This window comes from Canis aureus, chromosome 24 (genome assembly GCF_053574225.1).
Source record: "Canis aureus isolate CA01 chromosome 24, VMU_Caureus_v.1.0, whole genome shotgun sequence".
NCBI classification, from domain to species: Eukaryota; Metazoa; Chordata; class Mammalia; order Carnivora; family Canidae; genus Canis; species Canis aureus.
The window spans coordinates 18,967,669-19,094,418 of record NC_135634.1 but is presented as its reverse complement, the minus strand read 5'-3'; the positions used below and the strand labels follow the sequence as shown (position 1 = coordinate 19,094,418).

General features: G+C 35.8%; 2 protein-coding genes across 5 annotated transcripts in view; one reads left to right on the top strand and one right to left on the bottom strand.

Moving 5' to 3' along the window:
- Positions 1–6,577: 6,577 nt before the first annotated feature.
- On the top strand, positions 6,578–92,045 carry ZMYM2 (zinc finger MYM-type containing 2). 4 transcript variants are annotated; one of them, XM_077868452.1, is made up of 24 exons: positions 6,578–7,079; positions 7,341–7,434; positions 12,849–13,134; positions 15,123–15,288; positions 16,077–16,289; positions 26,871–26,942; positions 30,774–30,924; positions 31,405–31,520; positions 34,382–34,498; positions 36,650–36,800; positions 39,154–39,326; positions 46,313–46,478; positions 47,037–47,071; positions 53,201–53,330; positions 54,063–54,178; positions 55,114–55,285; positions 56,764–56,889; positions 57,698–57,792; positions 59,031–59,199; positions 59,444–59,595; positions 76,889–77,003; positions 77,887–78,138; positions 78,411–78,531; positions 79,859–80,728. In XM_077868452.1, the coding sequence occupies exons 1-24, from the start codon at positions 6,588–6,590 to the stop codon at positions 80,049–80,051; spliced, it is 3,873 nt and encodes a 1,290-aa protein (XP_077724578.1). In that variant the 5' UTR covers positions 6,578–6,587; the 3' UTR covers positions 80,052–80,728. The 4 variants fall into 4 exon arrangements, with proteins under 4 accessions (XP_077724578.1, XP_077724577.1, XP_077724575.1 ...); XM_077868451.1 differs by lacking the exon at positions 79,859–80,728 and adding an exon at positions 91,308–92,045 and having other exon boundaries at positions 6,578–7,434; XM_077868449.1 differs by having other exon boundaries at positions 6,578–7,434.
- Positions 92,046–126,088: 34,043 nt separating this feature from the next.
- Positions 126,089–126,750, bottom strand: part of GJA3 (gap junction protein alpha 3) — a 20,193-nt gene continuing 19,531 nt past the window's right edge. The window contains exon 2 of the mRNA XM_077869649.1: positions 126,089–126,750. This exon is cut by the window's right edge and continues 2,835 nt beyond it. The gene's annotated coding sequence lies outside the window, so the exon portion shown is untranslated.

The window sequence follows — 126,750 nt, the reverse complement described above, 5'->3', positions numbered from 1 at the left end:
TCTCACGACCCTGAGATCATGACCTAAGTTGAAATTAAGAGTTGGGCGCTTAACCGACTAAGCCACCCAGGTGCCCTTACTCCTCTTTGATTAGGAATTTTTATTCTTAAAATTTAAAATTTGTCACATTGACTCAGAACTATTAAAAGTATCCATGATCACATATTGAGTAGTAACCTGTGCTATAGAGAAGAATACAACTTAGCTTTCTTTTGAACATTTACGTTACCTAGAAAGCTCTTAGATAGGCTTATCAGTGAGAAAATGAAAACTGTTCTTCTTGAATCTCTTTGAAGTGTTTTCTTTGTGATTTTCTCTCAGTGTTCTTCACCTTTTTTCAGCGAGTACTGATACTTTTATTGGTAGGGATGTCAACACATTTTAACTACCGCATTTTCTTTTTTTTTTTTTTTTCCATGAGAACATTAAGTATTGTATTAATTGAGTCTTGTTGAATCAAAATAAAGACCAAATAATACTGTAAAACATTCATAATTTATGATGACCATCTTAGTCATAATTTATGATGACCATCACAGAATTTCCAAAGACAGCAAACATTTATTTCTCATAGTTCTGGAGGCTGGGAAGTCTAAGATCAGGGCTCTGGCAGATTTGGTGTGGGATAGTTTACCGGTTCATAGATGGGAGTGCTGTCTTCTTATTGTGTCCTCATATGGTAGAAGGGGGAAGGGAGTTCTCTGCGGTGTTTTATAAAAAGGGCATTAATCATTCATGAGGGCTCCACCTTTGTGACTTAATCACCTCACAAAGGCCCTACCTCCTAATACTATCTTAACATACAAATTTGAGGGGACGCAAACATTCAATTCAGTTAGTGACATATCAATGGAATACCAATATTAGAAATTTACTGAAATCTTGGGGCTTAAGCAAAAATTGCCTGATAATCATTCAGAAGTTAACAGTTTGCTAATTGATTTTCACATCTGGTTATCTTCTTGAATTCTAAGAGAAACCCTGATAACTATTTTTATACCATTTTCTTTAGGGAAAATTGAAGCTCAGAGAAGTAAAGGAATTTTCTCCGTGTAAAATAGCTAATTAGAATGGACTTGATGCAGAAAAGTGGTTAAATGGAATAGATTTTATATATATAATGTAGAAGTGGTCAACTTTTAATTAGATGTAATTCAGACTTGGGGTCAACTTTTAATCACTTGAAAGGAGTTAATTGAGTGTTTGGTGGTTGAAACATATTCTCAGTGAGATACAGAAGTGGCTAAATTTATTTGCAGTCTAGGATTTGAAAACAGTTCTAGCTCAGTAGTTATTCTGTTTGAGATATGGATTAATGCAGAGAACGAACTTTGGTAAAGAAAGTCCTATTCCTTGCTTCACTGTTTTCTTCTGAGAAGAATGAATTGGTGCCTAGCAGTCTGCTTTCTGAGGGTATTGTGAAGTCAGTTCTAGCTTTTCTGTCTTAGAAATTGTTGTCTTCTGTTTTAGGTATGCTAAAACTATAGAAAGGATCTAGAGAATTCATGCATTAAAAGCCTATGCAAATCATAACATTTGTATATTTCTGCTTCCCTTATTCCTCTGAAAATTTATTAACCTTGATGAGGATACTTTCTGCCTTGTGGACATGAATGCTAACTTCAAGTTCAACTTGATTTCTTCCTTTTAATACTTGTGTAGTTTGAATATTGATTTGGGTTATTCTATTGAATTTTTTTTTTTATTCTATTGAATTTTTTATTAAGTAAGAGCTGTGCTATATTATTTTATTGTTCAGTATTTAATTACATATTACCTAGCAATATGAATATTCAAATTCTAATATCCAACTTAGTGGCCGTCATTGTGGACAGCTTAGCTTTGAAGATTATTAATATATATTTTTAACATAAGCTCTAGACCGCATCAGTGTGTGGGCCTTGAACTCAGGACCCTGAGATAAAGAGTTGCACGCTTTACTGATTGAGCCAGCCAGGCACTTCTTGTTTTTAAAACTGTGTAGAGAAGGCAATAGTGATTTCCTTCATGGATTTGCTTTAATGTTTAACTCACATGAATTTTCGACTCCTAAGAAGCATCAAATAAATGTTAAATATTACTGGTTATATGCACTTGTATTTTTTAAAACAAATTTAATTGATTTAGTTATGAAAATTTTGAACTAATAGTATTCAGCGTATTTCAACTTTTAATACTTTCTGTAGTGGTAATGTTAAAAAATTTTTTTATGTTTACTTAAAATTATGTGAAGGCCTTATAGGAGGGTTTTCTGTAGTATATGTTACTGATTTACCATGAAGAAATCTTACTTAGTGAGAAGCTCTTTCAGAGTAATAGTAGATGTGTATTTTTTATTTTACTTTTTTTAAGGATTTACTTATTTGAAAAAGAGGGAGAGAGAGAGCACTCATGAGCAGGTGAAAGGGCAAAGGGAGAGAGATAGGGAGAGATGCAGACACCCTGCTGAGAACGGACCCTGATTGGAAGTTCCATCCCACAATCCTGAGATCATGGCCTGAGCAGAAATCAAAAAGCTGGGTGCTAACCAACTGAGCCACCCAGTGCCTCTGGTGTATATATTTTAAGTTTTGTTTTTTAAGATTTTATTTATTCATGAGAGACACAGAGAGAGAGGCAGAGACATAGGCAGAGGGAGCAGGAGGCTCCCTGCTTAAGGGAGCCTAATGTGTGGGACTTGATCCCAGGATCTTGGGATCACGATCCAAGCCAAAAGGCACACACTCAACCACTGAGCCACCCAGGTGCCCCTCTATATTTTAAGTTTTTAAAATATTTAAAATGTCTCAGAGTATGGAATGCTAATGTGTAGGTCTTTGAGTAAAGCAAATAGTCACCACTTAAAGTTTTAAATAGAATTATCTATCCATTTTCTTTATTTTTTTATTTTTTTTTTATTTATGATAGTCACACAGAGAGAGAGAGAGAGGCAGAGACATAGGCAGAGGGAGAATCAGGCTCCATGCACCGGGAGCCCGACGTGGGACTCGATCCCGGGTCTCCAGGATCGCTCCCTGGGCCAAAGGCAGGCGCCAAACCGCTGCGCCACCCAGGGATCCCTCCATTTCCTTTAAAGCAGATATAAATGTATATTCTGCCATTTTCCAGTATTAACATGTCTTCCATACTGACACAGACACAGCTCTTGCTCTGAGAGTAATGACTTGAGACTGGTTTTCAGTTATGGTCTAGCCAGTGTTTTCATAATATGGTCGGTATACTCCTATATAATGTCTGAAAAGTGCTTATTCTGTATCACTTTGGTTTCTGGAGATTGATAATCCCTTTAATGCTTTATCAACTTTATATTGTCTTCTGCTACTGACTCCTCATTTTCCCATTGTTCTTTCAGGTGCCTAGCTGCCTGAAAATTTTTTTAGATTAATGTTGAATTTAATGTGCAATTTGTTGATCACCTCTCCTACTCAGACTCTCTGCCCCTCCTCGTAAACAGTGTCTATCAGTATAATGGGAAACTTTCAGAGTTTTTTTTTTTTTAATTTTCCGTGATTTTACATGAAAATATATGTATTGAGGAAAAGCGTAGTGTGTGTATTGTGTATGTATGGGTTTTGGGAAAATGCATAACATTCTGGTAATAATGCCCTGTGTTCTGTGACTTTTCCAGTCAACGGTAATCTTAACTGATCTTTTCATGTTAGTAAGATCTACTTTTTAAAAATCTCTAATCTGTCCATTTTTTTCCATCTCCTGTCATCACCTTTGTTTCAAGTACCATCATCTCTCACTTGGATCAGTGGCCATCTAGTTGGTTTCTTTCCTTCTAGTCATGCCTTCTTTTATAATCCATTTCCCAAATAGCAGCCCAAGCGGTGTATCAAAAATGTAAGTGACATGTAACCTTTTGGTGAAAACACTACAATTTTTCCTGTTACAGTAACATCCAGACTTGCATTTAGAATTTATGATTGTTGGGTAGCCCCCGTGACTTAGCGGTTTAGCGCTGCCTTCAGCCCAGGGCGTGATCCTGGAGACCCGGGAGTGAGTCCCACGTCAGGCTCCCTGCTTGTGAAGCAGGAGCCTGCTTCTCCCTCTGCCTGTGTCTCTGCCTCTCTCTCTCTCTGTGTCTCTAATAAATAAGTAAAATCTTAGGAAAAAAAAAAGAATTTATGATTGCTAGTTTCAGGGAGGCTTACTTGTTTTTTTTTTCCTTTCTCTCTTCAGGTGTCCAAATCAGTGTCTTATACATACTAGGTTAGGTGATTCTTAAATCTTTGTTAAATGCAGTTAATCAATTAGCTTGTTGGCTTTGGTGGGTTGTTCTGTGCATGTTTTTATATCTCCTACAGTTCTTCCCTACCTACCTGGTTTAGCCACATTGGTCTTTATTCTTTTGTTTGAATTCACCAACTATTCCCTCTGGCTTTGCAGGATCTGAAATTCCCTTCCTACAATTTTCCCACAGTTGTATCTTTCTTGTCATTCCAGATTTCTGTGTAAATGTGACCTGCTCAAAGAGGTCTTCTCTGATCATTCTATTACCACTTTGTTTTTAAAACTTTAAATTTTGCTTTAAAAACAAGTAAATTATATTTAGAAATCAAAACACAACAAAATATACAATTTCTCCATCCCTGTCACCTGTCTGCCAAAGTGGTATTTATGTATCTTAGTATCTTCTTCATTGTCCCAGATGCTCCTTACAGCAAAATAAGCAAATGGCAATATATATGAAGTAGTAAATGTTCTTAAACAGCCATTTTTTTTTTTTTTTTTTAAATGGGGCTAAGTGGCTTTATTAGAGAAAAGGGATTATATGGGATTTAAGAGTTGGCCTTGGGGCTCTTAGACCAGTGTTTAAGACTTGTACAACCACTGTTTCCTCACCTTCTCAGATAACTTTGTGAAAATTAGGCTACCATGTATAAACCACTTCAAATTCCCATCCACTTTATCCACAAAGTAACCTACAATCTATAACGACCCTCCCACCTCCACCCCTCTATTTTTTTTTCCTTTCTTTCATATTTTCCCTACTTATTCTCTGAAATTCTCTGATTCATGTTCAGGATTAGTTCTACTACCACCTGTGTCCATGACCTCATCCTCTCCATCTGCTCAAGAACTTACTTTCTTTTCTGGCTCTTGACTATCAATCAAGTCTCTGCTGTCTCTTTGGCTTCAACATGGCCCTACATATATATTAGGTGCTCAGAAATTACTGGTTATAGCAAGTAATGAAGAGTTTGGAGTATTGGATTATAAAGACTCAGATATGCGTTCTAGCTATGTGACTTGGGCAGGTTAGTTAGCATCTCTAAGCCTTAATTTCTTATTCATTAAAATGAGACAAAAATGACAAAAATTATATCAATGGTTGTTTTGAAAATGTAACTAAGAGGCCCAGCGGTTGAGCGTCTGCCTTTGGCTCAATTTGATCCTGGATTCCCAAGATCGAGTCCCACATTGGGCTCCTTGCATGGAGCCTGCTTCTCCTTCCTCTGTCTTTGTCTCTGCCACTCTTTCTATATCTCTCATAAATAAATAAAATCTTAAAAAAAATGTAACTAAGAAGTGGATTGTATAAATTTCTTGTGGTCATTGTAACAAATGACCATAGTTTGGTGGCTTAAAACAACAAATTTTTTGTCTCATAATCCTGGAGGTCAAAAGTCAGAAATTAGTGTCATTGGGCTCAAATCAAGGTGTCAGCAGGGTGAGGCTTCCTCTGGAGGCCTTAGGAAAGAATCCATTCCTTTTTGTTTCTACATTCTGGTCCAATATTCCTTGGGTGCATCACTTCAGTCTCTAATCTGACCTGCCTCAAAAGGTCACATTACTTTCTCTTATGCCTATAATCTCCTTCCACTTCCCATTGTAAACTTGTGCATTAGGGCTAATCTGTTTTTAAATTCTCAGTCTTAATCATATCTGCAAAGACCCTTTTCTCATATAAAATAACATTTACAGGTTCTAGGGATTAGGATCTGATATCTTTGGGAGCCATTCTTCAGCCTGATACATGTATATAAAGCACACAGCATAGTGCCTGGCAAATAAAGATTTAAGCTTTCAGGATAGGGTCAAGAAAGATTTCAGATTCTCAGAAGGATTTAATTATATGGTTACAGGGGAGCCAGGGAATATGAGAACAAAGGATGAAAAAGGATGAGGTAGGTGAAATTAGGGATTGAATTGTATCACTTTATTTAATACAGTGGATAAATGGGATAAAAGTATAGCGGAGGGATTTTTGTTGTCGTATTTTGGTTATTTTCTTGTTAAATACATATCAAAGGATTTATCTGTGTTTTCAGTGTTAAAGTTTATAGCTTAAGTAGTATGGTAGAAAGGAGGGGTAGGAGGTGGAAATAATGCACTGCATATCATTGCTGAAAATTGGTTAATTGCGTTTCTTTTTATAGTCAAGAGGTTCACATGTAAACTATATGAAATGATTAGTGAATGAGAGTATAGAATGGATACCAAATTTTCCCTTTATTAGATAAGAATTATTGTCATTTAGAATAAAAAATGTACTTAAGAAATTCAGTTAGAAGAGCAAAAGATTATACTGACATTTGTTTTATTTTTCTTTTTTCCATTTTCTTCACAGGTTTTTTGGCATGGACACAGGTTCAGTGGGAGGATTAGAACTGACTGAGCAAACTCCTGTTTTATTAGGGAGTACGGCCATGGCAACTAGTCTCACCAATGTAGGAAATTCATTTAGTGGTCCACCCAATTCTTTAGTTGCTAGATCTAATAAGTTTCAAAACTCATCAGTGGAAGATGATGATGATGTTGTTTTTATTGAACCTGTACAACCTCCCCCACCTTCTGCACCAGTGGTAGCTGATCAAAGAACCATAACATTTACATCATCCAAAAATGAAGAACTACAAGGAAATGATTCCAAAATTCTTCCTTCCTCAAAAGAGTTGGCTTCTCAGAAGGGAAGTGTAAGTGAGACAATTGTCATTGATGATGAAGAGGACATGGAAACAAATCAAGGTCAAGAGAAAAATTCCTCCAATTTTATTGAACGGAGACCACCTGAGACTAAAAACAGAACCAATGATGTGGATTTCTCCACTTCCAGTTTTTCAAGAAGTAAGGTAAATGCAGGAATGGGTAATAGTGGTATCACCACAGAACCAGACTCTGAAATTCAGATTGCTAATGTTACAACCTTAGAAACAGGTGTAAGCTCTGTGAATGATGGCCAATTAGAAAATACTGACGGGCGAGATATGAACTTAATGATTACACATGTAACATCACTGCAGAATACCAACTTGGGAGATGTCTCTAACGGACTGCAGTCAAGTAATTTTGGTGTTAATATACAAACATACACCCCATCTTTGACTTCACAGACCAAGACTGGAGTAGGACCTTTTAATCCTGGTAGAATCAATGTGGCAGGAGACGTTTTTCAGAATGGAGAATCTGCAACTCATCATAATCCTGGTAAGTAGTAAGTGATGTACCCCATGTAAACTTGCCTGATACTTTTTTCATTGTATTAATTGGTACTACCTTGGTCAGTTTATTCATGTAAGAGAAATTAATTCCATTGACTTTTAAGTTTGAAATTTTGGCGGGACGCCTGGGTGGCTCAGTGGTTTAGCACCCGCCTTCAGCCCAGGGCATGATCCTGGAGTCCCGGGATTGAGTCCCATGTCAGGCTCCCTGTATGGAGCTAGCTTCTCCCTCTGCCTATGTCTCTGCCTCTCTCTCTGTGTCTCTCATGAATAAATAAATAAAATCTTAAAAAAAAAAAAGTTTGAAATTTTGGCTAATGAGATGTAAAACCATGTATTATGTCTCTGCAGATTATTAGAAAACTAATCGCAGTAATTTTTGTTTAAAGAATTGGAATAAACTTTACATTCAGTACTACTGGTGTCTAACAGTTTGGCATCTTATTTGTCACAGGCTTAGTTTTTGCTGATATGTTTTTAGTATTTAGTAGTAATTGTAAATTGTGAAAAAAGATAAATAGCACAGTTAAGGAGCAATACAGTATTGTATAATAGGTGCATTAGATATGTTTTTACTTTATTTGTGCTAATTTTGATGGCTTATCTGATTTTAATTTTTTTGTAATAGCATTTTATTAGTTTTTAATATTTGAATGTTGGTGAATTTCTGGACTATTTAAAAATTTTTTCTTCAGGCAGCTTTGCTCTGTGAACACATTAAAAAAGAAAGTTATAACAACTCAGGGTTTTTGATGACCATGTCTGTGTATGTCCCTTTCACCTCTGCCCCTCAACCTTTGTCTTTCTCTCTCTATATATATCCTTCTCTCTCTGTTTCTCTCTCATTTTTTCATTATTTTAGGCTCATTAGCAATTTTATCAGCCTAGAAGTTGTGGAAAATAATAAGGAATGACTAGATTTTAAGTAGTGTAGAATGCTGTAAAATGCTAGTCATTTTTCCTTTTTTCTTATTTTTTTGATTATGAGAGTAAGGTTTTTTGAAGAATGTTTGGAAAATCTGTAATTAAAAATGAGGGAAAGAAATTCCTGGATAGTATTATAAACAGAAGATTACAATTGTCAGTGCTTTTTGAGTGACTATCTGTCAGTCTTTTTCCATTCTATTTTAACTTGATTGAAATACAACTCTGAATAATTTTGCTGTTTGTTTCCCATTTAACATTACATTGTATTTTCTCATACCATTAACATTTTATACACAAAAATTTAATGGCTACACAGTGGATGAGGATATACCATTCTCATATTTGGTGTTCATACTGTTTCCCATATTTTGCTGTTATAGGTTTATGATGAACATCTTTGTTGAAACTCTTCATTATTTCTTTAGAGTATATTCCTAGTAGTGAAATTACTAGGCCAAAGGATATCATTGTCCCTATCCTTCCAAAGATTTTTTTGTTGAAAAAATTTATCTGGCTTATAGTGATTTTGAAAGAAATAGGTTCCTGATTATTTAATTTGGGAAATTTCTCCTGCCTTCCTTCCAAGACCCTTTCCCTTATGTGTATAACTTATATGTGTAGATAGGTCTAGGTTGGGGAGGATGTATCTACTGAGTTTGTATGAGCATTTTAAAGGTTTAGAAATTATATTGTTGTACTGCCTTCCAGAAACGTCTTACCAGTTTATACTACCAGCTGTATATATGTTGTAACCTTCTGGTTCATGTAAAAGTTTAAGAAATATGATAATGAAAAAAAAAAAGGAAATATGATAATGCTCAAATCAATTTCAAAATAGCCATTTTGTCTTTATTGTAATTATAAATATATTAAAAACATAAGAATATGAAGAGGAAAATAGTCTCACTATTGAGAGTAGTACATTTAATTCTAACCTGAGGGACGCCTGGGTGGCTCAGCGGTTGAGCACCTGCCTTTGGCCCAGGGCGTGATCCTGGGGTCCCAGGATCGAGTCCCACGTCGGGCTCCTGCATGGAGCCTGCCTCTTTCTGCCTGTGTCTCTGTGTGCTCTCTCTCTCTCTCCTTGTCTCTCATAAAAAAAAGAAAAAAAAAATCTAACCTGAGATCATGGTTTAGGTATAGTTTTGTAAACTTTTCTCCAACCACCCCTTTAAATACCTAAGAGTAAGTCTTGAATTTTTTGACCATATGAAGTCTGTATGTTTGATTTTATTCTCTTTTTACCCTGATTCCAGTTTTTACTATTTAAATAACTCTTAAGAATATTCTTATGTGTGTATCTTAGGATCTTATTTCTTTAGAAATATTGCTGAGTCAAAGGAGTATATCATTGTAAGAATTGTGTTGCTGGGGATACTTGGCTGACTCAGTTGGTGGAGCATGTGACTCTTGATCTTGGGGTTGTGGGTTCGAGCCCATGGGTATAGAGATTATTTTTTAAAAATTTAAAAATAAAAAAACGAATTGTGTTTATTCAAACTGTCATACAAGGGAATGTATATTATCAGAAAAACTCAATAGAAACACCATTTGCTCTTTTGTTTTTGAATTAACTCTTGTTTTTATTTGCTGTTTTTATTTGTAATAGGGAGTTATAAAATCTTGGCTGTTTATACTGGCTCTCAGACTAATTGTGACTTGGGCAAATTAAACTGTTATTCCCTGATATCCTTTGTATAAAATAGAGGATTTAGACAAAACTTCTCTTCCTAAAAGTATTTTGATGTTGGAGGGTGTGAAAATTTGAAAGTGGGAGAAATATAAGAGCTGAAAAATAGATAAAGGGAGACATCATATTATTTATAAAGGGTCTAAAACTAAATTGGAAATAAAGCATGCCATTTTTTCAAAATCAAGTTACTAGATGCCCTTAAGTTTAAGTAGTTTCTTTAAGTATGTATTCAGATGATAAACCTTTAAAATAGAAAATCCTAAGGACCCAGTATTTGTTTAACAAGAAACTATTTCTTCTAGCATATGTTCAAATATAATTTTTGAATGGAGGCCCTTCATAATGTGAAATTTTCAGTTAGTGACTATAGTTGACTTTTAAGCATTGCAGGGCTTAGAGGTGCCAGCTACTTTCCCCTGCTTACCATGCACTTGAAAATCCATGTATAACTTTTGACTCCCCCAAAACTTAACTACTAGTAGCCTGCTGTTTTTTTGTTTTGTTTTACTAGTAGCCTACTGTTGACTGGAAGCCTTAATAATAAAGTCAACATATATATAATATGTATACATATCATATATCTGTATATAGCCATACATGTGTATATACACACATATCTATCTATCTATACATATATATGTATATATATACATGTATAATTATCTATCTATCTATATATATAGATTTTTACTTACTTATTCACGAGAGACACAGAGAGAGAGGCAGAGACACAGGCAGAGGGAGAAGCAGGCTCCATGCAGGGAGCCCGATGTGGGACTTGATCCTGGGATCCCGGGATCACGCCCTGAGCCAAAGACAGACACTGTACCGCTGAGCCACCCAGGCATCCCTCAACATATATTTTGTATGACATGTATTATATGCTGAATTCTTACTGTAAAGTAAGTTGGAGGAAAGAAATGTTATTATGAAAATCATAAGGAAAAGAAAATACCTTTATAATACTGTACTATGAAAAAAATCTGCATATAAGTAGACTCGTGTAGTTCAAACCCATGTTGTTCAAAGGTCAATTGTATTTTCTTTGTATTTATTAGTATTTTTACTTATTTATTAAAACTGGTCCATTACCTTGATGATAGCAGAATAACAAGATTCCAGAATGCACTCAATTTACTCTATTTATAAAGTACAGTTTTTGTGGGGAGGGATATGGTGGAGCAAGGTAAAATTTCAGTAGCAGTGTTAATGTAGCCCCTGGAAATCATTAGGTTGATAGACTGAGTTGGTGCCAGGAAATCACTCTCCTCAAGATTTTGATAGAATAGAAGTTTTCCTGAGCTTCAGATATATTTGTACTTCCCGTGGAAGGAAAAAAAAAATGTTTTTCCTATAAAGGGCAACTTTTTATGTATGAAAGCTCAAAATTTGGAAGAACTTAGAAAGGAAATAAATTACTAGAGACAGTAGTAGATACTAGAAATGGTGGTCTGTAAAATTTCAGAAGGGAAAAAAGTTTTGGTATTGGTAGTGTAGTGAGATGTTTATGCAGTAGTAACTAGTGAAGAAGCTGAAGATTTCCTGCAGTATACCTAAAAAGCTTACTATTAAAGAGAGAAAAGATAAATTACTTTGCAATCTAATGTTACTGTTACACATATCTTTCAATTCTGTGCTATGATGAAACTGTTTGCAGTGAGAGAATAATATGTTAGATTGGTCACTGTATGGTGGGTTATCATTTCTGTGCTACACTCATATTTGTTTGAAATTATGTGGTCTAGAGGCCATGGAATTAAACATGGAAAAGTTGTATTTAAAAAGATGTTTTGGGGCAGCCTTGGTGGCTCAGTGTTTTGGCGCTGCCTTCAGCCCAGGGAGTGATCCTGGAGACCTGGGATCGAGTCCCACGTCAGGCTCCCTGCATAGAGCCTGTTTCTCCCTCTGCCTGTGTCTCTGCCTCTCTCTCTCTCTTCTCTCTCTCTTGCTCTGTGCCTCTCATGAATAAATAAATAAAATCTTTAAAAAAAAAAAAAAGATGTTTTGAAGGGTGCCTGGTTGGCTCAGACGGTTAAGTATGGAACTCTTGATCTCAGCTAAGGCCTGATCTCTGGGTTGTGAATTCAAGCACCATGTTGGGCTCCACACTTAAAATATTTTGAATATAACCTTATATAAACTTTATCAGACCTGTACTATATTTGTCAAAGGTTCTAACTGGTCAAGATTTTATTATGTTGATGTAAGTTTTCCTTACTTAATATTTCAGTTTAATAAATAATGCCTAATATCTTTTAGTGCTTCCTCTGTTCTAGTCACTCTGATTCATTGCATGTATTTATTGCATATATTCTCTTTAATGTTACCATTTGTATGAAGTTGTTACAATTTCCAGTTTAGAAAAGAGTTAGGCACAGTTTATTTATTTATTTAAAGATTTTATTTATTCATGAGAGACACAGAGAGAAAGGCAGAGACATAGAGAGAAAAGCAGGCTCCATGCAGGAAGCCTGATGTGGGACTCCATCCTGGGACTCCAGGATCATGCCCTAGGCCAAAGGCAGATGCTCAACCGCCGAGCCACGCAGGCGTCCCAGGCACAGAGTTTAAATTACTTTTGATTCTAGTAGGTGGAGTCTAAATGTCAACCAGGCATTCTTAGGCCAAAACCTTGGTTTATACCTCTCTACTGTACTATTGCCTTATTAATGTCTAAAATGTGTACTAGTACTAGATGGGAGGTTAAAACTGTTTGATAGCATTTTCAATGTGTATAAATACCTGTTTCATTACTTTTCCTTGTGCATTTTGTTTTTAAGATTCCTGGATTTCCCAGTCAGCTTCATTTCCTCGTAATCAGAAACAACCAGGGGTGGATTCTTTATCACCAGTGGCCTCACTTCCTAAACAAATTTTCCAGCCTTCTGCACAGCAACAACCCACTAAACCAGTTAAAGTCACTTGTGCAAACTGCAAAAAACCTTTACAGAAGGGACAGACAGCTTATCAACGAAAAGGATCAGCTCACCTCTTTTGTTCTACCACCTGCCTTTCCTCCTTCTCTCACAAGCCTGCTCCAAAGAAACTTTGTGTTATGTGTAAAAAGTAAGGTTTTCTTTTCTTTTTTTTTAATTGAAGTATAGTTGACACATGGTATTACATTAGTTTCAGGTGTACAACAGAGTGGTCCAACAAGTCTGTAGGTTATGCTTTGCTCATCACAAATATAGGTAAGGTTTACCTTTCAACATCATTCCATATGATTGAATATTGGTGGTATATAATTTTAGGGAAATCATGAGTCTAAGAGGTGAATTATGGTGTTTGAAAAATTAGTAAGCTAGTTGTTTAAATCTTAAAGCCAAACTCAAATGTGTAATGGCTTTGGAGGCTTTTCTACCACACCAGGTGGCTTATGGTAAAAGACTTCCTATTGGGCAGACTTTGGGGTTTGTTTATTTCTTTTTTTTTTTTTTTTTCTTTTTTTTTATTTCTTTATTTATAAAAGATTTATTGATTTATTTGAGAGAGAGAAAGACAGCACGTGAGCATGCGGGGTAGAGGGGGTTGTGCAGAGGGAGAGGGAGAGAGAGAGCATCCTAAGCAGACTTCATGCTGAGTGTGGAGCTGGATTTGAGGCTCACGCCATGAGACCATGACCCTAGCCAAAGTCAAGAGTCAGATACCCAAATGACTGAGCCAGCCAGGTGCTCTGAGGTTGATTTAAGGCCCTTGTAATTTTGTCTGTAATCTCTATTGGACTCCTTGACATTTGTCAAAATGCATACAGCTTATTCACATTACTAATTATTAGAATTTAATTTTGGCAAGATAATATTGTTTTGCAGTTTATTTATAACTAGTACTATATAAAAATAGGTCAGATTTTGCACTATCTTCATTTTAAGATCATTTTAAATTGGCATGTCTTTAGATTTTATTTATTTATTTTTAAAGATTTTATTTATTTATTTGACAGAGGGAGCAAGCAAGTACAAGCAGGGGGAGTGGCAGAGAGAGAGGGAGAAGCTGTCCCTCTGCTGGAGCAGATTCTGGCTCTATCCCAGGATCCTGGGGTCATGACCTGAGTCTAAGGCAGATGCGTAACCAGCTGAGCCATCTAGGTGCTCCTGCTCACGGTTTTAAGACTCAGGTACCAGTTTTTTGATAGCCTTGGAGAGAGACAGTTCTCTCTTCTGCCAATTTTTAGGTCTGGCTTCCACTAGTTAAAAATAAATGGAATATTGGAGCATCTGGTTAGCTTAGTCAGTTAAACATCCAACTCAGTTTCAGCTTTGGTCTTGGTCTCAGGGTTGTGAGTTCAAGCCCTGCACTTAGATCCGTGCTGAGCCTAGAGCCTACCATATTTTGGAGCAGCCTATGTTTGTGACGATATTTTTTAGATCTTAGAACTTTGAAAAAGCCTTAGTGTTCTGTATAAATTGAATTCAAATATTGGAACAATCATACAGTTTTTAGATTGCTTTATAGTAGTAGCCTTTTGCATACTGTAACATAGGACCTCAAAATTCAGAATTTTATTAAAGGGAATTGTCACATGTCATCAGTATTGTTTTTTTGATTGCTAATTGCATTTGGAGAGCTGTGTAGAATGGTAGGTAGGGTTGTTTTGGGTTATGGATATGGAGGTGTACTTAAGTTCAGTTATCTTCTCTAGAATATCTGTCATCTCTGTGACCTAGATCTTTCAGACTTTCTACTTATGCATGGGAAAGGAATTGACTAGGTATTACAAATTCATACCTCAGGGGATTAGACCTGGACATTAAACTCCTTGTAAGTAATAACTTTTTAAAAAAGTGTTTCCAATATCTTGAAGCCTTGTTAAGGAGTTTGAAGATAAATTGAGTACTGGCAAAGATTTAATAGTATAAAATACTTTTGTTTTTTAATCTTTTGTATTAAAATTTTATTGCCAAGAGGTTTTAAATAGTAAAAGTGATTTCATGGATCTAAATGGTATTTGATTCACATGGTTCAATTTATAGAAATTAGAAATGTTAGTTATTACTCTTATATTTGATTTTTTTAAAAATAGAATTTTGCTTTAAGTTGTCTTGCTTATTTTTCAGAGATATAACTACAATGAAAGGAACCATTGTTGCTCAAGTGGATTCAAGTGAATCCTTCCAGGAATTCTGTAGTACATCTTGTTTGTCTCTCTATGAGGACAAACAGAATCCTACTAAAGGAGCTCTAAATAAATCAAGATGTACAATTTGTGGTAAACTAACAGAGGTTTGTATTTTTGTGCCTTCTCTCTTTAGTTCTAAATAATGGAAATATTCTTAACATTATTTAATAGTTAGGATAAACTGATCAGTATGTATTTCCTTAAAACAGAGGATATATAAAATTTATCTTATAATAATATCCCATTATGTAATCCCATTCTCACATGGGGAGCATGATTTAGGAAATACTAAAATTTAATATTAGTTGACTTTTTCTTGAGGTTTGGAACATGTAGAGAGAGCCAAAACCATAGTGTTTAAACACATAGGCTGATTACCAAAAGACAACAGACTAGCATGCTTAAGAAGGAGAATAAGTGGAGAGACTATTTTTTGATAACTTCACATTACTGATGTATTAACATTTCTGTATTTGTTTGAAGAAAAACCTGTGTACTCTACATATCATTTGAATTTTTTATAATATTGGTTCTCTCCTCCCTTTCTAGAGCAATGTACTTAATTTTAGTTCCTTTTGGATTGGTCTAAAGATTTTTCAATCTGTTTTAGAATTTTATATTAACAATATCCAACCTGAGTTGTTTCCTATCATTTTTAGATAACTCTAGAGAAGTTTGTAATAATTCACTAGTGGTTCCCCCTCTGCCATACATGTATTTCTTGTGTGTATAAAAATAGTTCAAAGAATAATGAAAGCTATTTTCTTTCTCTTTGCCTAAATAAGCCTTCCACAGAAAAATCATTGAGTTGTTTTCTTTCTGTTGGAGCACCTTGTTATTTAGCTACGTGTGATACTCATTGGTCTTTAAAATTTTGTTTGCTTGTTTTTAGATTCGCCATGAAGTTAGCTTTAAAAATATGACTCATAAGCTGTGCAGTGACCACTGCTTTAATAGATACAGAATGGCTAATGGTTTAATAATGAATTGCTGTGAGCAGTGTGGAGAGTACCTGCCGAGCAAAGGTGCTGGAAACAATGTCCTGGTGATCGATGGTCAGCAGAAAAGATTTTGCTGTCAAAGTTGTGTCAGTGAATACAAACAGGTAATTCATGATCTAATCAGAATTGGCCATTCTTTTGAATATTTTTAAGTTGCCGTAATAGTTTTACTTTAGCAGTATTTATTAACTAGGTTTATTCTGGAATCTCATTTAATTCCATTATTTTCTTCAACTCTTAGAGTTGACCTAACCCAAATGAATACTGATGTATGTAGATTTTCAGACATTGTGATTTTACATATAATGGTAAATGCTGGCAGAATGATTCCTCTTTTGAAATATTGTTTATGGGTAAAGGAGAAGAGTTCCAAGTACAATTTTAAAGTTTAGCTTAGGAATGATTATCTTACTTATATTTCAATGTTAAGGTCTTTTGATTTAGTTTGTTTTTGAATATATACATGTGGTTCAAAAGTGAAGTGTACATAAAAACATACATTCAGAGAAAAGTAGCTCCTATTTCTTCTTTTGATTTCTTCTCATCTTTTATAGGCATTAGCTTTTCAGTTCTTAATATTTTATGTGTTCTGTTCCTTATGAAAAATTAAGAAAATATGTAATTGTTTCTTAGTTTCTCTTTTGTCTATAGAAAAGAGCATACTGTATGTACTATGCTGCATCTTCCGTTTTTCACTTCATAGTATATCTTGGAAATCATTGTCTATCAAGGACTTTCCTCTTTTTTTTTAATGGCTGCTCAAGTTAAATTTTCAGGAAATTTGTGAGTTATTAAAAAACTATTAATATCTAGTAGAGTCTAATATCTGTTAATGTTTAAAAGAGTCTAATATCTTGGAAATCATTGTCAGTGATATATGGACTTTCCTCCTTTTTTATGACTGCCCAAGTTAAATTTTTAGGAAATTTGTACGTTATTAAAAACACACTTTAAAAAATAATAGATAGATAAATTTTTATTAGTCTGCTGGTGCTGCCATAACAAAATACCAGACTAGAGGGCTCAAATAACAAATTTATATTCTCATAGTTCTGGAGGCTACAAGTCTAAGATCCCGGTACCTTTCTGGATTGGATTCTTGTGAGGCTGCTCTTTTAGCCTTGTAGATAGCCTTGCTTCTTGTAGTGTCCTCACATGGTCTTTCCTCTTTGCAAAAGGGTGGTTGGTGAGGGGAAGGGAGGAGAAGGGAATAACTGATCTCTTCCTTTTATAAGGATGGATATTAGTCCTGTCTGATTAGGACTTACTAACCTTAACTGCCTTCGTATAGGCTCAATTCCAAATATAATCTCATTAGGAGTAGGGCTTCAACATAGGAATTTTGGGGGAACAAACTTCAGACCTTAACATTATTGGAAACAAAATAAATACTCAAAACCTATTACTTCCGGGGATCCCTGGGTGGCTCAGTGGTTTAGTGCCTGCCTTTGGCCCAGGGCGCGATCCTGGAGTCCTGGGATCGAGTCCCACGTCGGACTCCTGGCAAGGAGCCTGCTTCTCCCTCCTCCTGTGTCTCTCCCTCTCTCTCTCTCTCTCTCTCTATGTCTCTCATAAATAATAATAAAAAAACAAACAAAAAAACCCCAAACCTATTACTTCCTAATCATTTTATTGTATTTTAGTATTATCTGTGTTTGATGATTAGGTTGCATTTATTATCTTCTGATATATGGAAAGTTTGGTTAAGAATGCTGGCTTTAGTAAGTTGGTGTGGGTTAAAATCCTGGCCCCACCAATCATCCATCTGTGTCCTGAGCAAATTATTTAACCTCTTTCATGCCTTGCCTTGTTTACCCTGTGTAAAGTTGTAGAAATAGCAATCCCTGTCTCATAGTGTTATTTAAAAAAATGAAATATAAGCCTTTCTTCTTGATTTTTAAGATCTACTTCAAGAAACTTAACATTACCAGTTTAGCCCCTTTGCGTTCTCTCCCAATTACTAATCTCCTTCTACCTCCTCAGATACACTGTCAGGATGCCTGGGTGGCTCAGTCAATTAAGTGCCGACATCAGGGGCAGCCCGGTGGCTCGGCGGTTTGGCGCCTGCCTTCGGCCCAGGACCTGATCCTGGAGACCCAGGATCGAGTCCCGCAACGGGCTCCCTGCATGGGGCCTGCTTCTCCCTCTGCCTATGTCTCTCTCTCTTTCCCTGTGTCTTTCATGAGTAAATAAATGAAATCTTAAAAAAAAAAAAAAAAAAAAAAAGTGCCTACATTCAGCTCAGGTCATGAGTCCTGGGATCAAGACCGAGACAGGCTCCCTGCTGAACGTTCCCTTCCTTACTGCTCATGCTCTCTTACTATCTCTGTATCTTTCTCAAATAAATAAATAAAATCTTAAAAAAAAAGAGAAAACCATTGTCTTTGACTTCTAACATGGTTCGACTTTTTATAAAGTTTATGTGGCACTAATATGTAATGATACCCTGCCATGTTATATATAACTGTGATTGGATGCTTATATAAATTTTTGTTATGTAAAGTTGTAAATTTTATTGTCAAAAAACATGTTTTTTGAAGATTTTATTTATTTATTCATGGGAGACATGCAGAGAGAGGCAGAGACATAGGCAGAAAGAGAAGTGGGCTCCATGAAGGGAGCCTGATGTGGGACTCCATCCTAGGACTCCAGGATCATGCCCTGGGCCGAAGGCAGGCACTCAACCACTGAGCCACCCAGGTGTCCCTTTTTGTCAAATTTAACAGTTTTATTACTTCTGGATTTTGTTTTATGCACTTTCCTTACTCTCAGAATATAAAGGAATATTTTTCATATTTTCCTTTTAATGTTTGCAAGGTTTCATTTTAATATTTAAATCTTTAATACATTTAATGGAATTTATTCTGGCATATTGCTGAATTATGGGCAAATATTATCAGCGTTCACGTGACTGTCCTTAAGAATCCACATCCTTAACGATGTCAAAATATCATAGAACAAGGGATTTCATTTTATTTTTATATCAGTATTCTTAAGCTTATTCATAAATATTTTATCTTTTTGTTGCTATTTTATTTTTTAAAAGATTTTATTTATTTATTCATTAGAGACACACACACACACACACACACACACACACAGAGGCAGAGACATAGGCAGAAGGAGAAGCAGGCTCCATGCAGGGGGTCCAATGTGGGACTCCAGGATCACACCCTGAGTCAAAGGCAGATGCTCAATCAACTGCTGAGCCACCCAGGCGTCCCTTTTTGTTGCTATTTTAAAGCTATTTATTTGAGAGAGACTGTGGGTGTGCACTCATATGCATGTGCCCACCAGGAGGGGGAAGGGTAGAGGGGGAGGGAGAGGGAAAGGGAGAGAATCCTAAGCAAACTCCACTGGCTTGATCTCACAACTCTGAGAATCATGACCTGAGTAGAAACCAAGAGTCGGATGCTTAATTGACTTGAGCCACCCAGGCCACCCCTGTTGCTATTTTAATTTAATTTAATTTATTTTATTTTATTTTATTTTATTTATATTTTATTTATTTATTTTATTTTATTTATATTTTATTTATTTTATTTTATTTTATTTTATTTTATTTTATTTTATTTTATTTTATTTTATTTATTTTATTTCAGTTCAGTTATTTTTAAAGATTTTATTTATTTGAGAGATTGTGAGCTAGTGCCCAAGCCGGGACTGGTTCAGAGGGAAAGGGAGAAGCCGACTTTTCCCTGAGCAGGGAGCCAGAATAGGGGCCAAGTCCCAGAACCCTAAGATTATAACCTGAACCAACGGCAGCTACTTTAACCAACTGAGCCAAGATGCCCCCTCCCGCCTTTAAAAAATGTTTCATTCATTTATTCATGAGAGACAGGCAGAGGGAGAAGCAGGCTCCTCCCAAGGAGCCTGACGCAGGACTTGATCTTGGGACTTCAGGATCAGGCCCTGGACTGAAGGCAGGTGCCAAACTGCTGAGCCACCCAGGGATCCCCTCCCTCTGTTGCTATTTTATTTTATTTTATTATTTTATTTTTAATTTTTATTTATTTATGATAGTCACACACAGAGAGAGTGAGAGAGAGAGGCAGAGACGTAGGTAGAGGGAGAAGCAGGCTCCATGCACCGGGAGCCCGATGTGGGATTCGATCCCGGGTCTCCAGGATCGCGCCCTGGGCCAAAGGCAGGCGCTCAACCGCTGCGCCACCCAGGGATCCCCTCTGTTGCTATTTTAAATGAGTTTTTCTTTTCCATTATTTTATGTGTGTGTATACATATATGTGTGCATGTGTTTTTTTAAATTGAATTCAAATACCTGCTATCTAACTAAATAATGATTGGTTAATTTTCTTGAATTTTTAACTAAACCATCATACCACCTGCAAATAAAGAATGTTTAGGTCTTTCTTTACATTTCTCATCCCTATTATTATTTTGTCTTGCCTGATTGTTTTTCCAAAAACTCAAATACGGTTTTAAATAATGGAAATAGTAAATATCTTTGTTTTTCCAGTGGGAATGCCTTTGATGTTTCCTTATTAAATTAGATGCTGGCTTTAGGGTTGAGCTGAATATATTACCATATTAAAGAATTACTGATTGAATTTTGTTTTATTAAGTATTTTATCAAAAATGAGTGTGTTTTAAAGGTCTTCCATTTCTATGGAAGTGATTGATTTTTTTTTCCTCTGCTTTTATTCTGTTAATATGTGAATTATCTTAATGAATTTTGTAGTCCATCCAACCAGTCTTGCATTGCTAGAATTTTAAACCATACCAGGTCATTATTTTAAATATTTAGTTGTCATTGTTTACATTTAGTACTTTCCCAGTGGTATTTATTAAGTGACATTGGTCCTTAATTACCCTTTTTTTGGATACATTTAGGTACCCAAAAACATACCCCATTTAGTGTTATATTTGCTTTAAAAAATGCTCAAGAGCAAAATTAATACCTTTACATGATTAAAACAATAAGAAAAGTGAATTAAATATTTAACTCAAAAAGTTGTAAAAAGAAAACAAACTAAAAAGAGGAGAAAAGAAATAAAGATAAAAGTAGAAATTAAGGAGTTAGGAAATTAAAACTACCAAAATAATCCAGAATGCTTGTATAAGTCAGGCCCATGAAAAACTAGAGCAAGAGATTAGGGTAAGAGGTTTAGAAATTCCCAGATTACAAAAATAAGAAATGACAAGGTGTATTTACCATCAAAACAGAGGAAATTGAAGAAAATCTTTTAAAAGGGAGTACTTTGTATACAACTTTATATAAAAATGTTGAAAACCAACCCTGATTTTCCGTGAAAGCATAATTTTCTTAAATTGACTCCAAGCAGATATAAGGCAGAGAAATTTCCATAGACGAAATAGAGATGGTTAGCAATGAACTGCCCCACAAAGAGAAATAGAAACAGATTCAAATGTTTCTTTCTTTTTTTTTTTTTTTTTAAAGATTTTATTTATTTGAGAGAGAAAACAAACTGGTGAGGGGCAGAAGGAAGGGGAGGAGAAGCAGACTTTGTACTGAGCAGGGAGCCTGAAGTGGGTCTTGATCCCAGGACCCTGGGATCATGACATGAGCTGAAGGCAGACGTTTAACCAACTGAACCACACAGGTGCCCCAGGAGGGTTTTTAAAAATATATATATATTCTGAATATTAATCCCTCATTTAAGTTTTTTTTTTTAAAGACTTATTTATTCATTTGAAAGAGAGCAAAAGAGAGAGAAAGAGAGTGCCCAAACCTGAATGTGGGGCACAGGGGCTCAGGGAGAGAGAGAGAATGTTCTGAGCAAACTCCACGTCCAGTACAGAGCACAAAGGCCCTCACAGGGCTGGATCTGAGAACCTGGAGTTCACCACCCAAGCCAAAACTAAGATTGTCAGCCGCTTCACTGACTGCACCACCCAGGTGCCCTTGATCCCTTATTTGATACATGGCTGCAGATAATATCTCCCATATATTGGTTGCCTTTTTTACTTTCTTGATAATGTCATTTGATATAAAAAAATATGAATGTTAATAAAGTCCAGTTACCCTCTTTTTTTCCTCTATTGATTATGTCTTTGGTACCCTATCTAAGAATTTGTTGCCAAATTAAGATGGCTTATCCCGGTGTTTTCTTTTAGCAGCTTTATGGTTTTATTATTATATTTAGGTGTATGGTCCATTTTGAATTAATTTGTGCTTATGATGAGACAGGCATCCAGCTTAATTCATTTGTATATGGAAATCTAAGTTGTCCCAGCATCATCTATCTGTTGAAGAGAGTATTTTTTACCCATGGAATGGACTTGTATACTTGTCAAATATTAATTGGCTGTAGATGGGTAGTTTTATTTCTGAACTCATTGTGTATTCCATTGGTCTACATGTCTGTTCTAATGCAAGTACCAAACTGTTATGATAACTGTGTCTTTGTAGTAAGTTTTGAAATTAGGAAATGATTCTTCCAACTTTGTTTAAAGATTGAGTATTGTAGACCCATTCCAATGTTATATGAATTTGAAGATCTCAGCTTTTCCATTTCTCCAGAAAAGGCTATTAAAATTTTGATAGTGATTGCATTGAACTTGTAGATTGCTTTGAGTAGTATTGACACTTCAGCTATGTTAAATCTTCCTGTTTGTAAATATGGGATGTCTTCCCCATTCATTTAGACCTTTCTTTATTTCTCTCAGCAGTTTGTAGTTTTCAGCATACAAGTCTTCACCTCCTTGGGTATATTTATTTATATATAGATAATTTATTCTTTGGAACACTATTGTTGATGGAATTACTTTATTAATTTCCTTTTCAGATTGTACATTCCTAGTGTTTAGAAATACAGCTAGTATTTAAGTGTTGATCTTGTACCTGCAACTTTGTTTAATTTATTAGTTCTAGTAGCTTTATTGTGGATCCCTTGGGATTTTCTCCATATAGAGTTATGTCATCTGCAAATAGCCTTTTATTTCTTTTTCTTAAGTGTTCTGGCTAGAACATTAAATATTTTGTAGACTAGAAGTGATGAAATTGTGCAGCCATTTTTTGTTTCTGATCTTGGAGGGAAAGCCTTGTGTCTTTGTTCATTCTGATGTTACCTGTGGGTTGTTCATATATGGCATTAACTATGTTGAGATAGTATTCTATTCTTGTTGAGTTTTATTTTTAATCTTAAAAGTGTTGGATCTTGTCAAACTTTCTTTACCATTTGACGTTATCATGTGGTTTTTACTTAGTTCATGTATTTTATTACATTCGTTATCTTCTATTGAACCACTCTTTGCATTACTGAGATAAATCCCACTTGGTTGTGGTATATAATACTTTCAATATGCTGCTGAATGTGGTTAACATTCTAGTTGATATCTAATTTGAGTTTATAACTTAATTAGCATTTAAGAACTCTGCTCCTATATATCCTGCCCCCATTTATGTTGTAATAAATGACATTGTAAACATTGTTAGCATAAATAACAGATATACAATTATGTTTTATGCATTTATCCTTAAAATCATGTAGGAAACATAAAGTGGACTTACAAACCAAAAATACAGCAACACTGCATTTTATATTTGTCCATGTAATTACTTTTACTAAAGATCCTTATTTCATTCTGTGTGAATTACTGTCTAGTTTCCACTTCAGCATAAATCTTTGACTCTCTTTAGCATTTCTTGTAGAATAGTTCTAGTAGTAAGAACTTCTGTCAGTTTTTTCTATATGTCTTTATTTCTTTTTCATGTTTGGATAATAGTTTTGCCAGACGGAGTATTTTTGTTTGAAAGATTTTTTTCTTTTTTTTTTTTCTTTTTTATTTTTTTTTATTTTAGATTTTTTTCTTTTATCATTTTATATATGTCATCTTACTACCTTTTGGCTTCGATGGCCTCTGATGGGAAATTGGTGGAAAATCTAATTGAGGATTCTTTGTACTTGATGTTATCAGTAGATAACATTTGTTGCAGTTAATGAACTGGCATTAATAGATTTGTTATGTGAAGTCCATACTTTATTCAGATTTCCTTATCTTTTATAATGTCCATTTTCTGTTCCAGGATCCCATCTAGGATACCACATTATATTCAGTAATCATGTCACCTTAGGCTAATCTTGGTTGTGATATTTCTCAGACTTTTTTTTTTTTTTTTTTTGACTCTTTTGTTTTTGATGACCTTGACGGTTTTTAGGATTTAGGTATATTTAAGATGTCCCTCTATTGGAATTTTCCTGATTTTTTTAATGATCATTAGGTAGATTGGAGCTATGGGTGTTGAGGAATATTACAGAGATGTTTACTTTTTATGCTTTTGCCATTTTCATCATGTACAAGAGTATATCTATCAACATGATTTAAAATGACTGTTGAAGTTTATGTTGATCATTTTGCTGCAGTAGCATTTGTCAGGATTTTCCATTGAAAAGTCTCTACTCCATTTCCATGTTGTGCTCCTTTTTTTTGGAAAGTGAGAGAGCATGTGCCCAGCAAGAGAGGGTGAGGGGCACAGGGAGAGGAAGAGAGAGAAATCTTAAGTAGGCTTCAAACCTTGCACCTGGAGCCTGAGGCAGGGCCCTGAGATCGCGACGTGAGCCAAAATCAAGGGTCAGCTCTTAAAATTGAGTGACCCAGGTACCCTCCCCGCACTTGTATTCTTGAGAATTAAGTTACTGTCACCTTTAGAGTGGAGTATACAGATACTTGGACATTTTCTGCATAAGAAATTTGTCTTTCCTCCTACATTTATTAATTTATTTAGTCATTTAATTAACTATCCATTAGTAGGTACTCATGGATATTTTATAATCTGGGGCTATACGGGTGGTTCAGCGGTTTAGCTGCCTTCAGGGCCTGATCCTGGAGACCTGGGATCGAGTCCCATGTTGGTCTCTCTGTATGGAGCCTGCTTCTCCCTCTGCCTATATCTCTGCCTCTCTCTCTCTCTCTCTTTCTCTCAGGAATAAATGAATAAAATCTTAAATAAAATATTAATTTGGGGCTATAATAAAATACAGTTTTATTTTGTTGGTCAAAATTTTCTTGCTTTGGCCATTGCAAGCACTTTCACTTGGTTCCTCTGTCTTTTGACATACTCTATCCATTGATTTTTAAAAAATATTTGTTACTTTTGTTTTAAGATTTTGTTTATTTGATAGAGTGCACAAGCCAGGGGGAGCTGGAGAGGGGCTTGATCCTAGAATCCTTTTTTTCAGTCTTAGGACTTCCATTTAGTTCTTTATATATCTTTATTTTTTTGATGTGAATTTCTATTTTTTTCATTGTTAAGTGTATTTTTATTCTTTGTTGAAGCATTTTTATCATAGCTGCTTTAGAATCTTTGTCATGTAATTCTAAAATCTCTACTTTGTTGTTAGTATCTACTGATTGTCTTTTTCCATTTAAATTGTTTTTCTGGGTTTTGATTTAGGATACATGATTTTTTTTTTTTTTAAGTGAAGCCTGGAAATTTTGGGTATAATGTTATTATATTCTGAATTTCTTTAAACCTTCTTTAGCTAGCTTTATTTGACACTGCTCTGGCAGGGCTAGGAAGGCCTAACCTCAGTATTGCCAGGTGTAGTTTCCAAATCCAGGCTCTCCATTTGGCCTCTGTTGACACCCATTGAGGTGGGAGGAGCTCCTTGTTATTGCTGGATGTGGGTAGGAGTTCTGGCTCCCCTCTGGGCTTTGGATGACTCACACTAACTGGGAGGAGTAGGAGTACCACCTTACTGCTCCCCACATAGCCTCCACTAACCCCAAATGATTCCAATCTAGTGGATATAGGAAATATTCTTTGTACTATCATTAAATAAAATAAAAATTATATTAAAAGTTTTTTATCTTTCATTCTGTGAAATATTTTTATGTCTAATTTCATATATTGCGTGTTCATAATTTTCGAGTAAATATATGGAAATCCATGAATACATTGTTACTTGATAAGGGGACACATTCAAATCACTACACAAATCACTACACAAGACACTGTAGTCTGGGAGAACTAAAACTGTATGGTGATCTTTTCTTATTCTTACCCACCCCTCCCCTTTTGACTTTTGTCTCTAACATTTAACTTGGCTGCCATTGTTCTTTATGTCTCCATTGCTGAATTAGTTTCTGGAGTATACTGATACGGGTACTTAATAATTTAGACCTTGGCAGTGGAGACTGTATAATACTTTACACTTCTTTTTTCAATATTTTATTTTCCATTTTGTTGCATAGTATTTTTAATGGAAAGCAAGAGGGTTTCTGCAGAGTAAAGATGTAAATTCATACTGTGCTGTAAGCTGTCATGTGCTGTAAAAAGAGTTTCAAAAACAGCCCTTTTGCCAATAATGAAAACTACCTGCACAATCTACAAATCACTTAATTTAGAATGTTTTGAGGTACCATAGGGTATAATGAGATCTTAGAATATACTGTCATCTAAGAGAAAGAAGTAAAAAAAAATTTTTTTATTTTTGGCTAGGTCTACATAGAGGCAAGTAAGTTTAAGGGTCTATTTATAATTTGTTTATAATTATTTTATCATGAAATGATTTTTTCCTATAAAATAATTAAAATTATTTAATTATGGCAATAGGGATAGGACAGATAGGTATTTTTAAAAGTTGGAATTGAGTTCGTAAGACACAGACCATTAAGAATCAACTTTTACAGATTACTTGTCTTTCAGTTAAGCAGTGTTTTCGTATGTATATATTTTAAAGTCTTTTAAAATATTTTTTTAGGTAGGTAGCCATCCAAGCTTTCTGAAAGAGGTTCGAGACCATATGCAGGACTCTTTCTTAATGCAGCCTGAGGTAAGCAGGAATGTAGCTGTGGTTAAGCCCTTGACAATTTCATGTCTTTATTATGTGAAAAATCATATGCATTTTGAAGTGTATTAAGATTTATGAACTTAAAATATGTCAGGTGATGAATGTGTTCTTATGTTATCATAGGCAATCTTTTTTTCACTAAATTTTACATGTATTGTGGTATGCTTGTTTGCTTTTAGGTATTTGTTAAAAATTATTTTCAGATAAATTTATGCTTAGTAACTTGTCTATAATAGACATTTAAATAGGATACAAAAGGCTCTCTCCTTTGTGCCTACCTCAAAGATAATAAAAACCCTTTATTTTATAAAAAATTTCAAAATTGCATTCCTTAATCCAGATGAATAGATTAGTACCTAAATATGTGAATAATAAATATATACAATTAATTACCATAACTGTAGTACAGGTAATTTAATATTGACATAATACTGCTATATAATTCATCTATTGATCTTATTCAAATCTTAAAACATTAATGTTTCTTGCAGTAAATGGAAAAAAAAATTGTTTCTTGTTTAGGATCCAATCCCAGATCATAGGCCATTATTTCTTTAAAAATGTTTATCTCCTCCCCTTTCCCCCTTCTTTTGAAACTCCAATTCCAGATATATTAGATCCTGCTACTGTCCCATGGTCCTTGTGACTCTATTATTTGTTTTCTTTTTTTGGTCTTTTTTTTCTTCTTCATTTTGGAGACTGTCTATTGTTGTTATCTTTAATTTTATTAATCTTTTCTAATATTAGTCCCATGTGGTATATTTTGTGTCTCAGATCTTGCATTTCTCATCTCTAGAAGTTCCATCTGGATCTTTTTTATACCTTTTATTCTTTGCCTCATTATGTTCATGTTTTCTTCTGCTTTCTTGAATATATCAGCATATTTATCATAGCTCTTTTAACATTTTTGCCTATTTTCATAGCTGTCATTTCTAGATCTGTTTCTACAGCTTGATTTTTTAAAAAAAATTTCTATATAATGAGTCATTATGTTTTGTGGAATGTTTAAAAGCCATTGTTTCCTATCTTTTGTATAGTTTTCTGGTTTTTAAAAGTGGGAGGTTGAGTCTAGTCTCTATACTCTATCATGACAGAGATTGGAAGTCCTATCTGCTTTAATCGGAAATAGTTCCCTAATCTTTGTCTTTCATGACCTTAACATTTTTGAATACTATAGGACATTTAATAGAGTGCCCTCAGTTTCAAGTACATCAAGCTTTTATCTCTTGAGTACCTTCCCCTGTGGTTTACTTACTTGGTCAAAATGTTATAGTATGTATTATCTACAATGTAAAAAAAATTAGGGGAAAGTTTTAAAATCATGTGATGATTAATATGATATTCATATGGAATTGGGTGAAATTTAAATGCAAGGCACCATTACCTTACCAGTATCTTGTTATAATTAGTTCTACCTTATTCTTTTTCACTAAATTTTAAGTAGGTTTATTTTCTCCCGTGCCTACATGGGAAATATAATAATTGTGAATTTGTTCCAGTTAATTTCATTTTTTTACCTTACTCAATGTATATGTATAGGATGAATGAGATTTAGATATTATTATTCTGATTGTTTACACATAAAACAGAAAACATGGCATGAACGGAATTTTTTTTTTTTTTTTACTAATGTTCTTTTGTTAAATGGGTCCTTTTATTTTTGAAGTAGTGGTGGCTATGAAAGTGGCTGTGTTAAAATATTTTCAATATTAATGATTCTATCTTTCTGATAGTACTTTCTCATTCTCTTCAGATAAAAGTATTTGTCAGTGTGGACCAGTTGCTTAGCTCCTTGTTTACTTGACCCAATTCAACTGGTCTACTTTTTATTGGTACGTCTTAAAACTTACTAATTACTTAACATTCTGCCAATAAAATTATTGTCAACTTGAAAGATGTTTCTAATAAGTTAAAAAAAAAATCTAATCTAAGATTAGATTACATGGTTGGACATTTATATTGATAAAAGAGTTCTTGATGGGTGCTGCTACATGCAGGTCTTATACAAACATCTACTAAGAGCTGCTTGCTTTTTCTCTCTCTAATCCTGTGATCTAATGGCAAGTGTCCTGATATTTTTAGCATTCCTAATTTATACTGTGGTGCCAGATTTTAAACATTCTTTTTTCTTTCATTGTTTTATTGATGTGTTTTCTTTGACCCTTTTCCTATTATAAAAGTTTGAGTTATCATATAGGCCTCAGGAAAATATTTTGTCATTTCAAAACAAAAAACCAGCATTTTCTTCTGTTGTCTTTGTAATTTTGGGAGAGTCGTAATTAGACTTAATAAGTTTGCGGCTACTCTTCTCTCTTCTTTGTTACCATTCTTTTACTGTTGATGAGTGTTTCTTTTTGCAGTCTATCAGAGATTGAAGAATGAGTTGATTTCCACTTTGAAAAGTAAAACTTAGGACTTCCTTGAAGTGATATTTAAGTAAATGAGGACTAGGTAGTATTGGTTATTTTTTATGATACCAGAATGAATATAACATACATGCCTGGCACATAAGTAGCTAGAGTTTTTGTTTGTTTTTGTTTTTGGTTTTTGTTTTGTTTTTTTATAAATTCTTCTATTTGTTGTATGCTGAGAAAGTTGTATTTTTTCTTTTTCATTTTTTGATGTTAATGTTAGTTACTTGTTTTTGATTATTTTACCTTCAATTTATTACCTTTATTTTCTAAAATCTTGTGGCGTTCATGAAATTTCTCCATGCAATTTACCCATTTTGTTATTTTTGGCCTGATTGTCATCTTCCCTGACATCTAATAGTCATCCATCCATGGAACACTTTGAGGCCTTTTCATATCATCATATTGTATCTAGACACTGTTTGGTATGACGATGAATAAAATCTCAATATCAGGTGGAAAGATGGATACAATTATTTTGTAATATATGTAGTATTTGATTTAACAGTTTATGATGGTTGTGTAGCCAGCCTCTCAGAAGAGAGATCAAACACAAGTTGTACCTTAAAGACTTGTTTTTCCTTATGCTTGATTTCTAATTGTGACTATCATGTTTTTAATACAAATACAACAGTTCATCTGCTGTATTTGTATTTTTGTTAAACTGTGTATATTTCAGTTATATTACTTTTATCTAATAAGTTTCAAATGTACCTTCTTTGGTCTTACCATTATATATTTTACCTTGTTTCTTTGAGTTACATGTTGGCAAATACTCTTGCCAGAAGTATCGGACTGTTCTTATCTGTTGACTTAAGAGCCCCAAATCCTGTTAAATGACATTTTTTTTTAGTTTAAAAACATTTAAAATAATGTTTTATTGTGGTTGAATGAGGTTTTAAATGTGATATACATAGATGATTAATTGGTTTTAAGAGAAGTTCAGAAGTTCTTGAGACAATAGCACAGCTCAATGGAAAAAGTATTTAACATCAAATTATCCTTCTGAAGGACCCTAGTCCTTTGATACAAGGCTTATATGTTGTAGGTCCATTTAATTTATTCCATCAAATGACAAAGAGGTGGTGTCATGGTAAACAGAAGACTCTGTGCCTTTGTTTTTCAGTTTTTACTTTACCTATATGTGGGGATTCTATTTAATTATAATAGAGAAAAGCCCTATTTTTTGAAGGAGACTTAGCTGAGATCATTACTTTTGTTTGAACCTAATTTAGTTGCATTGTAGTTAAGTTTGCATCCAGATGAAGATTTCTGACCCACCAAACCTGATTAGAGATTAACAGAATTGTTTTTCAGAAAGAAAAGGTGTACTAAAAAGATGATATTTTTTTCTAATTAAATTATAGTTCTCTTAATTATCTTTTTATGTTTCAAATTTTAGAAATATGGAAAACTGACCACTTGTACTGGTTGCCGAACACAGTGCAGGTTTTTTGATATGACTCAATGTATAGGTCCTAATGGATATATGGAGCCATATTGTTCAACTGCTTGCATGAACAGTCACAAGACAAAATATGCAAAATCACAAAGTAAGTTTCAGATATTTGGAAAGTTAAAAAAAACCTTAATAACATGACTGATTTCTTAACTACTCTTTCCCCATAACTTTGTTTTTATACTTGTTTTTAACTCCATACACTATTTTTTATTTTACCACATTAAACTTTATTACTGTAGACTTTTTCAATGGCTTTGACCATTCCATATTTCTTTTATTTTCTTTAATTATAAGTTATTGGTGGAGTTCTGTCCATGTCTCCAGTAGCTAAAATTGTTTTTCCTTCCAAAGATCTAAGACAGATTGTTTCATATATCCATGTATATTTTAGAGACATGATGTCAGACTCTTTATGACAGTATTTTTTAAGGTGCAGATAATCTTGAAATTAATAAAAGAGTAGTTTACAGGAGCTTCCACTAAAAAAATTACTCTCAGAGGTCAATTAAGATTTTGTTGTAGACTTTTATCACTTTATAGAGAAATCAGATATGTACCTTTTCTCTCCTAGGTTTGGGAATTATTTGCCATTTTTGTAAGCGAAACTCTTTACCTCAGTATCAAGCCACAATGCCTGATGGGAAACTGTATAACTTTTGCAATTCCAGTTGTGTTGCTAAATTTCAGGTTTGTTATTTATTTTAGATAACTCTCACTCCCAGTAAAATACACATAAAAAACAAATAGTGTACTGTGCTTTATCTTTATTTAATGTGCTAAGTTTTGTATATAGTTTGTTGAGTGTCAAACTGCAGGGTGGAAATTATAGGTAGAGTCACAGTAGCAGACATAGCTGCAGCAGCTTACCACTTAGAATGAATAATCTAATTGCCTTTTTTAATTGTTATTTATGATGGAGACTTTAAGGAAAATAAATTTTAGTATAATTGAGCTCAGTGCCTGATGTCTACTATTTTGTTAGTTGATAATTTCAATAATATGTAACTTTACGGGAAATTGTTTTGTGATAAATGGTGAAGGACATAGGTGTATTTAACCTGGAAGTGAGCATAAATGTCTGCTTCATATATTAGAAATATGCCTTGTAGAAAGGGGATTGGACTTGTTATAGTGGACCCTAATTTGATTTTAGATGAGTTTAGGGAGACATTTTTCATTTTCGTAAATATAAAGAACTTTCTGACATAGTTCTTCAAAGTTGATTATGGATAATCTCAGAAGGTTACTGGAAGTAATCTCAGAAGTATTACTGCAAGTGTGAAAACTTAAACTTACTGACCACTGGGCAGGAAGAGTTGAAAAAGGGGATTCAGCATTAGTTAAGTAGAATGAGTAGGTAAGTTTACCTTGCTGTAGATACAGATTTCAAAGTATTTATTCAAAGGTTCAAATCAGTATATAAAGTGATTCCAGTTAATCTTCCAGCAGTTCTACAGTGTTGCAGACAGTGTTCTGTGTAAGTTAAACTGAAAATGCAGTCTCTTAAGTATGTTATAGTATTTATAACCATTATTAGCATTTAAATTCAGGTGGTTATTAATTCAGCCAGGTGAATGTTGTTTTTATTAATAGTTCTAACCTTGACTGAGTTTAGGTAATAAACCATTCTCAAGACTAAACTTTTATTTTGGAAGTTGGGATCATGGCCATTGATACAAACTTAGAGTGGTAAACATTGCTTCTGACTTGTTGGCTTTTCTTAAACCAGAAATTAAGGAGTGAGGATTAATTAGATGAGAGAACAACAGTATCTTTGGCATGCTGTTTCTCAGATTTTAATTTTCTTTATTACTTTTTGGTGTTGGTAAATGAAATGTTAATAGAAAATGTTTTAGCTACTTTTTTCATTTCAGTAAAACTTATATTGCCCATGATTTGATGAGACCATTGGTATATGCACATTGTATATTTTAAGGAAAACGCTTAATGTAGACTCTTATTTCTGGAGAGTGCATCCTATTAAGTCTGTAGGCAGCCTCATTGCTGTAACTCTGCATAAAAGTGATATAAAGAATAGAAAACAACATTTTTTTCTTTTATCTTAAAGCAAACCATAGATTTTGAACTTTTATTTTCATTAGGTGTTTTTCCATTTCAGAATAAGGTATATAGGTAACAGGATAGTATTCATTTATTTTGAAAGTATAGTTGACTTTAATGGACAATTTTTTTTTTTTTGAAACATTAAGGGCCCTGTTCTGGTTTTAATTTAAAAAACTTATTCACCTGCTATCTTAAAATCTGCATGTTTTAGTTTTTAACGGATTTTAATTGTGTTGTATGATGCATGGAGAAGTTTTAAAAAATGATAAGGTTTTCTTTTTTTATAAAGATGTTTTATCCTCTCTTCACTGTCACCCTGAAAAAATTTTTAATTTTAATATATTCAGAAGATTATACGTAATATGTGATATATATTAGAGAATGATAATTAAATATCAGTGTACTCACCACTCAGTTTACATATTAGAACAAAACTTAATAGAATTTTTTTTTAAAATTTTTATTTATTTATTTATTTATTTATGATAGTCACACAGAGAGAAAGAGAGAGAGGCAGAGACACAGGCAGAGGGAGAAGCAGGCTCCATGCACCAGGAGCCCGATGTGGGATTCGATCCCGGGTCTCCAGGATCGCGCCCTGGGCCAAAGGCAGGCGCCAAACCGCTGCGCCACCCAGGGATCCCAAAACTTAATAGAATTATTTATTAGGGAGCATGGGAGAGTGGATGTGTGTGTGTGCATTCACCAGCGGTGGAGGGCAAAGGGAGATGGAAAGAGAATCTCAAGCAGACTCTCTGCTGAGTGGGGAGCCTTGTGCAGTACTCTATCTCACAACCCTGAGATCATGACCTGAGCTGAAACCAAGAGTCATTTGTTCAACTGAGTCACCCAGGTGCGCCTGGCACAAAACTTTTTAACCCATGTATGCTTATATCTTTTCCTATTCTATAAATTGTTTTAGCTTCTTAAGATGTAATAAAACTAAAATTATTGGTATCAATTCCAGTCTCTAAATCTTTTTGCCCCTAACTTTATAAAAGAAATGATCAGTTTAAAAAAAGTATTATAGGCTGTTTTCACTGATAGACTTGGAATTAAAATGATAGCAATATTGCATATGAGACAAATTATTACTTAAGATAGCTATTAGAAAGAACTAGGAGCCAGGCTTTTTAAAATGTTTAAATACTAGTTCAGAACTTGTTCACCTTTAACTATTATTTGCTTAAATTTTCTTACAGTTAAAAGATCATACCTGAGCTGTATGATTTTTTTTCCTTTTTCATGTTATTTTAAAATTAGTAGTAGTAATCCTGTAGTAAAAAATGAGTCTCAATTTCATAAAATTTAGTGTACTAATTATAATTTTTAAAGACAAAGTTCAGAAATGTAATTTTATGTGTTGAGGAAATATTTAAGGAAGATACATACTATTTTTTGGACATAGTCAATATATAATAGTAGTGGCAAATAAAAATTCTAAAATCTGTATCAGACTCAGTATCTTTTGTTCTTTGTTTTAGGCTCTAAGTATGCAGTCATCTTCAAATGGCCAGTTTGTAGCTCCAAGTGATATTCAGTTGAAATGCAACTATTGTAAAAATTCCTTTTGTTCAAAGCCAGAAATCCTGGAATGGGAGGCAAGTCCTATTTTGTTATGAATATTGTCTTGCTTAAATGAGAGTCTAGTAAAATAATAATGGTGTTTCCATCTGATGACCTATTTCTTAATGGATAAGGATTAGTTCTTCAGATATTGTGATGATTGAATTATTTACTTTCTTTTGTGGGAATAAAATCAACAAAGGATCTGATTATTTGGTCAAAAAAAATTATTGAAGTCCTATTCACTATACATTATATTTGTAGTAGTGTATAGAAAGTTATTTTGTTACCTGCATACTTGGAGCATCTGTTTATACTGTATTTTTCCATTTCCCCCCATCCTTATAAATATTGTCTGTGAACTATAATATTTTATATTGCCTGCTACCTGTACAAATTAGAATTTGTCACCATGTTTTCATTTAATATTTTTAAAATTTATAATTTTATAAAAGAATCCTAATAGAAAGTTATTTAACCTTTCTCATCACTCTTGCCTTCACCAGTTTATTAATTTCCTTTGCCATATATTTTGCCATTAGCAAAACCTGATAATTATTTTTGTTTAAATAAGGGAACAGTAATGGATGGATGTGTGGATGGATGGGCAGTGGACAGACCTGTTGAACATTGCTTTCTTGATCAGTTTTCATCTTTGGCCATTCTTTTTTTTCACCTTTCTCGAGGGCATGAAATATGTAATAAAATAGTATACAAGATATAAGTACCAATAATAGATTGATTTTGAGCTACAACTTGCTAGTAGTTATTGGCAAGTCACTCAGTAGCTGAGTCTTAGGAGAAAGATTACCAGAACCTGACTACATGATTAGTAGAGTACTTTGGAAGTCTGAAATTTCATTATTTTAATACTTTAGTCTCTAGAAAATTGTTTAGCTTGCTATTTTGTTTGGTGCTTTCTCAAGAGCATTTAAACCAGTTATTTTTGGAGACTGTTGTTGGCATCCAGATGGTTTTTAGTGAATAACACCCTCTTTAAATCATATGGCAGGAAAAATGTTGAAGGCCTAGTAAGAATAAAGGAATGGTAGGGAATGAGGAAAAAAATCCATAAACAAGCACAATGAATAATGTTACATAGGGAATAAAGACCCTGCCTAAATTGAATTTTGATAATACTAGATGAAATTGAGGTCCTTTCTACCATCTCCATGTTAGTGCTACCTGGCTTTTGTAGTCTTGGTGTTGCTTTTATGAACATGGAGGTTAAGTGTTGGAAGGAATTAAGAAACACATTCAAACTGAATGAGAGTTGAGCCTGTCACTCAGGCGATTGAGAATTCAGGGGTCTCTTCTTCTCATTCCATGGTTGGCATTTGCAGTTTCCTTGTTGCTCTTTTTCCTCTTGTAAGTTGTATGTCCATGATGGGGCAACTTTCCACTGATGATTGCCTTACTATTTGAGTTGCTTCCTAGACTCTTGCACCTTCCTTGTCTTGGTCTTCAGCTATCTTTGCCAACTGTTAGGTAGATGGATTAGACCTAGTCTGTATCCTCCATAATAACAGAGGGGAAAAATTGCAGCCCTGGGAATTGTAACTTGTTTATGTTTGGCTGGTTTTTGGAAAGTACCTTTGGCTATTGTAGTTTTGGGGCCAGGAGAAATAACTAGATAATACTATCCTTACTCCATTCAGGGGAACCAACTCAGGCTAAAGTTTAGCAGTACACTGTGTGATGGCCCCAAATTGAATATTTTATCCATGATAGGTCTGTTACTATTAAGCTGTGATAGGAATGTGATTGAGTCTACTTGACTATACTCAACAAAGAATATTTCTTTTTGAGTGAAACTGGTGTTAATGTCATATTTCTCATCTTTTTGTAGTTTACCCATGTTGTATCTTCTATTGTTTTTCCCCCATTTCTCCAGTTCCCTTAGCAACATCAGACTGCCATCTTGTTCTAGTGATACTTTTACTATTTCACTGAGTAATTTTTGGATAGTTAATGGTATTGAATTTTGTGGAGTTCTTTTTAAATAAAGCAGTGAATTAGTTAAATAGTTGTCTGTGGCCTATAGGAAATGTATCCCAAGGATTTATCAATCACGTTAACTAGGTAAATGATTTAACTTTGTTTCTGTAAAAGTGGCTTGTTTATTTCTTAAACTTGTTCTTGAGGTGGTTGTCAAATACTTACCAAGGTTCCCATTGTGCATTTAGAACAAAGTGCATCAATTCTGCAGCAAAACTTGTTCAGATGACTATAAGAAGTTGCATTGCATAGTTACATATTGCGAATACTGTCAAGAGGAGAAGACTCTTCATGAAACAGTAAATTTCTCTGGCGTTAAGAGACCTTTCTGTAGTGAAGGCAAGTGTATATACAGTGTTGTTCATAACTTTTATTGATATTTAATGTTAATTTTTTGCCAAAATATTTTCAAAATATATAACTACATATGTCCAGAGTAGCTGTACAATTTTAGTGTAGCTGAACCAAAAAAAAAAATTGAATTTGATTTTCTACTGACTTGTTTTGTTATTTTAATTTGTAGATTCTAGGCCTCAAGGTATTTTATCTCTAAAAAGTTGATAACCGTTTTTCCCATTAAAAGGAATTTTTAAAATAAAAATATTATATGTCATTTCTCAACATAGAAATTGTGATCTGAAGATTGATTTTCCAAGTGGATTAGAATTACTTTCCATTGGGTTCATTTCCCTGCCCAGCTTCCTGCCTAGTCTACAAAGGTTTTCAGTATATCAGAAAAAAAATCATATGTGGCATTACTACAATGGGAAAATACTTTTAGGTTTTTAATTTGGAATACCAGGCAACACTGCCTCTTGTTATTGTATACTCAAGAATTCCTTTTCTCATCTCATTTATACTTTGCTGCTCTGGTACCAGGCAGCTGATTATAGAAATGAACTGTTCTCATTCTAATTCTCCAGAGATAGGAACCAGGATTGTAACTGGTTTTTGGGCTCTTTTTATTACCTTTCCCTAAATGTCACATTCTCTCTAAGCTGGCTTTCGGTTTCTATTCTTTCTTTGGCCCCAGGCACTAACTTTCCCAGCTTTTCTATCAGCTATCCTCATCTGTTGTTTTCCAGTTGTTTTTTTTTTTTTTTTTTCTCCACTGGATCCACTTTTTATATGAATTTCTACTGCTAGTTAGGGGCAAGAAAAAGGTTGGAAAATCCTAAATGCCAGCAATATTGAATGACCAAAAATTCAAAAGATCTATTGGTCCCTTCAGTTAGTGCCTTTGTCTAATACATTATACATTTCACATATAAGGTTATATATGTAAGAGGGTACTGCTTATAAAACAAGGCATTCCTGTTTTTATAGGTTTGAGTACATTTCATCTGGAATGAGAAAGGTAACCATGTTTACTGTTAAGATCATAGCTGTGATGAAAAGTAACAGTGTTTCATTGAAAAGATTGATGCTGAGTTAATTTAATTCTACACCTGAATTTTTCTGCAGTGAGAGTCTTAGTGATTCTTAAGTGAATATATTGGTGTTGATGGCTAACATACCTATCCACGATCTTGTACCATTTAGATAACATGGATTTTATTACTAAAATGAATAGACAAGTAGCAGCAAATAAAGAATTGGCATATAAGAGTCTAATATGCAATTGGAGGGACTTAATATCTCTAGGCAATACAAGGTAAAAAAGGACGTATGTCTTCTTCCTGTTTAGTAATGTATTTTGTGCTTTTTCTAATTGCACCTAGTTCTCTCCTGGAACTTGGCAGAAATAACAAAACATGTGTAATACCTGGTACTACCATCAAAATCTAATTAGAAACTAGATAAAGCTTTAATAAAGGTATAATATTAAGACTTTTAAATATAGTTCATATTAACAGAAATCATAGGATAGTACATAATTGCCAAATAAAATGATAGAAAACAATTGCAGTTTGAGTTCACAGATAAGAAAGAGTATTTAAAACTAGGTTTACTAAAGATTTTGCAGAGGAGGTGTAATTTGAGGTCCTTAGTAATGGGTGAGTAGGATTTCAGTAGATAGGAATGCAAGGTCATTTTTATGTGGTACAGTATTAGTAAAAAGTATGGAAATTATTTACTTTTTATAGAGATATTGTAGAGATTAAAGTTGATATGTAAAAAGACTTAAATTTAATGCATTCATGAAGCAGATAAAATAAATACTTTATTAAAAGAATACGAAATATTTTCCCTGGACAAGTCAATAAACCAGTTTTATTTTCCTTAAGGTCCATGTAGGGTGACAGAAAGGTAAGGCTAGAAAATTTGGCTTTAAATGTCTACTTAGCTGAGTGTATCTTTAAGTTTACTCAGTGCTTCTCAACAATCTACATTGTTTCTCTAATGCCTATTTGTGATGTTTACTATATAAACATATAATAGCTTAGCAGGAATGTATTTAAATAGAGCAAACAAAATAGTTACCAGATGTTACTAGATTTGAAAGTCTTAGAACATTAATTATTTGAATACACATGAGATCTAATATAATATTCCATGTTCTGTTCCAGTATTTACAGGTTGTTGTTGATCATAGTAGATTTCGGTTTTGCTCAGAATAAAAGGACTTTATATGTGAACTTACAGACACTTCGTAAAGCCAATGATCTATTTGATTTATAAGCTTTTTCTCACCTCAAAGGATAGTTTTTGATTTTTTTTTGTTTTAATATTAAAACCTTGTATTTTTCAGGCTGCAAACTATTGTATAAACAGGATTTTGCACGACGTTTAGGATTGAGATGTGTTACTTGCAACTATTGCTCTCAACTGTGTAAGAAGGGAGCAACTAAAGAACTTGATGGTGTCGTGAGAGATTTCTGTAGTGAAGACTGCTGTAAGAAATTTCAGGATTGGTACTACAAGGCAAGTAACTAAAATTTTTTATTATAGCAGCTGCTTTATCCAATCTTTAATAAAATATTACAGTTACTATTACAAATATGGTAGCTTATTTACTTAAAAAACGTACACATACTAAGCCCAGCCCAGATAATAGAATTCATTAAAATTTTTGTCATTTCAGAAAGTTTTTCTGTGTAACTTGAGGTAGCATTTTTACTTGTCTTATAACTTACCTATTCCCAAAACTAGGATATATCTTTATTTTCAGCAATACAGTTTAACCAAATGGATTATTTCTCTAAAATTTATTGTCTTTATTTCACCAAATATAAACAGACTACTTTATCAGTGTTGAACATTGTTTTAGATACTTAGGATGTATTTTAAAACACTTTGTTCCTTTTTACCTTTTTAGTTGTGGATCTTTGGAGAGTTTCAAAGCGAAAAGACACTATATGGATAGAGACCAAAAATATTTAATTTGAAACTGTAAATGTGTGTGTGTGTGTGTGTGTAGTATTATAATCTACCTCTTGAAAAGATAATGGACTTTTTGTCCATTACGTTGTTTTTTTTTTTTTTTTTTCTAGGTGAGAAAAATTAGTGTAAATTTGGGCTTTGTTTGGTCAGATACTACCCAAGAAAAAGTAATTAGTTCATATGTCCATAATATGGAAAACCATCTCAGTATTAAAACTTCATTATGGTGGCACTTCTAAAGCATGTGAAGACAGACATCATAACTTTAAAGCTGTGAAATATTGCTAAAAGAAACAAAGGGTTAAAATGGTTGAAATATATAGAATATTATTTAGTTTATTTAATGAACGTGATTAGTGTTAATATTATATAGTAGAATTACAAACATTCTTGGTGTAGTTCTTGACTGTCTACAGCTCAACATATCAAGTAACATTTTTTAAATAGGATGCTTTCCAAGTTGAAAGAGGTTGTGGAGGCTAAGAGTTTTGGTGTAGTTTTAAAATTACTTCATAAGTTTACTGTTGCTTCTAATTTTCTTACCACTAGGGGCACCTGGGTGGCTCAGTAGATTAAGTGTCCAAGTCTTGATTTCAGCTTGAGTCAAGATCTCAGGGTCATGAGATGGAGCCCCATGTCTGGCTCTATGCTCAACATGGTGTTTGAGATTCTCTCTTTCCTCTTCTTGTGTCCCTTCCCTGCTCAAGCTCTGTCTCTACAATAAATTTTAAAAAACTTAAAAAAAAAAAAAAGTCTTTCAATTAAGGTTCAAATTTTAGAAACACAGGATAAACGTACTGACACTCTCTAACATTCATTTCTTTTAGTCTAAACAAACCTTTTGTTTTATTATAGACACTAGCAATTTTGAGAAATGATTCAAAATGTTACTTTAGTAGCTTTAAAAGCTCAATTTTGTATAATACCTACAAATACTGTCCACTGTTCAGGAGGTTTTATTAATGAAAATTTGTTTTGTACTCAAAATAGTAAAGTTATTTAGTGGCTACAGATGGGAAAATTCCATTTTATTCTTATTTCCTGTCATCCTTTGTTTATTTTATAATTTTAGAGACAAAAATTGTTACCATGTGATAATGATGATTTCTCTGTTGCTTTACAAATTTCTGCCTAATTGTGTAATTGTGAATCCAAACCTTTAATATTTTAAAATCCTTTTTGGAGGATTTTGTTTTTTGATCACAGAACACTGAATGTATATCTCTGTCTTCTTTCTTTGAATAAATTCTTCTTGCCTTCTTTTATATTATTTAAAATAGAGAAGTCTTGGTTATTTTGTTTTTCTTTTTTGGGGAAGCAAAGAAATGTTCTTTGGCAAAAGACCACATTATTCTAGATGTTGCCATTTTTCCATTTTTCTGTTTAAAGGATAATTGTGTCTAATGTTTTTATTTACGTAATGTTTAGTGATGAAATTTTGGCGAGGCAGTGCATTCCAGAATATATAATAACATGTTAGTTAAATAACCAGTTGTAATTGTCTGTTGGCATAAAGTCAATATTCTGTACATTAAACACATTTTTATTATTATTCCTTATCTTATTTTAAACTTAACAAATGTATAATATGCACAGTGGCATTATTACATACTATACTAATCTGAGGAATTAAGGTAAGAGCATTTTTGTGATATGGTAGGGATTTGTAAAGCAAGTAATGATTTTTCTGTACAATCAATAGGAATACCAGCTTTCAGATGAAGAAGAGTTAACCCTCCTTATTCATCATTGGCTTCTTTGTGGCAGCAGCCAACACTATAATCAAGGAATAACTTTGTTCTGTATGCTTTCTACTTGAGTCAAAATGTATTTTCTTAGACCTTTCATGAGTCTCTTCTATTCACTGCTACATCCTGTCATCAACTTGAAAACGTAGTAAGTTGAGTCTCAAACCGAATTATGATTTCTTTGACCTTTCCTCTTCCACTTTTTAAATTTAAAACTCAAGTTTTAGATTTTAGTTCATTAAAACAAAATGTGACCCTTAACTGTCCAACTTTGATTAGAAAAATAATTTATAAAAAAAATGCCTCATCAAGGAAACTTTAAAACCAGAAGCTAGCCAGTCCAGTTGTTAACTTCACCTTTAGTCATGAGCATTTGCTTCCTCACCAGAGGAGTGCATAAATTGTATTTTCCACTTTCTTTGTGCCTCAATTTCAGAGACTATCTAGAGTATAAATAACTACACTTTTTATTTATTTAAATTAAATTTAAATATTTATAATTATACTTTAAATTTTTGGCTTTTGTTTCTTGACAAGACATTTTGAATGGTCTGTTTTTTGGTTTATGTAATGGTTTGCATTTGGATTTAAATAGAGGTTTATTAAATACTGTCTTCTAAATTGGAATACAAAATCTGTTGAAATCATGCAACCAAAAAATGTTGAGAATAAGGTTAATGTTTTTTTCTTCTCCCAGATCGTTTTTTAGAAGGAGGTAGATTTTACTATTCCTCAAAATAAATGTTTCCAGGCATAATGTGAAACCAGGTGGGATAATAGTTCTATAAGTTTGAAATTTTAGGAGAAAAAGGGCTTATTATTGTAATGGAATAATAGTGAGGTGTTTGATAATGTGAAGTTAATTCAGAAGACCTAATGTTTCTCCAGACTCCTTCACTGTACTTAGTAGAACTAATAATCTTTTAAGTGTTAAGTGTTATTACTTCAAATTACAGTTCTTTAACGAGGATTTTGATTTGTTGTACAAACCAATAGTAAATGGCAGCCTTCTTTAATATGAGTGCCCTGCAATACTATAAAAGTATTATGTTTTATGGGCTTTAATCAAATTAATACTTATGTTTTAGTAAATCTTAGTTATAAAAGGATATCTGGGTAAAAAATATTGGGGTTTTAAATTCTGCCTTTTTTGATAAATTGCTGGAAATACTGATATAAAAAATACTTTGTTTTTGAAATAATTTTAGAAAGGAAATATCTAATATTCTTGCTTTAAATGTGCTTTTTGGGTAAGTGGAGAATTCCTATCACTGGACTGCTTTGCCAACAATCACCTGTTTTATCACTGTATTTTTTTCTTTAAAGTATATAACTGTGGTGTACTTAGATATTAGGAAGTCATAAGTAATGATTTTTTTAAATGGCTGTAAAATCCCCTATTTCATTCATATTCATGGATTCCTCCCCCTCAAAATTAGGTCTGATTAGTGAAATGAGAAACAAGTAGATGAGCAAATTAAAGTTAAACGTAGTGTGTGTGTGTGTGTGTGTGTGTGTGTGTGTATGTATATATATATATATATATATATATATATATATATATATATATATTTCAACCAAAAATGAGTATTTGAAACTGCCAAATAATAAGGGACTGCATCAGTATAGACTCAGTGACCTATTGTTGATTATTGAAGGAGAGATTCAGCTATTAGCTGAGATATTAGATTAAGATTTTTGAATTAAGAATTTATTTTATTTAGGTTTTTGAACTGGTTACTGTTACCCACTCCTCCCTACCCCCAATAACAGACATTCCCCTGATCTACCACTAGTAGATGATGAAGTGATAATTTTTAAGCTAGCAACTTAAGTCATACTCCATTTCTTTTGTTTTGTTTTATAAAGATTTATTTATTTATGAGAGAGAGTATGCACATGCTCAGGGGGAGGGGCCAGAGGGATAGAATCTCCAGCTCGACTCCACCCCAACTGCAGAGTCCATCAGGAGATACCACAACTCATGAGATCACCCTGAGACAAGATCACCACCTGAGTTAAAACCAAGACACACTCAACTGACTGAGGCACCCAGGTGCCCCATTCTTCGGTTGTTATGCTGTAGAAATATTAAGGTTTTCTAAGAGTTCTCTCCTGTGGTTGGGGGGGGAAGTGGTTTTGGTAAGGAATCTTGGTCATTTTTAATACAATTAGCTATTTTATTTTATTTTATTTTATTTTATTATTTATTTTAAAGATTTTATTTATTCATGAGACACGCACACACACACAGAGAGAGAGAGAGAGGCAGAGACACACGCAGAGGGAGAAGCAGGCTCCATGCAGGGAGCCTGATGTGGGACTCAATCCTGGGTCTCCAGGATCACGCCCTGGGCTGAAGGCAGCGCTAAACTGCTGAGCCACCTGGGCTGCTCTAGCCATTGTATTTTAAACTCAACTCTGAACACTTTACCCAGAATTTGAATGAGTGTCTTATAAAAGAAAAAACAAAATGAAAATGAAATTCACACTTCTAAAATTTGATTGAACTTGGAATTAGTATTCAGTATTGTTGTTATCCTTCCATTCTGAAAAAACATACATATTTTATTTCTATTTGTGAATTGGCATTAATTTTGCTCCTCGGATATAGAGAAGTCATCTAAATTTGAATTGGCATTAATTTTGCCCCTCGGATATAGAGAAGTCATCTAAATTTGTTTTGAACCCTTTGGAAGAAAGGAGCTTCGAGTCTTGTTACTATAAAATCCAAATGTCTATAATTATAAAATAATGAAGTGATTTCATTGTTCAGATTCTTTGAGTCGAATATACTTGGCTTTATGTCCTTGACCTTCTAAATTAATGTGTAAATGGAAATATTTTAATCAGCATAGTACATATAGTAACTTGAGTTTTATACAAATTGTTTTAGGTTTTAGATGTTACATTGAGAACCTCCTTGCAGCATTTTACTTAAGATTTTTATTCTCTAGTTATTCATATTAACTCATTTTGTCTTTCCATTGTCTTTATAACTTGATTTACTAAATAAAGCCCAGTTTTTGATTTGGATTGTCTGCTTGGAATCCTGTCTCTGCATTTTTAATGTTTGGCCTTAAGTCACCTCATTTCCAGTACTGTGATGAGGACTATAGACAGTAGATATAACAACATACTGGGCTTTTATTTTTCAGGTTCTCAACGAATGAGAGGTAGTTGGGCTACAACTTCACTTTTGCTATGTCCTTGTATTGTTTAGATTCAATAATTAGAATGTTAAATTTTATTTTTTAATTTTCTTTAGAATGTTAAACTTTAAATTTCTTCCTTTGTGCTTTGTCTTTGAAAAGTATAAAAAGGGAGCCAAACCTTGAAACTTTGAATACTTAAAGGTTATTTTAAAGAACAGTTTTTCAGTGGTGACCAGGGACCTTTTCCATTATTGAGTAAAATATGATCTGGTTGATAGTAAGTGCTAATGTTACTGAAGTTACCACATGATATTACCAGCAATATAAAATTTGAGCTCACAGTTTTTGGACAAGAGATGTGATATTGGCATCACTTAATAGTCATAATTTATACTACAAATCTTCATTCATTTAACATTTATTCAGCAGGAGAAATACCTGACCTGGAGAAAAAAAAGAGCCTGTGTTCTAACCTTGGGGTATGTTTGTTATATAAGACCTGTTTATCAACACAATCATTTATTAATATTCCTGGCTAGGAATTTTGACATAGTATTTATTCATAGAACTCCTATTGAGAAATAAAGTGAGAGATTTCAGAACCCACAGTATAGAACTATAGATTATTTAGGTAGTAAGGAAAAGATACATGATTTTATTGAACTTAATATGCATTGTTTTATCAAAACTTCTAAAGTTGGTAGTTACACCAAAGGGTAATTAAAATATGGTAATTTATTTCTACTCTTAACTGGATCAAACAATTATGAAAAGAACTGTATTTGGAATTATTCATATCTTTTGGTCCATGCATTGATGAAGTTGTTAAAAAATAGTGAAAATGGCAAAATCTAGGGGAAAATGGGTTCACTAAAAAATGAAAATCTGTTCCTGGATTATGGATTCACCATCATAAGGTTTAATTTTTTTATGTATGAATTTTACTAGTTGGGGCTGATTGTCTTAAAATAGGATTCTTTTTTAATTAAGTATTTGAGTGTTTTAAAATATGAACTTGAAGTTTTTGTTAATAGTTAATATATTTAATAAAGCTCTTTTATTAAACTGTTGAAAATACTTCAAATTAACATCCATGATTTTCTCATAAGAGCTTGCTTAAAATTTTTTCTGGTCTTAAACATCTTCTTTAAATTGATTTCTCTTAAGCTGTCAAGAACACAGGAAATCTGTTTATTAATCAGAGATTTTCAGTGTAATCTGATTGTAGGAAACTTCTACCAGTATATCATTAAAGTCCTCAAAATTATTTTAAAATATTAAAATACGTTGTATCAGTTTGGTCTACCGCTGTTCACTTTTTTTGGTTATCCTATCCTATCTTTTTTTTTTTTTTTTGGTTATCCTATCTTTTAATGCTGGTCTTTAACTACTGGTAAGTATAGAAAGGAATTTTGACACTAGGTAAATTGCTACATTTTTTTTCACTTTTATTGTGGATTTTTCCTGTATGTTAATGATTCATATTATTTTTTATTTATCAAATTGTTTTATCACATTTGGCAAAAATCACTGATCAACTTTTAGAAATCTTTTAAAATGCATGTCTGAGTTTTTAAATTTTCTAATTTGAAATGTCTGATACCTTCCTTTTTTTTTTATTAAGGCTGCAAGGTGTGATTGCTGTAAATCTCAAGGAACGCTTAAAGAGAGAGTGCAGTGGCGTGGAGAAATGAAACATTTCTGTGATCAACACTGCTTACTACGTTTCTACTGTCAGCAAAACGAGCCCAACATGACGACTCAGAAAGGACCTGAAAACTTACATTATGGTATGTAATAATTTAGATAGTAACTGAAAAATCTGTATAGTAGTTTTTAGTTTCTTAGCTCCCAGTTCAAACTAATGATAATGAATAGTTGATTTTGGACATAGTTTAAGACCAACTTCCATCGTTTGTCTGGATAGAGGTGCCCATATGAAATTTCTGTAGATACATTGTTTTTTTATTTTATTTTATTTTGAAAACTTAGTGCTAGTTAAAAAAAAAAAATAATGGCAATTTTAAGTGAAAACCAATTTTAGCAAATAGTATGTGCTGGGAGTTAGGTTGGGAGGAACAATGAAGACCCTTTAGAAGTTGTGACTTATTTACAAGTTAAGCATAAGAATGGTATTGATGCCAAAGTAATGAATACTTTCTAAGAGGACAAAATTCCACTTATTTAGCTTTGTATTTCAGCTCTCAAATTTGGTACTCTGTACTTAAAATATTTTCTTAAAAAAAAAATAAATAAAATATTTTCTTAACAATTTAAAAAAATCAGTAACATTTAATGAGAAATAGAGATTTGTATATTTGTCTTATTTTAAATTTGTTTGTTTTTAGATCAGGGTTGTCAGACGTCCCGAACCAAAATGACAGTAAGTACTGCTTAAGTAAAGTGCTAAATATTGAATTTTATAATGTGGGAATAAATAAATAGTCCAATTTAATTTGATCATCATAATAAAAGGTCTTTACTTTCCTCTGTTGGGTCAGTTGAAGTATTCAGCTGAATTATTACCTAATACTAAGAAACAGATACTTTCATACATGCTTAGGAATATAAAGGTAAATTAATTATGGCCTCTACCCACATTGAGGGAGTAGACATATAAATGGTATTTGAGGTGAAGTACCCATAATTGTTTGAAAAATTTTTAATTTTTATTATTTATTTTTTAGTTTTTATTCATTTGAGAGAGAGATTGAGTGAGTGTGAGCAAGAGTGTGGGGAGGGGCAGAAGGACAGGGAGGCTTGCCCACTGAGCGGGGAACCCAGCATGAGGCTCTATTCCAGGACCCTGAGATCATGATGACATGAGCTGAAGTCAGATAGTTAACTGACTGAGCCACTCAGGTGCCTCAAAGTACCCATATTCTTAAAGGCAGAGCAATACTATGTTTCAAATGATTGACTGACTGATTGTATCTGTTCTTGGTAGCTGTCAAAAACTTCAGAGCAGTTGAGTAGAAGGTTGCCAGATAGTGATGAAATGTAGTAGGAATGTGTTAAGGGCATGCACTATTCATTAGGACAAAACTTCAGGGGGACTTGTGGTGGAATCATGGGAATGCGGTAGAAGGATAGATTGGGCCAGATTATTAATGGCTTTGAGCTTTTATTTCTCAAACAGATATCTGAAGGTCTGTGTTGGAGGCCAGGACTTACAAGTTTTTAAGTATGAGAACTATTTCCATAATGTGTCCTGTGGATTTTTTTCTTTTTTCTTTAGACTTTGGTTTAATACATCAAATTCTGTTTTTATGTTAGCATTTTAAGGCTATTGTGGGTTGAAAGTATCCATTTATATGTAATGAATAAAGAGAAGAATCAATGTTTTGCTATACTTTGAAGCACCGTAAGCCTGCCCTCTCATAGGCTGAGTAACAATAATTACCAGTGTCTGAATACTGGTATTTCTGGCATCCTTATCTAAAGGAAGCTCTACAGGAGTCATTTATTGGCGTTATATTGAGTCTCTGGGCTAGCTTTTGTCCTGATAAGAAAGTATAAATCAATGCTCCTTAGGTCTGACTACACATTAGAATCACCTGAAGAGTTTTTGGAACTTTCTAGTGCCTAGGCACCAACTCAGAAATTCTGTGTTTTAAAAAGTTCTTTGGGTGATTTTAGTACGTAACCACCACTTTAGATCACTGACCTGGATGAAATATTGGTAATTCTACCTTATTCTCTTCAGTTTTTGCTTTTGATGTTAATAATTAGAATCCTAGAAAAGTAAGAATGCTTTCTCCTTTGCTTCCTCCCCTATATATCATTCCCCTGCCTTGTGGAAATGTATTTAAAATCAGAGAGTTCAGAAATACATTTAAGTATTCAGCTGAATCATGTCATTTTAGTAACAGGCAATTTTTATCCATGATGAGGATGTATTTTGTTAACTTTGTGTAGCCATAAGGCAACTTGCAACCCTGTTTCAAATATATAAGTTGTAGACTAAGGCTTTAAGGCCCACTTTCTACCAGCACAATATTAAATACTTTTTTCCTCTCATAGTACTTGAACCACATTATATGACAGATGGAAGGGTCTAGGGAAGGATATCAGTGTGCGACAGCAACTATTGTCTTTTGTCTTATAAAAGCTGTCTCCCATCTTTTCCTTGTAAGCTCTTGAAATCTTTTAATTCCCCACCCCTAAACTAAAGGGTGAGAACTTAGCTGTATGTATGTATGTATGTATGTATTTATTTATTTATTTATTTCACGAGAGACACACAGAGAGAGAGGCAGAGACACAGGCAGAGGAAGAAGCAGGCTTACCACAAGGAGCCCAGTGTCGGACTTGATCCCAGATCCCGGGATCACGCCCTGAGCCAAAGGCAGATGCTCAACCGCTGAGCTACCCAGGCGTCCCTTAGCTGTGTAATTTTGAACAAGTCTCTTTAGACAAGTTCTTTGTGTGAATTTCTTGTTTGTAAAATGAGGATGAAAATAGTAACTCTTCAGGATTATCACATAGTAAGTATTAAACACATGGTAGTTTTTATGTTCCAGACCTCATAAAGGCACTGTGTATAGTAAAGAACATAAGCTTTGGTGTTCAATGAATTTACTTGAATCCTGACTTGAGAACTTTAGCTCTGTCATCTTTCCCAGGTTGTGTAATTTCTGCACCTTAGTTTTTTCATCTTTACTGTAAAATGGGATTGATTAAAAGGCCTACCTCTTATAGTGTTAAGAGAACTAAATAACTCCTTCTATGAGTTACGTAGATTTGGTGTTTTATGTAATGTCTTAGTCCATTTGAGCTACTATAGCAATACCATATAGATGGGGTGGTTAACAGGCAAGAATTATTTTTCACAGTTCTGGAGGCTGGGAAGTCTAAAATCAAGATGCTAGCAGATAACAATATCTGGAGCGAGTCTGCTTCTAGCTTTATAATCAGCCATCTTTTCACGGTGTCTTCATATTGTAAAAAGGGGCGAGGGATCTCTAGGATTTCTTTTATGATGGCATTACTCCCATTTATGAGGCCTCTGCTGTCATGATATAATCCCCATATTATGGCCACACCTTCAGATACCATCACATTGGGTATTAGATTTCAACATACATTGTCTATAGCACATAGTCTCTGGCACGAAGTAAATACTGAACAGATGGTAGCTTTTGTCATTATAATTTTAATTATTTTGGGTTCTCCTCCAATATTCAGTATAAATAGACGTATATCTTGCTTACTGACAGACAGAAAAGTAACAAGCATCAAGTGTAGGTCTTTACTAGGTGGCATACTTTGATGTGATGTGATGTTTCTAAATGACAGGAGGGAAAACATTGCATGATCTAGGATATCTATGATTTTGGACCCCTGGTTCTTATGTGAGAGTTCTAGGGGATTTTCCTGCTTGAACCAGGTTACCTAATTTTGGTATGTTGTAGATACTTGGTGCCTATTTGTTAAATTATTCTTCCCATTTTACAGTTGAGGAAGTTGAAACACAAGAGATTGAGTCACTTTCCTGATGTTGCACAGCAGTAGTATTAGGACTAGGTTCCCTAGCTCTTTGTTCATAGCTCTTTTTCTTAGCTGATTAATAATGTGGTTTGAAATCCTGATGAATCTAGAAGAGTACCAGTCCCTTGGCCATATGCATTATTTGTAACTTGAGAGATATGTACCATATAAACAGCTTTTTAAAAAATTCTTGAAAAAATTTCTATCACTTTAAATATGCACAGATAAATTTATTACACAGTAAATGCTTTAAGTACAATTGATCATCATTTGCAAATTTGCCTTTTCCCTAAAATATATTTGTAACCCCTAAATCAATACCCATGGTATTTTCAAAGAAATTTGCAGACATGTGCAGAGTGGTAAAAAACGTGAATCTCCTGAGGCATATCTTCTGCTGAGTTAGAACAAAGCAAAGCTTTCCCTTCTTGTCACGCCTCACCTTAAAAGCAGGGAAAAAACTGAACTGTACATTGGAGGTGGAACAAAAAAGCATGAGTGGTATCTAAAATATTCTGGGATTGGTTCTCTCAACTGTTTCATCCTAGAAGTCGAACACTGTCTCCAGAATGAAAACCTTGCTTTGAGGTTTTATTACTAGGTAATTCCATTGCCTTGAAGAAAAATGCCTATTTCGGTTATATTTCCTTTTATGCCCCCAAACACACTCTCTCTCATCCAGACCGTCAATCAGTGCATAGTTAAAGCTTTCAAGACCTACTTCATGAGAAAGCTTTCGAGCCTCCATACCAACAAGGAAACCACCTTGATAGGTTATTGGAAATTAGTCACCGTACGCAACATTATTTATTATGTTGGCACAGCTTAGGCCAGGATCAAGCAGGCTACTATGAGTAATTGTTGGGAAAATGTTTGACCAGACAGTGTGAAAAGTTTCAGAGTCTTTGAAGGTGTAACAGAAAATAAAAAGAACAGTGTTAAAAACATAATGTGTATTGGACCAAATAAGTGAAGAATGCTTTGGGGACGTGCATGTGTTTGAGAAAGTTTGGTAGAGAAGGCAGTAGAGCCCACCGATGAAGACCTTGACAAGATGACAAAACAAGGCATCAGTTCAGTGATGAAAGTCCGCCTAAGACTCCCAAGAATGGCCAAAATACTGGAATGGAATTCTGCCTTGGGAAAAATTGTCAGTGACCTGAAAAAATATGACCCTATGCTTGAACAAAGCCCCAAATTTAAGTACCACTGTGTTTATCATTTATATCAAGATGCCTAAAAGCCAAGCAGACAAGGCTGCTTTCATTTTTTGAAGCCAGTTTGGGAGGGAAAAGTGCTGACATTGTCAACAAGTTACAAGAGCCAACTCTTGAGATAGAACTGACAGATGTCACCATGTCACCCTTTTTAACTTCTTCCTCTTCTACAGAATAATTGCCATCAACCTTTCCCTTGGTTTTTATGGGCATACCAAAGGTTGAGAGGTTTAACCACACAGTGCACTGCCCCACTGTACATTCTGCAAGTCCACTAAGAGTAAGATGTTAATGTTTTTATAAAACTTTAAATATGTACTCTTTTTTCCCCCTGGATTTTATTTGCATTAGTGCACAATATACAGTATGTGTTAACAGGGCTGATTATGAGTACCATATAGTATGTATGTACTGTACCTGTATACTGTGCAAATGTGTACACATCTGAGTGAGTCAATAATCCTAGTACAGTATAGCACGTGTAAATGCTATAATCATGTGTTATAAAAAAACATGGCATATAATGATTTGTAAGAAATGTATATGAAAACAAGTGTGTTTTAAGAGAAACACTGTTATGTATTGATCTGTTGATGAAAATGATGTGACCAGAGACTTGTAGGAACCTAACTTTGTATTTACTATTGGAGTAATGATTCAGTATTTATTACTTAAGTATTCATGGTGACTGTATAGAAGTACCTCAGATATTCTGTATTCTGTACCTTTTTTCCTTTTTTAAAAAAATAAATTTATTTTTTTATTGGTGTTCAATTTACCAACATACAGAATAACACGCAGTGCTCATCCTGTCAAGTACCCCCCCCCCCCAGTGCCCGTCACTCATTCAACCCCCACCCTCCTCCCCTTCCACCACCCCTAGTTCGTTTCCCAGAGTTAGGAGTCTTTATGTTCTGTCTCCCTTTCTGATATTTCCCACACATTTCTTCTCCCTTCCCTTATATTCCTTTTCACTATTATTTATATTCCCCAAATGAATGAGAACATATAATGTTTGTCCTTCTCCGACTGACTTATTTCACTCAGCATAATACCCTCCAGTTCCATCCATGTTGAAGCAAATGGTGGGTATTTGTCGTTTCTAATGGCTGAGTAATATTCCATTGTATACATAAACCACATCTTCTTTATTCATCTTTCGATGGACACCGAGGCTCCTTCCACAGTTTGGCTATTGTTGTACCTTTTTTCCTATATTAATAGGTGGTATGGCGAGCACCTATGTTTAGTCCCTTATAAACAGATCTTTAGCTTATTTTAAAGTGTGTGTGTGTGTGTGTGTGTGTTACAGGGGATGTTGTGGGCAGGGGGAGCTTCTCAATTGCAAATAATGCTACAGTGAACATGGTGAAAACAGCTGAGAGACTATTACCTAGGACAGGTTTCTGAAATTATAATTGCTGCAACATACAAGAACTTTTTTCTTTCTCAAATAAATTTAAAAGAGCCTAATTATTTTCAATATTCAGGTTAACAATGTTGTATTTTTTATTTAAAAGTGAAAATCGTCTTTTTAAGTTTTTAAAATAATATGCTGGTGGTAGCCATTCTCCGGTTCTGTGGAATGAATGATTTCTCCTGCTTTGTCAGTAGTTAGGACAGATTCACAGTGATCCTTTCACATTAAGACTATTGTAAACATAGTAATAGTAACATAATTTGGTTATACTCTTAAAAACTCTTGTCTGTTCCCTCACATCACCTAGAAACCAGATATTCATTAACACTGGGAAGTAATAAAAATTAGAGGCAAAAATAAAATGTTTCTCTTTGCTTCTCTGTAGGGTTCAGCACCACCCCCTTCTCCAACACCTAATAAGGAAATGAAGAACAAAGCTGTTCTTTGCAAACCTTTAACAATGACAAAAGCTACTTATTGTAAACCTCATATGCAGACCAAATCTTGTCAGACAGGTAACTTAGGAAAGATTGCCTTATATACTTTCCTATACTTAATACTTCTCTTCCTGAAATTCATGCTTTCCTCAAATAATAGGCTATGGAATGTATTTGTTTGGTCACTTTGTAATTTTCTGTTTATTTTGCTTATCTGAGTTTAGACATGACATTGACAGGTTTCAAGGTCTAATTATTTAAAATAATTAGTGAAAATCAATCCCTTAAAGGCCCAGAATATAAATTATGTCACAAGTGAAAAAATGCTGTATCAAAAATTTCCTTGGGGCTAAATTCACTAAAATTACAGTAATCCCACTGAGAAAGTCATCTCTGTGTGACCTGTAATGTTAACAATTCTATTTCCTTGTCAGAATGAGATGAAATAATTCAATTGTATATTTTTATAAGATTTAAATGTATTCTAATTGTTTAACTAGATAAATCTTTTTGCAGGGGATATGAGGGGAATCTGATAGTATATCTCAAACTATATAGTGTTTTTAAAGGATGTTTTCTTTGTATTAAAAAGGGGGCTAAATTCTGTTTTTGCTCTCTTTATTAAAAATTACTGTATTTAGTTTTATTGTTTTTACTGTACTTAAATTTGTGAAACTGTACCTAATTTCTTTTAAAAGGGAACTGAGGCTTAACTTAAATTTTTCTTTGTTACCAAATTATTTTAACATTGAGTAACTATGTATTAAGTGTTATTTAATATTGCTTCTTAAACACATTTTGTATTTTTAGATGATAATTGGAAAACAGAGTATGTTCCAGTGCCTATTCCTGTACCTGTGTATATCCCAGTACCTATGCACATGTACAGTCAGAATATTCCTGTTCCTACTACAGTTCCTGTTCCTGTAAGTCAGATTTTAAGTTTTTTTTTCATTTCGAGGTTTATCAGGCATTAGATAGGAGAACAATGTTGTAATTCCTACATTAGTGAAGCCAGTAGAACAGAGGGTTGAGTCTTTGCCTTTACCATTTAAATAAGGTTTGGTTGAATCTCTGTCAATGTTTGCTTTGTGTTTAATCAAGTATATGTTCGTCTTTATTTTTTTTATTATTTTTTTATATGTTCATCTTTAAAGGTGAAGTTTAGCAAATGCCTTTGTGTGCTTTATGCATATATGTAGTGTTTTCTATTTGAGTTCATTTTAGAGAAAAATATTTGTGAAGTTGTAAGGTTTAAAATTGAAACATGGAATAAAATTTCATATAAATTATCATTACATTATTTTGTCCTAAGTCACTTGCAGTAAAGACATTATGCCAGGACTTGGATGCCATAGTCTCCTGGGAAACTGAAGAACCTCAAATACTATTTTTCTTTAATTTTTATTTAAAAAAAAAGTCTGCTTGTTTTCTGGGCTGTGTTATAGTTGACATCTTAGTTTTGGTATGTGTTTTTTCCAAAACTTTTATCCACTGTGGTATTATAAAGATCATGTGTTAGAATAATTTTTAATTTGGGAAATTATTTATTTGTTAGAGAATGAGAGAGAGAAAGCAGGAGCAAGAGCAGGGAGAAAAGGGAAAAGCGGAGAGGGAGAGGGAGAAGCAGGCTCCCTGCTAAGCAGCCTATGTGAGGGCTTAGTCTCAGGACCCAGAGATCATGACCTGAGCCAAAGGCAGACTCTTAACTGACTGAGCCATCCAGGTGCCCCTAAAGATTTTAATTTTAAGTAATCTCCACACCCTCCACTGACTGTACCAGACTGGCTTCCCCTGCCCTCCCAGGAAAATTACCTTCTAATGTTGAGTGAACCTAACAGTAAATACTTTGGTTAATTAGGTGCCGGTTCCTGTTTTTCTGCCTGCCTCATTGGATAGCAATGAGAAGATCCCTGCAGCCATTGAAGATCTAAAAAGCAAAGTTTCTTCAGATCCTCTTGATACAGAGCTGCTTACAATGACAGATATGATGACTGAAGATGAGGGGAAAACAGAAGCTGCCAACATTAACAGTGAGCTGCACTATATTTCACCTTGTGAATGTGTATCATTGGTTTTCAATAAATGTTGTAATTATTATAGTATGTTGCAGGACATATCATTATGTTTCAACTTGATATAGGAGTGGGGGAAGTATTGCAACAAAAACGTATTTTTGTATTAAGAGATCCATACTCTTTCTAGGCACATGCTGTCTCTTATGCCATGCCCAATTTCAAGCAGGAATTTTTAAGGTCCCTGTTTTAATTGGAACAGAATTTGACTTGTAAAATCAACTCAGAATTCCTGTTTTAATGTACTAGCTCAGACAAAAAAAACTTGTAGTAGACTTTAATAATGATCCAAACTCTTATTTTGTAATGGTTATCCCCAATTTTGTTTTGTTGGCTATACTTAATAAAATAATTTGCATTATCTAAACCAGGGTTTATCCTAATTTCTGTTAGGGCAGTGTTTGCCAAATGTAACATAAGTATGTTATAGATGATTCTCTTAGAATATTTATTCCTACCCTTACTTTTTTGGTATTACCCACAGTCTTATTTCTTTTTTTTTTTTTTTTTTAATTTTTTTTTTATTTTATTTATTTATGATAGTCACATAGAGAGAGAGAGAGAGAGAGAGGCAGAGACACAGGCAGAGGGAGAAGCACGCTCCATACACAGGGAGCCTGACGTGGGATTCGATCCCGGGTCTCCAGGATCACGCCCTGGGCCAAAGGCAGGCGCCAAACTGCTGCGCCACCCAGGGATCCCCCACAGTCTTATTTCAACCACAAAACTGCCTAATCTCCTTTGCCCTAGAATACAATAGAAGCAGTATAAATTCTGTGTGTTTCATAATGTGACAGTGTTTGTTGAGGACTTTGTTACAGATTAATTTAGTGGGTTGCAACCAGTGGTTTTGTTTGTTTTTTAATGAAGTGAAATGGGAAAATGTTAGTGTGAATCTCATCGAAAGGATATTGTTTTGTGAAACTTCTGTTTCCTGTATGTGTATCTATATTTGTCTTTTTGTCTCCCATCACCACCTTCAAATGGATAAAATGCATATCTTTCTGTGGGTTGTAATATAAAACTGAAAACAACTGATCAAAACATTGGAAAGCAGTTGTAATGAAAAACTTAGGTCATAATTCAAAAACTGTTGAAAATGGCATTATCCACCCTTATTAGTTTATTTTTCATGAGAGATTGCTTTTAGAAATACTCTGCATACCAGGGTTGTTTATCAAAGCATACCTGTTAACCTTTGAAAAGAGGCAGTTAAAGGATTAAAAGTTTCCATGTGCTAATGCTTGCTTATCTAACAATAACAAAATTTATAGTAGTTACATTTCAAGATAGCTATATATACCTTTTCCTTTTGTGACATTAATGTGTTAATTCTTGTTTTATATTTAAAATTAAATGACTTCTTTTGCTAGGTTAAATAAAGGTACTTTTAAGTTCTTCTGTTTTGATTTTTTTATATTATGACTTGATTACAGGTGTAATTATTGAAACCGACATAATTGGTTCAGATCTCTTGAAGAACTCTGACCCGGAGACACAGTCGAATATGCCTGATGTACCATATGAACCAGATTTGGATATTGAAATAGATTTCCCCAGAGGTACTCAAAATGCTCTTTTATTCTTTAAGTGTAAACTATGGTTGTGGAATTTAGTTACGGAATCATAACTGTGGTTATGATTGTTAATCATTTAATGTTTGTGCTATTACCTTTACTGTTTATATTTGTCTTTTGTTACCCAAACAAAATTCAACAGTTAATTTCTGAAATGGGCTATAGGATTGAATTGAAGAAACTTGAAGAGAATTTCTTTAGAAATTCTCTAAATTTTTAGAGCCTAAAAAGATACTTTCCTAATGTAATTCATTATAGAAAACTTTGTAGATAGAGAAAAGGATAAAGAAGTGGTTGTTTCTTTTTAAAAAATTAAATAAAATGTTGATAGTATTTTTCATAAGCTTTTTTAAAAATTAAGTTTCACCTTCAAGGGGAAAAAAAGTATTTTCAAGTCTTTTTTTGTGAAAGAGATATGTTCTGTTTTTCATTATTTTCCTAAATTTATTGATGACTAATCACATCCAATAGAATGTAAAGCATTTTATTTTAAGAAAAGTTTGATATGTTGAATTGGATTTGTACTTAAGACCATTTAAATCTTAGAATTGAATTTCAGGTTGTAATAGTTTTTCTGATCTTAGACATTTCCATGAAAATTTCATGTTGTTATTTAAAAGTCTGAATAGGGTTTACCAGAACTCATAGATGATATCCACCCCCCCAGCATAAGTTATCCCCATATATAGGTGCTTGTTTATATTCTGTGATTAGTTCTTTGTTGGATATTTTATGTAACGTAAGCTTGTGCTGTTATATTTGGAAATAAAAGTTCTTCTGATCTGATTGCCAGCTGCTGAGGAGCTTGATATGGAAAATGAATTTTTATTGCCACCTGTTTTTGGAGAAGAATATGAGGAACAGCCTAGACCTCGATCTAAAAAAAAGGTATAAAGTAATAGTATTCTTGCATTTAACCACTATCTCTATGTAGTGATACCTCTTTAGGTATGGAGTAAGGGTATAGTGATCCACAGTTGTGTCTGAGACTATGGGAAGACTTGTTTCCCCTAGATTTAAAAGGCTCTAAAAGTTAGTCTTTATTAAGTCTTTATTACTTCATTTCTAAGTAATAAAAATGTCTCAGATTTACTTATAACTTTATAGAACAGTGAATATTATTGCCATTTAATTTTCCTTTTATCCTGACAAAAGATTGATGTTGCTAAAAAATAAACTCAATTCTTTGGCAAGAATTGAGACTGTTTTCTAGAGATCTGTTTTTTCCATTATTTTTTCTGATGAGACTAATCTGTGAGATTGATGTACACAGTTTATAATATCTGGTCTTTTTAAGCATGTCAGCATATGGAAAGACGTGCTGGATAGTTTAATTGTTCAGGTAGGTCAAATCTACATGTATTAACAGGTGTGATTTTTTAAAAATACTTTATCAACAACTTTATTTAACATAAAGCAAGATAAAAAAATAACATAAAATGAGATCGAAAGAAAAAGAAAAGGATGACTTTCACAAATTTCCCCACAAAGAAAAAGAAAAAACCGAAAAAGTAGTGAGTACCTACAATAGAATGAAGTTGGATTCCTCTTTGATACCACACACACAAAAATGAACTCAAAATAGGTCATAGGCCTAAATGTAAGGACTAAAATTATAAAATAACATAGGTTTAAATCTTCATTACCTTGGGTTATGTAGGTGTACTTTGATATACCAAAAGTACTAGGAATAACAGGAAAAAATAGGTTAATTAGGTGTACTACATCAAAATTTAAAACTTTTAATACAGCAAATAATGCCATCATGACAGTGAAAGGAGCTGAGTGGTCATTCCCCATAAGTTGGGATCACAGAAAAATTCCATTTCTCTCTCCCATTAATATGTAGAATCCTTTTCAGATTATTTATTATATCTTATACTTAATTATTTTATCAGTGACTCTCACAGAAGTTAAAATGATTTTGATATATAAAGTGGTTTACGTAGAAATATGGCACTCCTGGAGATATATTTCAAGTAACTATTCTCAGATTCTGGAATACCAATCAATTCTAAGTGTATATGTTTTTCTTAATTTGCATTTGTTGAGAGATTTCTTACATAAAGTCATGAATAATACAGGTTTTTTAAAAAAAACATCTTACAATGGTGTTTTACTAATAGGGAGCCAAGAGAAAAGCTGTATCAGGATACCAGTCTCATGATGATAGTTCTGACAATTCAGAATGTACCTTTCCTTTCAAATATACGTATGGTGTAAACGCATGGAAACACTGGGTCAAAACTAGGCAACTTGATGAAGATCTTCTGGTATTAGATGAGCTAAAATCTCGTAAGTGTTCTGATTTTGTTTCCTCTATGTCTTACTTCAAATCAAGATTTTGGTTATTAACTACATTTACTTTAAAAAAAAAACATAAATATAGTTCACAGTATTTTAAGTATATTCAAATATAGATTTCATTTTACTCTTAAATTCTTAGAGTATAAATCCATTTCAGAAAGTTTCTTATTCTTAAAGTTTCTATATCTTTAGAGTAAATAATAACAGTTACTAATTTTTTCTTTCTTTTTAGCTAAATCAGTAAAGTTAAAAGAGGATCTGCTCTCTCATACCACAGCTGAACTTAACTATGGGTTAGCCCATTTTGTCAATGAGATCCGACGTCCAAATGGAGAGAGTTATGCACCCGACAGCATCTATTATCTTTGCCTTGGAATACAGGAGGTTAGTAATATGATGGCTACTTTTGAATCTAATGTTAATAAGAAAGGTTGTTGTAGTTGTTTTGGAAAAGAAAAATGTTATGTTTCAAGAAAATTAAGGGTAGCTTTATGGAACATAATGATTTCTTAGTTTACCAAGACAAAAAAGAATTTATTTGAAAATACTAGGATATTAAAAAGGATTTTCTTAGCTACTTTGTATATAGGTCTTTCTGTTATAATGAGATATGTTCCTAAAAATCCTCAAGTTCTCCAAAACTGTTGTACCATAACCAAAAAGAATTTATGTGAAAAATGGAGGTTGGGTCAGGCCACTTGAAACTCCTGTATCTTTTCTAACAGACCTAACAAAGCTGTATATTCGTTAGGATATATGGTAATCAGGATGACTTCATTTCCTCCTTACAATTAGAAATAAATGAATTAACATTCTGAGGCCTGATCTATATATGTATGTATATATGTATTACCTATATATGTATACAGGTAAACAGAAAAATGAGTTCCTTTGCAAATAGTGGATCTGTTTCGGTTGTACACTTCTCATGTTTCTAAGTTGTGAAATAGGATATTCGGAATCGTCTTATAAAAGATTCTTTAGGGGTTTTAGATAAACAAACCACATGTCTGTGAGTCTGTTTTCCATAATAAACATAAAGATCAACTTGTAATTCTGAACAAATTGTTCAAGTTGGAGCCCAGATGTTAGAAAGGATCTTGTTGACATTTTGTGTATTTTTAGCTGTGGTAAATGATAGACTTTTTTTTTTTTTTTTAAGATTTTATTTATTTATTAGAGAGAGAGTAAATGAAAGAGAGAGACGGAGTGCAAGTGAGTATGAGAAAGGGGGTAGGGGCAAAGGGAGAAGCAGACTCCCTGCTGAGCAGGGAGCCCAATGTAGAGCTTCATCCCAGAACCCTGGGATCATGACTTTAGAAGAATACAGATGCTTAACCAACTGAGCATGTGCACTCATGTGCCCCTAGGCCCAAAATTTAATGTTAATCCTGCTAACAGGTGGTAGATACTGAAATAAATTACTCAGAAAATTCGAATTGTCTTAATTTATATTTTAGTTATATATTCTTTAGGATAGAGATTTGCCTGAGATTATACAAGTGGCAGTGGGGAAATACCACAGGGCTATAAATTAAATTATTGAAAAAGGCCATCATAAACTTTACAATAACAATCTAAAATATATAGAAGGTTTTATGAACCTCATGTTTACTTGGTAAATAGGTCCACCATTCCAAATCCCAAAACCCTTAAAAACTAGAGATTTTACCCTTTATGTTTTCACAGACTCATTTGATAGTAAAACCTGACTTGAAGAGTTTTCAAGTTACTATTTATTATACTTTCTGTTTGATTATCCATAAAATATGAACTATATGTCACTAAACAATTGTTAATGTTTCAAAAAAAAAACAATTGTTAATGTTTCTTTTTTTATAATTTTTAAAAAAAATTTATTTATGATAGTCACAGAGAGAGAGAGGGGCAGAGACATAGGCAGAGGGAGAAGCAGGCTCCATGCACCAGGAGCCCGATGTGGGATTCGATCCCGGGTCTCCAGGATCGTGCCCTGAGCCAAAGGCAGGCGCTAAACCGCTGCGCCACCCAGGGATCCCAATTGTTAATGTTTCTAAACAAATATAGGGTACTTCCCTAGACCACTCTAGGAATATTATATAAGTATATACATACCATGTAAAATCCAAAACATTAAGAATCCCTAAACATATCTGTCCTCAGTGGTTCTGACTCATTGTGGACCCATGTATGTTTTTCCCGTTTTATTATACCGAATAGTAAAAAAGAGTAGAAATAGCAGGTCCCAGGTGTAGGTGAAAACATCTCAGTAAGCATCAGAATCAGTTATTTATTACGTATAAATCCTCTTCAGAGCAAATAGGAGCTGGCTTTTACTCTTTGTGTCTTGTTCCATGCTGTCCATATAGTAGGCACTCATTGACTTGTACACAATAAACCTATCTTCAGTTTTCCACTCCTTTTTATTGTGTGTATTTATTTAAGATGATGGAACAATCTTTTTTTTTTTTTTTTTTTTAAAGATTTTATTCATGAGAGAGAGAGGCAGAGACACAGGCAGAGGGAGAAGCAGGCCCCATGCAGGAAGCCTGATGTGGGACTCGATCCTGGGACTCCAGGATCATGCCCTGGGCTGAAGGCAGGCACCAAACCACTGAGCCACCCAGGGAACACCCTTTTTTTTTGGAACAATCTTTTTAAAAAGATGTTTATATCATCATAGAAATAGTTTTGTTTTCTAGATCAATCATTTGTTTTTTTGTTTTTTGTTTTTTAAAGATTTTAATTTATTTATTCCTGAGAGACAGACAGAGAGGCAGAGACATAGGCAGAGGGAGAAGCAGACGACTCCACAGGGAGCTTGATGTGGGACTTGATCCGGAACCCCAGGATCACGCCCTGAGCCAAAGACAGATGCTCAACTGCTGAGCCACCCAGGCGCCCCTAGATCAATCATTTGTAAAAATGTTGAAGAGCACTCTAGGATTCTGCCAAGATAACTCATCCGGAAGGGAAGAAATTGAGTCCTAGACTTTTACTAATGGTTTCTTTTTTTTTTTTTTTTTTAAGACTTTTTAAAAATCAAGTTAGTTAACATATAGTGTATTACTAGTTTTAGGGGTAGAATTTAGTGATTCATCAGTTGCATGTAACATCCAGTGCTCGGTGCATCAAAAAAGATAGTCTCCTCCTTTTTTTCCTTTTTTAAAGATTTTATTTATTTATTAATGAGAGACACACAGAGAGAGAGAGAGAGCATGGCAGAGACACAGGCAGAGGGAGAAACAGGCTCCATGCAGGGAGCCCGACATGGGACTCGATCCCAGGTCTCCAGGATCAGACCCTGGGCTGAAGGTGGCACTAAAACGCTGAGCCATCCGGGCTGCCCAGATAGGCTCCTCCTCCTTAATGCACATCCCTATATTCCCATGCATCTCCCCTCTAGCAACCGTGTTTGTTTCTATATTTAATAGTCTCTTAATAGTTTGCACCCTATTTTTATTTTATTTTCCCTTCCCTTCCCTTCTTGATTGGATTATTTGTTCTTTGGGTATTGAGTTTGATAAGTTCTTATAGATATTGGATGCTAGCCCTTTATCTGATATGTCATTTGCAAATATCTTCTCCCCCTCTGTGGGCTGCCTTTTAGTTTTGTTGATTGTTTCTTTTGCTGTGCAGAACATTTTATCTTGATGAAGTCCCAATAGTTCATTTTTACTTTTGTTTCCCTTCCCTTTGGAGACATGTCTAGCAAGAAGTTGCTGTGGCCAAGGTCACAGAGGTTGCCACCTGTGTTCTCCTTTAGGATTTTGATGGATTCCTATCTCACATGTAGGTCTTTTATCCATTTTGAGTCTATTTTTTGTGTATGGTATAAGAAAATGGTCCAGTTTCATCTTCTACATATGGTTGTCCAATTTTCCTACAACATTTGTTGAAGAAACTTTTTTCCATTGGATATTATTTTCTGCTTCTGAAGATTAGTTGACCAAACTGTTGAAGGTCCATTTCTGGGTTCGCTATTCTGTTCCACTGATCTATGAATTGATTTTTGTGCTAGTACCATACTGTCTTGATGATTACAGCTTTATTTATTTTATTTTATTTTTTTAAAAAAAGATATTTATTTATTTGAGAGAGAATGAGTAGAGGGAGGGGGCATAAGGAGAGGGAGAATCAGACTTCCCACTGAGCAGAGAGCTCCTTGCGGGGCTCTATCCTATGACCCTAGGATCATGACCTGACTTGAAGGCAGAAACTTAACTGACTGAGCCATGGAGGCGCCCGGATTGCAACTTTAATAATACAGCTTAAACTCCGAATTTTGATGCCTGCAGCTTTAGTTTTCTTTTTCAACATTACTTTGGTTATTTGGGGTCTTCTCTGGTTCCATAAATTTTAGAATTGTTTGTTCCAGCTCTGTGAAAAATGCTGTTATTTTGATAGAGATTGTATTGAATTTGTAGATTGCTATGGGTAGCATAAGACATTTTAACAATATTTGTTCTTCTAGTCTGTGAGCATGGAATGTTTCTTTGTCTTCCTTAATTTCTTTGATAAGTGTTCTATAGTTTTCAGAGTACAGATCCTTTACCTGTTTGGTTAGGTTTATTCCTAGGTATTTTATGTTTTTTTGGTGCAATTGTAAATGGGATCGGATTCTGATTTCCCTTTCTTCTGCTTCATTATTGGTACCTAGAAATGTTACAGGCTTCTGTGTGTTGATGTTACATCTTGCCACTTTGCTGAATTCCTGTATCACTTCTAGGAATTTTGGGGTGGAGTCTTTTTTTTTTTTTAAAGATTTTATTTATTATTTATTCATGATAGCCAGAGAGAGAGAGAGAGAGAGGCAGAGACACAGGCAGAAGGGAGAAGCAGGCTCCATGCTGGGAGCCTGATGCGGGACTTGATCCCGGGACTCCAGGATTACGCCCTGAGCCAAAGTTAGGCGCTGAACCGCTGAGCCACCCAGGGTTCCCCTAGGGTAGAGTCTTTCAGGTTTTTTACGGAGTATCATGTCATATGTGAAGAGTGAAAGTTTGACTTCTTCCTTGCTGATTGGGTGCATTTTATTTCATTTTGTTGTCCAATTGCTGAGGCTAGGACTTCTAGTATTATGTTGAACAACAGTGGTGAGAGTAGATATCCCTCTTGTGTTCCTGAACTTAGGGTAAAAGCTCTCCATTTTTCCTCATTGATGATGATATTAGCTGTGAATCTTTCTCGTGTGTGGTCTTTATGATGTAGAGGTATTTTCCTTCTATCCCTACTTTCTTGAGGGTTTTTATGAAGAAAAGTGCTGTATTTTGTCAAATGCTTTTTCTGTGTCAGTTGAGAGGATCATATGGTTCTTATCCTTTCTTTTATTAGTGTGGTGTATCATGTTGATTGATTTGCAGATGTTGAATCACCCCTGTAACCCAGGAATAAATACCACTTAGTTGTGGTGAATAATCCTTTTAATGTACTGTTGGATCCGATTAGCTAGTATCTTAGAATTTTCCATCCTTGTTCATCAGAGGATATTGGTCTGTAGTTATCCTTTTTAGTGGGGTCTTTATCTGGTTTGGGGAATAAGGTAATGCTGGCTTCATAGAATGAGTTGGAAGTTTTCCTTCCATTTCCATTTTTTTTTTTTTAAGATTTTATCTATTCATGAGAGAGAGAGAGGAAAGGCAGAAACGAAGGCAGAGGGAGAATAGGCCCCTCACAGGGAGCCCGATGTGGGACTCAATCCCCAAACTGGGATCACGCTCTGAGCCAAAGGTAGATGCTCAACCGCTGAGCCACCCAGGCGTCCCCCATTTCTATTTTTTGAAACAGTTTCAGAGAAATAGGTATTAGTGCTTCTTTAAATGTTTGGTAGAATTCCCCTGGGAAGCCATCCACCCCTGAGATGGCTAATATCCAGAATCCCTAAAGAACTTATCTTTTTGATTGGTAGACTTGATTATTGATCTCATTCTTTTCTGGTTATGGGTCTGATCAGGTTTTCTATTTCTTCCTGTTTCAGTTTTGGTAGTTTATATGTTTATAGGAATTTGTCCACTTTTAATTGCCTAATTTGTTGGCAAATGATTTCTCACAGTATTCACAAACAAGTTTTTGTATTTTAGTGGTATTGGTTGTGAGCTCTTCTTTTTCATTCGTTATTTATTTGGGTCTTTTTTCTTTTTGCTAAGTCTGGCTAGGGATTTATCAGTTTTGTTAATTCAAAGAACTAATTCCTAGTTTCATTAATCTGTTCTTTTGATTATCGTTCATTTCTGCTCTAATCTTTATTATCTCCCTTCTGCTGGATTTAGGTGTTATATACTGTTCTTTTTCTAGCTCTTTTTGGTATAAGGTTGGGTTATGTATTTGAGACTTTTCTTGCTTCTTTAGCAAGGCCTGTATTGCAATATACTTCAGCAAAGGCTGCATCCCAAAGGTTTGGATTGTGGTGTTTCCATTTTCTTTTTCTTCCATTTTGTTTTTTTAATTCGTCTTTAATTTCCTTTTTTTTTTTTTTTAAAGATTTTATTTATTCACGAGAGACACACATACACACAGAGAGAGAGAGAGAGAGAGGCAGAGGCAAAGACATAGGGCAGAGGGAGATGCAGGCTCCACGCTGGGAGCCTGATGAGGGACTCCATCCCAGCACTACAGGATCATGCCCTGGGCTTAGGGCAGGCGCTAAACCCCTGAGCCACCCAGGTGTCTCCGTCTTTTTTTTTTTTTTAAAGATTTTATTTATTTATTTATTTATTTATTTATTTATTTATTTATTTATTTATTTATTTATGAGGGGATGGGGCGGGCACAGACACAGGCAGAGGGAGAAGTAGGCTCCATGCAGGGAGCCTGATGTGGGACTTGATCCCAGGTCTCCAGGATCACACCCTGGGCTGAAGGCGGCACTAAACCGCTGAGCCACCCGGGCTGCCCTGGCATTTCCTGAGCAAATTTCCTGATTGACCCATTCATTTCTTAGGAGGAAGTTCTTTAAGTTAAACTCCATGTATTTTTGGTCTTTCCAATTTTTTTCTTATGATTGATTTCAAGTTTCATAGCATTGTGATCTGAAAATATGCGTGGTATGATCTCAGTCTTTTTGTACCAGTTGAGACCTGATTTGTGACCCACTATGTCATCGATTCTGGAGAATGTTCCATGTGCATTCAAAAAGAATGTTTTTCTGCTGCTTTAGGTTTGAAATGTTTTGAATTTACCTGTTAAGTCCATCTGGTCCAGTTAGTCATTTAAAGTCCTTGTTTCCCTGTTGATCCTTTGCTTAGATGATCTGTCTTTTGCTGTGAGTGGGGTGTTACAGTCTCGTACTGTTATTATTATCAATGAATTTCTTTGTTATTAATTGGTTTATATATTCTTCTCCTAGTTTGGAGCATGAATATTTACAATTGTTAGAGCTTCTTGTTGGATGAATTCCTTTATAATGCTATAATATCCTTTTCACCTCTTATTACAGTCTTTGATTTATTTATTTATTTATTTATTTAATTTTTATTTATTTATGATAGGCACACAGTGAGAGAGAGAGAGGCAGAGACACAGGCAGAGGGAGAAGCAGGCTCCATGCACTGGGAGCCCGACGTGGGATTCGATCCCGGGTCTCCAGGATCGCGCCCTGGGCCAAAGGCAGGCGCCAAACCGCTGCGCCACCCAGGGATCCCCCACAGTCTTTGATTTAAAGCCTTCAGCCCAGGGTATGATCCTGGAGGCCCGGGATTGAGTCCCATGCTGGGCTCCCTGCATGGAGCCTGCTTCTCCCTCTGCCTGTGTCTATGCCTCTTTCTGTCTCTCTTTCTGTGTGTGTGTGTGTCTCATGAATAAATAAATAAAATCTTAAAGAAATAAAATGAAATCTAATTTGTCTGGGGATGCCTGCCTTTGGCTCAGGGCGTGATCCTGGAGTCCTGGGATTGAGTCCCATATCGGGCTCCCTGCATGGAACCTGCTTCTCCTGTCTCTGCCTCTCTCTGTGTGTCTCTCATGAATAAATAAGTTAAATCTTAAAAAAAAAAATCTAGTTTGTCTGATGTAAGGATGGCTACTCCATCTCTCTTTTGACATCCATTAGCATGATAAATGGTTCTCTCACTTTCTATGTAGAGGTGTCTTTGTCTAAAATGAGTCTCTTGTAAACAGCATATTGATGTCTTTATTTTTTTTTATTTTATTTATTTATTTATTTATTTATGATAGTCACAGAGAGAGAGAGGCAGAGACATAGGCAGAGGGAGAAGCAGGCTCCATGCACCGGGAGCCCGACGTGGGATTCGATCCCGGGTCTCCAGGATCGCACCCTGGACCAAAGGCAGGCGCCAAACCGCTGCGCCACCCAGGGATCCCGATGTCTTTATTTTTAATCCATTCTGATACCCTATGTCTTTTGATTGAAGCATTTAGTCCATTTACATTCAGAGTAATTATTGATAGATATTAATTTAGTGCCATTGTATTACCTGTAAAGTCACTGTGTTTGTAGATTGTCTCTGTTCCTTTCTATTCTTTGTTACTTTTGGTGTCTCTTTCTGCTCAAAAGTTCCCCTTTAATATTTCTTGCAGAGATGGTTTAGTGGTCACAAACTCCTTTAGTTTTTGTCTTGGAAACTCTCTCTCCTATTCTGAATGATAGCCGTGCTGGATAAAATATTTTTGGCTGCATCTTTTTCCCATTTTACACGTTGAATATATCCTGCCACTACTTTCTGGCCTACCGGGTCTCTGTGGACAGGCCTGCTGCCAGCCTTATGTGTCTACCTTTATAGGTTAGGATCTTTTTTCCCTAGCTGCTTTCAGACTTCTGTCATTATCTTTGTATTTTGTGAGTTTCACTATGGTATGCCCTGATGTTGACCTACTTTTATTGATTTTGAGGAACATTCTCTGTGCCTCTTGAAGTTGAATGCCTGTTTTCTTCCCCAGACTAGGGAAGTTCTCAGATATAATTTGTTCAAATAAACCTTCTGCCCCTTTATCCCACTGTTCTCCTGGGACTTCTGTGATGATGGGCATTATTTTGCTTTATGGAGTTGCTGAGTTCCCTAAACCTGCCTTTCTGATCTAATAGCTTTCTTTCCCTCTTCTTTTCAGCTTCATTATTTTCCATAATTTTATCTTCTATAGTGTTTCTCTGTCCTGTTCTCTCTTCTCGTTCTCTAGTCCTTGTTGTGATTATATCCAGTAGGTCTGCATCTCAGTTACAGCATTTTTTATTTTGGCCTGACTAGTTTTTAGGTCTTTTATTTATCTCTGCAGGCAGGGTTTCTCTGGTGTCTTCTATGCTTTTTTCAAATCCAGCTAGTAGTCTTATGACTATTGATCTAAATTCTTGTTCAGATATATTGCTTATGTCTATTTTGAGTAGGTCCCTGGCTGTAATATCTTCCCGATCTTTCTTTTGTGGAGCGTTCCTCCATCTTGTCATTTTGGCTAAGTTTCTGTCTTCTTTTGCGTGTTACGAAGGTTTGTTATATTTTCTCCACCTGAGAGTAATGCTGTATTAAAAAGAGGTCATACACTGACCAGGGCCTGGTACTTAAGGAAGTGTTTCTGGTGTATGTTATGATCACTCTCCTGTTGGATTTTGCCTGTTCTTTCTCACTGGTCAGTCCTGTGCAGGATTCCTCTTTTCTTGCAGTGGGGAGTGTTTGGACATTTATCTAGGTACGCTTTGATTTGTTTGTTGAAAAAAAGCATGGGAAAAAGGAAAGAAAGAAAAAAAAGGGAAAAAAACAGGAAAGCCTGTTCCACAAGGAAGAGAAAAGGAAAAGGAATGAAAAAAACCCAGACAATTTAAAAAATTATTATAAGCCTGATTTCAAAGAAGAAAAAAGATGCCTGATCCTAACAGAAAAGGAAATGAAAAAAAAAAAAACAAAAAACAAAGTAACAAGCAAAAAACTATAAGCCTGATTCCAGTGGAAAGAAGTAATACAGCCTGGTCCTATTTCCACCAGAACTGAAGAGGATACTTTGAAGCGCCTATATGATCAGTAGACTTGGTGCAGGTAGAATGCTGCCTGTGTTGCTCTTTTGGGGGAGTTCCCTGCTGTGCTAGCTTGGTGTCTGCCCTGCCCCATTAAAGTATTTGCCAGGCACTTGGGGGCTGGGTTTGATGTAAGCGACTCCCACCTCCCCTGGGGGCTGCTGTGTTGCTCTCTCAAGTCTGAACATGTTGGTAAGGAGGCTAAAATGGCACCACCCCATTCATTTCAACCGCTCTCTTCCTCTCTCCTTTCTCTCTGCCCGAGGAAACCGTTCTTTTCCCTCCGGAGTATGGATACTTTTCTCTCCCTCAGTTTACTTCCATGTACCTTGTACCTTCCATGAGGTCTCACTCCAATCATGGAGGTCCTTCTTCCAGTCCTCAGATTGATTTCCTCCAAGTGATCTGACCTCAGCACAGCTCTTTTTGAGGAATGAGGAAAACCCAGGGTCCCCCTACTTCTCTGCCATCTAAACTCCAACTCTTTGTGTTTTAATCCAGCTGTACTTTTTTTTGTATGTTTTGGGTTCTGTATAAAATTTCAGTTAAAAATGGCTTCTGCTAGAAATTCAGCTTACAAACTAGTATCTAGATAACATTAAATTACAGTGTAATAAACGATAAAATAAAAAATTAAAAAAATGGGGATCTCTGTCCTACCCATCTCTATTCCACCTAGTCCACTTCCTGTAAAGTCAAATATTCTTTGTTCTCTTAGTTGTTTCCTCTGACAATTACTTGTATGTAGAAAATATAATTGATTTTTGTAAAATTCATTTTATATTCTGTATATACCAATTCATGGTTAGTTCAAGTACATGTTTTTTTTCTTAGATATTTCTACATATATAATCATGTCTGAATAAAGACAGTTTTACTTCTTTCTCGTGTACCTGCATGTCTTCTTTTTCCTGTCTTATTACATCAGTTAGAGATCTCAGGCCTCCTCCCACCTCCTAACATTTAATGCAAGTGATAAGAGTAAAACCCTTAGATTGTTTCTAATTCTTGGGGGAGATCCTGCACCATTATTTATGATGTTGCCCGTAGGTTTTTTGTAATTTCCTATTACCAGGAAATTTTCTTCTATTTCCTAACTGGCTGAAAATTTTTCATAGGCTTTTATTTTGTTGCTGAGAGGATTTTTTTTCTCCTTTTTATCCTTCCAAATTTTTATTTAAGTTCCAGTTAGTTAATATTGCTATTTTATCGTTAAAGGTTATTGAATTTTGTCAGTTGCCTTTTCTGCATCTATTGAAACAATCATATGGTTTTTCTCCCTTTTTCTGTGAATAATGGCATATCAATTTTCAGATGTTAAATCAACCTTGAATTTCTGAGAAAGACTCTGTTTGGTAATGATATATCATCCTTTTTATATATTGCTGATTAAACTTGCTAATTTACCATTAGTGACTTGGCAAATGTCCATAGTCTTTCCCTGGCTTTGATATTGGGATAATACCACTGGCTTCATTAAATGAATTGGGAGGTGTCCCTTCCTCCAATTTCCTGAAAGAATTTGTGGGAATTGGTATTATTCCTTCCTTAAATCCTTATGGGTCTGGTGTTTTCTTTTGTTTTTTTTTGTATTTTTGTATTTTTGTTTGAGGTGGTTTTAAATTACTAAGTCAATTCATGTAATTGCTATAGAGTTATTTAGTTTCTCTTTCTTTTGAGTACATTTTGGCAGTTTTATCTTTAAAGAAATTTACGCATTTCATCAAAGCTGTCAAATTTTTGTTAGTATAGGTTGGTAATATTCCCTTATCCTTTTAATGTCTGTAGGATGTGCTTATCCTTCTTTCATCCCCAATACTGATAATTTGTGTCTTCTTTTTGTTTTGGGCAATCTAACTGAGAAAACAGACTTTTTTTTTTTTTTTTAGAATCAGACTTTCTTAAAGGGTAAGATAATAAATAATATAGGCTTTGCTGGCCAAAGGGCAAAAATCTATAATGTTCTGTAGCTACTTAGAGAACACATTAAAAATGTAACTGTTTATAGATGTAAAACAAAACAGAACAGTCCTTATTAGTTTATAGGTTGTGAAAAACAGATGGCTAGTGGGATTGGGCCTAATTGGGCTAGGGTTCTTTCTAGTCTGCCTATATTGCTGATGAAGCTAAGGTTTTTCAGTTTTCTTTTGTTGATCTTTTCAGAGCTTTTGGTTTCATTGATTTTTCTGTTTTTCTGTTTTTTCTTTTTTTGAATCTCTGGTCTCTAGTTCTTTTCTTAATTTGTTCTTTCTTTCTAGCTTAAGATCATTGACTATAGACCTTTTTTTCTTTTCTGGTAAAACATTTAAAGCTATAAATTTTCTTCTATGAACTAGTTTACCTCCATTCCACAAATTTTTGTTATATTTTCATTTTCTTTAAGTAAAAAGAATTGGCTGGCTTCCTTATAACCCTGTTACAGGAGGTTGAATCTCTGGGTTGCTTTTTTCTGAATGGATTATGTAAATATTAGAATTCCAATTACTTTAGAGGTTTTAGAGCTAAATGGATTATATAATGAATGATTATAAATGATGTCTTTAAGTTCTTCTTTCGAAATTTTTTTATTGTGGTAAAATAAATATAAAACTTAACCATATTAATTTAATTTAAAGTGTAGAAGTCAGTGGTATTAAGTACCTTGGTAATCCTGTGCACATTCACACCATCCATACTGATAATTCTTCTTCTTGCACAACTGAAATGCTTTACCCAGTAGGCAGTAACTCCTCATTCTCTCCTCCCTCTCCCCCTGGCAATCCCATTCTGTTTTTTGTCTTCATATTTTTGATTACTCTAGGTATCTTGTATAAGTGAAATCATACAGTATCACTCTTTTTTGTGACTGGTTTATTGCACTTAGCATAATGTCCTCAAATTTTATCTATTCTATAGCATATGTCAGAATTACCTCTTCTATTTTTACAGGTTCTTTATGTACTAAAGAATGTCTCCTCAAAAAAGTTTTTAACTGCTGAACTCTGTACTTTAAAATAGTAAAGATGATAAATTTTGTGGGTTTTTTTTTTTTTTTAACACACTTGAAAATTTTCTTTTACTTTTCTCATCATTGGACATATTTTCACAGACTTGATTTAATTTTGTAAAAGACTGTTTGGTATTTCTAAGCAGCTTTAAAAATAATCCTAAAATTCAGTGTAAAAATAAGGTATCTAAAATATACTTTCTGGAAATCATTGCTGTTTAATGTTACTTCAAAGATGTGTACAGAAATAGCAGCTATTTTTGTAAGGGTGTGCATATTTATCCGTTGGATTTACTGGTTTTGTTCATATATGACAATAAAAATAAGATAATGTTGAAGTATGATTTTCTTAGATTTGTGTTTAGAAGAAATAACATCTTTAGTTGTGAGGACTAAGTCTTGTGAATATAGGTAGGTAAACAGGTAGCTGCTTCTGTATTGTATATTGAGATGTTAAATGTAATTAAATGGATGTTTAACTGGGTGTTATATGAAAGGGGAGCACAGCATTTTTTTTTTCTCCCTCACAAACGAAATAGTTGATTTTCCCCTTGGCTTAATAAGGAATAATGATTATTGTTAAAAAAAGAAAATTACATGAAATCCCACTATCTTACACAGGTGAACACATGCATGCCCCCAAACCAAGTGCCATTGTCAGTGGAACTGTGGATACCCTTTTCCTGAATCCTCCCACCTCATCATGGTTAGCTAGATATGTATGCTTCTCTGTGTTTTTGTTATGAACATGTAAAAGGTATAGTAGTTTGTCAACTAAGAACATGGAACCATATTAATCACTTTTGTACTATAGCTTCCTTCCCTCTGTTTCCCAATACATTGTGGCAGTCGCTAAGTCAGGTGAACAGGCTTAATTGTATATCTTGTTTGAGTTCTGTATAATTTTTTTTTGATAGTTAAATTCTATTAAAAGACATCCAGCATTTTAAAACATTTAATATTTTTTTGATTCAGAAAGGCCTTTATAATTTGCCTTATTTTTCATAGCAGTGGTGTAATACAGTCAGAGTTTTACTATACTAATCCTTATTTCATTGTTTTTTTTTTCAGGAAATATTAGTTAAATGCTTATTGTATGCTGAACACTGAACATTGGAGTAGATATCAGAGATTACTTTTTTTAAAAAATTGTTTATTGCTTTCTGTGCTAACTGCTTGACATATCATTTAATCCTCTCAACAACCTTACTATTCTTACCATTTTTTGGTGATGAAGGGAAGTTAAGTAGCTCACTCTGCTCAGGGATTTGAAATACATATACAAATGATGTTTAAACAGCATCGTTCTCATGAATGATATGGTGGTGGCACAGAAATAGGACTAATTGATTCTAAGGATGTAATCTGAAGAAATAGAACAGTGGTGAATACCTTTAAATTGAGCTTTGAGGTATATATAGAAATTCTAGGCAAGAAGAATCAAGGAAGAACAATGACATTCCAAGAAGAGAGAAAAATACATATCAGGTCACAGTTTTCCAGGAACTACTTGGCATGGCTAGAATGTAGAATGTGAAGTATAGAGAGTTTGGGGGTGGGGTATGAAGTAGGTAAGAATCATATAGCAAAGGGCCTGCATTCATTGATAAAATGTTTAGACTTCATCTTTTATCCATGGTGAAACATGAAAGATATTAAGCATTTTTAACGATCACATTCAACATTTTTTTCTTGGAGGTATTTTTTCTGGTAGCTGATGGTTGGAATAATATTATTGAAATGCCAGAGCTGCTGATTTGTAGCTAAATTAATGGTGGGTTGTGTTTACATTGCTTTTTTGTTTTTAAATATTTATTATCTTTAAATAAATGTGTGTGAGTGTAGGGGGACAGGCAAAGGGAGAGGTAGAGAGAGAATCTGAAGCAGACTCACCACTGAGGGTGGAGTCCACGCTGGGCCTATCCCAGGACTCTGAGATCTGACCTGAGCTGAAATCCAGAGTCAAATGCTTAACCCACAGCCACCCAGGCATCCTCTATGAATATAATTTTTGATTGAGATTGTTGCTCTTCAGACAGGCCTGGCCCATCAGGGCATTTTCTCCAGGATTACTTTCTAGCTGCTGCTGTCTTTGGCTTCTCATTTGCTTCTGAAAAGCAGAAGTTACTGGGCTTTGGTGATAGGGAAGATTAGGTGTTTGTAAATTTTGTAGATTAGTTATTTGTAAATTGAGACTACTTTTAATGGAAAATAACAATACCATAATATAGTATTACTTCACATACTACAGCAGTGACTCATAACATAAATTGTCATTCCTTCTGTAACAGTAAAAGCAGCAGATATTTAATTTATCAAGGATTGCCAGAGAAGCCTCTTCAGAAGGACTGAGCGTTGACATATCATTTAGGAGCTACTTGTAGTAGAGCCAAGAGCCTAATAGTTTTTGGCTAGTTATTGTTAAAGTTCTGAATGTACATAAAAAGTACTTTCCCTTTGTTGCTTGACTTAATATAGTTGAAGATTATTTCAGAATCACTTCCCTCTTTTTTTAATTTTATTATTATGTATGCTGCTCTATGTTAGGAACAAAAAATATAAATTGCTATTCCAAACATGAGGATTTCACTTTTGTGATTGTTTTCTATAATGTACCCTAAATTTGCATTTTAAAAATGTCTAGGGACCCTACTTAAAAAAATATTTATAGGGGTGCCTCATTGGTTAAGTGTACAACTCGTGATTTTAGCTCAGGTCTTGATCTCAGGCTGGTGGGTTTAGGCCCCAACTTGGGCTCCGTGCTAGTTGTGGAGCCTACTTAAAAAACAACAATAAAACTTAAAAAAAATATTTGTAGTCTCATTAAACAGATCAAATTGTGATACTGCATTTTAACCAATTAATGCTACAATAATAACGTTGAGAATTTCCAGATAGCTTAGAAAATAGTTTAATTCCAGTCCTCTGACTAACCTAAAAGCAGAGGAAGCTCTGACGTTGTTACTTCATTGATTGCCAGGCACTTGGTTTGCATCCTATTTGAAAGGCATTAGTTAGGAATTTTTGTTCTGCTATTTTGAAATTATGATGGCCAATCTTCCTTCTGATTAGTAGTACTAATATTAGATCAGATGATGATATGCTAGTCTGATTTTTTTTTTAAAGATTTTATTTATGTATTCATGAGAGACACACAGAGAGAGTCCGAGACATAGGCAGAAGGAGGAGCAAGCTCCCCACAGGGAGCTTGATGTGAGACTCTATCCCAGGACCCCGGGATCATACCTGGAGCCAAAGGCAGACGCTCAACCACTGAGCCACCCAGGTGCCCTGCTGGTCTGATTTTTGATTAGTATATGTATATATCTTCCTTTAATTTTTCATTTATCTGTGTCCTCATGTTTAAAATAGGTGTCTTGAGGCATCTCCCTGCCTCAGTTGAAAGAGTATGCAACTCTTGATCTTGGGGTTATGCGTTTGAGTACCATGTTGGGTGTAGAGATTACTTTAAAAAAAAAAAAAAAAAGGTGTCTTGTAAGTAGCATATTGTTAGGCTTTGCCTTTTTTTTTTTTTTTTTAATCCAGTTGACCAATCTTGTTTTGCTGTGTTTAGACCAACAAGTTTTTTCCCTTTTTAAATAAAGGACCAGAGAGTAAACATTTTATTTGGTCTTTGTGGTCCCACTGGTCTGTGTCATGCACCCATTCAATTTTGCCATTGTAGTATGAAAGCAGACTTGGGCAGTATGCAAATATCAATCTTGTCTGTATTTCAAGAAACCTTTATTGACAGAAATAGGCAGTGGGCCAGATTTGGCTCAAGGACTCTAGTTTGCCACCTGGTTTACCTTTTATACTCAGTGTAATCACATTTTCATTGGATGAAAATCTGTCCTCCTGGTTGTTTTGTATTTGTTCTATCTGTTCTTTGTGGGGTATTTTGTTTTGTTTTTCTTTCTCTGCTCTCCTTTGAATTAGTTATTTTTCTATGATTGTATTTTATCTCCACTACTGGTTTATTTATGCCTTTTTGTAGTGATTGCCCTAGAATTTAATATGCATCTCCAGTTATTTACCCTCCAAATTATTTTATCTCTTTATGTATAATGTATGAACCTTAAAATAGTGTAAGTTTTCCAACTCTTGCCTCCTGTTCTCTGTGCTATTGTCATACATTTTACTTTTACATTATTTTATTTTTAGATTACATTGGAGAGAGACTTTGCAAACTTTAGTGTTTAAATTACTCTTTAACAACCCTCGCTGTTAAGGTTTGTCATAGTAAGTTGTTAGAGTCATTAATTTGTGTGACTCACAGGAGTTAAACAAAGAGAGGCAGTAAGTAAAAAAGCCTTAGCCTGACAAAGATTGCTAGAAGAGATCCTCAGACAGCTACAGAGTAACATTTTATCCCATCTGTACCATTCACAATTTTTCTTTTAATTACTCTTACTGGAAAGTCTAATTTTGTTTTTTCTCCATGTGCTATATAATGAGCATTAGAGCCAGATATTCTGCTTTTATCTGACAGACTGAAGATTTCTCCCAGTTCTTACATTCTGGATTCTTAGATGTGTATTTCAGCTTTGAGTTTTTTAGGCAACAGAGTAATTGGTAACTTTATAATTTTTACATATATAGATAAAGCCAGTAATCTCTCATGTTGCATTACTGTGCCTCTTTTTCATAGACATAAGATTTCTTTCTTTCTTAAGACATAGAGAATATAAGTAATGTATTCACTACTTAAAATTAGTTGGTTTTTCCTTCAAGAAACTTTTTTTTTTTTGTAGTACTTGTGTGGTAGTAATCGAAAAGACAACATATTTATTGATCCAGGATACCAAACATTTGAGCAAGAATTGAATAAAATACTCCGAAGTTGGCAACCCAGCATACTTCCAGATGGTAATACTCTTTTTATTTTTTTAAAAAGATTTGGTAATTTATTTTAGAGAGCACACATGCATGCGAGTTGGAGGAGGGGTCAAAGGGAGAGGGTAAGGGAAAGAGAATCTCCAGTAGATTCTCTGCTGAGTGTGGAGCCCCATGCAGTACTCCGTTTTATGACCCTGAGATCATGACATGAGCTGAAGTCAAGAGTCGAATGCTTAACCAACTAAGCCACCCAGGTGTCCCTGTAATGCCTTTTAAATAAGGCATTCCATTGCTAACTTGCTGCTGGGATTTTTATTTTTACAGGAAGCATATTAGAAATAATTAGGGAATAATTTAAATTAGATGGCATATTTTTCAGTATACCTATTGATGAACTTACTGTTCATCTTTTGTTGAGTTAGAAATGAATGTAGTTGATAACTACTGTTTATGAAGAATTTTGTAATAAATGTGACCCTCTTTCTCTGGAGTAAGACACTGGATGTTTATTTCATAAGGCCTCTAGGGGATAATATTGTAATGTAAATTTTTCTAAGAAATCTGTTTTAGGTGTGTGAAGAAAATATGTTTGTGAATGGAAATCAGCGATCTTTTTTCAGGAATTCTACAGGTTTAAATTCCTTTCTGACCTTCTGTGCTTGTCCTACAGAAGAACAGAAGCAAACATCTAGCCCCTTACTCCAGAGATGCTTGTTCCATAGTCTAGTGTGTCTCCCCTAGCCTCTTTTTTTAAAGAGCTGCATAGGGAATTCTGAAATTCATTCCAGTTTTGACCTGGTGTGAATGGAGGATTGGAATAAGTTTGTTCTTGAATTAACTTTATTTTTTAGATGATTAAATTAAAATTGTTTTATTTATTGTAATTCTTTAAAAATGTTTCTCTTTATTTAAGGGTCAATTTTTTCTCGAGTTGAAGAAGATTATCTCTGGAGGATAAAACAGCTAGGATCACACTCTCCTGTAGCTCTTCTGAATACCCTGTTCTACTTTAACACTAAGTATTTTGGCCTGAAAACAGTGGAACAACACTTAAGACTTTCCTTTGGCACTGTATTTAGGCACTGGAAAAAAAATCCTTTAACAATGGAAAACAAAGCATGTCTTCGATACCAAGTGTCTTCCTTATGTGGAACAGATAATGAAGGTAGTGTAACATTTTTATTTTCAGGTCGTCTGTGGCAAGGATAGCCAAACTTAGCCTTACTTAATAAAGACTACCTTAGGTCACTTGTCAGGAATCTAAGGACTGCTATTTTCATGAAGTAAGACAACTTCTTAAAACATCTTAGTTCATTCTGTTAGAAAAATTGTGAGTTACCAGAAGCCACATATTTGGTATAGTAGATACTAGGAGTGAATAGTATATCCTTTCTTCAAGATTGGTCTTAGGAGTTTATGTTATTTTTATTTTTTAAGATAAAATTACTACTGGAAAAAGAAAACATGAAGATGATGAGCCAGTATTTGAACAAATTGAAAATACAGCCAATCCGTCTAGATGTCCTGTGAAAATGTTTGAATGCTACTTGTCTAAAAGGTAAGTGTTAATGATATTTAATTTTTCAAATGGTAGTATGGGTTAGTTGCCTTGAATTTAACATTACAAAGTGACCTTTTTTTCACTGATCTTTTTTTAGGTTTTTCTCTCTCTCCTCATGCCTAATGTTTGTAGTCTCATTATTATAAAATACCCAGCTTATACTTTAGGATTAGAGCTTATGTTAAGAAATTGTCATCTTTTAAACTACAGTAATACCAATGATTATATTATATATAAATGCATAGGGCACAAACTGTTTTTGTAAAGGATTAGATAGTAAATGTTTTCAGCTTTTTTGGGTTATAGAGTCTCTGCTGCAGCTCTTCTGTTATTATAGCCAGAAAGCAGCCATATACTATATGTCAATAATACTATTATATATTTTAAATTTATTTATAGTATATAGTTTTATTGTGTTATAAAATTTAACACAAACAAGTGATAGGCTATAATTTGCCCACTCCCCTGATGGAAAGGTATGTTCAAAGGTAGAATGGAGATGAAAATGAAGTACTTTACATTTAAGAGAAAACAATCCCTTAAGGTTGGAAAGATATAGTGTTGAAAAATATAGTAGTTTTACTACTACCACTGCCCGCCCCCCAATCTAATAAGAACAGACATTTTCGAAAATTTTAAACCAGTGAATTTATGGTTTACAGATCATAAATTATTTTATGCTTGTCCGTTGCTTTATATATGTACTCTTTAATTTTCAAAGAGTTGAAAGTATATTTCAATATACTTATGAATTAAGTATATTTTCTTATGTAAAGTTTTATAAGTTATGATGAGGTCCCCAGGTTAGTTCTTAAGAACTCATAAAAGTAATGGTGTCATCTATAGATTAGAAACTCCTATCTTACTATTATCTTGTTGGTATTTTAAAAGTTAAAATTTCTTTTGTAAAATGCTATTGGGTAATTTTATTTTATGAGCGACTGTATTTCATCAATTTTAAGACACATTTTTCAGATTTTACTATTTCTGAAACTGGGATGCATGTTATATTTACATTTTAAAATTGTAATTGGCAACATTTTACTGGTTGAGTGGCAGTTTTAAAGTAATGATTAAAAATATTGTTTCTATTGTTTTGGATTCAGTGAAATACAGAATTTAAGTTATGGTGGGAAAATAATCTTTCATCAAGAAATTAACTTCCAATATATCTTAATGATAGAATATTTAATGTAAGTAATGAGACGTGGTCTGACCACATGATACGGTTAATAGTAATGGAATTATTCTTGGAAGGAAAAAAGAAAGTTTGGGGGAGTTTTGTGTATATACTGTGAAATTGACTTTTTCCTTTCTCCCAAAGTCCACAGAATCTTAATCAGAGAATGGATGTTTTTTATTTGCAACCAGAATGCTCTAGTTCTACAGATAGTCCTGTCTGGTACACATCTACTTCACTGGACCGAAACACCTTGGAAAATATGCTTGTACGGGTTCTTTTAGTAAAAGATATTTATGATAAAGACAATTATGAACTGGATGAAGACACAGACTAAAAAGGAACATTTCAGAAGCAATCGGGATAAAACAGCATTAGATAGTCATGCTGCTAGATCTTTATTATGGAAAACATTTCAAGTTTACTCCTTCTGTTTTGAGTTTTGTAGCAGTGTACCCACACTGGGTATTACCATGTAAATAATCTGTGAGTGAAAGTTGCCATTATTCTATGTAGTGGTTTTAGGATACTTAACAAATACATTCAAATTCTTTTTTTATTATTTATTTGATTAGGTATGTTTGTAACTTTTTACATTACAAAATACGAATGAGAATGTGCCATGTATAATTTTTTTCTTGTAGTAAGAAACATCCATATTGCACAACTCTACTGTTGCAAAGCTTCCCTGAAAGGAGGCTCTTTTACTGGGTTCTTGACCAGATGGTTGTGTATGGGTAGCACTACTAAAAGTTTAGAACTTGCAGTGTCTTTCAGAATTTTTAAAATAAACTGTAAACTAATAGGCTGGGTTTTTTGTTTTGTTTTTTGGGGGTTTTGTTTGTTTTGTTTTATGTTTCAGTTACTGAAGCCTTACAAGGTTGTGTAGAGAGATACCATCTTCTGTACCAAAAATAGACAAGAGAATGCTGTCAATATTGGTGTACTGTAATGTGAATCTATACTGGTGAAAACAACTTTTTGTTCCCCTTATTAAAACCTTAGTGTCCTTTTCTCATTTGTGGCTTTCTGCATCACCCCAGTCAACAATAAAAAAAAAATATATATATATATATATGTATGTATATATATGTATGTATATATGTGTGTGTATATATATATATATATATATATGAAGAATGATGTTGAAAACATGATCATTGAGACATTTTCTTTGTAAAAATGTCCAATGAAACTACAGAATTCTGTTTTCTATGCCAACCATAAGTATCCAAAATCCCATTCATTTATAGAAGTTTGATTTTTTCTTTTCCCCCTCCCCTTAAAAATAGAGATCATGTTGCAGTATCTGAGTAGTACTCTAAAAACTTTACCAATTTTATTAGAAATTTTGTATTGCCTTCAAATATGACTGATGCATATGTTGGATAAAATTATTTTTAGAAATGCCACTCCCAAAATAGTTGTTATAGAAAGTCAAGCTAGTTTAAATAAGATAGTATCACATTTTACTATGAAGATTACCAGTGTAGTAATTCTGATATTTCAGATGATTGAAGAAGAAAAAGAAACTGATGGATAAGATAAAGTCTATCTCGAAGGAAGTCACATTTGATGTTAGATTGTTTGGCTTTTAAAATTTAATTACTTCTTATAGAAGATTGCATTAAAAAACTTTGTGCTTCTGCATAGCAATTTATCCGTTGCAGACCTTTTCTTTTAGAACAAGGAAGTTTACTTAAAATCCTACTTTATAAAGACTAAGCAAAATGCTAGCTGCAAATTATTATAAAGAAATCATTTGGCTGAAATCCTAGAGCATGTGTGTAATCATATTGTCTTGTTTCTGATTCTTGACTCATCATGGTGACATTAGTTTTTTAAAATTGTTGGGGGGAATTTGGGCTATTTTCCACAGTGGTTAGGCAATGTCTACATGTCCCTTAGATATTTCTCTCTTGCTTAGGATAAATATTAGCATTCAGAAGAAATTTTCTCAATCATGATATGGAAAATTTCACAAGTGTAATCACTGTATATTTAAGCAATAATTATCAGAAATGTTTTTGGCATAAAATTACTTTATAATGTTCTAACTTGTTTTATAAGTTTGAATAACATTTCTGTCCCTTAATTTTATATTTGTTGATTTGATAATCAGACTGACAGTAGCAAATCTGATATTAGTTTACTAAAATAGATTGCTCATTGTTTAATGAAGAAAGGTGGGTAACGTATTTAAAATATATACTACAAAAATTTTCCTCATACTTACCTTTTTCCGGAAGTACTTCAAGCACTTTTCCTATAAATGCATATTGTTGATTAAAAGGCGGTTAATCCTAACCATCTTTTATTCTTCAAAGTGGTGCTATATTCCATCAAGCAATAATGTTTGCCCCAAATGTCACTTAATGTTTATTCTACCAAATACCATACATTCTGCCATGGTACTACTATTAAGCACCTTGTCTTGCTATTTACATTTCCTTTATTGTACAGTTTAGCTTTTCTAAACAAATGTCTACATAATTTTGATCTTAACATGATTGAGGATTTAGAGCTCTTGTTTTTGTCTTGAATGCAATCCAAGGATTGATTAACTTGACTCTCAGGGGGAAAAGAAAAAAAAACTTTATAAGAATTGTCTGTTCTGTGAAACTTATTTCACCTAGAATACATTTATTTCATTGGTTCCTGAATGTCCTTAATTTGTGTGGTCGTAGCTGACTGCTGACAAAGAGGACAGTTAAATGGTAGCAGTTTCTTTTTGCTTCCAAGTGATTTCTGATGATAGCATCCTGTAAATATAACTTTATTGTCTTTAGATGTCTATTGGAGATGCTATATTTTTTGTTCTGAAGATTTTGCCATTTAAAATGAATCAGAGTTTTTATTCATACTGAGAAGGGTGATTTTCCCATGCAAATTGAATCTTCATTAACACAATTTTTGGGTTTTAAACTGTATTAGGTAATATAAGACATTAAAGGATTTTTCTAGGCAAGAAGTTCAACTTTTTTTTTTTCTTTTTTGGCCATAAAAAGACTTCTATTAAAAAAAAAAACCAAAAAAATACTTCTATTACACAAGTTGTTACCAGTGTGTTAAACATAACTGAGATAGGGAGAAGATGCATATTGTACTGCGCATTCAAACTTTTGTCACTGTTTTTCTCATGGACTTTCCCTATGTCCTGGCCAATTTGGAGTGGGGTAACTCATTTTTGGGACAATTTGAAAATGGGATAACGTGCTTATGCATAGTATTAAGGATTACAGTAATGGAGAAGTCCTAAAACTGCGAATTTTTGGTTTGTACTACTCTTATGTGGGTTCATTGAATCCGAGATCTTAAATATTTTGCAGTCTTAAATCACTATAAAAATTTACACTTATTTTGCCAGTTATTTCCAAAATGTACTGTTATACATATGTCACTTAATGTTCTAAGTTAACACTGACTGTAGGATAATGTCCTTGTTCCCCTCATACAAAATAGTCATGAAAGTGTACATGAAAATATTTTTAAAGAATAAATTTCTTTAACTAAATTATAATACTTTTGGATTTCCCCCCTTAATAAGCCCCTTGCTCATTTTTAGAGAAATTCTTTGATTCAGTTAGTCCATTTTACTGTGTTCTTAGGAGTGGACCCTTTGTAATGCTGTTTTCCAGTGTTAAGTTTTTTTTGTTGTTTTTGGGTTTATCATACTTGAAAATAATACTAACAAAAATCTGATATATTTAGAAGTTGATGTCCAGAACAGGTTAACTGCATCAGTCTGGGTCTGAGAATAGAAACATCTAAAGTGTGGTGTCTCAATTTGTATTATTATTTTTTTTTCTTAGAAGCTAGATGATAGAGGGACTCCCAAAATAAGTTACTGTGATTCCTTGCCTTATAAGGAACCGGACAAAAGAAAGTTGTTTCTTAAAATCTGGGCAGATAGTGTCTTAAGTAATTATTGAATTAAGCTCATGAATTTAGGCCTTTTGAGAAAAAAGAACCAAAGAGAAACTAAGATTTAATCTGTAAATACAGAATTAGACATAGAACCAAAGAGAGGGTCACAGACCATTTGTGTCTACCGTTGGAGATCTTTCTATCATTGAAGGAAGGCAGGTGTAAATCCTAATTGAGTATATTTTATTTTCTGTTGTAGTACAGTGGAAAGAAAAATTACAGCTCTTTCTGGGACTTCCAACCACGTACTTTATTCTGTTTGGGCCTTGATTTCTAGATCTGTAAAATGAATTGATTTCTGATTCTGGAATTTCAAATTAAGCACAGTTGATACTAGGCTTAAGAGGCTTAGTAGTAAATCCTACAGATTTATGTGTGAAGCCTTATGATTTATTTTAGACACATTTTCTTGGAAAGGGGAAAGATCTTTCCTAAAATAGCCTTAACACAGAAAGTATTAGTCCTGGTTTTTTATAAGTCCTATTCAGATAACTCCTCAGAAGTAAATTCAGCACATGAAAATTTATTATTATAAAACTTAACAGCCTGTCTTTGTTACATATTTCCTCTGTGCCAAAGAACTGTTGCTAACCATGGTAGTTAAGGAGGAAGAGAAAAAGATTAAGAAGACAAAAGTGTTGCAGTTACGGGCTGTAAACAAGATATACTGTTCTATGTACATTTAACTACTAGAGAACATCGGATATATTCATGATAGTTTACAACAGAGAAGATGGTGTATACTCATAAATACCCTAAAAGGCTTTTTGGTCTAGAGTAGGTTTCACAGAATTGCCACCACCTGTTGATTATATAAAATATTAGATTCCTATAACCTGGCTTATAATGCTTTTAGCTCCATTAAAAATGGTCAGTGGCACAATTTCTGACTCTTGATGGCTCCCTTTTGATGGCATCAGATTCATCTCTGGCTTTCAGACTGACCCATTACAAGAGTAGTTAAAAATAGCACCCAAAGGGGGGCACCTAGGTGGCTCAGTCAGTTATGTGTCTGCCTTTGGCTCAGGTCCTGGGGTAGAGCCCCATGTTAGCGGGGAGCAGGGAGCCTGCTTCTCTCTCTCTCTCTCAAATAAGTAAAAAAAAAAAAAAAAAAAAAAAAAAAATCAGCCAAAGAGGTAGGTAGCTTAGAGTACCCTCATCATGCATCCCAGAGGATTCTAAAAGGCATTAAACTAACATTGAATCAAGGTGAGTAATTCAACTTCTGGGTTATATAGTATGGATGGAACATACAAGGTGCAATATATTAAAGATATTTTTAAAGACTTTATACACTAAGAATTTTTTTCGTAGTAAATGCTTTTGAAGATAGAACCTCTCAAATATTTTCTAAATCATGGGTGTACTATTCTTAACACTATAAGAAAGATTAAACCTTTCCATTTGGATTATGTATTTGTAGTTCTAAATTGATGTCAGCAGATGGCAATAGTCTACAGCACAGCGTGCTACTATGAGTAAATAATGATCTTGATCAGAAACCCTTGGGAGATTTAGAATTCAGAATTTTCAAAAAATATATATGCTTGAGGGATGACTGGGTGGCTTAGTGGTTGAGCATCTGCCTTTGGCTCAGGTTGTGATCTGGGGGTCCTGGGATCGAGTCCTGTGTCGAGCTCCCCGTGGGGAGCCTGCTTCTCCCTCTACCTGTCTCTGCTTTTCTCTATGTCTCTCATGAATAAATAAAATCTATCTATCTATACATACATACATACATACATACATACATACATATGTGCCTGTAGTTTACATAATACCTTCGCATTGGGGCTTGGGGCAGTCCTTACGCAGCAGTAAGTCAGATATCCATAGTAACTGGAATAAACTGTACAGCTATATAGAAAGCTTTACATAGTTAAGGTCAGTTTTTGTCACAAACAGGAAAAACTAGATTTTCAGACTTGGATCTTAGAATTTCTAACAAGGAACTGCAGACCTGTAAATAAAAGTAATGTCCTATCTAGTATTTTCCTTCTAATAAAATATCTATTATTTTTTCTCTTTTTGCTTAGTTGTGATAGAGGTAACTGAAGATTTTTTAATAAAATGTATATTAGATTTAAAGAAAAATGCAAGGAGTGCTTAGGCATAAATATAAATGGCACTTCTTAAAATCATTTTTGAATTGTGAAACTTAAAAATAACCACTTTTACTTTCCATTTGCATCTGTATTTGTAGCATAATTCTGTAGAGGTATGATACACATATGAATAGCTGCAGTCATATCATGAAGCCAGTCATTTATTCATTCAACAGATATTTGGGTGATTATTCTTTCAGGCACATTAAGCCAGGTACTGAGAACACAACAGAATGTAAGACCCAGCCCCTCCTCCCAAAGACTTGGTCTAGTTGGGGAGAAATATGATCATGTGATGGAATGTCAGAGTAAGTTCGGGTCTCAGGCCTTATTGAGAGCAATCACTTGTATTAGAAAGCAAACTAATATTGTCAAGTTTTTTTTTTATCAATATCCTACTCTTAGCTCATCTCTTTAATTCCTGACTGCGGTTCCAGATTTCTGCATTACTCTATTTTCCACTCTGGAAAGGGAGAGGTGCCAATTACTTTTAGGGTGCAGAAATAGATTCAAATAGAAAAATAGCAGTGAACATCTACCACATTGAAAGCTCTCAAAGGTTATTAGTGTTTTTTAATTGTTTTTATTTATTTTTAACAATTTTATTTATTCATGAGAGACACAGAGGCAGAGAGTAGCAGGCTCCATGCAGGGAGCCTGACGTAGGACTCGATTCCCAAACTCTGGGCCATGTCCTAAGCCAAAGCTGAAGGCAGACGCTCAACAACTGAGCCACCCAGGTTTCCCATCAATTCAGTTTTTAATCACTATGCTACAACAATATATTTCATTAGAATGTAAGCTCATAAAAAAAATAGATTAGAATGTAAGCTTATGAAGTAGGGAGGTTCCCTCCCCCGCCCCCTGCTATATCCCTAGCTCCCAGCAAAGTTTGTGGCATTTGCCACAATGTTGAATGAATTTATGACTGTAAGTACTTAGAAATTCAATAACTTTTAAAATAAAGGAGCCGTTCAAATAGGACCTATGATTCGTGAAGTCACAATTTTTGGTGTGCCTTTGAACACTTGTGTTTCTATGGGTGTGTCTTCAGTTTACTCAGCATATACAATGAATTTCTATAACCTTCCCAGTTAAGAGGGCCAAGGGGATTGGTATATAGGGCTAGATTTGTAGTAGTGTTCAAAATATAGACACTTAAAAATCACGAAATTTATTGTTAAAATGCAGATTTCTGACCTGTCCCCTGGAGATTGATTTAGTAAGATAGACAGTGGGTTACAGAGCTGCATTTTTTAATGCCTGGGTTAAAAACCCAAAGATCTACAATAAAAAAGTTGGCCCCTCCAAATTTTAAAAAATGGAATTGAGTAGGATAGAACACAATAAAGGTGTTTTCCTCATGAAAGTTGTTTTATATTTGGGTATTGGATGACAAATATAAAATACATTTCTTATGGTTTTTAGTCAAATGTTTGAAAGCCCTCCTCTAGGAAACTGCATCTATGGAAGGATTTACTGATAACTGGAGCCTTCCATTTTGTTTTCGAATGTCACTTAATTTTATCCACACAGTTTCAGAGTCGTGAGCTATGGAGGCACATAAAAAGCATGTGCCTCCATTATGAATTTAATGTGGATTATCTGAGATAGACTTATTTCTCTGTTTTCTATAAATTTGAGGCTTTTTGTGTGTGTGTAAAGGGGAATAAGATCAATAGTTATTGGAGTACTTTTTGTTTGATAACCCATAAGGTTTGTTGGTATTATCTACAAAGATCAATAAAGCCTAGGGCCACACAGACAATGCTGGAACTGTGATCCAAATTAAGGTCTATATGGGAAAGTTCATGTGTGCTGCTTAACCTTTTTGCTGTCCATTTACTGTTAACAGACATGAAAGTAGGTAATCCTTTCAGTCAATCCCCGTCATCCATGAACTGCTTTTCAATGATATAACATGTTTATTAGTAAGCATACACCAAGACAAACATTAATAGGTGAGTATGCAGCAAAATTTTGGAAGACAGAAGGCAGATAGCTAAATGGAGATGGGCTTAGCAGAGTCAATAATAGCCACAACTAGAGCACTTAACTCTGCCAGCCCTCATCTGCATATCTGCAGCAGGATGTACCAAAGAGAGAGAGACCGAGACCGACACAACCATGACCAATGCTGCTCTAGTCCATTCATTGTCTCACTCTCCTCGATTACTATTTCCTACCTTTTCCTCTCGTCTCAAAACTCTAACACTTCCCCATCCTTAAGCTTAGGAGTCAACAAACTTTCTGGAAAGTACCAGAGAGTCCATATTTTGGGCAACATGGAAGTTATGTAGATACTTAAATTTTCACAAATTTATTGACAATTCAAAATGTAATAATTGAGTGCAACTTCTAACGTCTATTGAGAAGGATGGAATGCCTTTTGGGGGAGTATCCTTTTGCTTAATTGGTATTTCAAGTTAACATCAAGATCAATTGCAAATGTTCATCTGTTAGATTTTGCACATTTCATCTTTGAAAGTATATTTTTAAATATGTGTTGCCAAATACTGGTATCAATCCATGACTGATTTTGATCAAGCATATTCATCACATAGAAGGCATTTATACAGTTAGGTTCTTTTGATACTTGCCTTTTAGCATGTTATTATGTTGTAGGTTAATTACTTCTGACAATTTGATGGGATCTCTTCAGTTGCACAGTTATAAATGAATTTTGAAATAAGGAAATTTCCATTACACTTGCATTGATCTTTGAAACATACTGGTAGAACTATAGTTTGAACATGGAAGATATATCTATCTGCTGTAAATAGGTGTGGGAATGGAGATGCTTCTTTATTTTTTTATGTTTTATTTTTTTGGAGATGCTTCTTTTAACTACCAACAGCATGAGAATTGTAAGCAGCTTGATGTTACTAGTGATTCAAGCAACATTAGTTGTTGGGAATGACTGCAATATGTTTTTTTTTACTAAGCACTGTTTTGCCTTGTAATTTTAGGTTGAATTTATTAAGAACCCATTATGAAGCCTGCAACAAAAACCAATTTCTAAAGTTACTCTGTTCAATAATAGTGGTTGAATACGGTTCTTTTCATTCAATGTCAATGGCCCTGAACTCAGAACCTCACAATGCTACCTTAGTACTGCTAAGCCACTGGGACTGCTGTGTGATATGGCATGTCAGGATATTCAGCTTCTTAACCTGACCTACTCATGTCCACAAGAATGAATGAAACTAACCCTTGATACTACGGCTTAATTAACACATGATAGATTCAACTAAAAAGTACCTGCTGAGGAACAATACCATGAACAACGATGGGCTTTAAATATTTACATTTCAACTAAGACTTTTTATACGACATATATATTTTTCCACCATTTCTTGCACACATCTTAGATTACTTTTTCATTTTTACTGAATTAGTGTTTTCTCAACTTTGAAAATATTCTTGCCTGTAGTTGTTAACAAACTGTTGAGACTAATTCTTCAGTCCCTTCTAATGACATTGACTCTTTGAAGACAGCTAAGCAGTACTGGTTAAAAATCTTTTGACTCATCAAGAGCTAAGATAAACCACTTAAAATCCTTTACCTTCTTTTTAAAGTTTTAAATGACTTAAAAGGCTAAGCTTATTTTATCTGGATACATTTCTTTGGTTGCTGCAATCAGATAAGATTTAGTTAGCTATTGGTAAATGACTTGCTTGGCTAACAAACGAGCCACTTGGAACTTACTTGGTTGCAGCCTCATGTGAATGTTTTCATTTTTGTGAGGAAATTCTGCTGGACTGAGCTATTCCATTTCAACTTTTCTTATTTTTCTGACCATTGCTTTCCTCTGAATTGGAAATATTGTGATAAATTCTCAGTCTGGTAATGCTGTTCTTTTAGCATATCTATAATGTCGTTGAATAAAAAGACAATGCTACCTAGTTTGATAAGAATAATGTACATGCCACTGTGCTTTGGGAGTGTGACATTCAAGAGACATTTTATTTTGACATGGATTTGCAATGGTAAAAAGAAAAAAAACAATTAAGTGATGGTGTATGGCAATATACATGGCACTTGAGACACTGTCATGACTAAGTCACTGAGTAGCAGCCCGAATCTAGTAGAGCACCACATACTACTCTGTTGCAACTAAACTGTGCCCTGATAATGCAGAAGCAGCCATAAAAATATGTAGATGAAAAGGCATGACTGCATTCCAATAAAACTTTATTTGTGGACACTGAAATTTTAATTTCATATAGTTTTCATGTGTCACTGAATATTTTAAAATTAATGTTCCAACCATTTAAAAATACAAAACCCATTCTTAGTATGTCATGCAAAAACAGACTGTGGGTAAGGCTTTGCCTGCATGTCTGGATAGGAAGAAAAGTCTGCAAATTTGTCAACCCTTGCTTAAATTGCTTACCTTGATTCCTAATTCAATGAAAATAATTAATGCAATGTTAAAGTAATCAAGAGACTTCCATCCCTCCCACCATCACCTTTACCCACCTAATGTATATGGATTGTTTCCATTAGAATGCAATTTCTTGTTGCTCCCATCTTGAAAAAAAAAAAAAGAAAGAAAGAAAGAAACATCCTAATTTTACTTCCCTCCACCTCATTTCTCCGCTTCTCTTTGTAGCAGAATTCCTCATAATTTCTGTCCTCATGGTCTTTAATTTCTCGTCTCTTGTTTCCTCTTATTTAAGGTTTTTGTCCCCATCATTTCACTAATTGTGCTCACTAATGTCACCCGTGACCCTCTGTGTTGTTAAATCCAATGGCTAATTCTTAGCCATCATACTACTTAGTCTATCAGAAGCATTTAAAACTATAGATCACATCCTTTTTGAAATGCTTTTACAACTTAGTTTCCAGTATTCTACATTGTCCTGATTTTTCTCTGACTTCATATAGTCCTTGGTGTTTTTTGCTACTATCCTCCTTATTCTCTGGTCTCTTAAAGTTGGGTACCAGAGGTCAGTTCTTGGGCCTCTTTAACTTAATCCTTTGGGGTTCTTCTGTGGTCTCAATGGCTTTAAATGCCATTGATAAGCTAAAAATTCCAGTACATGTATAAAATATATACCTCCAATCTGGAGAATAAGCGAATGACTTTATTTCGTTCTAGTGCTTTAACTGCTTTAGTTCAGTTAATACAACTACCCTGTAAGTCAGGACAGAAAACTTTTAAATAGTTAACTAATGGCTTTGTGCTCCTCTTAAGGTTTGTCATATGTTCTGTGAGTTGGGATTTTTGTAACCCTTTAAAAATGTAAAACCAATCTTAGTTCACAGGCCATACAAATACAGGCTGTGGGCCAGATTTCATTTGTGGATTATAGTGTGTTAACCCTTGCTGTAAGCTATTATACGGTACTTGTATCATTCCCATTTTACAGTTGGAGAAACTGAGGTACAAAGAGGCTAAATAACTTGTCCTAGCTCACCAGCTGGTAAGTGATGAAACTAGGGTACCAATAAGCAATCATGGCTCCAGACACTGTGTGCTTATTCACTACACTATAGTGAGTGAGTGAATATGTCTTCAGTAAGATAAGTTAACAAAAAGCTGGTGATTTATTTCCAGAACCTCCAAAAGTCTCAGGAATTGGGGGTACCAGATGCTCTGAAGATAGGATATAGAAGATTGTTTTAAAGTCTGCAAAAGAGGGGTGCTTGGCTGGGTCCATCAGAAGAGCATGCAACTCTTGATCTCGGGGTTGTGGGTTTGAGCCCATGTTGGGTGTAGAAATTACTAAAAATATAAATAAAAGTCTAAAAAGAAGCCATTTAGCCCTCTCCCCATTCTATGCAGCCTTTTCCTCTACCTGTAGAAGTCTGGAGGTTTAGAGGAGAGGGGACAGAAAGACCTGGGACTCAGGAACCAGACACAACTGAGGCAGGAGTGAAAGGCTTTTCTGGAAACAGGAGGATTAAAAGAACAAGTCCTGGCCCTTGGTGCCCGGGATGCTTGAGGCCAGGCTTCTAGCCCATTTGGCAGAAGATCTGAGGATTCCTCTTGGGAAACAACTAGCCCAAGACAAAAGACAGAGATACCTACAGCTGCTGACATCACAATCTGCACAGCGAACTTAGGGTGAACTCCAACAGGCAGGAAACTTACCCACACCCACAGAGGTACCTTTCGGGTGTTTTGTACTTTTAAGAAAAATGGACTAGACATTTGAGGTAAGCTTCAGTGGAAGATGGAGATAAAAATAAAATAAAAAAGGAGGTGGAAGAAAAAGCCACAGTGTAAGAGGCAAAAAAAAAAAAAAAAAAAAACCTCAAAACCAAACCAACCAAAAAACAAAAAAGCCAAAAAGCTTAAGAAGTAATACACAAACACAGGAAGCAATCAGGCTATGAAAAGGGAATATTAAAGACTGGAAAATTTTTAAAAAATGCAATAGCAGAAAATTAAAAAAAAAATGCAATAGCAGAAACAAAAAATTCAGTAGAAAAACTGGATAACAAGGTTGAGAAAAATTGCATAAAGCCGAGAAAAAAGATGAAAAGGGGCAAAGTATGAGAGAGGAAAATATATTGCCTCTCAGTTCTATATCCACCCCTCTTTGTCCTGCTATGTGATCCCGGAGCCCCACTCCATAAACACTTCTTTTGCCAATGTCACAACGTCAAATCTTGTCAGTAGAGGGCGCTGGAGGACATTGCAAGAGGGCTGCCCTTGGATTTCAGGCTTTGGTTTTCTTGTTTTCAGGGCAAGACTGTCAGCACATCTTCAGTGGGCAGCTTCCCAAAGATTCAGCCTAGGGGATTTAACATCAAACAACTATAAGTTCCAGAAAGAGAACAGAGAAAGTACAGGGGTGGTAAATGGCAGAGATGTAATATGGGAAAATTTCCCAGATCCAGAGAACAGGATTACCCAGATTGAAAGGGCACAGCGTGCCCAGAATAATTCAGGCTCGGACCAAGACTCATCATTGTGAAATTTCAAAAATCTGGATAGGAAGAAAAGATCCCAAAGGCTTCCACGGAGGAAGAAAAAAAAATTCAAGAAACAGATTACATGCAAAAGATAAGGAATCAGAATGTCATCAGGATTTTTTTAAATTTTTATTTATTTATGATAGTCACAGAGAGAGAGAGAGAGAGAGAGAGGCAGAGACACAGGCAGAGGGAGAAGCAGGCTCCATGCACCGGGAGCCCGACGTGGGATTCGATCCCGGGTCTCCAGGATCACGCCCTGGGCCAAAGGCAGGCGCCAAACCGCTGCGCCACCCAGGGATCCCCTGTCATCAGGATTTTTAACAGCAGTGCTAGAAGTTAAAAAATAATGGTGCAATGCCTTTAAAATTCTGAGGAAAAATGAGTTTAGAATTCTATAGCTGGCTAAACTATCAGGTAGACTAAGGACATTTTCAGGATGCATATTCTCAGGAAGTTTACCTCTCTTAGGTAAAACTTTGTCAAGAAGTGACACTTCCACCAAAATGAGATTGTAAATGGAGAGGAAGATATGGATCCAGGAGATAGGAGATCCAACCCAGATGTGAGGCAATGAAGGGTAGTGAAGAGGGTTGCAGGGTCACTGTTTCATAAACATGGTATTACCTGTCTGCTCCACATTCACCCCTCTTTGCCCTACTTTGTGATATTGGAGCTGGACTCTATATAAATATTTCCTTTGGCGATGTTGCAACATCAAACCTTGTCTAATAAAGGGCACTGGTGGACCTTGCAAGAGGAAGGGGCATTTCTTGGATTTTGGAATTTGGTTTCCTCATTTTCACGCTAAGGCTGCCAACAGATTCTCAGTGGGCAGCTTCCCAGTGAGATTCCCTGGCACCTTAGTGGTGAGTACCTGGGTATCAGCCCAGCCTCGGCACATGATCGCACTTTTGTGCACAGCCACACCCTCTCCACCTTAGGGAGAGGGCTCTTCTGAACTGGCCCTTCTGTGGGCACTCTCGTCCATCCTAGAGATACTAGTTTCTCTGTGCACCTGATATATCTTTATTCTTTAGGGTTCTCTTTCAATCATTTTCCTAATTGCTAAGTTAATAATTCTTCCTGTTCAATTTTCTCTGTTCATATTACTGGTATGGCTTCTGTCTCCTGGCTGGACCCTGACTGACACGCATAATACAATAAACACTGAAATGTATTTTATCAAAATGTGTGATGTAGTTGTATTGGGGCTATGGTAGAGGGGAGATAGTTCTGTGGATACATGAAGGGTATGTGTAGTAGGAGAGCTAGCTCTTATGGTGGGGAATCAGCAGATTACATTAAAGCATTAAAAACTCAAGAAAAAAAAAACTCAAGAAAATACACTACATTTAGAAAGATGGCTGGGCAGTCCGGTTGGCTCAGCGATTTAGTGCCGCCTTCAGCCCAGGACATAGTCCTGGATACCTGAGATCGAGTCCCATGTCGGGCTCCCTGCATGGAGCCTGCTTCTCTCTCTGCCTGTGTCTCTGCCCCCCCCCCTCTCTCTCTCTCTCTCTCTCATGAATGAATAAACTCTTAAAAAAAAAAAAAAAAGAAAGATGGTTGAAATGACCAGAATAGCTAAATGACATGAAAGTTATTTCCTTTGGGGAGCAATAGGACAGGAAGCAGGAGACTGCTAGTTTTCATTATGTGCCTTTTAGTACTGCTTTATTTTTAAATTATTTAAATATATTACTTAAACATTTTAAATTTATTCACAGTAGTTAAAAGGTGGAAACTCCCCAAATGTCTATCAACAGATGAATAGATAAACAAAATGTGGAATCTGAAAAGAAAAAAAACTGACACTATAACATGGATGCACCCTGAAAACATTACAGTGAAATAAGCCAGACACAGAAGGATGACAATTATATGATTCCACTTATATGGAGTCCCTAGAATAGGCAAATTCATAGAGACAGTAGAATGGTGGTTGCGGGGGCTGGGAGGAGAGGGGAATAGGAGATTATTGTCTAATGAGTACAGAGATTCAGTTTGGGAAGATGAAAAAGTTCTAGAAGTGGATAGTGGTGATGGTTCCGCATCTATGTGAATGTACTTAATGTCATTGAACTGTACATATAAAAATGATTAAAACAGTAAACTTTATGTAATGTCTATTTTATCACATTAAGAAAATTTAAATTTAATAAAGTTGATGCATTCAAGATATGAGTCTCTGATACACATCCTCTTGGGAAGGAGATATTTTGGGAATTTTGTTATTTACCATGCCAAAGTTATCTATCTTGTCTTTGTCTTATGCATTAAGTGGCCATTACCTTGCTGCTTTTATCTCAGTCATTATTTCATTCCAAAGGAAAACATGCATATATATAAAAAAGCAGTTTTCAACTTGGCATTCCATGACTTGTTGAAGGGATGTTCCTACCTCATTCGAGGAGTATTCATGGACCTACTATGGTATCAGGCCTGAGAGGCACTGGGTAAACAAAGATGAATAGTATTTCCTCAAGATATTCCTCACAATGTAGAAGAACAGATAAAGAGAAAAAAGAGCCTGTGACATGATGTGAGAGGAGGCCAGGCAAAGCATTTCAGAGAGCTAAAAATGGGTCTTCCAGGGCAAATGAGATTTTGTCCTGGGGTCACGGCAACAAGGGTGACGTAGCCTAGTGGGCACGTCATGCCTGACACTGCCCAGCAGCTTTTGAGGAGCTCTCCTTTACTCCTTCTTCCATATCTGTCATGACCATGGATTAGCTGATCTCTAAATTGCATTTCTGTGTGAAATGCTTATTCTGAAGCTCATCCTTGCTAGAGGCTTGTTGGAGGTACCTGACAAATATGTCTTGGGAAGTTTTTAAAACAGTCACAGTGTCACTGAGGAGACTGAACCTATCAGCAGAGACTCCGCCACGAGGAGTGAAGTGTCACATGGGTGCTGGAGGGCATGTGTGTCAGGGGGTGAAGGAAAGGGAGTCATGGCCGTGGGCAGTTTCAGGCTCGAGCTCCCATGGATGACAGCAGTTGTAGCTGAGGAAGAGATGGAGGCAGCCCAGCCAGGCCTCTGCCCGCAACATACCAGCACAGCAGGCTATGGCCCTGGCGAGTAGGGCTCCCTGGCCCTGGGAAACGGGAAGTGGAGCTCTTGAAGATATAGAGGGAGCAGGGCTGGCTCCAGTCTTGCTGGTGGCTGGTTGGCTTCATTATTTGGCTCCCCTTTAAACATGTTCAACTTTAAATTAAGAGATGCTGACCTGGGAGTGGTGGTGGGTGAAAAGGAGGCCAGGAGGGAGGACTCAGCCTCTCCCTAAAGGTCCTCCCAGAAGTCTGCTCTGGCCTGTAATGTGCACACCTCACTTGAGGAAATATGGTCACCTGGGTGTGCCCTCCAGGGGAGGCAACTGAGAGGCCAACCCATATAGCTTGGATATGCCCCCTGGGCATCTCACTTTCTCCCCAGGCCGCTGGCCAAAGCACATCTTCCCATCACACATGCTGTTCTTGCTGAGACTTCTGCAAAGTCCACTTTTCTCTGTGTGGTCACATAAGCAAAGAGAGTTAGGAGTCCCCCCAAAAGAAAGAGAGACATAGCTTTTTCTTTGACATAAGAAATGTCATTTTTGAGCTCCCTAGCACCTTGTGAGAGAATCTGAGAACAAATAGCCACTGTCGAGCCAGGAGAGAACCTGATGATATCAGGGGCAATCAATCAGTGGTAAAACTGCCAGTCCTGATTCAAGTGTGAAGACTGGTTCCACCCACATTCTTGGGTTATCTTTGGAGGATCTAAACCCCTTTGAGCATGCAGATACTGGACCAACTGGAGCCAAAGACTAGTTGATGTTGACCTCGTTGGCCCTCTTGACTTTGACCTGGACTTTCTCACCTGAAGATGACTTGTGCCCCACTTCCTTGCTGAATTCCCCCTGCACAAGTCCCTTCATGAATATTGATGCACCCTTAGCTTAAAACTCCCTGTTTTATTGATTGAGGAGACACTGATTTGGGAACATCCCTGGTGCTCTCCTTTACCTGTTGCAAGTAAAACCCTTCCTTTTCCTATTCTTTGGCTTGACACCCACCTGACACCCACCAAGAAGCAAACACAGTTTCAGGTAATAGTTACGTTTCTGGTCACGTTTGAATGCTCTTTGTTAGACTGACATCCTGACAACTGGTTGCCTGGCCTTCCTCTTGCCTCCAGGACACTGGTGACACTGGCTGTGCAGCAGGCCACATGTCTTCCACATGGTGAGTACTTAGAGCAATTATTATTACTGTTAATTATTATTATTGGGAGGTTGACTAGACTTACAAAATTCTTTGGTTGAAAAGCAAGATTAAAACTATGTCTTTTTTTTCTGGACCTGAAGATAAAAGATCTATATTTAAGTATTATCTGTTGTCACACAAGCCCTGCTGGGTATACTTGAATTTGTTCCTTTGGTTAAGGAAATAGTATATGTGGACTTAAGTTGGTGGGTAATTCAAGCAGCCTCATATCCTCACATTTTGAATGGCTGGTATGTACTTATCAGACATCATTTATAACTATTTTTTCCCTTAATGTGTACAGGAAGGAAAGAGTTTTTCTTTTTGGCAGTTTGTGTTGGATTGCTTTATTTGAGGCATATTCCAGCTAGTGACATGGAGGAGCATCACCAAAAAAAGAGATGGGTTTGTTTTATAGCTGAAATCTCAGCTTTATGGTAGCTTTGCAGAAACCCTCAAGATACTGGTGGGTTTAGCTCAAAGCCTTTTCTACAAAAGAACAAGCCTTCTGAAATAAGAGGTTATTGTTTAAATTCTCATTCTTCTTGTTTTCACTCCCTAGTCTGATGATGTTGACCAGAAACTTCTCCATCCTATTGAATTAAATGTCTGAGACAGTCATGTGGTCAAGCTTTCAGTTAATACACAACAGAGAACTGCAGCCATGTATTGACACTGTACAATGAAAGGCTGATGGAAACACGTTTAGTGAGCTGCAGGCAATCAAGGACATGAAGCAAAAAAAAATATTGAAGAATTTTTGTATCAGAGATAGTAGAAAATGACTACTTTTTGGAGTTAGGATTTTCAAATGACAACTTTCTGGACAATTCTCATTCTTTTTTTTTTTTTTAAATATTTTATTTATTTATTCATGAGAGACACAGAGAGAGAGAGAGGCAGAGGCACAGGCAGAGGGAGAAGCAGGCTCCATGCAGGGAGCCTGATGTGGGACTCGATCCCAGGACTCCAGGATCATGCCCTGGGCCAAAGGCAGATGCTCAACCACTGAGCCACCCAGGGATCCCAACAATTTTCATTCTTTTTGGTGAAATATTCTGCCTTAGATTTTTTAATTTGAGGACTCAGATAATTTTGTAAGATCAGTAAAGACTATTAAATTGTAAGCATAAGGGGAAAACATTTTAGCATAACAAATCTGAAATTTCATCTTCCTAGTATATTAATACTTCCCCCATCTTGTCCTTATCCATATACTCATATTATTTGTATATAAATATAATTATGTTTATATTCCATCTTTTCATTAAAATGCCATGTGTTTTTATATAGTTCCTTTGAGGATTTTTAATTATACAGTATTTTTCTATAGTTTACTATGACAACCTTAAAAATGTTTTTAGGCATAAGGTCATTGGGAAGGGGCTGCCATTCTTGTTTTACTCTTTATTGTTAAGATTAATTTTATATTTATAAGTCCCATCAATGAAATTCATGGTTGTGCTATTCTTTGAAAGGGCTTAAAAGATACAAAAAAATTCAACCCCTAAACAAAAAAAGCTTTGTGGACCTTTTCTCCAGGAATGGTAAAAACAATATCCCTCCTTCATTTATGCGTATTTATTTGATCAGTATTAATTGGATACAGACAATGGGCAAGGCCTTGTGTGAGAAACATCATTATAGGACAGTCAGTTTCTGCCCTCAGCAAGTTCATCATCTACAGGAGAGGTATCCCACTGTCCTATAATGATGTTTCTCAAATATCATGATTTCACTCATGTGTGGAATCTAAGAAACAAAACAAATGAACAGAGGAAAAAGAGAGAGAGAGAGAGAGAGAGAAACCAAGAAACAGACTCTTAACTATAAAGAACAAACCGATGTTTACCAGAGGAAAGAGATGGAGGTAGAAGATGGGTGAAATAGGGGATGGGGATTAAAGAGTACACTTATCATGATGAAAAAAAAATAATGCTCATACAATAAAATGATTAAAATTATAAAATTAATATGTGCTCATAAAATATTACTTGCTTAAAATATTTTTAAAAGACTTTTTGATTCATATTGTCAAACTGCTTCCCAAAAAGAATGTGCTGAATTATTTCCTTGTCAGCAGCCTAGGAGCACACATGTCTTACCACATGTGAGGACTTTTCCCCTCACTTTCCTCAAGTAAATTCAAAATAGTTCTGTGAACTTACTCCCCAAATGTTAACTGGCTTTCATTTATGTATCCAAAAACAGAAGCCCCTGATGCCTATGATTTAGTAAAAAAGCATCATTTCACATGCCACTTAGGATACATGGGATGAAGGGTGGCTGGGTGGTGCAGTTGGTTAAGTGTTCGACTCTTGATCTTGGCCCAGGTTGTGAGATGGAGCCTGTGTGGAGCTCTGCACAGGGTGTAGAGCCTGCTTGGCATTCTCTCTCTCCTTTTTACTTCAAACTCCTCTCCTCCCCTTCCCCCCTCGCTCTCTCACTCAGAAAAAAAAAAAAAGATACAAATTAAGTATCATGGGGTATAGAGAGAGGATAAAGGAGCTGTTTTGGGCTACAGTGATTGGGGAACTAACATGGAGGGATTGGATTTTAAATTGAAGCTGAGGAGTAGATAGGGAAGGACAGAAGACATTTCATTATCAGACATAAACAAAAGCAGTCACTAAAGAAAGGATCCCCTAGGCTGCTAGGCTCGTTAGAAGAATGAGTTCGTTGAAATGTGAAGTTCATGTGGGGCAATGGTGCTGGAAAAGCCAACAATAGTGTGGAGTTGGATTATGGAGGGTCTCAAGGCTTTATTTAAATGGGAAGCTACAGATTGTTTTTAAATAGGTGAGTGAATTCAAACTGGAGCTTTAAAATGTTAATCTAAGTGGTTTTGCTCAAGATGGGCTGAACAGGGGCCAGTCTGCAGGCAGAGACTACAATTAAAAGGCCAGGAAATAGAAAGTAAGGGTTGCCAGGCAGAGGAACCAGGACAGAAGAATTGGTACAATTTGGATTGAAGAAGAGGGAGAAGTGAATGATTATTCTGAGGTTTTGAGTTTGGGATGGTGAGAGATGCCATAAACTGAAAGAGGACCCAGGGCAGGAGTACTCAGTTTGAGGAGTTCCTAAATCCAGCTTGGATATGTTGAGTTTGGGATCCAGCTGGAATACTGAACCTTAAGGGAAAGGTGGGAAGAAATTGAGATTGATCACAAAGAAATACAGACCTAGAAATGAATGAGATCTCAAAAGGGAGACTTTACAGGGAAAAGAACAAAGGACGGAAATGTGGGGAATGACTACATTTTAGGATAATAGAAAGAAGAGACTAGAAGGCACAACCAGCAACTTGATGGTCAGTGAATACATTACTATGGGGCAGGCGTGGGGGTTAAAAAAAGACCGGGATGCCTGGATGTCAGAAGCACTGGGGCAAATACAGATGTTGAGTTAAATACACAGACTAGGAACTTGAGAAAGTAACATTGCTGCCTTCAGAGAATTTTGCTGTGAAAAGCAGGAGGAGAAAAAGAGCTCCGTTTCCCTTTTGAGGCTTTCCTGGAAGTAGGCACTGCAGATATCAGAGGATCATTCATCTGAACTCATATTTCCTGTAAAAGAATCCAAGGAGGGGTGCGGACTTCAGTCCACCATTTCTCAGCTGTCTACGCAGTTTTGTCTTGTGTCTGTTCTCTAAAGAGTTGAAGTTTCCTGTGGCTCCCTCTCATCACAATACAGGCTAGGAATGGATTCCGTACAACTGTAGAACTGGAAGATTCACCTGTGATTGGAGAAATCTCACAGGAATTGAGTTAAAAAAGATTCAATGTTAACATCTGAGTCAAAAATTTAGCCTCCTCCAACTGGTAGTTTTACTGGCCAATATGCTGAATCTATTTGTGTCTGGAGATTAGCAGAACTTCCTTTCTCTCCACCCTCATCCTAAACACCAGCCAATATTGGACATCCTAAATCCAAAACACCACATGCCCCAGAAGTCCAAGCCTTGTGACAGATTTGAAGAATTTCAAAGTTGGAAGGGACCTTAGAGACAACTATTAGGTTGTAAACTACGCTGGAGATCAAATATTGCTGTGGCCCTGTTGGGTAAAGTTTTATTGGTGCACAGCCATATCCATTAGGCCACATATTATCTAGGGGTACTTTCTTGCAACAGTAGCAGAATTGAGTTAGTTGCATCACAGACTGTCTGGCTCACAAAATCTAAAATATTTACTATTTAGCTCTTTACAGAAAGTTTGACGAAATCTGGATTATATGGCCAGCTACCTAGCTAGCTGTGCTCTTATTGTGAGCACACAAACCTTTCTCTTTCATCCTGGGCAAATTGTGATGCTTTAAAAAAGAACCAGGAATACTTTTTGGAAGTCAGAGTTTTCCATCAAGTAGCTTTGGCTAAATTCCAGATAGTTTCTATTCATTTAGCAGTAGAGCTGGACTGGGCACATGGCATAAAAACAATTCTCAGACCTCACTTTTGTTTCTGCTCAATCCCTTGTTCTTTTAACCAGCACAATAAAAGTGCTTCAATAAGCAGGGTCAAGTAGGATATACCAGAGAGAAATGTGAAAACGAGATTATAGGCTGTGATTAGAGGCTCCAACGTGTGCTGAATGCCCTTCAATCACATGGTACGAACTAAGGCCACCATTTATTATAAAACAAACTGCCCAGCTCTTGGAGGCATAGAATAGATGACAACTGCATTTTAAAATGTTTTGTTCAAGTAAATGAATAGTCACTTTGGAAAACAGGGAAACAAAGTTTTAAAATAGCTGAAAATGTTTTCAAATGTTCATATTTTTGTGTTCTTGGGGATTTCGGTTACTTTAGTTCTTACCAGTCATGTGAAATGATACTTTCACTAATTCATAAGTATCAGGGGCTTCTGTTTTTGGATATGTAAATGAAAGCCAGTTAACATTTGGGGAGTAAGTTCACAGAACTATTTTGAATTTACTTGAGGAAAGTGAGGGGAAAGTCCTCACATGTGGTGAGACATGTGTGCTCCTAGGCTGCTGACAAGGAAATAATTCAGCACATTCTTTTTGGGAAGCAGTTTGACAATATGAATCAAAAAGTATTTTAAAAATATTTTAAGCAAGTAATATTTTATGAGCACATATTAATTTTATAATTTTAATCATTTTATTGTATGAGCATTATTTTTTTTCATCATGATAAGTGTACTCTTTAATCTCCATCCCCTATTTCACCCATCTTCTCCCTCCACCTCTCCTCTGGTAAGCATTGGTTTGTTCTCTATAGTTAAGAGTCTGTTTCTTGGATTATTTCTCTTTTTTCCCTTTGCTTATTTGTTTCTTAAATTCCACATGACTGAAATCATATGGTAGTTATTTTTCTCTGACTTATTTCTCTTAGCATTATACTCTCTAGATTCGTCCATGTTATTGCAAATGGCAAGATTTCATTCTTTTTATGGCTGATAATATCCCATTATATACACATACCACCTCTTCTTTATTCATCTATTGATGGACATTCAGTTGATTCCCATAATTTGGCTCTTGTAAATAATGCTACAATAAACATCAGGGTGCATGTATCCCTTTGAATTAGTGTTTTTGTATTTCTTGGGTAAATACCCAGTAATGTGATTACTGGATCATAGGGTAGTCTTTTTTGGTGCCGAAACCCGGGAATGAACGGTAGTCTTTTTGAGGAGACTCTATACTGTTTTCCAGAGTGGCTGCCCAATTTACATTCCCACCAAAAGTGCATGAGGGCTTCTTTTTCTCCATGTCTTGCCAACACCTGTTGTTTCTTGTGTTTTTTATTTCAACCATTCTAACATGTATGATGTGATATTTCATTGTAGTTTTGATTTGCATTTTCCTGATGATGAGTGATGTTGAGCATTTTTTCATGTATCTGTTGGCCATCTGGATGTGTTCTTTGAATCAAAAAGTCATAATGAATTTATATTTATCAACTCAGCAATTCCACTTCTAGGAATTTGTCCTAAAGAAATAGGAATGTAGAAGATATTTACATATACTATACATTATTTAAAATAATCAAAAATTGGAAATAACTTAAATGTCCAACAATAAGATTCTGCTTAAACAAATTGTCATACATTTATATGACAGAATAACATGGAGCCTTTAAAATTAGGATTCTGAAGAAAATATACTAACATAGGGAAATATTCATAATATGTTAAGAAAACAGCATCAATGAATATATAGTATGATACTAATTTTGTACAAGTATACATTTAGAAAATACTTCAAAGAAAAAACTGTTAGCAAAGTTTTTCTCTAGGTAATGAGATTTTAAATGTCTTTTATATTTTTCTAAATGCCTTGGTGTATGTACTTTCAGTATAATGCAGAGATTTTTTTTTCTTTTGGACTTGAGATTTATTGGGATTTTGAATCTATGGATTGGATCTTCCAATCTATGGATTGGATTAATCCTGGAAAATTCTTAGATGTAATCTTTTGAAATATTGTCTTTGCTTCTTCTTGATTTCCTTTCCTTCTAGTATATTGGTTAGATATATATGAACTCTTCCCTATTCTTCCTATCTCTGAACTTTCTTTTTCATATTTCCCATTTCTTTGACTCACCAGGTAGCATCCTGGGTAATTTCTTCACCTATATCCATATTGTTCAAATCGCAAGTCTTTCTTCAGCTCTGTGTTAAATCTATGTACTGAGTTTTAAATTTCAATTATTATTATTATTATATTTTTAATTTCTAAAATTTCTGTTCTGTCCTTATTTATGAGTTCTTACTCTCTGCACATATATTTATCTTGCCTTTTAGTTCTTTAAAATAGTGAATATAGTTATTTTATATCCTGCATTTGCTAATTCTAAAATCTGAAATCTTTGTAGGTCTATTTCTGCCATCTACTGTGTCTGTTTGTTGTCACTAATCAAGCCACATTTCTTTGGGCATATAATGAGTTTTATCTGTGTGCTGTGTGAGGATAAATTTAAAAATGGATTATTTTGCTGATGAAAGGGAAAGAAATTACTTCTCTAGTAGCTACTCACTGGAAAATCATTTGTGGGTTTCTTTGAGATGTAGGATGGACCTAGATTCCTCTAGAAAGGATTTGGAGGCATTTTTGCCAGTTTGTAGACACCTTAAACCCAACTCTGTGTGAAGATGTTTTGTCAAACTGGTAGTGTGGAGTCAGGCTACAAATCTGCCTGAGAACCAGCTATGGCTGTCAGCCATCTGAGGCACAGTGGCCCTTGTCCAGTTAGCACCGAGGATTAAATCAGGCAAAGTTTCTTGTGGTCTTGGGAAACAGAAGGGATTTCTAATTCTTTTTTTTTTCCCCTAATTTTTAGGCTGAGTGTGTAGTCCTTCGGGGTGCCAACTTTTGCGTACCTACTAGGCTCCTTGAATGGACTTTAGCCTTAACCTTAGAGCTCCTCACTAGCCATGGCAACAGGCTCAAATTAGTCCTCAACCCCTTTCTTTTTTTTTTTTTTTTTTTTCCTCAACCCCTTTCTTTATCACCATTTTGCACAGTGAATCTGACAGGATATGATAATGGTTTTATCTTAATTTTTAAAAGGATTAAAAAAAAATAAAAGGATTTTATTTATTTGAGACAAAGCATGAGAGAGAGAGGGCAAAGCAGGGGTAGTGGCAGAGGCAGAGGGGAAGCTGACTCCCCAGAGCAGGGAGCCCAACACGAGGTTCAATCCCAGGACCCTGAGATTATGACCTGAACCGAAGACAGAAGCTTAACCAACTGAAGCATTCATGTGCTCCATTGGTTTTATCTTTAATTATAATTAGAATCTTACCACTTCACACCACCTCAACTGTTGCCTCTGGTCTGAACCACTGTCATGTCTAGCCTAGGTCACCCAATCTTCCTGCTTCTGCCTTGTATTCCAGAAGTCTGTTCTCAACGCAGCAGAAAGAGTGACACTTTAATAGGTCAGATCACTTGACTTCTCTGCCCCAAACCCTGAAATGGTTCCTCATTTCACTGAGAGCAAAATAAAGATTTTATAATGCTGTTATTAGACATCTTACCTCTCCAACCTCATTAACTACCACTGTCCCCTCACTCATGTTTTTCAAGCCACATGACCCTTCCAGTGTTTCCTTGATCATGCAAACTCACTCTTCACTCAGATACTCCTCAGCTCAGTTAAGGCTTTGCTCAAATGCCACTTTTCCAATGAGGCCTACCCTGTTGAATCTATTAAGTATCAGAAGCTTTCCCACCCCACTGGGCTTCCAGTTCCTTTACTCTGCTCTACTTTTTCTTTTTCTTTGCATGCACTTATTAGATTCTAAGTATTGTCATTTCCTCATTTTTCATGTTTATTTTTTATTATCTATCTCACCTCACTAGAATGAAGCTGCTTCATGAGGGCAAGAAAAATTCTTTTCTAAGAAATACAAACCACAAATCCTCATTCACATGTTGTGTGGTCAAAATTTACATTATTTGTGTGGTTTGAGAAAACCTAAGCCAAAAAAAGAAAAAAGTGTTTCTGAGTTAATAATAACCCCAGAACTCAAAACTAGATCTCAAGGAATTCCAACAGAAAAGTTCTAAAGAACAAAACCTCACAAATACATATGATTAAATGTTCAAGCCATGATGAGTGAGAGCAGCAGAATTAAATTGCAGAAGCAGACCCATGAAAACAGAAGATACTGGAAATATCAGATGAAAGCATAAAATGAATTTTAAAGAATTAAAGAGAACATTAATATATGACAATCAAGACGGACTTGTGAGACTAAAGAATAAATCAAAAAACAACTTTTAGGACTGAAAATCATAATGATTGAAGCTAAAACTCAGTGGATAGGTTAAGTAGCAGATTAGGCACAGCTAAAAATGAACTAGAGGAAACTATGTAGAAAGCCATTGATAGAAACAAAGAGATGAGAGTAAGACAAGGAGTTACAAAGAAAACGTCTGATGTAAATGTATTGGAGTTCCAAAGGTGAAGACGCAATGTTTGAAGATATGATGGCTAAGAATTGTCCAAAGTCGACAAAGGACAGGAATTCTCACACTCAGGAAGCAGAAATCCCAAAGGGAAATCCATTCATTGTAATAAAAATGCTGAATACCAAAGAAAAGAGAAAATTCTCTATTTAAAAAAAATACATTCAGTAAGAGGTATTCTTAAAAGCCTCCTTACAAAAATAGAGAACGACCCTGTGCTTAACTGCTCCAAACTACAATTTGCTTCAAGTGGCATTCACATCCCTCTTAGATACATATAATGGGAAAATTTCCATGACTTCTCTATATAAACACTAGAGAATGGTCTTGTGCTTGCTTACCTACCAAAGTATCCAGTTTCCTTAGAGTGGGATTCAAGGGGATTCTTGGAGACATTAGCTAAGAAGTTTTCTTACAAATTCTGTATAGCACAAAAAAGTGGCCTTTTCTTTTTCTTTTCTTCTTTTACTGTGTGAAACTGCACTGGGAAGAGAAAACAATTCTTAACAGTTATAAAGAAAGATGAACTTCACAGGAATAACAATTTTACTTAACATTGAGCATGTAACTTCTGTTTGTTTGTTTTTTGTTTTTTCATTTGAGCACATAGCTCTTAACCATAATAATGGAGGTCAAAAGATAGTGGAGTGACATTTTCAAAAGGAATATCAGCCTATATTTCTGTATATATTGAAACTGTCTTTAAATTATAAGGGGAAAATGAAGCTATTTCAGATAAATAAAAACTCAGTTTATTGGCATTAAGTCTTCACTAAAGGAACTTCCATGTTTCCTTCGGGAAGCAGGAAAAGTTCTGAGATGCAAGAAAGAATGGTTAGCAAAGAAATGATAAATATGATTAATATGAAAAGTTAATATAGGGTTAGAATAATCTCTTCCACAAACATTTGGCAGAATTATCCTGTGAAACTATCTTATGAAACTAACTGGAAAATGAGTGTTTTCTTTGTGACAAGATATTTAAGCACTGGTTCAATGTTTTTAACAGTTACAGGAGTGACCATTCAGGTGTTCTTTTTCTTCTGGAATCAGTTTTAGTAATCTATTTTTCTAGGAATTTTTTTAGTGTACTTAATTTCTTAAATCTATTGACATATAGCTATTTTGTCATATTTCCTTAGCTTTTAATCTTTATACTAAAGCTGTTTATTTGTAGCTTGCGTTATTTTGTAGAACAATTTGGTATTGCCTAATGAAATTGAACATGTAAATGCCAAGCAATTTTACTCTTAGTTTTATAAATTAGACATACTCTTGTACTGGAGTTCAGGAGAAATGTACAAGTAGGTTCATAGCATCATTGCTTAAATTAGCCTAAAGCAAAAAACAATCTGAATGCACACCAACAGTAGTTATTGTCTAACTACTGTGGATAGAGCAGTATAATACTTAGCCGTGAAAAAGAGCAAACTATCTTAATGGACAATATGGATAAATCTCAGAAACATAGTTTTAAGGAACAAACAGCAAATTTCAAAGAAATATATATACACTGATTCCATTTACATAAAGCCCAAAATAAAAGGAAAACTAAATAATATTTATTGTTAAGGGATACATACAGATGTAACACCATGAAGAAAAGCAAAGGCATTACTAACATGAAATTTTAAGATAGAAGCTACTTCTTGTGGGGAGGGGGGCATTGAGATCACAAAGAAGCAAGTGTGAGCTTCTTAGGTTTTAGTAATATTGTATTTTTTAATCTGGAGGGTGGATGTTCAGCTTTTATTATTCTTTACATTGGATAGATGGAGCTTATGTATACTCTTCTCTGTGTGTCAAATATTTGTATTTGTCAGTATTTGTATATACTGAGGGAAATAAAAGAAGCATCTCTAGGGAGCTAGTGCAGGCTAGAGCTCCAGAATTGCTGATCTAGTACCTGTAGCAACCAGCTGTGCTGAAATCAATGACCCAGGAAGAAGGCTTCCTTCTGCATTGTCATACCTGGCCTCTTGATGACTTTGTTTTCTTGAAAGGCTTTGATTCTTCACTATCATTGTAGGAAATGTGACATATGGGGTGTGAAAAACTGATTGCATTAATGACCCTGTCTGCAGCTATATTTTTTATCATATGAGTCTCCGGTTCTCACTAAAGAGAGGATGTGGTTTCCAGCCTCTTGATTCTGAATTTGGCTGTGTGACTTGCTTTGGCCATGGGACGTTAGCAGATGGGACACAAGCAGAGGCTTGGAAAAGTACTGTGTGTCTCTATTCTCACCTTTACTCCTTACATGCCCTCAAAGACGTGCCTTGGTTGGTCTGCTGGGAGATGGGGCACAAAGAACACAGCAGAGCCACCCAAGTCTCTGCCAGTGACCGTGTCCCATGTCAGCTGATAGCCAGCAACTGTCAACAGTCTGAGCAGCTGCAGCTAAGATAGAAAAGCTGCCTGAAAAAAAAAGAAAAAAAAAAAAAAAAAAAAGAAAAGCTGCCTGGCCTACTGGCTAACCTGCAAGTGATCACAGTCCTGGAAGAACAGATGCGCAGATAAAGTGAACCTTGAAGTCTTGTAAACAAAACAATTGTTTATTTTTGTATATGACTATTTGTTAAGCAGCAATATTGTGGAAATAAACGACTGACACACCCAGGTTCCTAAAAGGTAACTCTGGATTTTCCTTTTCCACTGAATTAACTGCCAAAGATGTAATCAACTAAGTAATGATATTTAAAAGGCATATGAAAAATCTGAGATCTATTTGTATATATTCATGATTCCTGTAATCAATAAAAATATTTATCTTCTATGTTAATTTGCCAAGAATTAGGCAGCTCTACCTGAAACCCTCCTACCCTGTTGGTGGAGATATAAAATTGTACAACTCTGACAAACACTTTACAGTTTCTTTAAAAAGTTAAATGTACACACACCATACAGCCCAGCTATATTGCACTCTTAGAACCAAAAATATGTCTCCATAAGGACTTGTATGCAAGTGTTCCCAAACTTGGGAACAAACTTGGTTAAAAAGTTTGTTCCAAACTTGGTTCAAACTGGGTTAAAAAATTAACCATTTATAATGGTTAATTTTATAAGTCAACTTGACTGGCCACAGTGTGCCCAGATATCAGTCAAACATTATTCTGGGTGTCTCTATGAGGGTTTTTGTTTTTGTTTTGTTTTTTTTTGGATGAGATCAGCATTTAAATTGGTAGACTCTTTGGCTCTCTGGGATCTCCAGCTTGTCAACTGCAGATTGGGACTTGTCAGACTTTATAATCATGTGAGGCAATTCATATTAAACACACACACAAACACACACACAAACACACACACACACACACACACACACACATATCCCCTCTCTCCCTGGAAAACCCTAACACACTACCCAAAAGTTCATTAACAAGTGAATAAACAAATAATGGAATTATCAGCAATAAAAAGGAGCAAACTATTGCAACCTACAACAGCAGAGATGAATTTTGAAAACATTACATTGTGTAAAAAAGACTCATGGAGTTCACACTGTATAATTCCACTTCTGGAATTAAATTATAGAAAAGACTATTCTATGATGTCAAATGCAGATCAGTGATTGCCTGAAGTTGGCAGTGAAGAAGAATTGTCTAGAAAGAGCACAAGGAGAACCTTTTGGGTTGATGGAAATGTTTTTTGAGTATGGTGATACACATACATGTAGAAAACACAAATTATATCTCAGTAAAGTTGAATTTATGAAAAGAATTTCTCAGCCCTGGTAAGGGAATAAGCTTTTCTGATACCATATTCTTTGATAGTCTCTTAGATGAAGTTTAGAAGGTCAAGCAGAATCCAAGTTTTCGTTCATTTAGTCATTCACTCATTGGGTCACTATTAAGGGCTTACTATGTGCCAAACTAAGGTCCAGGCAGATATGATCCCAGTCCATCTGAAGCACAGAGGGACAATGAGGAGCAATCTTCACTGAGTCTTCTATCCACTTCTAGGTTATAATGCTCAAAGCTCTTAACCTCCTAAATGACTCATTCTAGAGGTTAATGGCAAGTTGGAAGTTGGGCTGATATTAAAACTTGGCATATTCTTAGTTTTTGGTCTTCTATCCATTGATGTTATACTTACACACATGTCTGGATGTCTGAGTTGAGCTTGTTTTTCATATTTAACATAAACTCTGGAGGTCACTGTCTCAATGGGAACAGGTAGGTTTGTCCCTAGGAAAGCCACCAAATCCTCCAGTTTTTTATTAGACAATGCTTCCCAAGACAGGTTTTTCTTGTTGTTGTTTTTTCAGAGGGCTGAACTCATGATTGTAAGATTGAGACCTGAACCCAGATCAAGAGTCGGTGCTTAAATGACTGAGCCACCTAGGCGCCCTGCATCCATGACAGTTTTTAAAGGGCATTTAAAAACAGATTTCATAAGGTTTTGCATATAAATGAATAAGAAACAACTGTTTTCAGTCTTAGCTGGATTTGCCAAATGGATAAATTCCAAAATGTTAGTATTCTTGTCAGCTGCTTTGGGTCTTACCCAAACCAGCCACATTTCTGTTTAATAAAGACAGTAATAAGAGATATGGTCTCACAGCCAACATTTGATAGTAATCTTGCTATTGTAGTTAAAGAATCAGTTTCTTAACAATGCTTTCAGTGATGTTAAAATTGCTCCCAGAATTGGGAACTCATTAAAAGGGACCTATCATAGTATTAATAATCAACAAGTGTTGGCAGAGAAAAAAAGAATGCTTGTGCACTGTTGGTAGAAAGGCAAACTGGTGTAGCCACTGTGGAAAACAGCATGGAGCTTCCTCAAAAAATTAAAAGTAGAAATTACCACATGATTCAGTAATTCCACTCTTGCATATTTACCCAAGGAATACAAAAACTCTAATTTGAAAGGATGTATTGTGCCCCTATGTTTATTGCAGCATCATTTACAATAGCCAAGTTATGGAAGTAGCCCAAGTGTCCATCATAGACGAATGGATAAAGATGAAGTGGTGTGTGTATATATACACACATATATAGTATTTTGTATATGTATATATCATATTATATATATATATATATGCACACACAATGGAATATTACTCAGTCATAACAAAGAATGAAATCTTGCTATTTTCATCAGCATGGATGGATCTAGAGAGTATAATGCTAAATGAAATTAGTCTGAGAAAGGCAAATATAATATAATTTTACTCATATGTGGAATTTAAAAAACAAAACACACAAGCAAAGGAAAAAAGAGAGAGAGAGATAAACCAAGAAATAGACTCTTAATATGGAGAACAAACTGATGGTTAGCAGAGGGGAAGTGGGTGGGAAATGGGGAAATAGGAGAAAGGGAGTAAGCGCACACTTCTGATGAGCACTGAGTAATGTATAGAATTGTTGAGTCACTATGTTGTACAACTGAAATTAATGTAACACAGTATAATTATACTGGAATTTTTTTAAAAAGGTGTTCAACATCTATACTAATAATGATGACACTTCATACATGTGGAGATGGTTTATATGACAAATAATCCAGAACATAAAAGAAAATCAGACTGAAGCAAAGCAAAACAAAATACAATAAAACAGAGAGCCAACTTTCTGAGAAGTTATATGGTATTTGGCTTACAGAAATTAAGCTACCCTTGTATGCCCTTGGAGCCTGCGTTTACTTTGGTTCTTTGGATGGTGGGGTAGGTAGAAAAATGTTCCCCCAAAGATATTCAGTTCCTAATCCCCAGAACTTGTGGGTATGTTAGGTGACATTGCAGAGGGAGAATTAAGGATGCTGATGCAATTAACGTTTCTAAGAGGCTGACTTTAAGATAGGGAAGTTATCTCATGAGCCCATTATAATCACAAGGGTTCTTAAAAGCAAAAGAAGGAGGCAGGAGAGAAGGTCAAAGTGATCTGGTCTCAGATGGACTCAACAACTGCTGACTTTCAAGATGGTGGAAGGGTCACAGGTCAGAGAATGTGAGCAGCTGAAGAAGTTGTAAAGGGTAAGGGTACAAATTCTCTCCCCTGGTTCCCCAGGAACCAGTCCTGCCAGCACCTTGATACTGGTCAGGAGACTCACTTTGGACTTCTAACATCTGGAACCATAATAGATTTAGGTTGTTTTCATTAAAACACTGAATTTGTGGTAATTTGTTGCAGTAGCAACAGAAAACACATACAGGTGACAGTGGGAAGAATATTTTTCAGACCACCCAAATTTTGCTTTGCTTTTATTTTATGACAGGAATATTGCGTAAGTAATTTAAACTTCCCAAGCTTCCCTTCCTTCAGGGAAACAGGGATCCTTCCTTCATGGGATTGTGGTGAGACTGATACTCAGAGAATATGTGAACTGATCGCATCCAAATTGAAAATGGGGAAATAATAGATCATTTTTAGGTTTAAAAGAATCACCCCAAATTAATTATCCTTACAATTATATACTTAGCTATAAACTTCCCAATAAATAACTTTCATTTATTGAAATAGTAGGCACTTTGTGTGAATCATCTCACAGGAACCATGCGAGTTTCATCACCATTGTACAGAGGGAGAAGCTGCAAGTTAGACCTCACATAAAACTATTAATTCTAATACTACCACTGCCCTGAGTCTTTACAACAGTCCTATGGAGTGAGTTCTATTGTTACTTCTATTTCACACGTAGGAGCAAGGCACCAGATGTTAAGTCACTTGTCCAAGGTCACAGAGCCAGGACTGCAGCATGGATCTGGCTTCAGAGTTGGTTCTTCTGACTACCCACTTGCACTTGTGAAGGTGCAAATAGGGAGTTGGGTATGAAAAATAAATATTTAGAAATTAATTCAGTGAGGACTGCCTATTTAGAATGCCCTCCAGCACTCTGTATGCCAGGAAGAGAGGTGTGCTTGGAGTCTGAGTGGGAAGAGAAATGGGGGTTGAGCCAACTGTGGTTAAATACTTTTGCAGGGGCAGCCTGGGTGGCTCAGCCGTTTAACCCTGCCTTCAGCCCAGGGCCTGATCCTGGAAACCCAGGATCGAGTCCCATGTCAGGCTCCCTGCATGGAGCCTGCTTCTTCCTCTGCCTGTGTCTCTGCCTCTCTCTCTCTCCTCTCTGTGTTTCTCATGAATAAATAAATAAAATCTTAAAAAAAAATACTTTTGCAAATGTTACAAAACATCTGACTATGTAAATGTATTGCTACAGCTTCTTGGAAGGCCTTGGGGCTGGGGGTGGGGAGGGGTAGGGGGGTGGAGGGGGGGTGGTCCAGGCAGGTGAGAGGCCGGGGGCAGATACTCAGTGAGCTTCATAGCAAATGTTTCTCTCAGAAGATGGGAGGAAGTGAGGTGGGAGGTGGTGGGAAGAGGCTATTCTGACTCTATTAGTCCCTTGGGGTCCCCTGGAGATTGATAATTAGTGTATGATTTTGGGGAGGAGTTTAGAAAATTCTTATATATATATATATAAATATACATATACATATACATATATATATTTGAATATATGAAAGGAAGCAAGTTTTCTAAACAAAGAAAATATAAGCAGGAGGTTTGCAACGTGAGAAATTGTATGATAATGTGGATATGCAGCACAGCTCTTTTGAAATGAGCCTGGAGCCCTGTAGGTGGCTTGCCTAAGAACCATGGATGAGGTTCACTCTGTTAACCTAACTACTTCTCATGAAGAGGGAAAAATAATAGTTGGATACCATAATTAGTTATAATTATATAAAAGTATATGAACTAGTTTATTGTAATGATTAATAATGATAATGACTTGATGGTCCCAGAGATTTGAAGAGGTTACTGTCCCTGACATCACAACATTCGTGCATTAAAATCACGCCTTTCCTTACAGGATGCTCCCTCCTGGCCACTGAATTTTGTATTACAAATGTTTATACTAGTATCTGCTCTCTTATATCTGATATTAAAAGTATTTAGTTTATTTTTTTAAGATTTTATTTATTTCTTCATGATAGACACGGAAAGGCAGAGATACAGGCAGAGGGAGAAGCAGGCTCCCCCCAGGGAACCTGATGTGGGACTTGATCCCAGGACCCAGGGGTTAACACCCTGAGCCAAAGGCAAATGCTCAACCGCTGAGACTCCCAGGTGCCCCAAAAGTATTTAACTTATTATAGAAACTATAGAAAAGGAAAATAAAATTGATCTGGAATGCCAGAAACAATCATTGTTATTTTCTTCTGGTCTTTCTTTAAGATATATCATTTATATCTTAAATGCTATTTCATTCAGATTTGCTTGGATTTGCCCTACAAACCTGAGGGGCAGAAGTACAGCCCCCAGGAGCTGAGGTGGGGACTTCTAGAAGAGCCCTTCTCTCAGCAGACAGCTGCAGGGTTGAATGCTAGACAGGGCTTTCAGGGAGAGGGGACTTCTGAACTGGGTGGGTAGCCCAGTTGTGGTAGCTTGGCATTGGTCACCAAAGTGTGGACACTTCACCAGAAAGCTAGGTAAATGCCTGATAGAAAGGGCATCGAACTACAAAGCTCACGAGGCCTGGTAGCCCAGAGGGAGGCAGCAAACTGGAGAGCCCATTCCCTTGGGGAGCACTGCTGCCTGGACACAGACTTTCTCTCTTGCAAGGGAAGGGCAGACCCAAATCTGGAAGGATCAGGCAGGAATCATTCAGACAGACAGAGTGGGGCACAGGCGCTGTCCTACCCCAGATTTGAAACTTTAATACTGGCCACTGATTCAGGATGGCCAGAGCAAGCCCTCCCAGCATGGATTTGACCCTTCAGCCTGCAGGTTGTGATCTCTGCCTTTTTGTAAAGTAAACCTTTTATTGAAGTGTCATATGCACAAAGCCAGTAAAAACTTTAAAAAATTAAAATGTATATCTAGTATTTGGGTTTTTCTGTTTTTATTTATTTCATTTACTTTTTAAAAAAGATTTTATTCATTTATTCATAAGACACACACACACACACACACACACACACACAGAGGCAGAGACACAGGCAGAAGGAAAAGCAGGCTCCATGCAGGGAGCCCAACATGGGACTCGATCCTGGGTTTCCAGGATCAGGCCCTGGGCTGAAGGCAGCGCTAAACCACTGAGCCACCCGGGCTGCCCTATTTCATTTACCTTTTTAAAAAATTATTTATTTATTCGTGAGAGACACACAGAGAGAGGCAGAGACATAGGCAGAGGGTGAAGCAGATTCCCCAAGAGGAACCTGATGCAGAACTCGATTCCAGGACTCTGGGATCACAACCTGAGTCAAAGGCAGATGATCAACCACTGAGCCACCTGGGCACCCGGAGTTTTTCTGTTTTTATTATGTATGTATGTATGTATGTATGTATGTATGTATGTATGTATGTATATTTTTTTATTGGAGTTCGATTTGCCAGCATATAGTATAACACCCAGTGCTCATTTGGTCAAGTGCCCCCTTCAGTGCCCATCACCCAGTCACCCCATCCCCCTGCCCACCTCCTTTTCCACTACCCCTTGTTTAGTTTTTCTGTTTTTAAATGTGACCTCAAAATAGATTTCTCTGAGAGTTGAAGTTCATGGTAAAAAATGAAAAGAGCCTTTTAAAAATCATGAAAGCAATGTAAACTGAGAAAAAATAGAAAATAGAGACAAATACAAAGAAGTCACCTTTAAGTTACAGATACCCAAGGGATGTTGGACTGTAAAGGCCTCAATAAGGAGATCAGGGCTTCGGACTTGGTAAAGCATCTCTGTGTCTGGCATCAAGTATCAGGCATTTCTATACACTAATAATGAGACTGAAGAAAGAGAAATTAAGGAGTCAATCCCATTTACAATTGCACCCGAAAGCATAAGATACCTAGGAATAAACCTAACCAAAGAGATAAAGGATCTATACCCTAAAAACTATAGAACACTTCTGAAAGAAATTGAGGAAGACACAAAGAGATGGAAAAATATTCCAAATATTCCATGCTCATGGATTGGAAGAATTAATATTGTGAAAATGTCAATGCTATCCAGGGCAATTTACACATTTAATGCAATCCATAATATCCCTAATGCTACCCAGGGCAATTTACGCATTTAATGTAATCCCTAATATCCCTAATGCAATATTTGAAAGTCAAAATACCATGGACTTTCTTCAGAGAGTTGGAACAAATCATCTTAAGATTTGTGTGGAATCAGAAAAGACTCCGAATAGCCAGGGGAATATTAAAAAAGAAAACCGTAGCTGGGGGCATCACAATGTCAGATTTCAGGTTGTACTACAAAGCTGTGGTCATCAAGACAGTGTGGTACTGGCACAAAAACAGACACATAGATCAATGGAACAGAATAGAGAATCCAGAAGTTGACCCTCAACTTTATGGTCAACTAATATTGGACAAAGCAGTCTTTATCCACTGGAAAAGAGACAGTCTCTTCAATAAATGGTGCTGGGAAAATTGGACATCCACATGCAGAAGAATGAAACTAGACCATTCTCTTACACCATACACAAAGATAAACTCAAAATGGACGAAAGATCTAAATGTGAGACAAGATTCCATCAAAATCCTAGAGGAGAACACAGGCAACACCCTTTTTGAACTTGGCCACAGCAACTTCTTGCAAGATACATCCATGAAGGCAAGAGAAACAAAAGCAAAAAGCAAAAATGAATTATTGAGACTTCATCAAGATAAGAAGCTTCTGCACAGCAAAAGAAACAGTCAACAAAACTAAAAGACAACCTACAGAATGGGAGACGATATTTGCAAATGACCTATCAGATAAAGGGCTAGTATCCAAGATCTATAAAGAACTTATCAACAGCAAAGAAACAAACAATCCAATCATGAAATGGGCCAAAGACATGAACAGAAATCTCACAGAGGAAGACATAGACATGGCCAACAAGCACATGAGAAAATACTCTGCATCACTTTCCATCAGGGAAATACAAATCAAAACCACAATGAGATACCACCTTACCCCAGTGAGAATGGGGAAAATTAACAAGGCAGGAAACAACAAATGTTGGAGAGGATGTGGAGAAAGGGGAACCCTCTTGCACTGTTGGTGGGAATGTGAACTGGTGCAGCCACTCTGGAAAACTGTGTGGAGGTTCCTCAAAGAGTTAAAATAGACCTGCCCTACGACCCAGCAATTGCACTGCTGGGGATTTACCCCAAAGATACAGATGCAATGAAACGCAGGGATACCTGTACCCCGGTGTTTATAGCAGCAATGGCCACAATAGCCAAACTGTGGAAGGAGCCTCGGTGTCCATCAAAAGACGAATGGATAAAGAAGCTGTGGTCTATGTATAAAATGAAATATTTCTCAGCCATTAGAAACGACAAATATACATCATTTGCTTCAACGTGGATGGAACTGCAGTGTATTATGCTGAGTGAAATAAGTCAATCGGAGAAGGACAAACATTATGTGGTCTCATTCATTTGGGGAATATAAAAAATAGTGAAAGGGAATAAAGGGGAAAGGAGAGGAAATGAGTGGGAAATATCAGAGAGGGTGACAGAACATGAGAGACTCCTTACTCTGGGAAACGATCAGGGGGTGGTAGAAAGGGAGGTGGGCGGGGGTTGGGGTGACTGGGTGACAGGCACTGAGGGGGGCACTTGATGGGATGAGCACTGGGTGTTATGCTATATGTTGGCAAATTGAACTCCAATAAAAAGAAATTAAAATAAATAAATAAATTAAATAAATAAATAAATAAATAACTGACCATTTACATAAAAAAAAAGTATCAGGCGCCCACGATTCCGGGCCCCGAGAGATGGCTGACAGGCAGGCCTGGGGCCCAGTGGGCCGCCGGGCGCTGAATGAGGTGAGCGGGGGCCACTGACCGACGCGGGGGTGAGTTCCAGGGGCTGCGCGGGGTGAAGGCTGTGGCCATGGAGGGAGCCGAGTGAGTGAAGCAGGCTCAGCGGCCGGCGGAGCGGCCCTGCCACCGTGGGGAAGACACCTTGCCAACCCGGCTGAAGTGGTTTTCTCTTTGGACAGTGGTGCCTGTTCTGAAGACCTCCCGACTCCCTGAAGTTTTCCCCTGTTTGGGGTCAAATAGGTGAGTCTTCTAGGCCAGTCCTGCAAATACGATTGCACACACAAGAGCCATAGTTTTTCCTCTTCAGCCTAACAACTCAGTTCCTTCACCAATTTCCTCTCTGGGTTCCAGGTCTGTCTACAGTAGTTCTGACATTTTCAACACTGGCAAAATGCCCAGCCTCGGCCTCACTGCCATCCAGGACAGAAAAGTGGGACAGCCTCTATGTCATGATGGGGTCTGGGGCCTCCCTGACCTCACCAGGCAGTTCACAGCCGGCCTCATAGGAGCTGGGCCGTGGTTGCTCACACAGGCTCCTGCCAGGGCCGCCTCCCACATACGCAGCTGGATTGTGGACCTAAGTACAGGTTCTTACCTTGATTTCTATGGAGATTAATTTAGTTGGATGTAGCCCAACAGTCCAGGATGACAAGATGCTGGGGGACCCTGAATATTCCATTCAGCAAGTCCCTTCTGTCTTATGACCTGTCTGTGTAATAAACATACTTTCTGTGTCTTCATCCACATTGTGATACAAATGTGGAAGACAGATGAGGCTGGGCACACAACCCTTGAGGCAGGTCATGAGAAGTGCCTATCTCATCCCAAGCACTGACTTCTTTGATGACCTGACTAATGGTACCCCATGAGCCCATACCCCAATCCCCAGAATTTGAGACTATTACCTTAAAAGAATAAAAAGAAACTTTGCAGATGTGACTAAGTTAAGGGTCTTGAGATAGGGAGATTCTCAGGGTGTTCCTAAGTGTAATTACCAGTGTCCTTGGAAGGTGGGAGGAGACATAGGGAAATTTGATGGTCACAGAGGTGAATGAAGGTGGTATGGCCATGGAAGCAGATATAGATTGCAGTGATGCAGCCAAGAGCCAGGGTTGCCACAGCCTTTAGGAGTAGAAGAGATGGGTGGTGGGTTCTTCCCTGGAGCCTCTAGAAGGAACCAGTCTTGCCAACTGCTTGACTTCATCCAGTGAAACTGATCTCAGACCTCTGGCCTCTAGAATGGTGTGAAGATAAATCGGTGTTGTTTATAAGCCACTAAATTTGTGGTAATGTGTCACAGCAGCCCCAGGAGACAAAAACACTCCCTCTGACTATTCAGGGACGGTCCCCTAGGCATGCAGGTGTGTGGTTCTAGTCTCTGACTGGTCCATCAGCATGTCTGTGGCAGCTGGTCTCAAACTGGCTGAAATTCAAGTGTAAGCTTACTTCTTGCATTTGCCTTTTTCACCCTTGATGAAGAACAACAAATGGATGTGGCTGCTTCCTCGGCTTGGTATTCCCTCGGCCCTGGTCTCTTAGACCTTATCTTAATGATAAAAAAAACTATTTAGAATTAAATATAGAGAAAAAAAAAAGACAAAAAAAAAAAGAATTAAATATAGAGATGATAAAATAAATAAACTTAAGACTCAGTACTTTGGTGTTAATCTTAGGTTTGTATCCATTGAGTATATATATATATATATATATATATATATATATACATACATATTCTCTTTTAAGTCAACTTTGTTGGCATATAAGGAATATACAGTAAATGGAATCTATTTTAAGGGTGCAGTTCAAAGAATTTTGAAAAATGTGTGTATTTGTGTAACCACCTCCACAGTTAAGATAGAGAACATTCACTTTCACTAGAAAGTTTCCATCCCTCTTTTGCAGTCAGGCCTTCCTACACCCTGATCCCAGGCAATTACTGATCTGACTCTGTCAGTGTAACACCCTGGTATATTGGGTATTTAGTATGTTTGCAATCTTTAGGACAATCTGGCATATTAGGAATCTGACAAAATTGGCTTGTGATTTCTTTTTTTTTTTTTTTTTGGCTTGTGATTTCTATGTGAAATGTACAATAATTTTAGACTCGTGATTTTTAGGTTAAACAGTTTAAGAGCATTTGACTAAGGGTGAATGATATTGGAATGTATTCAAGAATTTTGAAGTTCCTATATTATTCAATTTTTAAAGAGTTGTTTGAGGTTGTTGTAAAGTTTTGTGAGTTAGAAGTATAGGTTGAGTCATTCAGCCATTTGAAATATGCAGAATAAAGTGTCTATATTGAGCTTATAAATGCAGTTCAAGATCTTGAGAAGAATAAAATTAACTGATCATAAGAGTTTAATTGGTTCAACTAATTAATTGGTTCACCTAAGGTGATTCTTCTTTTTTTTTTTTTTTAAAGATTTTGTTTATTTATTCATGAGACACACACACACACACACACAGAGAGAGAGAGAGAGAGAGAGACAGAGAGAGAGAGAGGCAGAGACACAGGCAGAGGGAGAAGCAGGGTCCATGCAGGGAGTCTGACACAGGACCTGATCCCGGGACTCCAGGATCACACCCTGGGCTGAAGGCAGGTGCTAAACCGCTGAGCCACTCAGGTGCCCTGGTGATTATTCTTATTTTATTTAAAGTTTACTAGATTTATACATAGTATAAAAAGATTTGTACAGTGAACATAGAGGCTAAAGGAAAACAAGGTTTTGAATTTGAACTTTATTATTTTTTTTTAATTTGCACTTTAGTTGTAAAGTTCTTTCTGTACATTAAAGTCTCCCTTGCTCATTAAAACACACACGCAAACAAACCTAAGCACACACAGACTCATTCTTAATTTGTACCGTGCTGGACATTCTTACACACTTCACAATTAATAACTGAATATAGGCCTTCGGGTATCTTCTATGTAGCAGCAGGTCTCCCAGACTTCAAAAGTGGAGATGTGAGTTTGGGGGTGAAGGAGGTCATACCCTGATGACAACATTATGGTGATAACAGGGTGGCTCAGAAAGTTAAACTTGAGTGAACATTGTAAGGGAAACCTTCATTGTTGTGCTTGGATCTAAGATATTAGGTTGGATTTTTCTTAAGAGGAGAAAAAAGTCTTCCTTTCCAGACCCCACTGCCTTTTCTCTGAACATCCTGTTCTTGGTTCATGACACAACACACTAATCCCCCCTGTCAGGTGATGGATGCCCTAGGAAAGATAAGGTGTTTTCTTGGCACCTTTAAGCTCACCCAGTATTGGTGATGGCCCGTGTCCTCAGCCGCAGCGTCCATCAGCTGCAAATGGCATGCAAAAGAGATTTGGATTTGTATCTGCCTCATGTTTTGCCTTGCTTGGGTCCTAAGTATTTTCAGAACAAACCTGAGAGTGCAATGAGGAAGAACAGAGTCTACACCTGCACAGTCATACTCTCACACACTGACACCCACACACACTCACTTTAGATAAATGTTAAAATGTATGTGGGGATAGTGTGCTTTCTGAATGTCTTTTGAGGATCTTGGAAATAAAATCCTTAACTCAGGGATGCTTTTAAGATCATTCTTTATTCTGTGCAGGGTCCCTGTTGCATGTGTTTAAATCATCAGCACCCTACATTTCTCCCCGCAGACACTGCAAGCTAGAGATGATGAGATATAGGGCGGGCTTGAGGAGCTGTGCCCTCCTTCTGCCCTCTGCATCCTCCCCTCCCGGGGCCACCCTTGTCCTGGCTACCTGCCTCCTCCGTCCCCTGGGGCTGTGAAAGGGAGGATGAGTTTCCTGAAGGTTTACTATCAAAATGCATATACTTCCTCTGAATTCATTCAAGACAGGACTGCCTTTTGGGGGTTATTTGTTTTAAACTTTCGGGGGAAATCAGAAGGATGGGGATCTCTTATATCCCACAAAAAAGTGTCTAGTTCCAAAGTTGGCACCTCCAGCTTAGTGGAAGCCTAAGCCTAAGACAGCCTGAGGCTGTCTATCATAACTGGAGAGGCGAGGGGGAGCCTGCCCATATTATGGACAACATGAGCTGCAATTCTGTGGGAAACAGAAAATGTCCAGGTTTATGTTTGGATGCACTCACACATGAATGCTGCACACAGATAGATGGCTAAGAATCAACTTTTCCGGGGAAAGTGGTGTCTATAGCCAGTTCATTGAGGGACTTACTAGACCTATTAGAACTTAGAAGAGGTTCTTGCAGAAGTTGCAACTCTTGACCTAACTGCCTGGATGTGTTTGGCTCTTGTGGTGTGTAGCGAGGTAGGCGTTCATTTGTTTAATACTTAGTACATATTTATTGACAGCTTATTCAATAAAAATTCTAAGTCATTTAAAAAACTACAAACTTCTGTTTTTCCTACTAAAAAGGTAATGGAAACTAAAAATGGCCCAAAGAAGATTCCAAATCAGGGATCGGTAGTTTTCTAGGGTCAGTTCAGAGCTTTCCAAGCTGACTTCCTTTTAGGGCCAGCGCTCAGCTGGATGGCTGTGAACCAGGCAGGCTGGGATGCGGCAGCTGCACTAGTCCTACCCAGCGACCTGCCTCCTTACATTGCTTTCCTTCCTTCTCTGGCTCATGGTCTCCTTCACTTCAATAAGGAATAACTTTAGAGTGAATAGTGATGCCAAAAAAGGGTAGACAGTGATGACGTCTAAAAGAAAAAAGAGGGAGACTTCCGGAATAAAGAACTGTTCTGTTTCTTGCTCCGGGTGTTGCTTACCTACGTGTGTTCAAATGGATGGGTTGTGTTGTGCACTTAGGCACTGCATCCTGTATGTGTCAATCTCAGTTCAATTTAAAATGTTTTTTAGCTTTTGAAAAATATATACGTAAAGTTGTGATCATGGCAAAGTGCATACAAAATCAAATTTACCATTTTATCTATGTTTAAGTAAGTCGTGTTAAGTCCATTCAAACCATCTGTCTCCAGAGCTTTGTCATCTTTCCCAAAGGTACCGTCCCCCAATGACTCCTGCCTTCCTCCCCCATCATGCTACCTTCTGCCTCCACCATGTCTACTGTAGATGGACAGAGCCCATGGAATCATAAGTCATTTGGCCTGTGATTGGCCTGCTTACTTAGCATAAGTCCTTAAGATTCATCCCTGCCATAGCCTGTGGCAGGGTTTCCAGTTTAGGGCTGAATAATAGTCCATTGCACGTATAGAATAAAGGTAAATAGTATACCTGTATAGGCCCCAGAAAATTTGGCCAGGGTTACCTTTGTACTTTGGCTGAGGCTTTCCTGAGCGCTACTCTGGGGCAGGCACCACGACAAGTATGTTCTGTTCATTCTCATTTGTTCCTTGCAAATTTTCACTGTTCCGATGTGAAAACCGGTCTGCACAGTCAGAGGTTAAACACCTTTGCTGCAATCAAAGGGCTGGAAAGGAGCGGTGCGGAATTCTGACCCCTGTCCGTGACCTTGGTGACCCTGAAGGTGGGGGTGGGGCGGTGCTGCTGGGCGCAGGACGGTCTGTCTCAGAGAATTAGCAATTAGCAGGAACGCCTGCTAACGCGAGGGGTCGCATCCATGATCAAGCATCTCGGGAGCCCGCAAGTCCCTGAGGACTGACGGACTGACGGAGGGTCTGACCACCTGGATTTCGTTGCGACCCAAGTCATCTGGGGCCTGCGCCTGGTTCCTGAGCGCACGAGCCCCACAGTCCCGTCCCAGTCCCGTCCCCGCGGCCCCGCAGCAGCCACCCCAGGGGCGCTGTGTCGAAGGCCCGCTGGGACCCGCCTGGGGACAGCGACCGCGGGGACTCGGCTCTGCTCGCCCCGCCCCTCATGTGCTCTCCCCGCCCCGGCTCTGCTCTCTCTCCTGGGAGACCCAGGCTGCCGTCGCTGCCCCCTCTCCCTTTTTCTCGCTGGCAGCTCGGCTACCTGGTCGCGGAGTGTGCTGTCGAGCGGGTCTCCCCGGGACGGGGGCGGGGAGGGGGGGAGACTCCGCCCGCGCGAGAGCCGAGCCTCTTTTCAAAAGCTCCATCAGAACAGACGTTGGCACGTATGGTCTGAATGGGGGAAATTTCCACTAATCCGTGTTTGGTGGGGTTGAATTTCGAGTGTTGCATTGCCGTAGAGCCTTCAAAGCAGCCAGGGGTCTCTGTTACCCTGTGTCCCTGGAAATCATCCCCCAAGTGGATTTGTCAAGCAGAAACAGCCTAAGCAGAATTGCATTTCTATTAAGGCCTTGAAGTCGGACACATGACAGGTATTGCCAAATGTCATAAAAGCAAAGATGAAAACTACACAATTACTTGTAATTATATACAGAAAAGTCATCACCAAGAACGATTAACTCCAGCCTTGCTAGCCCAAAGTGATCTCACTGCTCTTGAAACCCCATTAATCTTATCAGGGTAGTGCCTGAAGGAGAGTGAAGGGGACAGACAGGATCAACATGCAGGACATTAGTTCTTCTGGAGAACATGCAGCAAGAGGTAGTAGCAATGCTACAGGAACTCTGAGAAGATGCTACTTTAAGTTCCTAAGTACCTGTGCAAAGATAGAACAGCCTTTGCAGAAATTCTCAAGCTTCTTTTGTAGGAAAGAAATTTTTTGCTCCTTATTCTATCTAGAGGAAAAGTTTTACTTTGAAAACCTCGTCAGGATTCTACCAATAAAAACAATTAACCAACTACAGAGCTGATGATTTACATTTAAGGCCACTTTTTATTGCTTAGCTTATAAAATGCTTCTTTTCAGTTACAATTTAGTCTAGGAAAGATACTGTTATAACACAAAAAATAAGGTTTTAGTAAGAGTTTTGTAAATATTATGATCTAACTTGCATTTGCTTACCAAAAATCTGCAAACATAATACTACAAACAGTTCACACTCTTAGTATTATTTAAATTCCTGGCTGACCATAAAAAGTCTTGCTGAGACATTCTACAATCAAAGAGAAAAAAATATTTGGGGCTATAAGAAATCTTACAGTGCACAAACTTCAGCTCTGCAGAGTAAAAATATAAAATTAGAATGAGAAATACATTTTTGGACTTTAATGTACAATGCCTACTTGTTGTATCACATTTACGAGTTACTTAGAGAATATCCAGAACTCCATGCGGATAGGGTGGGGTGGTGGCAGGAATCTATTGATCTTTACAAAAACATTTACCTTTTGAAATCATGCAATACTTTGTATAAGAATTTATTTGCTGAAAAAAAAAGAATTTATTTGCTGGAAATTCATAAATCAATGTTACAAATACCAGAAGGAAGAGTTCAAAAGAAAACAATTCAGAAAAAGGGACTTTTAAATAAATACTAAAGAATTAAAGTGTTAATAGGGGGAAAATCCTTAATTGAAAAGAGATATAAATCTCATGAAATTATTTTTTAAAAAGGATATTTGAATTGTATTCATAGTTCTAATTCCAGGTATTCTTGTATAAGAAATCTATGATCTAGCCATTTACTTAATGATCAAGGAAAGCCAGGATTGATCAGAAATATTCTGGCTTGCTCTTTTCCCCTTTCTATTTTCTTTTGAAACTTAAGGTATCTTTTTTGTTAATGTCATGGGAAAAATAATTCAGTAAAATAAAGTTTAAAAGGGAGAAAGTGAATGACTATATAAGAAAGGTTTTAGAATTTTAATAAATGGATTTGGAGATGGATTAGTAATGCTTGACATTTTGATTGCCATATATTATGTAGTGCCAACAGGATGGCCCAGCTTCTGCAAACAGGGATGCAAGAAAGTAATTGTCTTGTATACTGAAGATTAAAAGATAATGTGCATAAATACATTAGGCAGAGCATTGGGTTTAAAATAAGCTTATGGAAACATTTTTTTCCATTAAATCAGGAGAAAAATGATTTCAGAGAAATTTCCAAATAATTAACAGGCTAGAGAAAAAAATCTCTGGATTTTGACCATAGGGAAAGGTGATTTCTACTTTTATTGCATATTAATATTAATGCTTATGGTGACTGGCTAAATAGGGAGCACCCTTTCATGCTGCCCGTATCTCCATGAGGGAGCAGGACCCTAGTCATTGGGGTCATGGACACCCTAAATAGCAACACAATGTAACACCTGCTTTCATTTTCTACATGAATTGAAATCAGAACACTACCCTGAAAAAATACTATAGGCATGCACTGTTGTATTGCAGAGTTTTACTTCTTTATAAATTAGTGGTTTTCAAGGAGGTGAATCTAATTTCACACTCCTACCCATGTACTAAATGGGCCAACTGGATTGAGATCAATTCACAATGCTGGCATCTCTATCAACATATGATGAATAAAATCCAATTTTAAAATATTTTATTTATTTATTCATGAAAGACAGAGAGAGGCACAGAGACACAGGCAGAGGGAGAAGCAGGCCCCATGCAGGGATCCCAACCTGGGACCTGATCCTGGATCTCCAGGATCATGCCCTGGGCTGAAGGTGGCGGTAAACCGCTGAGCCATCTGGGCTGCCCCCTTTTTTTTTTTTAGATTTTATTTATTTATTCATGAGAGATAGAAAGAGAGAGAGAGAGAGAGAGAAAATCCAATTTTAAAACATAAAAACTAAATATGATTATACTGTTCACTCTCATCTCCACCCCCCACCCAAATCAAACCATGGGTGACCAAGCAGTTTATTAACATTTATCATGGTAGAACCTAAAGAACCTGTGTTCATATCCACTTAGTGAGTTATACTTTGTCTGTTAAGTGCAATTGTGACCAAAGCTTTTATTTATTTATTTTATTTATTTATTTTTTTTAATCAGAATGCTTTTCAAACTACTAGCACTTTCTGGTGGCCCTTCTCACTCAAGTTCTACTGCCTGAAGTCTCAGGCATCCATTGTAGGTGATGAATGAATGTCTCTCCCCTGCATCCACTGTGGTACAAGTTATATGCACCAGCCTGGGGGGAATTGAGAAAACAGTCACTCAAATAATTTTCTGTAAGCCCAAACCTGTTTGAGAAAGGCGACAGGATATTTATGGGAAGTTAACATTTTTCAATTCGAGGAGATCATCCGAGTTCACTCTGCAGCAAACAGAATGCTCTAATGAACTAGGTGCACACATTAATCTGAGAATGGGAATCTCAATCTTTTCATCAGATTGCCAGTGGGTTGCTCTGTCCCAT

Bases quoted from the DNA above. Each gene is read 5' to 3' on its own strand.
- ZMYM2 (XM_077868449.1), top strand. From the start codon at position 6,588: ATGGACACAGGTTCAGTGGGAGGATTAGAACTGACTGAGCAAACTCCT. The intron at 53,331-54,062 runs GTAACTTAGGAA...TTGTATTTTTAG, and splicing joins GACCAAATCTTGTCAGACAG to ATGATAATTGGAAAACAGAG. The intron at 54,179-55,113 runs GTAAGTCAGATT...TTGGTTAATTAG, and splicing joins CTACTACAGTTCCTGTTCCT to GTGCCGGTTCCTGTTTTTCT.